Genomic DNA, 144,179 nt, shown 5'->3' with positions numbered 1-144,179 from the left:
AGTGGGGGGTGGGGTGGGAGGGATGGGGTAACTGGGTGATAGACACTGGGGAGGGTATGTGCTCTGGTAAGCGCTGTGAATTGTGCAAGACTGTTGAATCTCAGATCTGTACCTCTGAAACAAATAATGCAATATATGTTAAGAAAAAAAAAAAGATGATAGCAGGAGGGGAAGAATGAAGGGGGGGAAATCGGAGGGGGAGACGAACCATGAGAGATGATGGACTCTGAAAAACAAACTGAGGGTTCTAGAGGGGAGGGGGGTGGGAGGATGGGTTAGCCTGGTGATGGGTATTAAAGAGGGCACATTCTGCATGGACCACTGGGTGTTATGCTCAAACAATGAATCATGGAACACTACATCGAAAACTAATGATGTAATGTATGGTGATTAACATAACAATAAAAAAAATTTTAAAAGAAACAATATACAGAAACAGGGACTTTACTGGAAATACAATAGCACTCAATTCTTAGCTTTCAGTAGTTAACCTGAATATAAATGTGCTAAATGCTCCAATCAAAAGACACAGGGTATCAGACTGCATAAAAAAGCAAGAGCCATCCATATGCTGTCTACAAGAGACTCATTTTAGATCTAAAGACACCTCCAGATTGAAAGTGAGGGGGTGGAGAACCATTTATCATGCTAATGGACCTCAAAAGATAGCTGGGGTAGCAATCCTCATATGACACCAATTAGATTTTAAACCAAAGACTGTAGTAAGGGATGAAGAGAAACACTATATCATACTGAAAGGGTCTATCCAACAAGATTATCTAAAAATTGTAAACATTTATGCTCCTAACTTGGGAGTAGCCAATTATATAAACCAATTAATATCAAAATTAAAGAAACACATTGATAATAATACAATAAGAGTAGGGGACTTCAACACCCCACTCACTGCTGGACAGATCACCTAAGCAGAAGATCAATAAGGAAATAAGGGCTTTGAATGACACACTGGGCAGATGGACTTCACAGATAAGTACAGAGCATTCCATCCTAAACAAATACACATTCTTCTTGAGTGCACATGGAACTTTTCCAGAATAGATCACATACTGGGTCAAAATCAGGTCTCAACTGGTACCAAAAGATTGGGATCATTTCCTGAACATTTTCAGATCACAATGCTTTGAAACTTGAACTCAATTACAAGAGGAAATTGGGAAAGAACTCAAATACATGGAGGCTAAAGAGCATCTTACTAAAGAATGAATGGGTCAACCAGGAAATCAAAGAATTTTAAAAACTCATGGAAACCAATGAAACTGAAAACACAACTGTTCAAAACCTTTGGGATGATGCAAAGGTGGTCTTAAGAGGAAAGTATATAGCAGGGGAGGGGGGGGCGGAGCAAGATGGTGGAGGAGTAGGAGACCTGGATTTCGTCTCCTCTCAGGAATTCAGCTGGATAGGGATCAAACCATTCTGAACACCTACAAACTCAACAGGAGATCGAAGAAAAGAAGAGCAACAACTCTCTCATCAGAAAAGCGACCACTTTCTGGAAGGTAGGACGTGCGGAGAAGTGAATCCGAGGCGATATTCGGGAGGATAGACGGCGGGGGAGGGCCTCCGTCGGCCGCTTCTGGCAAGTGATAGAGCCGGGGGGGCACAAAATCAGAACTTTTAAAAGTCTGCTCCGCCGAGGGACATCACTCCGGTGGCTAAGCAGAGGGTGGAACCCTCCGGGACAGTGTGGTCTCAGGACCCTCGGGGTCACAGAAAGACCGGGGGTGCCTGAGTGTGGCAGAGCTCCCAGGTATCGGAGCGGGGAAGCCGGCTGCAGAGGCGGAGCCCAGGCGCGGGCTCTCAGCTCGGGGTGGCCATAAACCGTGATCCGCGGCACAGTCGGGCCCCTGCTCCTCCAGCAGGGACCCAACAAGCGGCAGATCCGGGGAGACTCACCTTCCTTCCCCCGGAGGAGCCGCGCGGGAGCGCACCGCAGGGATCTGCTGGGTTTGGAGACTCCACACGGGGTCGGGTGCCAGAGACAGAAACGCTCGGTCACAGGCCGGGTGAGCACGGAGTGCGGCCGGAGACCAGGGAGACGGGAGTGACTGACGGCTTTTCTCTGGGGGCTCACTGAGGAGCGGGGCCCCGAGTTCTCAGCTCCTCCGGGGCAGAGATTGGGAGGCCGCCATTTTCACTCTCCGCCTCCAAAGCTGTACGGAAAGCTCGCAGGGAACAAAAGCCCCGGAGAGCAAACCCGAGCAGATTACTTAGCCGGGAGGGGGCAAGGGCGGGGCAATTCCGCCTCCGGCAGAGACATTTGGGAACCACGGCAACAGGCCCCTCCCCAGAAGATCAGCGAGAACAGCCAGCCAAGACCAAGTTTACCGATCAATGAGAACGGCAGAACTCCAGCGCTAGGGGAATACTGCACATAGAATTCATGGCTTTTTTACCATGATTCTTTAGTCTTTCAAAGTTAATTTTTTTAACTGTTTTTTTAATTTTTCTTTTTCCCTTTTTCAACCAACATCTTATCAATCCCTTTCTTTAAAAAAAAACTTTTATTTTTCATTTTTAGAGTCATATTCTATCCCTTCATAGTAGTTACCCATATTTTTGGCATATATATATAAGTTGTTCTCTCTTTAAAATTTTGAGATAGTTTCTTCTAACAGATTAAAATATACCCTAAATCTCTAGTATATGGTTTTTTCTACTCCCCTGCCTGATCACATTCTCTCCCTTTTTTTTTCTTTTTTTAAATCCTCTTTTTTCTTTTTTCAAACAACTTCTTATCAATTCCTTTTATAAAATTTTTTATAATTTCCATCTGTACAGTCATATTCCATCCCTTCATCATATCAACCCTTATTTTTGTACATATATAAGTTTCTCTTTCTTTAAAATTTTGGGAGGCACTTTCTTCTAACAGACCAAAATATACCCCAAATCTAGTGTGTGGCACTGATCTAATACCAGCCTGATCATATTTGATCACATTCTGGTTTTTTTTCTTGTCGTTCTTTTGTTTTGTTTGTTTTTGTTTGTTTTTATCTTTATCTTTTTCTTTTTTTTCTTTTTCTTTTTTCTCTTTCCGTTTCTTTTTCCACTGCTTCAGGTCTTTTCTGATTTGTTTAGAGTATATTTTCTGGGGACGTGGTTACTCTGCTAGCATTTTGTTCTCTCATTAATCTATTCTCCTCTGCACAAAATAACAAGATGGAAAAAATCACCTCAACAAAAAGAACAAGAGGTAGTACCGACTGCCAGGGACCTACTCAATATGGACATTAGTACAATGTCGGATCTAGAGTTCAGAATCATCACTTTAAAGATACTAGCTGGGCTTGAAAAAAATATGGAAGTTATTAGAGAAACCCTTTCTGGAGAAGTAAAAGAGCTAAAATCTAACCAAGTAGAAATCAAAAAGGCTATAAATGAGGTGCCATAAAAAATGGGGGCGCTAACTGCTAGGATAAATGAGGCAGAAGAGAGAATCAGTAATATAGAAGACCAAATGATGGAAAATAAAGAAGCTGAGAAAAAGAGAGATAAACAACTACTGGATCACAAGGGCAGAATTCGAGAGATAAGCGATACCATAAGACGAAACAACATTAGAATAATTGGGATCCCAGAAGAAGAAAGAGAGAGAAGGTATAATGGAGCAAATTATAGCAGAGAACGTCCCTAATTTGGGGAAGGAAACAGATATCAAAATCCAGGAAGCACAGAGAACCTCTCTCAAAATCAATAAAAATACGTCAACACCCCGACATCTAATAGTAAAACTTACGAGTCTCATAGACAAAGAGAAAATCCTGAAAGCAGCTCAAGAGAAAAGATATGTAACCTACAATGGTAGAAACATTAGATTGGCAACAGACCTATCCTCAGAGACCTGGCAGGCCAGAAAGGACTGGCAGGATATATTGAGAGCACTAAAGGAGAAAAATATGCAGCCAAGAATACTATATCCAGCTAGGCTGTCACTGAAAATAGAAGGAGAGATAAAAACCTTCCAGGACAAACAAAAACTAAAGGAATTTGCAAACACGAAACCAGCCCTACAAGAAATTTTGAAAGGGGACCTCTAAGCAAAGGGAGACCCTAAAAGCAACATAGACCAGAAAGGAACACAGACAATATACAGTAACAGTCACCTTCCAGGCAATACAATGGCACTAAATTCCTATCTTTCAATAGTTACCCTGAATGTAAATGGGCTAAATGCCCAATCAAAAGACACAGGCTATCAGACTGGATTAAAAAAAAAGACCCATCGATATGCTGTCTGCAAGAGACTCATTTTAGAACCAAAGACACCCCCAGATTGAAAGTGAGGGGGTGGAAAACCATTTACCATGCTAATGGACGCCAAAAGAAAGCTGGGGTGGCAATCCTTCTATCAGACAAATTAGATTTTAAACCAAAGACTGTAATAAGAGATGAGGAAGGACATTATATCCTACTTAAAGGGTCTATCCAACAAGAAGATCTAACAATTGTAAATATCTATGCCCCTAACATGGGAGCAGCCAATTATATAAGGCAATTAATAACAAAAGCAAAGAAACACATCGACAACAATACAATAATAGTGGGGGACTTTAACACCCCCCTCACTGAAATGGACAGATCGTCTAAGCAAAAGATCAACAAGGAAATAAAGACTTTAAATGACACACTGGACCAAATGGACTTCACAGACATATTCAGAACATTCCATGCCAAAGCAACGGAATACACATTCTTCTCTACTGCCCATGGAACATTCTCCAGAATAGATCACATCCTAGGTCCTAAATCAGGTCTCAACCGGTACCAAAAGATTGGGATCATTCCCTGCCTATTTTCAGACCACAATGCTTTGAAACTAGAACTCAATCACAAGAGGAATGTTGGAAAGAACTCAAATACATGGAGGCTAAAGAGCATCCTACTGAAGAATGAATGGGTCAACCAGGAAATTAAAGAAGAATTAAAAAAATACATGGAAACCAATGAAAATGAAAACACAACTGTTCAAAATCTTTGGGATGCAGCAAAGGCAGTCCTAAGACGAAAGTATATAGCAATACAAGCCTTTCTCAAGAAACAAGAAAGGTCTCAAGTACACAACCTAACCCTCCACCTAAAGGAGCTTGAGAAAGAACAGCAAATAAAGCCTAAACCCAGCAGAAGAGAAATAATAAAGATCAGAGCAGAAATCAATGAAATAGAAACTAAAAGAACAGTAGAACAGATCAATGAAACTAGGAGCTGGTTCTTTGAAAGAATTAGTAAGACTGATAAACCCCTGGCCAGACTTATCAAAAAGAGAAAGGACCCAAATTAATAAAATGAATGAAACAGGACAGATCACAATCAACAATGAAGAAATACAAACAATTATAAGAACATATTATGTGCAAATATATGCTAACAAATAATGCAATCTGGAAGAAATGGATACATTCCTAGAAACTATAAACTACCAAAACTGAAACAGGAATAAATAGAAAACCCGAACAGAACCAGCAAGAAAACTGAAGCAGTAATCAAAAGTCTCCCAACACAAAAGAGTCCAGGGCCAGATGGCTTCCCAGGGCAATTCTACCAAACATTTAAGAAGAATTAACACCTATTCTTCTGAGGCTATTTCAAAAAATAGAAATGGAAGGAAAACTTCCAAACTCTTTCTCTGAGGCCAGCATTACCTTGATCCCCAAACCAGAAAAAGACCCACCAAAGAGGAGAATTACAGACCAATAACCCTGACAAACATGGATGCCAAAATACTCACCAAGATCCTAGACAATAGGATCCAACAGTACATTAAAAGGATTATTCACCACAACCAAGTGGGATTTACTCCTGGCCTGCAAGGTGGTTCAACATTCTCAAATCAATCAATGTGATATACTACATTAATAAAAGACAAGACAAGAACCATATGATCCTTTCAAATGATGCAGAAAAAGCATTTGACAAAGTACAGCATCCTTTCTTGATTAAAACTCTTCACAATGTAGGGGAAGAGGGAACATACCTCAGTATCATAAAAGCCATCTATGAAAAGCCCACAGTGAATATCATTCTCAATGGGGAAAAACTGAGAGCTTTCCCCTTAAGGTCAAGAACACGGCAGGGATGTCCACTGCCACCTCTATTATTCAACATAGTACTAGAAGTTCCAGCCTCAGCAATTAGACAACAAAAAGAAATAAAGGGCATCCGAATCAGCAAAGAAGTCAAACTCTCACTCTTTGCAGATGACATGATATTTTATGTGGAAAACCCAAAAGACTCCACCTCAAAATTGCTAGAACTCATACAGGAATTCAGCAACATGGCAGGATACAAAATCAATGCACAGAAATCAGTTGTATTTCTATACATTAACAATGAGACAGAAGAAAGAGAAATTAAGGATTTGATCCCATTTACAATTGCACCAAAAACAGTAAGATGCTTAGGAATAAACCTAACTGAAGAGGTAAAGGATCTGTATTTAGAAAACTATAGAACACTCATCAAAGAAATTGAGGAAGACACAAAGAAATGGAAAAACTTTCCATACTTTTAGATTGGAAAAACAAATATTGTTAAAATATCTATGCTACTTAGAGCAATCTCTACTTTCAATGCAATCCCTATTAAAATACCATCAACTTTTTTCAAAGAAATGGAACAAATAATCCTAAAATTTGTATGGAACCAGAAAAGACCCCTAATAGCCAGAGGAATGTTCAAAAAGAAAACCAAAGCTGGTGGCATCACAATTCTGGACTTCAATCTCTATTACAAAGCTGTCATCATCAAGACAGTATGGTACTGGCACAACAACAGACACATAGATCAATGGAACAGAATAGAGCCCAGAAGTGGACCCTCAACTATATGGTCAACTAATCTTTGACAAAGCAGGAAAGAAATCCCATGGAAAAAAGACAGTCTCTTCAACAAATGGTGTTGGGAAAATTGGACAGCTACATACAGAAGAATGAAACTTGACCATTTTCTTACACCAAACACAAAGATAGACTCAAAATGGATGAATGGCCTAAATGTGAGACAGGAGTCCTCACAGGCAGCAACCTCTTTGACCTCAGCCACAGCAACTTCTTCCTGGACACATCGCCAAAGGCAAGGGAAGCAAGGGCAAAAATGAACTATTGGAACTTCATCGAGATAAAAAGCTTGTGCACAGCAAAGAAAACAGTCAACAGAACCAAAAGACAACCAATAGAATGGGAGAAGATATTTGCAAATGACATTACAGATAAAGGGCTAGTATCCAAAATCTACAAAGAACTTATCAAACTCAACTCCCAAGGAAAAATAATCCAATCAAGAATGGGCAGAGACATGAACAGACATTTCTGCAAAGAAGACATCCAAATGGCCAACAGACGCATGAAAAAGTGCTCAACATCACTTGGCATCAGGGAAATCCAAATCAAAACCACAATGAGATACCACCTCACACCAGACAGAATGGCTAAAATTAACAAGTCAGGAAACAACAGATGTTGGCGGAGATGCGGAGAAAGGGGAACCTTCTTACAGTTGGTGGGAATACAAGCTGTGCAGCCACTCTGGAAAACAGTATGGAGGTTCCTCAAAAAGTTAAAAATAGAGCTACCCTACAACCCAGCATTTGTACTACTAGGTATTTACCCCAAAGATACAAACGTAGTGATCCAAAGGGGCACCTGCACCCTAATTTTTATAGCAGCAATGTCCACAATAGCCAAACTATGGAAAGAGCCAAGATGTCCATCAACAGATGAATGGGTAAAAAAGATGTGATAGATATAGATATAGATAGATATAGATAATGGAATACTACTCAGCCATCAAAAAAAAAAAAGAAATCTTGCCATTTGCAACAACGTGGATAGAACTAGAGGGTATTATGCTAAGTGAAATAAGTCAATCAGAGAATGACAATTATACAATCTCACTCATATGTATAATTTAAGAAACAAAAGAGAGGATCACAGGGGAAGGGAGGAAAAAATAAAACAAGACAAAATCAAAGAGGGAGACAAACCATAAGAAATTCTTAATCACAGGAAACAAACTGAGAGTTGCTGGAGGGGAGGTAGGGGAGGATAGGATAACTGGGAGATGGACATTAAGGACGGCATGTGATGTAATGAGCACTGGGTGTTATATAAGACTGATGAATCACTGAACTCTACCTGTACAACTAGTAGTATATTATATGTTAATTAATTGAATTTAAATTTTAAAAAAAATTTTAAATAACTGTCTTATGACCTTGAGCAAGTCATTTCATTTTGGCCCTCAATCTCTTCACCTCCTCTTCCACCAAAACAGTTAAGGAGATAGTCTTGTGAATCTTATAAATAACAATCACTGAACACTACATCAAAAACTAATGATACGTTGGCTAATAGAACATAATAAAAATAAATAAATAAAGATAATAATAACAAGGATAGCTACCATGTATTGCTCCATGCCAGAGATGCTGGTAAGCACTTTATTTAGGACTAAATGGTACAATGCATTCATGTCTTGTTATTGTCTCTAATCTATCCCTCAGGAAACTAACTTGCCAACAGACAAATCAGGGATTTTAACTCAGATGCATCTGTCACTTTCTGAGTCCAAAGTCCGTGCATGGTCTTAACCTGACCCAAAGACTCTTACAGTCAGATCATACTATTAGTGAGTATTCCTTCTAATGTTCTGAGTAGGATGGCCATGTAACTTATCCTTCAAAGTGGGACACTTCAAGTGTAAAAGGGGCACTGTTAATAATTATGCCAGGCATAAACCAGGTCTGTACTAGCAAACCAGAATATGTGGTCACCATAGTTCCGACTCTGTAGCAAACAAATTCCTACAGCCTTTCTCTGAAAGCCTTTTCTTTTTTGGGGAAAAAAACCACAGTGGTGGTTTGTTGTTGTTGTTGTTGTTTTTAAGATTTTATTTATTTATTTGACAGAGAGACACACAGTGAGAGAGGGAACACAAGCAGGGGGAGTGAGAGAGGGAGAAGCAGGCTTCCCGCAGAGCAGGGAGCCCAAGGCGGGGCTCGATCCCAGGACCCTGGGATCATGACCTGAGCTGAAGGCAGACGCTTATTGACTCAGCCACCCAGGCACCCCACAGTGGTTTTCTAGTAGTAATCAAATAGGTTATTTAGACGTCTAATCTAAGGTTCTGTTGCTCTCAGCACCAGAAGTTCTCCCAACCCACCTGGCAGAAATAGAGGGCTAGAATGGTGCCTTCTGATGGTGTCTTTATACATAGCTGTTGCCCACAGTGGGGCACAGCAGCTGCTCCAAAGTCCTTCCGTGGCTTATCTCTTACTGCCCCATTCATGTTCTACCTACAGTTTCTGCTTCCTCCCTTCCTGAGGCACTTAGAAAAATCCTATCTGCAAAGAAGGCTCTCACTCCCAAAGCCTTTGATATAAGAATGGGATGATGTCGCCCTCTGGTGTTACTAAGGAGGCAGCAAGTGGCTGTCCAGATTGGTCAGGATAAAGGTGCCTAGCCCTTACCAAGCAAGTGCATTAACACATTTTCCTATTTAATTTCATACAACAGCTTTGAAGTTCATTCTTATAGTCTCCATTTTTATAGATAAGCAAAAATGCTCAAAGAGATTGAGTACTTTATTCAAGGTCATACAGCTAGGAAATAGATTGAAATTTGATCCCAATGTCTAGCATTAAAACCCATGGTCTTTCCTTGTATCATTCTGTAGGCCACATAAAAACTGAGTCTTTAAATATTCAAAAGATATTAACAGAACACTATTTTATAAAAGAAATTAAAATTGAGGATAGTTTAACTTATTCCATAAAGAGATCTCTGAGGACTTTAATATGACGTATATGTAATGGTACATACTTGGGGGCTGGGAGGGGGAGCAGTCCCTTTGTGCCTTTGCTTATGTGATTTTTTTCACTTGTAATGCATTCCTACTTCTTTGTTAACATTTTCAAAAAAAAAAAAAAACTATCTTTCTCATTGATCCTTGTTTCTCTCTTACTTCTGAACCTCCTACCACTTTCTCTGTACCAGATTTCTTAGTCACCTTGTATTACAGTCATTGGTGAATCTAATTCTGCCATCCACCATCCTTGTATTACATAATAAACTACCTGAGAGCTGAGACCACGTCTTACTTTTTTTCACTTCAAACCTCTATAGTATCTATCACAGCACTCCACAAAGAATAAATCCTCAAAGCATCTGTAGAATTCAGACTACAATAGATGTCAGCCACTGTCCTTGATGAGATTTTAATTCCAAGACATTAATATCTTCTTCCAACTTGATAACATCCCACTGGGTCCTCTTACAGAGTGAACTAGCCAAATTAAATGTCAAATAGCCTGACAGGATCAAAGCTCTCCTAACATCCACATACTAGCAAAAACATAGGTTAATGAATGTTAGGGCTGGGCTGGAGGTATGGTCTCTTTCCACATCTCAAGAGTGGAGGCTGTGGGGGCAGTGTTCTGCCATCCTTGTCTCTGTCTTCCCTCATTCTCCCATCCCCCTCTTCCATATTTAGTAGTTACTCTGTTCTACCCTAGCACCATCTACCCTCTCATTCAATTGCTCCCTTAAATAGAACCTTTCTACTTTTTCCTTTCCCTAAATGGTTTTCACTGATTCTGGCTCTTGTGAGTCCTCTGTTTTCAGGGAAATGTGGCTAACCTCCTGACCTCTAATTCTGCTACAGACCAGCTGTCTTCCCACAGGCCATGTATTAACCCTGTTTAAGCAAGTCTTTAAATTCCTGGGATGCTCAGTCAGCAGCATCATGAGCAGCAGCACCATCTGCTAGGAGTTTAACCCCTGGCTCCCTGGGTTTTAACAGTGGAGGTGGATTAGAAACCCAAGCTTCCATATGTGACTAGGTATGAGCCATATAATATTTTAATGGTTCTCTGCAATTCCACTCAGTGTCAGCAAAGTAAGGTTTGATATTGAAAATCACTTTTATGTTAGTTTCAGTGATACGTAATAGCAAAATACTAGAAGCAACTTATATAGTCATTCAATAAAAAATCCAGCCCTATAACACAACTAAAACATTTTAAGTGGCTTTAGAATATTCTGTGGTTTTGAAGTATATTTATTAACCTGGAGAAATGCTTAAGTTATAATGTTAAGGTGGAAAAGTAGAATATAAAAATGAATTAAATAGAACCACTCTGAGGTATTTTTATCCAATTATTTTTTCCTGCACATACATTCTGAAAAACATTTAAAAAGAACTGCTATTGATTTAAAAACCACTTTTACATATTCATAGTAATAACAAATCAGTGCAAATACAATAGCTCTGCTGTAGGTACAGCATGTTAACTAGTATAAACCCACAGCTGACAGGTGGGATAAACCATTTTCATTGCTTCCACCAGGTCCTGGAACATTCTTCTATTACCAATTCTTCAACAATGCCACCATAAAAAACAAACAAACAAAAAACTACTTTATTTCTCTCCTTTCTTCTCTCTTTCTTCTCAAAGTTATCCTAGGCCCTCTTCTTGGCACCTCTCTGCGTCACAGTTCAGGGGAGTAGAAAAGCAGAACACAGTAAATACTTCTCCTATTCCATCTTTCTACCAAGAATCTCCTCCTTGAATCCCTGAGAAGACACGGGGCACTGTCACTAGAGAAAAACTGGTTGCCCATGAGTACACAATTCTATTAAAAGATGACAGTCTCCCCACTGTACTTTCAGACAGGCAAGATTAGAATTTCGTATACTAATTGCCTAATTCTGGCAAATAGGCAAGTAAACACAATACTTGCTTTTAAAAACTGTAATATAAGGCACTCCCAGGCCTTTGACATATATGCAGAAAGGATCTTTTTTCTCCCCCCTGCATTTGTTCTCAGGATAGGGCAAGAAACACTGAGAGCCCACATGACATAACACTTGTCCCTCCAGACAGCTGAGTATTCCATGGATAGACAGTGGCATCTACTTGGCAGAGTTCTTTAATATGTATTTAGAAAGCAGATGTTTAAAACACAATTCCACCCTGTCAGACAAAGAACCATTTCCAGTTATTCCATTTGTATTCAAATGTAATCATGTCAGAGGAATACCCATAGATAACATTAGAGGGGGAAAAAAAGGTCAGTATAGGCCAGTAACAAACTCCATTCATGGTAGCTTGAAATTTGAGGAAGAAGTATAGAGGAGAGGTACACGGAGTTATAGATTCAATTGATTCCTTGACAAGTTTTCCATTTTTACGAATGCCCACACTTGATAAAGTTTTCATTGTCTTTTACTGACTATAGCAAATATACACATACACCACCACCCAAACTGTAGACATCAAGCTTCCAGATATCCACAAAATGGAAGACGTTGGATTTGAGACAATTATGAGCCTAAATCATAATAAATAGAGTTGACAAATGGAGTTTAGTATTGAACTTTTAGAAGTCCCTTATCAGGGGCACCTGGGTGGCTCAGTTGGTTAAGCGACTGCCTTCAGCTCAGGTCATGATCTTGGAGTCCCTGGATCAAGTCCCGCATCAGGCTCCCTGCTTGGCGAGGAGCCTGCTTCTCCCTCTAACCCTCCCCCTTCTCATGTACTCTCTCTCTCTCATTCTCACTCTCTCAAATAAATAAATAAATCTTTAAAAAACGTCCCTTATCAATAAAAGTATAAGACAGCAAAATAAATAGTCTATTGATGACGTTCTGCACAACTTAAATTAGTAATAATGGGTCTGTACTTAATAAAATGGATATTACTTGGAGAAAGATATTAGTTATCAAGTCCTACTGGTCATACATCTGCAATATATCTGACTGACCTCTTTCTTTCCATGGCTCCCCAAACCTTAGACTAATCTTGACTGGAATCTTTTATTCACCCTGCCCAAAAAACCAAGAGAAGGAGCAGGACTAATGATGGGAAGATTTATTTAATTTGGAATGTAGTGAAATTAGATGTGCCCAAGAATTTCCAAAGAGGCAGTCAGAAACAGAGGACTAAAAATAAAGAAAGAGAATAGAGGTGGAGACAGACATTAGGGAATCATCTAAGTGAAAATGATGGCTGGAATAATGAATAAGAAAGGAAGTCGGGCTGATGCTTGGAATAATTCAAGGGTAATAGAAAGAAAAGGAACAAGATAGATAGGGAAGAAATGATTTTTCCTGAGTCTTTTTTAACTCTTCTGAAGGTTCACAAAGGCCAAGAGAATGGAAAATTCTCAGAATTATCATGATTGAATGTGACACAAAGGCACAAGAAATGAGGACCAAAGTCATTGATTTGATGTTTAAGAGTTGACAGACTTTTGGCTTCTGGGTTCACTACTCCACTAACATGCTTCTCTCCAGGTCCACAGGGTTTAAAGGGTGAGTGAGCCATGAGAGAAATAAAGAACAAGAGTAGAGTTTTCCCTTTCCTTCACTGTCAAATTTATTTCCCATCTTCTCTTTCAAGATGAGAGGCTCATGAAATCAAATGAACTTTCTCCAGAATAAAAGAGGCTTAATTATGTCCAGTTAACAGCTGAACTATTTTTCAATATGCCAAATAAATAAATTGGCCATTACATTTCCTTCAGCTCTGCTTATATTTTAATTTTTTGTATATTTTAAAGACACTTTTTTTTTTAAAGATTTTATTTATTTATTTGAGACAGAGAGAATGAAAGAGAGAGAGCACATGAGAGGGGGGAGGGTCAGAGGCAGAAGCAGGCTCCCTGCCGAGCAGGGAGCCCGATGCGGGACTCGATCCTGGGACTCCAGGATCATGACCTGAGCCGAAGGCAGTTGCTTAACCAACTGAGCCACCCAGGCGCCCCTAAAGACACTTTTTATTAATGAATATGAACATAACTATTTGAACAATAATGAAAACTGAAGATCCTATAACTCTTAATGCCAGAGTTGGGAAGCCAGTTAGTGGTCATCTAGCCTGGCAGTCTACAGAAACTGTATTTTCTCCTATGATGTTCCTGTAAGTAGCAGCAAGGAAGTCTCTATATAGTCATATTTAAACATTTCTAATCTCTCCAAATTATTGTTCCTTGTGTCTTTAAGGGGAGAAAATTAAGAACAAAGAGAGGCTATTAAAGAGGGTCTCAATAATTTATTCCTCTCCTATATGATAATTATTTTCAAATATTTGAAGGGCCATCATATTTCTAAGTCTTCTTCAATGAATTCACTTAATAAACATTTATTGGGTGCACTGTGAAAAGATGACAAAAACTGTTCCACACTCCAAAAATAGTAAGTTGCAAAAAGAACCTAGTTTTTTATATCTTCTCACCTCCTTAACTTACTCTATTCCTCATCTAATGGCTCTATTCTTTTTTTTTTTTTTCAAAAGTATGCCTATGTGTTGGCCTGCATCAAGAAAGTAGAAGAAACATTCATTTTTGCCTTCTTCATACTGAATCCTGTATTCAATGTCACATGGTTTATAAGAGGTTTGTAAAGTCAGATGTTTATGGTGATTACCAAAAACATCCCCCAGGTTCTATCGGAAGTCATTACCATGTCAAATGGAGAACCTGGTCATGTGGATAGTACCCACGACTCTCTCAGAAACAACTGCTTGACCAGTTGTATTGAGAAGAAACCCAAACTGGAGGGTTAAAAGAAGTGTTATACAGGGCGCCTGGGTGGCTCAGATGGTTAAGCGTCTGCCTTCGGCTCAGGTCATGATCCCGGGGTCCTGGGATCGAGTCCCACATCGGGCTCCCTGCTCCTTGGGAGCCTGCTTCTCCCTCTGCCTCTCTCTCTCTCTCTCTCTGTCTCTCATGAATAAATAAATAAAATCTTTAAAAAAAAAAAAAAGAAGTGTTATACAAACTAATGAATCATTGAACACTACATCAAAAACTAATGATGTACTATATGTTGGCTAATTGAATTTAAATTTAAAAAATTTAAAAAGAAGATGTTAGTTGAAAAAAATAAATAAAAGTAGCAGCACATTCTCATGCTGTCAGACTCTCTAACAAATCTTTCCTCCTTTCACTAGGGGAAAAAAATGGAAGATATTCCATGGATTATTAGGTCAATGCCTGAATCTAACTTCCTGATTGCAGGGTAAAGAATTCACATATTCAAAACATAGTCTTTTTTTTTTTTTGGAAGTCTGAAATAGAATGTAAACTTTCCAAATTTATCTGATTTTTGGAAGATACAGTTCAGAAACTATTAAAGGCATAAGAAAGGGGCACCTGGGTGGTTCAGTTGGTTAAGCGACTGCTTTCAGCTCAGGTCATGATCCTGAAGTCCCGGGACTGAGTCCCACATCGGGCACCCTGCTCAGCGGGGAGTCTGCTTCTCCCTCTGTCCCTCCCCCCTCTCATGCTCTGTCTCATTCTTTCTCTCTCAAATAAATAAATAAAATCCTTAAAAATAAATAAATAAAGGCATAAGAAAATGTTTTGCAAGAATATTGTTGGCTTAGAATAAGACTTTTTTTTTTATTATGTTAGTCACCATACAATACATCATTAGTTTTTGATGTGGTGATCCACGATTCATTGTTTTGGTATAACACCCAGTGCTCCATGCAGTACATGCCCTCCTTAATACCCATCACCGGGCTAACCCATCCCCCCACCCCCCTCCCCTCTAAAACCCCCAGTTTGTTTCTCAGAGTCATCTCTCATAGTTCATCTCTTCCTCCAATTTCCCCTCCTTCATTTTTCCCTTCCTTCTCCTAATGTCCTCCATGCTATTCCTTATGTTCCACAAATAAGTGAAACCATATGATAATTGACTTTCTCTGCCTGACTTATTTCACTTAGCATAATCTCCTCCAGTCCCATCCATGTTGATGTAAAAGTTGGGTATTCATCCTCTCTGTTGGCTGAGTAATATTCCATTGTATATATGGACCACATCTTCTTTATCCATTCATCTGTTGAAGGGCATCTCGGCTCTTTCCACAGTTTGGCTATTGGGACATTGCTGCTATGAACATTGGGGTGCATATGGCCCTTCTTTCACTACATCTGTGTCTTTGGGGTAAATACCCAGGAGTGCAATTGCTGGGTCATAGGGTAGCTCTATTTTTAAATTTTTGAGGACCCTCCACACTGTTTTCTGGCTGTACCAACTTGCATTCCCACCAACAGTGTAAGAGGGTTCCCCTTTCTCCACAACCTCTCCAACATTTGTTGTTTCTTGCCCTGTCAAGTTTTGCCATTCTAACTGGTGTAAGGTGGTATCTCAATGTGGTTTTGATTTGAATTTCCCTGATGGCTAATGATGATGAACATTTTTTCATGTGTCTCTTAGTCATTTGTATGTCTTCTTCAGAGAAGTGACTGTTCATGTCTTCTGCCCATTTTTTGACGTATTTGTTTTTTGTTTTTGTTTTTGTTTTTTTAAAGATTTTATTTATTTGAGAGAGAGAATGAGATAGAGAGAGCATGAGAGGGGGGAGGGGCAGAGGGAGAAGCAGACTCCCCGCTGAGCAGGGAGCCCGATGCGGGACTCGATCCCAGGACTCCGGGATCATGATCTGAGCCAAAGGCAGTCGCTTAACCAACTGAGCCACCCAGGCGCCTGATTATTTGTTTTTTGGGTATTGAATTTGAGAAGATCTTTTTTTTTTTTTTTTAAGATTTTATTTATTTATTTGACAGAGAGAGACACAGCGAGAGAGGGAACACAAGCAGGGGGAGTGGGAGAGGGAGAAGCAGGCTCCCCGCAGAGCAGGGAGCCCGATGCGGGACTCGATCCCAGGACCCTGGGATCATGACCTGAGCTGAAGGCAGTCTCTTAACCGACTGAGCCACCCAGGCGCCCGAGAGGTTCTTTATAGATCTTGGATACCAGCCCTTTATCTGTAGTGTCATCCGCAAATATCTTCTCCTATTCTGTGGGTTGCCTCTTTGTTTTGTTGACTGTTTCCTTTGCTGTGCAGAAGCTTTTTATCTTGATGAAGTCCCAAAAGCTCATTTTTGCTTTTGTTTCACTAGCTTTTGGAGATGTATCTTGGAAGAAGTTGCTGTGGGCGATGTCAAAGAGGTTACTGCCTATGTTCTCCTCTAGGATTTTGATGGATTCCTTTCTCACATTGAGGTCTTTCATCCATTCTGAGTTTATCATTGTGTATGGTGTTAGAGAATGGTCGAGTTTCATTCTTCTGTATATAGCTATCTAATTTTCCCAGCACCATTTATTGAAGAGACTGTCTTTTTTCCATTGGATATTCTTTCCTGCTTTGTCAAAACTTAATTGAACATAGAGTTGAGGGTCCATTTTTGGGCTCTCTATTCTGTTCCATTGACCTATCTCTGTTTTTGTGCCAGAACCATGCTGTCTTGGTGATCACTGCTTTGTAATATAGCTTGAAATCGGGCAACGTGATGCCCCCAGCTTTTTCTTTTTCAACATTTCCTTGGTGATTCGGGGCCTTTTCTGATTCTATACAAATTTTAGGATTGTTTGTTCCAGCACTTCAAAAAATGTCATTGGATATTTGATTGGGATTTGCCTCAGTATCTTGTCTGGCTTCTCAGTTCTTCCATGACCTGTGTAACCAATCCCTTGCACTGAATTTCTTCTGTTTGTAATACCCAAAGTGGTTTCTGCTTTTCTGAATGGCTCCTTACTGATATAGCTCTTGGTACCAGGAATGGTCACAGGAAACTGATACTCAACATGGAAGTGGGATTGAGTTGTCATCTATTTGACCAGAATACAGTGAAGACCTCCTTACACTAGTAATTTGTGGCATGCAGTGGCATCATAATTACTTAAACTATAAACTGGTTTCTTGAGACATAGTACAGGGTAGATGAGGCTTTGTTCAAGTAATTGATGCACTTGACCAGCTTAATAATTTTGATTAACAAGAATTGTGATTAACAAGGAAGAGTGTACACAAAAATAAGCCTAAGACCTTGAACTTTTAAAACAAAATCTTAAGCTATGTAGCCCCTATAGCCATAAGACAGCCATAAATCTTAAGCTATGTAACCCCTATAGCCATGGCTGAGAAGCAGGCCCAAGTCTTAATAATACAGGCTGCAAAGTTGCAACATTAAATTTCTTATCAAGTATTTTATGTTAAGTTAAGGGCCCTGGATGGAAAGGAGTGTTTCGCTGAGACTTTGGATAGTGACATTTGGGCAGACAGAGTGGAGGCTGCGAACTCTCAACTCCCAACTCCCTGGACCTTCCTAACTAGCAAAAGCAATTCTCCTCTCCTCAACTGGTCAATTTAACACCTCACCTGAGGCAACCAATCTTCACTTGCATAAAAACATTTACATGACTTCACTTGTGGCAGCTGTCTGAGAAAAGAATACTGATTCTCTGCAGAAGCCATTCTAACCACTCATCATTGTCTCTAGTCTCACAACAAGAGTTCTATCCCAACACAGCCCAGATGGAAAAGTGCAGGACCCACTCCAATAAGAGACGCAAACACAAAAAAGGACCTGCAGAATTTTGTCTGTATTGAAAGAAATCTGGGGAACATGTATGAGAATATGTCTTAGTCTATTTGGGCTGCTATAACAAAATACTGCAGACTGGTAGCTTATAAACAACAAATTTATTTCTCACAGTTTTGGAGACTGGAAGTCCAAGATCAAGGCATCAACATGGTCACCTTCTGGTGAGAGCCCTCTTTCTAATTTATAGCTGGCACCTTCTTACTGTGTCCCCACATTGAGGAAAGGGCATAGGATCTCTCTAGAGCTTATTTTATAAGGCACTAGTACCATTCACAAGGGATCCACCTTCATGGCTTAAATACCTCCCAAAGGCATCATTTCCTAATATCATCATCTTTGGGGGTTAGAATTTAAACATACAAATTTTGGAGTGACACAGTCATTCAGACCATAGCAAAGTATATTCTAAAAGCACTCAGAAGAATGAAATAAAGGTTGGATCACACTGAATTTATTGACAAGGCTATACTTGCCTGGGATTCAGGATTCAACGTGTTGGCTCAAGCACCAGGGCTGGGGGTGGAATTAGCCACCTTTTAGGTTAGTAAAATTAGGCCAAAAAGGTATAAAGTAGAGATGGCAGAACTTGCTTGGCACACTGAAGAACAGTGCTATCAGACAGAAATATAATGTGAGCCACATACGTGCTAATTTTCTAGTACTCATATTTTAATCAAATATATATTTTTAAAATTATTATTTCAAGTGCTCAATAACCACATGAGGCTAGTGTCTACCACACTGGGTAGCAAAGCATAGGTAAAGGAGTCTGGAAAATCCTAGAGATGGGCATCTGGAGTGCATTCATAATGTACAAACTGCTTAGCCACTCCCAAACATACCCACACTGTGAAGGGTCCAGAAGACATTTCTCTCAGCACAGTGTTAAGAAATTCATTGGTGAAAGCATATTCATATAAAGGATAGTTGCATCCTGTTATATAGTAGCAACAGAACGTGGTTGTTCATGGATTGGAAGACTTAATGTTGTTAGAATATCCATACCCAAAGTGATCTACAGATTCAATGTAATCTTTATCAAAATCTCAATGGCATATTTTTTAAAGTAGAAAAGCCCATGTTAAAATTTACATGGAATCCCAAGGGATCCTAAATAGCCAAAACAATCATAAAAAAAATAAAGCTGGTAGACTCACTCTTCCTGATTTCATAACTTACTACAAAGCTGCAGTAATCAAAACACTGTGGGACTAGCATGAAGATAGACATAGAGACCAATGGAACACAAAAGAGAGACAGCCCAGAACTAAAGTCTCATGTACATAGTCAAATGATTCTTTGCAAGGGTACTGAGATCATTCAATGGGAAAAGGACAGTCTTTTCAACAAACAGTGCTGGCAAAAATGGATATACAATGCAGAAGAATGAAGTTAGACCTTAACTTAATACCAAACACAAAAATTAACTCAAATGGACCAAAGGCCTAAATATAAGACCAAAACCTAGAAAACTTCTAAAAGAAAATATAGGGCAAAAGCTTCAAGACATTGGATTTGACAATGATTTCTTAGATATGACACCAAAGGCACAGGCAACAAAAACAAAAATAGACAAATTGGGCTTTACCAAAATGAAAAACTTCTGTGAATCAGAGGACACTATCAACAGAATAAAAACACAAACTCCAGAATGGGAGAAAAATATTTGCAAATCACGTATCTGATAAGGAATTCATACCCAGGATATATAAAGAACTCCTAAAACTCAACAATAAAAAAAAACCCAAGCAACTCAATCTAAAATGCACAAAAGACTCAAAAATTTCTGCAAAGAAGATATACAAATGGCCAATAAACTCATGAGAAGATGCTCAACATCACTAATAACTAGGTAAACACAAATCAAAACTACAATGAGACATTGCCACCTCACACCCATTAGGATGGCTCCTGTCAAACAAAATGAAACAAAACAGAAATAACAAGTGTTGGTGAGGATGTGAAAATACTGGAACCCTTGGGGCGCCTGGGTGGCTCAGTTGGTTAAGCGACTGCCTTCGGCTCAGGTCATGATCCTGGAGTCCCGGGACTGAGTCCCGCATCGGGCTCCCTGCTCAGCGGGGAGTCTGCCTCTCCCTCTGACTCTCCCCGTCTCATGCTCTATCACTATCTCTCTCAATAAATAAATAAAAATCTTAAAAAAAAAAAGAAAAAAGAAAATACTGGAACCCTTGTGTTTGCTGGTAAGAATGTAAAATGGCACTGCCACTGTGGAAAACAGTATGGTGGTTCCTCAAAAAATAAAAACAGAATTATTATAAGTTTCAGCAATTCCACTTCTGGGTACAGGCTCCAAAGAATTGAAAGCAGGAGCTCAGAAATATTTGTATATACATGTTCAGAGCAGCATTATTCACAATAGCTAAAATGTAGGAGCAACTCGAGTGTCCATCAACAGAAAAAAGGATAAGCAAAAAGTAGCGTATATACAATGGAATATTATTCAGTCTTAAAAAGAAATTCTGACACATGCTACAACAGGGATGAAACTTGATGACATTATTCTACATGAAATAAAGCCAGTCACAAAAAGACAAATACTGTATTCTACTCATATGAAGTATTTAAAGTAGTCAACTAAATAGGAACAGAAAATAGAATGGAAGTGGCCAGAGGCTTGGGGAGGGGGTTGGGGGGAAGGGGGGTGAATAATGAATTGTTATGCAATGGGTATAGAGTTTCAGCCTGCAAGATGAAAGAGTTCTAGAGATCTGTTGCATAACAATGTGAATATACTTAACACTACCGAATACTTAAAAAATGGTTAAGACAGCAAATATTAATGGTTTTTACCACACACACAAAAAAAAGATAATGTAAATAAAGCGCAAGAAAAAAAGATTGGTTAAAGTGTGAGAACAGATGCTGAGTGGTAAAAACAAGTGTGTGCTAATGATTTGCTTGCTTGCTTGCATGTGCATTCCTCAATCTTTCCTCTATTCTGAATATACCAGGGGAATATTTTTCCGGCTTCTTTGCCTATCACTTCTGGTTAGGTTCAGCCAGTGAGAGACATGGTAGAAAACTCTAAGGAAGAAGAGAGAGAAAGCCAGCATCTTTCTCTTTTACTGCTACAGGTAGCATTTCCAGCAGACTCTTGAGTCTTCTCTGTGATCCCAGCCCCTAAAAGATAGCTCCTCCCTTTGTGACACCTCCCACAGGCAGTGCCTGCCATGGTTCTAGCTCCTGATAAGTGAACCCACTCTCTTAGAGCTGGTAACCCCATCTTCTCCTGATTTCCAGTAGCTTAAATGCTATAGTGGCTATTGGAAGTTGCTAATCTCTGGTTTGCCTTACAATCCACTGTTTGACTTCATTTTTTCCTCCTCCTTTTAACTCATGCCCTATATTCTACTCACCTTAATTGAAATAGCTTATCTTCTGTTTTTTCAACTGAATCCTAACTAATACAACCTTTTATTATAGACACTTCCAAACCAAATCCATAGGAAGAGACCATAAATCCCCATAAATTGTACCATTTGACCCACACACCTTTTTTCCTTAAGATTTATTTACCTTAAAGAGAAAAGAAGAGAGGGTGCACACAAGCTGGGGAGGAATAGAGGAAAAGAATCTTAAGTAGACTTCCCGCTGAACACAGAGCCAGAGCCCATACACAGGGCTCAATCCCATGACCCTGAGATCATGACCCGAGCAAAAACCAAGAGTCGGGCACTCAACTGACTGAGCCACCCAGGCACCCCAGATCTACAGACCTTTTAAAACAAGGTCTACAATTTGTTTCTGTTTTGCACAGCTTTAAGTGTTTGATATACATTTATGAAATATACACACATATATACACACATACATACTAGGAACTTATCATATATGTCAAGTACTATAGTCTTCTTTAGTAAGATTCTTAGAATCCGGGAGAACTAGTATAATTACCCACCCTGTGGATATTCCAGGAAAGAGATTTTGAGATGGAGATTGGCATTCAGGAAATTTTTTAGAGAGTGCCAAGATCAAACCTGTGAAGGAAGCAATGCAGTCACAACAAAGACCTCAGCAATTGCCATGAGGGCTCTGGAGCTGGCCATGTCCATTCAGAATTGTCACAGGTCTATGTGAGGGGCTAAACTTATTAACCCCACATTCACCAGCCGTTGGCCACAGATAGGTATCTCCTCCCAGAATGGGGCATGGTGTTGGGCAAGGCAGCTGTCCTTCCTCAGTCTAGGGTACTTATCAGGAACATTCTCAGTGGACAGCCCACTCCCAGATGAAAGAGTAAGTTTTTCAGTCCTGAAGAGGGTAATCATAGTAGTATACCACATCACTACCTTGAGCCAGTCACTTGTTTTGTATAATACATTTTGAAAGTATCTCCATCCTCTGCCCCACCCCCAAAACTTACAAGGGAAAGATTAGTAAGATGAGCTACTTTTGTGTTGCAGCTGTTCTGGGGCTACAGTTGATACTCATCATCTCCCTCCTCCACTATCCACCCACCCTAAGCTTCCTGTCATTCTCAACTAGCATCTCTACTGCTCTAGTGGGGTAACCTTGGGAAGCGTACTCAAATAGAGATTAATGTACAATGAGTGGGAAACTCTGAAGATGGGACAGCGTTTCAGAGGTGCTGAGGTGGACTTAGACTGAACCTTAATAACCACTATCTCCCAGGCATTGGATGCCCCCAGGAAGGGGTCATTTGGGGCTCACAATGCTGGTGTACAAAGATTCATCATATTGGCATGAGAAAGTAGGGTTGCTGTTACACAATGGGAGGCAAGGATAAGCATATCTGGAACCCAAGGGATTCATGGGGCAGCTCTTGGTTCATGTCCAGGGATGGCTGGGCAAACTCAACCAACCATGCCCAACAAGGACAAAACATCTTGTTGGGATGAAGGTCTTGGTTGCCAAACCTTAGGAAAGCAATCTAGATCCACTGGTGTGCTGGTGCAAAGCTGAGTAAAATCTGGAATGCATGACAGAGAAGGTGACATATATTAATCATAGCCTCAAAATCAGCTGCAGCAATGCTGTACCTTGTTCTCCTACTCCTCTGTATTTTGTTGAAATTACAGCACATCATTATGTCAGACTCCTCGGATGTCTCACATCCTCTCAGCTCACTTCCTTACTGCCATCATAGCTTGGCAACCAGTTGCACACAAGTGTAACTTAACAGCACTTTGCCTTTTGCTTTCTGTACCACCCACTGCATTTCCCCACTATTATTAAATGGGATTCCTGCAGGAATCTACTTAGTGAATCTAATAGATGCACAGACAGAAAAAAGAATTAACACCCTTTTCTCATGGGAGCCCATAAATTCCTCTCCCATCCCTCATGAAGACAATTTTGAGGTGCATTCTACTCAGCTCCTCAAAGGGTCAGTGGCAAGTTTATGTCCCAGCTGCCCACAGAGGTGATAGGCTTAATATTGCACCCTTGACTTGGCTTTCCCTCTTTCTCTATTGTTATTGTTACATGCCTACTCTTTTCTTGGGATCATTTCTCCAAATAAATTACCTGCATGCAAGCTCATCTTGGTGTCTGCTTTTTTCTATCATTTCACGAGATTCAGTTTCTTACACCCATTTTACCAGCTAGGGTATTTTATCAAGGCCACATGATGGAATAAAAGGACACTTGGTTAGTGTTTATTTTAGGAGTATCTTCTTAATAAGCCTTCCATTACCTTCCCTAAGCACTTATTAAACTGGACAGCTGTTTTGTTTTATGCTCTTCAAGAATAATCTGGTCTCAACCACACCGTATCTTAAAATCATTTTTCAGCTGAATATCCCTAAACAGAGTTTCAAAATTGCTATTTCAGTGTGCCTTTCCCTCCCCCTTCCAAGATTCTAAAAATTTAAGATACCTTTACTATGACTAAAACCCTTCAATATTTTGTGTGTCATAGATAGAAGAGTGTTTGGAAAGTGAATTCTTGGGAGGATGGGGAACCTGTCCAACTTTACATCCCCAAAGCATCTTGTTCAGAGTAGATACTTGAAATGTTTGTTGAATGAGTTTACTCTAGGTCTTGGGAGGTCCACTTGCTAAGACCGGTTTATGCTGTAACTCAGCAGATCTGATGGTTGTCAGTCAGGATGGGCTAGATCATGTGCAATAACAAAACTTTATGAAGACATTGAGATTTGGCTGTTGTTTCTCACTCACACTTCATTTTCTGTGTAGGTCAGCAGGGAAACTGTTCATCAAAGTCAAAGATCTAGGATGGGAAGCTGAATCTCAATATATGCTCCCATTATCACCAAGGCAAGAAAAGGGAATATGGCAAACTGCACACTGGCCTTAAAGCCTTGCCCCAAAGTCCGTCCGCTCAGATTTCTTCAGCCAAAGCAAGCCGTAACTATGGCTAACTTCCAAATCTATTCTAAACAAAGTACTATTTAAGCAGTAATATAGTTTTCAGCAGAGGGGGGAGGGGAATCCAGCATGAATTTCTAACTTTTTGCCTAAATTACCTTGGCTTCTTACTTCACTTTCCAAGAGATGTACTGACCTAAAAGCAGACACACACTGCACAGATAAAGAGTAAAAAACCAAGACAAAGGTATGCAGTTGCAAAATGGCCATTTATTGCCTACAGGGGAAGGAAAGGGAGGGAGAGAAGAGGAAGTACACAGGTGCAAGGAAACAAGCATATATTTAGCCCTATACATCATGTGTGAGCAGTACCCAATCTCCAAAATGGAAAAAAGTATTTTGTCATCTGACATAGTAGTTAAGGTTCTTAAGCACCTCCCTTCTGAGCTGCCACAAGATTTAAAAGGCAGGACTGCTTTGTTTAGTCAATGTTCACATTAATGAAAAAATACTACCACCCAACTGTGTCCTTTTGCACGCACATCTTGTACAGTGTCTATTGTGAAAAACATCTCAGCTGAGCAGTTTGGTCAAGTTTCAGACCTCATCAACTGTTTAACTGTAATAAATAGAAAAATAAAGCAGCTGGTGATTTTGTCAGAGAGAATGTGTTCAGTTAAGAGCAGAACCACCTTCTCCAAGGATGACAGAGAGTTAAATGATTAAAACACCACAGAACCAGTCTATTAAACATTAAACACTAGTAAGCTACAATTACATGGCACTTCATTACGTCTTCTAATTAAAAAGAAAATGAATGAAAAAACAAGAAGAAAGAAAGAAAAGAAAATCTTAGATTTTAAACTGATCACTGGAACACAGTAACAAATTGATTTAGTGCTTGGCTTTTTCTTAGGACAAACACAAAGTAAATATACAACCCAAAACAGGAGAATTTGTTCTGGAATAGTATCAACAGAAACTCCCAAGTATTCAGGGGGAAAATTACCAAAGTATCTTGCTCAGTTTTAAACTGAAGTGCTTTGCTTTCCAACCATTAGTTACAAAAACACTTTATAGGCCACAGAATAACTCAAATTTATGCAAAACAATGAATTATTAATTTAATGCCAAATAATGAAAATAAATGAACCCTTCCCTATTCAAATGGTAAATTGAGTTGAAGAGTAAATCATGTCATGGACATTCAGTTGGCACTTGTTTTATGGTTGAAAGAAATCACAATAGAACCATAGTGAATATGACCAACACCCTGGCCTTTTCGAAAGAGAAGGTACAGACACACTCTTTCTCTTAATAAAGAAACAAAAAACTCCCTCCATACCACCCCATCCAGAGGTAAAAAAAAAAAAAAGCCAAAGTTTGAAATGTTCATCCGCCTCAAAATATTCCAAGTACTCCAATGAACGCTATTTCTCAACTTCTCCTAGATGAAAGAAAAGCTTGCATTTGGACAACTGTACGAATGCCCATAGTGCACTTCTCAGTGCTGCTGGTGTTTAAGAAATTTGCCACTCACAACACTGAACAATTCCAGATCCAGTGTGCAGTAATACAGCCATCCAAACTCCTCCCCCCCCCAAAAAAAAAGTTGGCAGAGCACCGCTCAGGAATTTCACAGGTAAGGGAATATATTTTTAGTAAGTTAAGCACAGAGAAAGAACAGTACAGCTTCTGAATACATACAGACCCAGACTACTGCATCACTTATTGTATCAAGACTGAAACAAGCAGCAAGAAACTAGCCTGTTAAGAAGCAAAGCCATTGTTTGACACATCAATGCTGAGCCAATTGTGTAGTTAAGACAAACAAATGTGGTACATATAACCATTGATAGCGTCAAAGAAAATACACTTATATGTCACATAACTAGAAATTAACACAAAACTGAAACAAGCAAGAAAGGACCACTTCTGAGAGGGTTATCATGACTCTTATGCTTTTAGATTTAAAAGTGACAGATATATAGTAGGAAAATTATCTAAATCTGTGGAGATTGTTGTAACAAAAAGTACTACTAATAGGTGCCAAACTATGCCTTCTCAAAGTCTTTGAAAGCTGCATGTACCAAGCTACTATGCCAAAAAGAGTCATATCACTTGGCATTTACATACCCTTTTTAAAATGTGATTTATTATGGTTTCTGATAACACAATTTCTAATTTCGGGACAATGCTACTGAGTTTATACTAAGTGCCATAAAAAATGAACATTTAATAGGCAGAAATGTCCTTATTTCATATGCTTTGAAAGTAAAATCTATTTTACTTAAAAACATTCCATTACTTCAATGTCATAATGTATGTTGAATAAAGCCCCAACATGCTTGTTTTCCTTTGGTTCCAAGAATAACCCAAACAAACTTATGCCAAAAGAAATTACTAAGTAGGTTAACAAAGCTTGTTTTTCCTAGTATCTCCCTACTTCTTGCCGTAGGACTTGAGTAATTCAACAGAGAAACTTACATAAAGAAGGTATTTGGTTAAAATAAGAAAACATGCATGCTCTCCCTTACCACCTTCCTGAAAAGAACTATTTTTTGTTTTCTTTTTGTGGATCTTGTTCAGAACACCCTAAAGTATATGTATAAGAGCTTTCTTTTTTCTTCTCACCCTTAAGCTTTAGGATGACACTTATACAACACAGATTTTCAAATCATTCTGTAAAATGAAAGATGCTCTTGGCATCCTGTTCTTAAACAGATTACAACTTTGGTAAATAAGCCAGGTTAAAGATGTACTAATTTATTTAAGTTTCAATTTAATTTGGTGATCATGATGCCTTAAAAAAATTAAAACCACTCAAAGCAACCATAAGTATAGAAATTCTCATCTGTCTACAAATTGAAAACTTTAGCTGAAGTTCCTGGCTTAGAAAAATATTCTACTTTTCCCAGCTAATTTGTCTACCTGTAATTCTCAGAGTTCTACAAACATGATGTAATTCAGAAGGAAAAGGTTAAACAAATCTACACATAAGAAAGTTGATTTTTTTTTTTTTAAAGGGGAGGGCAGGTCGGAGAGTACCTTATAAACGTGAGAATTCACATTTCTGTCAAAATATAAGTATATATGAGTGCTACTTTGAAAACGTGCCATGAAGTCATTGCTTGCTATATAACCATTATTCTATGGCCTGCCAAATGTATCAGAAACTGATTATGTTTTCTGTGACCAAAGCTACTGCTCAGTCAGTGCATTTTACAAAGCTATTAAAATCTCTCAGAATATAAGACTTAAAAACAAATAAGTACTGTAAGTACTGGGACACAATCAATTTGCTAGAAAACCTAGCTCTGTATTAGGAATGAAAACCATATGCCTCTCGTTCCATCAAAGAACATTATTTAACCTATTTTGTCTTGTGCTTTCTCTACTTCTTGCTATTTGATTTGGAAGTATAGATGGCATTTGTGATTTTTAGAAACTCTTGGAAATGCAAATACAAACTTAATTTTTCACCCACTTAACAACAGATACTTAGGAGATACAATTTTAAAATGGAACACAGTTATGTTTGCCCATGTCCCAGTTTTAATGTGCCACATCCTCAATTCTAATACAACCCACCATAGAATCAAGTGATACGAGCCTTAGGTATCTTTCAGCTTTCTCCCTTCTCTGTGATTCAATACATAACTGTAACACACCAAATAATATAGGGACAAATAAGAAATGAAGCTTTATATTTCTGCAAACTACAACACTAAAACACAGTGGCTTCTTTAATACATTCACACAGGATGCTTATTAGTAAAATTAAATATCTGCCTATGAATATCAGAAAAGTAATTTGAAAAGAAAGAGCTTGGAACAAGGCAAATGGGGGGGGGAAGGGAAGCTGGTCTCAAAACCCATTGTGCCATTACCTGACTTTTACATGTGATATTCAAACGAACGTTCACATGCCTTACATCAAAGAAATGAAACAAAAATATTCAGCTACGTTGTACAAAATTTTTTTTTACATAAAACATCATAAATCTTGAACAGATTTACTATCATCTGAATTCTAAAAAGTTGCCTATAGAATGGTGCTGGGATTCTGTTCTCTGCTTGCTTTTAGGCAGTGCTGTTGCTTAAAAGTTGACACCAGGCACAATATTTTAAAACAAAGTCAACAAGCAAGGAGCAGTAAGTGGATTTGAGCCTTTCCCAGATGTCAGTCCTGAGGATGCTGCAATATTCCCCATCAAAATGTGTAAAGCTATGAGGCGGATACTGATGCCTGAGAGAGTGGGTGACTTGACATGCACTTGTATGACTGTTGTAATAGCAAACAGTGCAGTTTTCCCTTCCTCAAACAACACTGTTTTAATAAATTTAAAGAACACTCCAGTTCTTAGACAAGTACCAGAAATCATATTTAACAGTTAAAAAAAAAAAAAAAAAACACATTATCACAACCTAAAAATGCCCAAATTTTCTCTTAACTTCAGATAAAATATGCAGCAGCCCCACGGCATAAAGCTTATTAAACTTATTCTGAGAACTAGAAAGTATATAAGCATAAATATTTACTTTCATTGACAATATACCATATGTCATTCACCTCTTCCTTTTGGCTTCTCACTGCCAAAGTTCCAAATGGCATGCGTTTTAACAAGACAATACTGAGGAGAGCAGCATTTCTGATCATCTGAATTGGCAGCTCAAAACAGATACCACTCCTTTTACAAAGGGAACAAAGGGTGAAAGGTGTGTGAAATTTGGGCAGTGGGCTAAAGGGAAACCGTGCACATGAAATTTGGGTTACCATGCCCCAAGTGTGTGTGCCACCCAAAACATAACACAATTACCTACTTCAACAGAGCTACTACCAACATTTACTAAAACCACATTAAAAATACACAGGATAATGAATGGTTTGAAAGAGTGCATTTGGAAGCAGAGAGAACCCAATTACACACCTTCCTGCAACAGAGTGCCTCGATCATACACAAAATAAACTTAAGCTGTTTACAATGTTTCCCAATTTTTTTTTATTTTTTTCCCTCTACATTTAACTATTAAAAAAGTTTTTTATTAATAAATGGGCTCCTCTGTGGTTCATATACAATCATAAGTGAACTTTAAATTCCATTTTATACAAACATCTCAAAAAATATTGGGAGTGAAGTATGGTAGGAAATATTGCTCACATTGCTAATTAACATGCGTATATGAAAGGAGGAAAATGTTTTGTTAGTGCATATACCTCCAGAGCAGAAAACCCACCCAAAACAAAAGATTTCAAATAAAACATACAGTAGCTGATTACAAAAAAAGGTAATGTCCACAAAATTAAGTTTTTCATGCTATTCTACTTTCCAGTACTATGGTTCAGGTAATCAATTTGCATGGCTAGATGTTGAATGTTTGAGGTATATAAGAAGGGATACCTGCACACTGAGGAAAATCTGTCACCTTAAAGGTTGTTTATTTGTTTTTCTGGTACTTTACCATTTTTAAAAGAATATTTTATTTACATCAAACTTCACTCAACTACAATGACATTCCAATTATAATAGATGACAAACAACGCCTCTATCACTAGGCACTTTTAAAAGGGAGTTTAACTGGCTTTACAGAACCCTTCTGATGCAATCCCATTATGACATTACATCATCCCACCACCCTTGTCCCACTAAAATTATCCTTCTGGGGAAATATTATCTTATATAGCCTGATTAATTTACTATGGAAGAAATTAGTATAAAATGACCAAAGGAAATGCATCATTTAAGACTAATAAAACAGCCTAAGATGTTAGGTTTGAAAGAGGAGGCAAATTGTATATATTTAAAACTAATTAAATAATTTAAATTTGACCTGTACTTTATATATTAGTGAGACACAAATATAGGCTATTTTCTTTTAAAATTTCATTCACATAATGGAAAATTTCTTGTTTATTAAAAATATCACATTTTGAGACTAGAAACAGTAAAGTGCATGAAAAGTTTAAAATATAAATTTCAGAAAACTCTTATAGCAGCAAAAAAGCAGAATAAAGAAAAACTTAAAAACACAGACACAACCTTTTCCTGTTAACTGTGCCATAATTAACATCAAGTAGCCAACCAATTTTTCCCCCAGAAAACGGTATTACGTTAACTGCCTCGAGTCACACATTTTCAACTGGCCCCTCCTGGGCAAAAAAAGGATTCCAACATTTCTAAAGAGCATCAACAGTTGGGAATAAACCAGTAGCTTCTTAATTCAACCCTGACAGACAATGGAAACAAAGATTAAAAGCATATAATGGCCATTTGGCAACTAGAGTCAGGAAAAATGATCCTAGGTTTTCAGCTACTCCCTGTTCTGTTCTCTCCCCCCGCAAATCCTTTCCATCGTTACCTCAAAAAGCCAAAACCAATAGCCACTTGTCCTATTTCAGGAAACAAATGAGATATTTGTATCGCTTTTCCCTTTTAAAACTTTGATCAGGGCCTTTTCATTCAGTAGTTGTTTGTTTGTTTTTAAAACATTTGACTGTAACAGCAAAAATTATTTAACAGATCATATAATACCTGTTTCTCTAGCACAACCAGGCAGAAAAAGGTGAATAAGAATAATGAAAAATACTGGACACTAATTTTGTGGGCATCCTAAATATAACAAATTCTATTTTCAAGATCTGTGGCAGTAGAAATTACCCACTGTTTCCCAATAAATAAACTGGAGAGAAAGGCTTAAAATTAATACTTCTAATGAGGTTATAACTAATAGAGGAACTAAATACAGAGTGATTACTAAAAAAAAAAAAAAAATAACTAGCACTTGCCCAACAAACTGTCATGTGCTGTTGAATGTTTGATTTCAAAAGCATATTGTGCAACCATCTTTAATTTCTCTATTTTTCATATTATGGTTAAAGGCTATATCATAGTTTATGTACAGATCTAGCAAATTTAAGTGCTTTGTTAATGTGCAAAAGACTTGGGGAGCCAAAAATCAGTTTGTTATAATGGAAAACAAAAATCCAAGAAATTTTTCCTGTAAGGCATGCCACCATTCAGTTTAAAATGTCGTCTTTATAGTTTTTAAAAATTGTCTTTTACAAAAATGGTTGGCTCATTTGAAACCATTCAAAATAAAATATTTGTTTTGGAAAAACACTCTTGTTGGGCCTTGAATTGGTGATTTATTATTTATGAATGTTGACTCCTAATATAATATGAAGAAGGTCCAATTTAAAAACATGTTAAATTAAAAATTTGGAAAGAGTAATACTTTGGTTCCAGCCCTAGTGCCAAATGATACCAATATGCACAAAAATGTACAAAATCTTAGAGCAAACACATAATGAAAGGAACCTGAAGAAGCAGCTTAAGGATGGCCATACTTCACTCCTACATACTTTGATTTACAACTGTACAGGTCCATAGCAACAGATCCCCCCGTCTTTGCGGGGCAGTACTCCACTACCTCCGATTAGGCAAGTGAACACCATTGACAAGAGGCAGAAGTGGAGGGTGGAGTTCAAGTTGTGTTAACAGTGAGAAGTGGTCTGAAGGGATGTGAGGGTGTGGACACCCAGTGATGTTGTTCTCAACCAGCCATTGAGGATCTAAAGGCCCCAGGACACCAAGCACGTTCATATGAGTCTTGGAATAGAAAATGTAGTCAATCACGCCCTGGAAAGAGATTGGGGGTTGGGGAAAAAGAAAAATATATGCTTAGAAAGAAAGAAAAACTCAAGATATATAAAGAACAACCAATTATTTGTAAAAGCTAAATACCTGAGTAACCTGTAATTTTGGTACCTGTTGTCTTGACAACAGGTCAAACAGGACTCAAGTCTTCAGTGGGTATTACATGAAATAAGGATGGCTCAGTAGGGAAATACAGGACCCTACTGGAGTCATAAAGCCCTGCATTTGTGCCTAAGTGGTAAGCAAACTGAGAAGCTAAACACACCAAATTATGTCTAGGCATCTTTTAAAAATGGCTTGCCTAGGTTAGTGAAATCTAATACATCAGTATAAACATTTTGGGAACTACACTATATCAGTTACAACAAGCTGTTTTTATATAAATGCATAACGAAAAGGTATGACTCAAATTAACTTTTTAATGTTAACTGGCATTATTTTCAATTATTTGCACATCAAGATAACCAAACACATCTGAATGAAGCCATGGTAAAGCATATTTTCAGATTTGCCAATTCTAGTTCAGCTTTCACACATACGCTACATACATACAAAATACTACATACAGTTAATTTTTCTAATGTGTTCTTTTTCACAATGTGTTCTCATTTTCACAAATTCTGGTATATTGTAAATTCTGGATTGCTTAGCAAAAGACACACACACACACACACACACACCCAACTGGTGATTTCAGCTCAGATCTTAACCTCAGGGTCTTGATCTCGGGGTCATGAGTTCAAGTCCTGCCTTAGGTGCAGCACTGGGCATGGTGCCTACTTAAAAAGGGGAGGAGGGGAGAAAGTCACATTTCTTCCTATCCATGTCAAGAGAGCCTGAGCCCAAGTGTGGAGAAACATTTCCAGATCTGGAAGCATCTATTTAGAAATGCTACACATAATGAGTTCCAGTAATCTTTTAAATGTTATCACAATGAAATGGGCTACTTAAAAAAAAATTTTTAATGAAAAAAATTTATATTATGAAATTTGGAAATAATTACCTCAAGTTTGTTGGTTTTGACATGACCAAGACCAAAATAACGAGATTTTTTTTTAATTTTATTTTATTATGTTAATCAGGAAGAAGGCTTCATTCAACATTTAGAAACCTTAACCTTGCCACAAATTAGGGTACCTACTTGAATCCAAGAAAGGACTTTCTGCCATTAATATTCCAAGTCCAAATAGTTAAAAAATGGTATTAGTACAAGGTATTATCCTTTCATTTTGGCTAATGCCCAGTTTTACAGTGACATTTTAGGAAAAGGGTTAACAAGGGTCAGGGTGGATTTATCTGCCTTTATGAGACCACCCTTTGCTTCAACTATAAAGTAAACAAAACACAAGTGAAATACTCTGTTACTTAGGTTGAATAAACCTCCTGTATCACTTTATTAGAGTGCCATTATGTACACGAGCTGCTAGACTTACAGAATCCTTTGCAAACACAGGCCCCAAGAAGACATTAAACATTCTAGAAAGATGTATTTAATTGGAGGCATCACTTGTTAACTATTTTCTTAGTGTGAAACATCCAGAGTAAAAGCTCTTATCAAAACCCTTACCAAGGACGTATCTATGAACTCACCCAAATATCTGTACATATGTATTTACATTTATATACTGTCATATCCACAAAGTAGGTTATTAGACTAATGATTCCTAACCTTGTTTTGATTCAAACTTTTTAAACAGCTGTAACGTGGGAAAACAGTCTTTATATTAGGAAATTCTGTAATAAGTCTATAGAACTGTATTTGAAAAAAAAAGTAAAAATAATGAAAATAGTTTATGAGCTGGCATTATGCTAAGTTTTGTCTTATAAAAGAATGTTAAGAAAATTATATACTATAAATTTCATAATGTCAAAGAGAAAGATTTACTTCTTGACAAAACAGGAAAAGAGTCCTTCCTCTCTTCACTAACTGGCTCAGGCACACCCTTAGACTTGGGCGGGGGGGGGGGGGGGGGGCAGCTGCAGCAAAAATTCTGAATTAAGCTGTTAATTCAAGGTATCCTGGTGTTATGGTCTGAAGGTTTCTGTCCCCCGAAAGTTCACATGCTGAAATCCTAACTCCTAACATGATGGAAGTAGGAGGTGGGGCTTTGGGGAGGTAATGAGGTCATCAAGATAGCATTCTCAAGAATGGGATTAGTGCTCTATAAAGAGACCCCCGAGAGCTCTCTCAGACTCTTTGCCATGTGACTGTCTGCAACCTGGAAGAGGGCCCTCATCTGAACCCAACCATGCTGGTACCCTGACATTACACTTCCAGCCTATAGAACTGTGAGCAATGAATTTCTGTTATTTATAAGCCACACAGTCTACAGCCCATATTCTGTTAGCTAGCCTGAAGACACCTGGTCTACAAGTAATTCTCCTTACTGCTTACCCACCCTTTGGTATCTTCCAAATCAGTTCTAGATTAAGGGAATCTGGATTCTAAATATCACTCTTCTACATTTCTAAATTATTCAAGGACCAAGAAAGTAAACAAATGCTAAGCCAAGTGAATAAAATTTAACAACACTCTGCTGATGCAATGGCAGAACATTGTATTTAGATCTGTATGTAATGCTAATTACATGATTTTTTTTTTTAAGATTTTATTTATTTATTTGAGAGAGAGAGAATGAGAGAGAACACATGAGGGGGGGAGGGTCAGAGGGAGAAGCAGACTCCCTGCCGAGCAGGGAGCCCGATGCGGGACTGGATCCAGGGACTCCAGGATCATGACCTGAGCCGAAGGCAGTCGCTTAACCAACTGAGCCACCCAGGCGCCCTACATGACATTTTTATATTTGATATTACCTATCCTTTTTTTACTGACTTCAGTAATGGGATGGCATAAAATGCTTTACATAAAACTGAAAACAGTCACTGTTATTTGGACTAAAAGCTTCATTCTCTGTTGTTATGTATGCCCACAGTTATTCTCTGGTCATCCTGTCTTTCCATCCCCTCCCCCCCCCCCCCCCCCCCCCCCCCCCATCTATCGGGCCAGCCAGTATATTTATCTTCCCATACACGCCTGTCTCTCATGGATTTACAGCTCTGTCCTTCTGTCTCATCCTATCCTACATACTCAAACAAAACACTCTCTGAGTCATGCCCTTCTGGTTCTTTACCTGTACTTCTTTGGACAATGTAAATGGTTCAGTAAGATTTTTGATTCAATATCAACAAAGGATTTTAAAAACAGTTCAGATGGTTAAAAAAGATGGCTCAGATTAATATCCCCAATTTCGTTTCTCCAATTTCCTTTGATGGACAAGGAAAAATAACATTTATCAAAGCCTAGATGAGGTAGAAATGATTTGGTCTTTTTAACCACACCCATAACAAAACAACAGTAACTTATTTTAGGGAACTTTAATTTTCTGGGTTGTGCTGGCAGAGATGTATTACATACCACTACAGTCACAAGGATAGAAATTAACCTACAGTAAACTGTGCATCATGAAGTCTAAAGGTTTTCCTCTAAGGCTGCAAGAGAGCAGTGCTGTGCAACAGTCGGCTGGTACCTGCTTTCTTAAGTGCCTCATCTCCACTCTGAATTCAATGGTACTATGTTGGGAGCTTGAAATCTACCACAGTGGGAATACTTACACAGAAATCAGCAAACACTGCAAGTTAGTGTTTCTTTTTTTCAGGAAGCTGGTTATTAAATATCTACCAGCACATTACTGAGTTTGAGTGATTTGAATAAAACTAGGGATAGTATATCTACTCTAACAGCAAAAATAGGGGTAGGGATAGCAGAGATAGGGATAGCAGACAGTCACTAGGGATAGTATTATCTACTCTAACAGCAAAAATACTAAAATTAGATTCAATTTACGCAATTTTTTCCTCCACTTCATGATCACGAAAGTCGACTAATAACATCACACAAATTTCCCTTCTTCCTCCTATTTGTTCCTTAGAAAGGGGCTAACAAGCACTGAAAATATAAAAGGGTTACTGGAGATGTGAAGAGCCCCTTTCGAAAACTTCCTTTGGTATTTTTATTATATTCCCTCTAGGCTTCTTACATCATACCACTTTCTAACATCTGCATTTTTTCAAGATAGTGTAGACCTTAGTATAGATGCCTGAAATGCCAGAAAGTCAGGGTTACAATGGAGGAGCTAACTGATCAGATAATTGGCAAAGGGAAAGTAATCCTACCTACAGAAAACCACTACATTCAATCTTTCTAAAGAATAATTTGTCTTGCACAGTGGGTCCTCTAAATTTTTTTATTTTGAAAAAAATATCTTTTTTCTTTTATTAAGATGGAATGTTCCACTACCTGGGAATATATTAATTTGACTACATGGATATATATTTTTATATATATAAAATAGACCCTAAGTACAACCATCTCCCAAAGAAACTTAGAAAATTTAAAGATAAATAAGACATCAATAGTACAAAAAAAATTCTGAGACAATATTATGTAAATTCATTCAAGGTGAACTTACCCATATACCCGTATCAGGTTACTTATTATTTAGATCCTTACTGAAAGTTAGGGATGATATGGACAAATGCAGATTAACTATATTAATAAATATAAAGTGTTTTCAACAGTGCCTGGCACATAGTAAGCATTTTGGAAGTTTTTGCTATTTATCAGTATTACTTGAAATGTGAAAATATTAGGGTTTTAAAAAATTCTCAAATCAGTAATAACAAAAAGCAAAGCTAACAAATCTGACATTTAGAAGCATACTTAGTCAAGACATTTTGAGAATCTAAAAATGCTTGAAGATTATATAAGTAAGCATTATAAATAATATCTTTCTTGTCATATGTTTATATTTGAAATAATTTCTGTATCAGCCCAGAGGCTGTCACTCACTTTGAAATCAAAGGTGTAATTGGTGTAAGGCATCAAGTTATTTTCATAGGCGCTCTTCAGTTGGAAGCCATGTGTGATTCTCCCTTCTGAGCTTCCATTCTTCCCATTGCAGCTGAAGTTCATAAGACACTCATTGTACCTTAGTTCCTTGAAGTCTTTATGGTTGTCAGCTACTCCTCCATTGCTCAAATATTCCACGACACCTAGTAGAATAAAGAAGGAAGAAACAGTACCATTTAGCATTTAAACCTTATATTAAGACTTTATGACCAAAATTTCATTGTCAGGTGGATATACCAGGTTTGGAATGGTTTAATTAGGTTGAGCCATATGCAATTGTCTTTTTGTGGTTGTCACTGTTTAAAAAAAAAAAAAAATCAAACACCAACAATTTCATATGGTTAAATCAAACTGAAGGATATTTGCCTATTTAGGAACAAAGTACCAGGATCATCCAGAAATATCTTCAGTTTTCTTAATGATACTTCAAAGCTAAAGATGATTCCCTGAGCCCAAGGTGGCATTCACCAAGAAGGTCTTAACCCTGAAAACTTTTAGAATATTATCCTAAACCACTATGTTTCGTTAATATTTCACTATTCTATGCAGTCAATTAACAACTTTGGGAATATGTAAAATATAGCATACATAATAAAAAGTCATTTACAACAGAAATAGATTTTGCATCTTCAACACTTTGATGTCTAGGTTAGGTAGAAAATATTCTTTATTTTGAACTACAGTGAGGTTCTTTCAGTCTCATACTATAAGGGACATTACATGCTACTTGGTCAAAAATATTAGATATGTATAAAAAGCTAAAAAGAGTAGAAGCATTCAAAAAATACATTGCTTCCATTTAACAAGCAAACATGAAAAATGTATCACAACCCTTCTGATGATGATCAGTGAACACCGCTCGCCATCTCTACCTGTGATCAGGAATGACAGCAACATATCATGAGTTAAGTGATGAGCACAGTTATCAGTACTGTGAAAGGCGAAAAGCAACTACCACTTATCTAGCACTTACTACATGCTAGGCACTGTCTCAAGTGCTTTATACACTTAACCTCACAAACAACTTTATGTGGTGGATGAAATTATTATCCCCTTATTTAAAATTAGGAACTTGGAGATTGTGCTTGTAAGTGGTAGAACCAGGATCCAACCCTGATAGTCTGGCTCCATAACCACCTCACCAGGCTGTGCTGTGCTGTCAAATGACAGCTCACCAGCTTAAAAAAAATCAAATGAAATGGGAGAAACTTGTACTTGAGAGCATTTCAACTCAAAAAAAGGACTAAGAAAGGAAGACATGGGTAAGGTGCCAACTGGGCTGGGGGCTGAAGACCAAGTATTTGTAAAAGGATGATTTCAGCATTTATTTATTAAGGAGAATAAGTAAAGATATTTTCTAGATTTGTGACTTACAAGTTTCCAACTGCAAGTATTTGGGTTATTTCACATTTATTGTTGAGAGATTATTTTAAACAATTTAAAATAGCTTATTGAAAATATAAAAAAATTAGAATATGCTTCAGTAATAGCAAAACAGTAATACTTAAATGTTTTTACATTTGAACTTTAACATCTAAAATGCAGAATTAATTTTTACAGAGATCTAAAATATTCTAAGTCAGGACATAAAATAGTTTAGTGTAGTTCAAGAAGTAATGTCAAATCCAAGAAGAATACAGATCAGCCTTCTGCACCAAATTAACAGTATTCATTTATCATTTAATGAATTCACAGAAAAGTTGCCAACCTTATTAAACTACCCGTGCTATTTCCTGGCTGCCTCTTCTCCATTGCACTCTGTGCCTCAGGAGGCTGATTTTTACTTGCATCAATGGCAACCTCCCTCCCACTCTCCCTTCTAGTTGGATTTGGTCAATGGGCAGCATCGGCAGGAGAGGAGAGTGAGACTCCCATTTTGTTGATGCCAAATAGCATCACTTAACTCCAAGCCTTCACTCCTACTACATAACCCTCTCCTTATAACTACTTTTTCCAAGTTCTGCTAACAGTTCCCACCATTTTCAAACCTTTAGGTATAGGTGTGGTAAAGGGTCCCTAATTCCCTTCGTAGTAGAGTACTGCATCACCCATTATTTTGTGTCCCTTAACCCTGTACACATTTTTGGAAATAGCTTCTTTACTAAACTCTCAATTACCCCATGTCCTATTATCCCTGGATTCATACTAATGCACTCCCTTAATTTAGCAGAGAAATTCTCCACTCAAAAGTTGGGAGCTAGCTAGCCCCTCAACTAGAAGTTATAGCAAAACTGGGCGCCTGGGTGGCTCAGATGGTTAAGCGTCTGCCTTCGGCTCAGGTCATGATCCAGGGTCCTGGGATCGAGTCCCGCATCGGACTCCCTGCTCCTTGGGAGCCTGCTTCTCCCTCTGCCTCTCTCTCTCTCTCTCTCTCATGAATAAATAAATAAAATCTTTAAAAAAAAAAAAAAAAGAAGAAGAAGTTATAGCAAAACTGAAAGCAATGAGGCAATGTTATAAATACCTGAATCTGGCAATGAGTTAAGATCTGCACATAGCACCAGCGGGATGGAATTAGGATCTGCAGTTGGGCTGCCAGGCCTACTAGAAGCTTTCTCCAGAATGTTTTTAACCTCTGAGACAAACATCATGGTCTGGATGAGTTTCACATCAGAATACTCTGGGTCCCAATGCATGTGGGCATTTGCCACTATAAGTAGCTGTTTGTCTGCAGCATGAATAGGCTTCATACCTAAATTTAAACATTATAAAAAAGAGGATAAGATTATGCTTTACGGATCAAAAAAGCAATTATCTTAAGGTTTTCTCCCAAAAACCGATAGCCCCTTCTTTTTTTTCCATTAATTTGTATCTTCCCTTTTATCTCATAATATAGTTTTTAGACACTAAAGTGCTAAGATTCTGATAATCCCAACATGGGAATTACTCCTCTAGATCAGGGTAGACTAACTTTTAGCCACAGGCTAAATCTGACCCACCACCTGTTTCTGTACAGCCTGTATGAGCTAAGCCTCGTTTTACATTTTTAAAGGAGTCTACAAAAATTTCTTCGTAAAGACTGTGACAGAGACTGAATGTGGCCCACAGAGACTAAAATATTAACTATCTGGCCCTTTACAGAAAAAGTCTGTCAACTTCTGCTCTATATGCCCAAGTTAAGAATTATATCATGGGGGCACCTGGGTGGCTCAGCTGGTTAAGCGACTGCCTTCGGCTCAGGTCATGATCCTGGAGTCCCTGGATCCTGGAGTCCCTGGATCGAGTCCTGCATCGGGCTCCCTGCTCGGCGAGGAGCCTGCTTCTCCCTCTGACCCTCCCCCCTCTCATGTACTCTCTCTCATTCTCACTCTCTCAAATAAATAAATAAATCTTTAAAAAAAAAAAATTATATCATGATATAATTAACAGTTGATTATAGTACCTTGATTTGCTGAGTTCTTAGTGTCAACAAGCACTTTAAATATCTCTGTCATGTAAAGATCACAATTACTTAGTGAGGCAGGTTTTCAGTTATTTGAATGACCTAAACTTTAATTTAAATTCTTCCCACTGCCCAGTACTCATTCACCTTGCATTTCCTGAGCACATCAGTGATGGATCAATAAAAGGCAGTAACACTGTATTAACTTACACAAATTAAGTAAGGAAGGAAGTTTCCTACCAAAACAAATTCATACCAAACACCCAAATAAAGTTATTTTAAAAAGGAGACACAGGTAATAGCGTGCTCTCAAAATCTGGACACGTGGGTTTTAGACCTGGCTTTTTTACTGTTTATTTTGGTGTTGGGACAGTCACTTAACTTTTTTGGTACTCAAGTTCATTTGGCAAGTGAGATATTCAACTAGAAAATGTAAGGTTCTTTCCTCTCCCCAAAATTCTGTTTTATAAATTTTGTCAAAATAAGTATTAACATAGTATTAACTTTCAAAATGGAAAATAAGGTAGTTAAAAATTGTGAAAATTAAATTTGGTTAACAGGTACAGACAAAGACATCCATAAAATATTTAAAACATAAAGCTCAATGTGCATGGTATGAGGCCTTTTAAATAAAACTATACACATACAGTCTCTGTTAGTAATGAGTAAAGAAATTAGCAAGAGCTACTTCTAGAGAGTATGAATAAGGAAACTTTTCTTGATTTCTACTAAAATTTCTATAGAACTACCCTATGATCCAGCAATTGCACTATGAGGTATTTACTCAAAGGATACAAAAATACTGTTTCTAAGGGATACATGCACCCCAATGTTTATAGCAGCATTATCTACAATAGTCAAATTATAGGAAGAGCCCAAATGTCCACCTATTGATGAATGGATGAAGAAGATGTGGTTTGTGTGTACACACACACACACACACACACACACGGGAATATAATTCAGCCATCAAAAAGAATGAAATCTTGCCATTTGCAATGACGTGGATGAAGTTTAAGAGTATAATGCCACGTGAAATAAGAGAAAAACAAATACTATATGATTTCACTCATATGTGGAATTTAAGAAAAAAAAATGGATGAACATGGGGGGGTGGGAGAAAGAGAGGCAAACCAGAAAACAGGCTCTGAACTATAGAGAACACACTGAGGGTTGCTGGGGGGGGGGGGGGGGGGGGGGGGGGGATGGGCTAAATTGGTGATGGGGATTACAAAGGGCACTTGTGATGAGCACTTGAAAGTTGTATGTAAGTTATGAATCACTAAATTCTATACCTGAAACTAATATTACACTGTATGTTAACTGGAATTTAAATAAAATCTTAAAACTACAAAAAAAACCTCTATAGAAATGTCTTAAATTTTTCTATTGAAAATATAAACTCTGCAGACAAGACCTAATTTTTTAAGTTTACTATTTTGATAAAGTTTCCTTCCACCTTACTAAGATATAATTATCTTCAATATTGAATATAAAAACAAGTAACTGAAGTGTCTGCTATATGTGACAGGAGTAGTCATTTTTAAAAAATTCTACTGAGGGACGCCTGGATGGCTCAGTTGGTTAAGCATCTGCCTTCGGCTCAGGTCATGATCCTAGGGGTCCTGGGATCGAGTCCTGCATCGGGATCCTTGCTCAGCGGGGAGCCTGTTTCCCTCTCCCTCTGCCTGCCGCTCCTCCCGCTTGTGCTCTCTTTCTGACAAATAAAATCTTAAAAAAATAAATAAATAATTCTATTGAGGCATAACTGACATAACATTTTATTGCTTTCAGATGTACAACATAATGATTCAGTATTTATATACACTGCAAAATGGTCACCACAGTAAGTCTAGTTACCATCTGTCACCATATAAAGTTAACTCTTGGGATTTACTCTCTCAGCAACTTTCATGTACACTTTACAATATGAATGACTACTGCCCTCATGCTGTACATTATATCCCATGACTTATTTATAAGTGGAAGTTTGTACCTCTTGACCCACTTCATTCTTTTTGCTCACTCCCCAATCCCTCTCCCCTCTGGCAATTCTATAATCTCTGTATCTATGATTTTGGTTTTGTTGTCTCTGCTCATTTGTTTGTTAGATTCCACATATAAGTAAGGTTATACAATATTTCTCTTTCTCTGACTTATTCCATCTAGCATAACGCCCTCAAGGTCCATCCATGTTACTGCAAATAGCAGATACTTTTTTATAGCTGAACAGTATTTCATTGTGTATATATACTACCTTTTCTTTATCCATTCATCTGTTGATGAACACTTAGGCTGCTTCCATGTGGTGGCTACTGTAAATAATGATGCAATAAACATGGGGGTGTATATCTCTTTTCAAGTTAGTATTTTCATTTTCTTTGGATAAATACCCAGAAGTGGAATGGCTAGATCATATGGTATTTCTGTTTTTAATTTTTTGTGGAACCTCCATACTGTTTTCCATAGTGGTTGCACCAGTTTGCATTCCCACCAACAGTGTGCAAGGGTTCTCTTTTCTCCACAGCCTCACCAAGACTTGTTATTTCTTATCCTTTTGATAACAGCCATATTAACAAGTATGAGGTGGTATCTCATTGTGGTTCTGATTTCATTTTCATTTCCCAATGATTAGTGATGTTGAGCATCTTTTCATGTGCCTTTTGGCCATCTCTGTCTTCTCTGGAAAAATGTCTATTCAGACACTCTGCCCATATTTTAATCTGATTGTTCATTTTTCTTGCTATTGAGCTTTATGAGTTGTTCATATATTTTGGATATTAACCCCTTATTGGATGTATGATTTATAAATATAGAAAGTCATTTTTAAAGCAATTGGGCAAGATAAAATCTTATAGACAAAATTCTCTATGCTCCACTCTTTTCCTAGAAATTTTACAGTGTCACTTCTGGCTGTAAGGGCCATCAGCACCTTCTATAATATTAAATTCCTCTTGTAGGAATAAAAGATGTATTTCAAAATGTGAAAGTATCTGCTGTATAATTTCTAATTCCTTTTCTGAAAATTAAAAGAAGAAAAAAACTCCAAAAGAAATTCAATTTTCATGTTACCAGAAAAAGAGGTACCTAACTTTTGAAAAGAGTAAGACTGGAAAAGACATAAAAGTAGGTAAAAATGGAAAGATCAAAAAAGAAGAAGAAATTTAAAATATCATATCAAAGATTATCTGATGATGGATAAAATTAATAACAGAAAGAAAAGGAGAGGATTCACAGATAGGCATGGTCTGAATAATTCAAATCAATACTCAAGGCAAACATCTTTTCTTCTACAGTAAGAACAGAAAAAAAGTTTAAAAATAAAGCCCTAATGTAGTCTTAACATCTTCTCCTTGCTCTTGCCTAAAATATACTAGTTAAGTAAACAATGAAATGCTCAAAGGCGGGCAGGAGAAAGGGGGAAAAAAGGTCTGGATATGCAAAGTACATAATGAGTCTGACTTTGAAGGAAGCTATAAATAATCTAAAATGCAAAAGCTAAGTACCAGGTAGATAAAAGATCCCGCTCTTACCTGACAATGACTGAGATATAACAAAAAAATTAGAGAAACTTGCCAAGTACTTAACCTTAAAGACAAAAGATTTCACACTCAGGAAGCTAAAAATATGGCTAGAAAGAGAACCAACTCATCATAACTTCCAAATTCGGCCTAACTAAAGCATTTCCTACTTCAAATAACCTTTTTGAAGTAATGGCATATCAAAGGCTTTCCTTTTTCACAGATTACCTGGTAAGTAATATCCCTAGATATATATGATGGTTTACATAATTAGTGCTATTTTCCTGCCCATCTCCCCTAACTTTCCTCAAAGACAAAAAAAAAATTGTGCAATAAATAAGGCAAGAGTCTGTATGCTTGAGATGAGAAAGCATGAGATGGTGTTTATTTTTAGTAAGAATATTTTAAACTGCACTCACCTGTTCCAAATAGTTCTTTGTGGACCTCTAATACCACAGCGACACCAATATTATCTTTTGTCATCACTCTGTTCAACATAGCTTCGGATCCATCTGAATTAGCCATTGCCACTTGGTTGAATTCCACTGTATGCTTTTGCACCAATGTAAATCTAAAAGGTACAATGCATTATTAGTATGGTATTAGGTACTTGGACTATCATGCTAAAAGACATTAAATGAGGGAGCACAAGACAGAGACATTATTCACTGTCTCCCCAGTCATTTTCCATCTACAAGGGGACATGCGATCAGTTCTGGCCAGTGAGACATGAGAAGTGTGATTAAGGGGCGCCTGGGTGGCTCAGTCGTTAAGCTTCTGCCTTCGGCTCAGGTCATGATCCCAAGGTCCTGGGATTGAGCCCCACATCGGGCTCCCTGCCCTGCAGGGAGCCTGCTTCTCCCTCTCTCACTCCCTCCGCTTGTGTTCCCTCTCTCGCTGTGTCTCTGTCAAATAAATAAATAAAATCTTAAAAAAAAAAAAAAAGTGTGATTAAAAACTTTCTTAGAGGGTGCCTGGGTGGCTCAGATGGTTAAGCATCTGCCTTCGGCTCAGGCCATGATCCCAGGGTCCTGGAATTGAGTCCTGCATCGGGCTCCCTGCTCAGTGGGGAGCCTGCTTCTCCCTCTGCCTCTCTCTCTCTCTCTTTCTGTCTCTTATGAATAAATAAATAAAATCTTTAAAAACTTTCTTAGAAGTGCGGCCTAGCAAACACTGCATATATATCCCTTTGCCCTTTTATGGCTTTACCCCAGTGGTAAGAAGCAGGAGGGCAAAAACCAACCCCCTATGGACTGGGAAGCAGCTGAACCAGTTCTGGACTGCCATATCTGGACTTGTGTGAGAACACTGTCCTTCTCCCATTTCTTTAAGTTACTGTTAGAACTTTTTGGTATTTAAAGGTGAACACAACCTTAACTCAGTCAGCAGACTGACAAAGAACAGAATAAAATCTACCTACCCTGTTTGCAGTTTTATTCTTACCGCTCAAGAGATGTGTCACGCCCTTAACTAAGGAGAAGGCAATTTTTCCACCTGGCCTTTACTAAAAAGCAGTGTTACATGTATGTAAGGCTTCAGGGGAACAACTTCTGTAAGGTGAAAAATGGCTCTCCATGTGACTACAGTTTCTGCATGGATAGTATTTTCTTTACTTCCAAATTAAGTATTGTAGATTTATAGGACTTAATAGAATTGAGCCTAGCACTGACAAAGTCATACTGTTTTGGGTCAAGCCATTTAACCTCTTTCAGCCTAGTTTTATTGATTTGTAAAATATTTATAAATGGCCAAAACTAACTAAATATACTACTTTTCACTAAGTATTACGTGGAGAGAAGACACCTCTGTTCTTTTAACAGGCTTCCATCCCATCTTCCTCCTAGCTTTGAAACAGAAGCATGCACTCATATCTTTATAAATATGGACTAAAATCTTACTATGCTGCAGGACACTGCTAGATGAAACCGTACTCCTCTCCCTGCCCCAATTCTGAAGTTCTCTTGCACTGAGAAGTATAAAAGGTCAGGGTGATAAAAAGGAGCATAGTTCTCACCCTCTACTTTAAGGCGGTGACATTTAAACTGAAACATAAAGGATGAGGAGTTACCAAGGTGAAGAATGGGATTAAGAGCATTCCAGATAAAGGAGGAAGATCCTGAGGCAGCAAAGACCTCTGCACATTTATGGGACAGAAAAGAATGGAAGGGTATGAAATGATGTTAGAGACGAAAGGGAACAATGGAAGGTTCTAAGTAAGAACACACTACTTTATATGTTTTAAGATCACTCCAGCTGCTTGGTGGAGAATGGATAACAGGAGCTAAAGTGGGAACTGTGAGACCAAACAAAGTTTTTGAGGTTGTATGAATGACAGATGATGGTGGCTTGGGCTAAGGCAAGAGAAATAAAGAGAAGAAGGAAGATTCAAAATATGTTCTATAGGTAGACTTGACCATCCTCCATACCAGACTTTTCCAAACATCTAAGCAGTAGACATCTTTTTCAAACAATTTCTGGTAAGATTCCCGTACATAGAACAAATTTAAGTAGTATTAAGTCACTGGAAACAATGACTCTGTTTTGATCAATATAAAAATTTTAAATCAGAGGGTATAGATGATTATAATCTTATATCCATCTCTGTATCCAGTTTATTTCTGTATTTTTGGTTTTGGTTATAGAGTATTAATAAAAATTCTGATTCACAGAGACACAGAGATTCAATTGATAAATAACTGACCTTGAACTCAGAAAACCTAAGCAAGCAGGCAAAAACTTGATTCAGAGGTCTGCACAAAAACAAGTCAACTAAGCAGCACCTCCAAAACATGTTATTAATTTCTGAAGTGTTAAAATTTGGTATTTGAAACATTTGAGTGAACATGTTATTTTAAAATTACAGTTTATTTGTATTTACTTTTTTATTAAAATACCTTCTAAATATTTACAGAACTCTTAAGGCTTATTTACAGGAACGTTGTAGGAAAGTATAAAAATCCTGCTTAATAAATAATATTTTTAGTATTGGTATATTTTACTTCTACCAAAGTCAGGCCATTGTGAGAGAGGGGCATCTAATAATTAGAAATGTCTTCCTTAACGACAATTTGTTTCCCTGTACCTTTCTTCCATAAATAAAACCTAGTATCTCTTCTACTTGACACTGTTATTTTAATTTTTTTTATTTTATTATGTTATGTTAGCCACCATACAGTACATCATTAGTTTCTGATGCAGTGTTCCATGATTCATTGTTTTTGTATAACACCCAGTGCTCCATGCAGTACGTGCCCTCCTTAATACCCTTTAAATATCTCCCCATCACATCTTTCCTAAGAAAAGAAATGGCCAATTCTTTATATGATATATGGTGTGAGACGTTTGTTCATTTGAACAACTCAAGTTTACCCAAAGGTACAGTACCTAGAACTGGGCATAAAAGAACTAGTGCCTTCTTCATTTTAGACTGTATTTTTATTAATAAAGACTGAAATTGTACTTTGGGGAAAGCCGTATTAATTATAAGCCAAATAAGAACCAAGATGTAACTAAAATTTCCCGGACTTCTTCACTCTTAAACCAGTCCTGCATTTCATAGATGCTTAAAAACAAACAAGTAGGGGCACCTGGGTGGCTCAGTTGTTAAGCGTCTGCCTTCGGCTCAGGTCATGATCCCAGGGTCCTGGGATCGAGCCCCGCATCGGGCTCCCTGCTCGGCGGGGAGCCTGCTTCTCCCTCTCCCACTCCCCCTCCCCCTGCTTGTGTTCCCTCTCTTGCTGTCTCTGTCAAATAAATAAATAAAATCTTAAAAAAAAAAAAAAAAGAAAAAATGACCGTACAATAAACATACTGTACAGATTTGGGAATAAGGAAAAATATAAAGAAAATTTAAAGTTACCTGCAACGAAATATCCCCACTAAGTCAATGTATTTCCCCCAGACTTTTCCCCATGCATTTGCATACAAATATTTCTATACAATTATAATACTCTATAATTTTATATTTTGGTTTATTAATAAACATTCTATAAGGAATGAGCACTTATAAAATTATTATTCAAAATCAATATTTATGATTGTACTATAGTCCACTCTAGAGAGTCACCATAATTTATTTAATATTTTGTGGTAGACATTTAAATTAGTTCTGATTTGAGCTATTATAGCTAATGCCATTATAAACACTTCTACATATATTTTTCTGTACTATCAAATGATTTTATCCCTCCCTCTTTCACTTCCTTTAATAATCTAAGTGCAGCACACTTTATTTCTGTTGAGTATCATTTCATGAGTTTCTTTTTCTTTTTTTAAAGATTTTATTTATTTGACACAGAGAGAGACAGGAAGAGCAGGAACACAAGCAGGGGGAGTGGGAGAGGGAGAAGCAGGCTTCCCGCTGAGCAGGGAGCCCGATGCGGGGCTCGATCCCCAGACCCTGGGACCATGACCTGAGCTGAAGGCAGATGCTTAACGTCTGAGCCACCCAGGCGCCCCCACTTCATGAGTTTCTGTTCATTAGTTCGCCCACTCACATATTACAGGCACTTTTTAAATTTTTAATTACAGTTAGTTAATATACAATTTTGTATTAGTTTCAGGTGTATGATATAGTGATTCAACAATTCTACACGTTACTCTGCTCATCAAGGTTAAGTGTACTCGTAATCCCCTTCACCTATTTCACCCATCCCCCACTCACCTCCCCTCTGGTAACCATCGGCTTCTTCTCTACAGTTAAGAGTCTGTTTCTTGGTTTGTCTCTCTTTATCCCCCTCCTTTGCTTATTACTTTTGTTTCTTAAATTTCACATGAGTGAAATCATATGGTATTTGTCTTTCTCGGACTTAATTTCACTTAGCATTATACTCTCTAGCTCTATCCATGTCGTTGCAAATGACAAGATTTCATTCTTTTTCGTGGCTAAATAATATTCCATCACACACACACACACACACACACACACACACCCCACCCCTTTATCCGTTCCTTCGATCAATGGACACTTGGGCTGCTTCCCTATCTTGGCTACTGTAAATAATGCTTCTATAAACATAAGGTGCATGCATCCCTTTGAATTAGTGTTTTTGTATTCTTTAGGTAAATATCCAGTAGTGCAACTGCTGGATCGTAGGATAGTTCTATTTTTAACTTTCTGAGGAAACTCCATACCATTTTCCAGAGTGGCTGGACCAGTTTGCATTCCCACCAACAGTGCACAAAGGTTCCTTTTTCTCCACATCCTCACCAACACCTGTTGTTTCTTGTGTTGTTGATTTTAGCCATTCTGACAGGTGTGAATGATATCTCATTGTAGTTTTAACTCTATTTCCCTGATAAGTGATGATGAGCATCTTTTCATGTGCCTACTGGGCATCTGTATGTCTTCGTTGAGAAATGTCTGTTCATGTCTTCCACCCATTTTTTTAATTGGATTGTTTGTTTTTTTGGTTGTGGAGTTGTGTAAGTTCTTTATATATTTTGGATACTAACCCTTTATTGGATATGTAATTTGCAAATACCTTTCCTCATTCTGTAGTTTGCCTTTTAGTTCTGTTGATTATTTACTTCGCTGTGCAAAAGCATTTTATTTTGATATAGTCCCAATAGTTTATTTTTGTTTTTGTTTATCTTGACTCAGGAGACCTATCTAGAAAAGAGTTGCTACTGCTGATGTCAGAGAAGTTCCTGATAAAGGACACTTTGAAATTTCATTCTTTTTTCCCAGAAGATTAAATATCTCTGCCACCTTTTGATTTTCATAAATCTTAAGTGTCCATATTGGTCTTCTCTGAAATCATCAAAATTCTCAATAGGACAGAACCAATAATAAAAATAACACATGCTGCCCATTACTGAGGATCTACTTTGTATCAAGACTTGTGATAGGTACTGAATTCATACATATCAGTCCTCAAATTTGCAAAAAAATTTGCGAAGGGGTGAATATGGAAACACACTACCCAGATTCCTCATCAATCCTTCAGGAATTGCTCCAGCTGCAGAGAGCTACATCACCCAAGGTCAAGTACTTCTAGGAGTGGCCTACATCCAGTTATAGATCAAAAGCAAAACATCAAAGTTTATGGATTTTGGTCCCTCCTGGGTTAACTCTCACAGGCCATTTCAGTTCCAAAGCTACAGGTAGGGTCAGCTGAGGTTGTCAGGCTGACAGAGCAGAACAACTTTGTTCTCTATGCCCAATTCTATTTCTTCCCTGTTCCCTGTCACAAAGGAACACCAAACTACCTTATCTTTTCGAAAAATGAGTGATTTGTTCATCTTCAATATCCTAGAACTTCTCCTACACTGCAACATTCATAACAGATTACCCATGCCAGTTCTGCAATCATACTTTCACAAGATCTTTTAGTACCATGTGATATAATTATCTTGATTTGGAAACCTAACTAGTTCAGGCAGTTTAGCGACTCTCTTGTTTTACCAGTCTCCTCTTCACCTCGTCTTTATTAGTCTTTCCACTTTGAACAAAATTCTCAATAGAGATCATGAAAGCAAAATAGAAGTTGTACAGCTGTTTTATACCTTGATCCTCAATTAGTGATTACACAATCCACAATGGGTATATCCCTTCTTTAAGTGCATGGTATTTAAAATACCCTTCTTAGCATTTTCACCAAGCCTCTGCTTCTTAGTCTTCTTGGCAAAGATCACAGGTTCGGTCAACTTCTTTTTAAAACACATGCCTGGTTACTGACTTTTCTTCATTTCTAAATGAATCCTGACAATTATTCAATTTATTAATTCTTCCACCTACCCCTTCAACTTTCTTCCTAATTGGTATAATTAATTATTGTATTGCCTCACTTTTGAATTTTACAACTTCAAGTATCAGCTTTTTAATATCTGTGGTTTCAAAAAGTTCAGAAAAATAAATGCAGTTTTCCTAAACAGAGTACAGACATCCTTATAACTAAAACTCCCTTCCTTGGCCCTTACAAATACTAAAGAGGATAGGGTCACACTCTCAAATTTTATCATTTCAGCTTCACCAAGTTTGTTTTTTGTTTTTGGGTTTTTTTTTTCTTCCAGATTTATTTATTAGAGAGAGCACACATGGGGGGGTGGGGCGTGGGCAGGGGCAGAGGGAGAAAGTGTCCTAAGCAGACTTCAAGCTGAACGTGGAGCCTGATGCAGGGCTTCATCTCACAACCCTGATATCACGACCTGAGCTGAAACCAAGAGCTGTATGCTTATCCAAATGCACCACCCAGGTGCCCCTTCACCAAGAGCTGAAGAACCAAAGAGATAGTTGAGAACTAAGGAACCAAAGAAAGTTCCTCCTTTACAGTGAGAATTAAGCAAGAGCAAGATAGGCTTCTTGCAGGTAAGAATTTTTCAGGTACTCTGCCTTAAGAAAATCTCCAGCACTAGTACAGATAGCTGTAGTCTCCTACACTTTTGTCTCGTTTTTGTGTTTATTTTATACAGTATTTATAATACATTTATAGTATAGTAAGAAATAATTACCCATATTCTATTCATACTACCTAACCAATACTATTTCTTAATTTCCCCTCCTACACATAACCAAATACACTCCACTCTGCTTCGACTTTCTGTCTCACAGATTTACCTATAGGTGACATTCTGACATACAGAGATGTCTTCCTCATTCTTTCTATTAGATGCTAGTTTTGAATAAAACATACTGGTTTACGTTACTTTCCATTCACCAATCCAAACCATCAATCCTTGGTTAATATGTAAAATCTTATAATGTGTCTCTATTTCAATTCATTTTATTATTCCTATTCTATAAGAATACACAGATGCTGTAAGTATTAATCCTCATGCTATTTTTTTAATTTTAGTCTAAGAATTCTTCTTTTTATCTTTGTGAAAGTCTTATTTTATAGAAAGTCAAATGGGTATAGAGAGATATTATATGCTATAATCAAAAAACAAAGACCCCACCCTTCTTACATGATTTGAGGAAGATTATTAGGTTGAATGTTTCAAATACAGCCTTCAAACAGAACAATGAGATAATTCAATTTCTTACTAGCTTGGATCTAGAAGTAATTTTATGGGCTGTGATGTGATTAAATCAATGGTAGAGAGGACAGTGAATGCCAACTATGAGCAAGTGAAACAATATATAAGACTTGAGTAATAGTCCCTCCCTGAATTCATTTACAAGCCAAAAGAACAAAAGGTACATAGTCAAGAAAAGAATATAAGTACACAAAAGTAAACTATGACCCTTTCTGGATCATATTCCAGCACTCTTAAACCTAAACCAAACAGAAGTTTTTACTGTATATTTAGGGTAAGAGGCTATAAAATGTGTTCTTGGGTCCCTTTAAATAATCATGGGAGTGATTGCTAAAATGGAAAAGAACTTGCTAAAAAAGGTAAGCTTAGACACTGGGATAAATCGGGAAGAAAAGTAGATATGCACTGTCCTGCCTATCTCTGTACAACTCTTTGAACCACTGAAACCACTTTTACATTCTTAATCATTTTAGCCCCAGAAGACACCTCTCAAATTAGGTGAAAGTTATTACTCTCTATATTGTGCCAGTGGTGGCACAAAGCAGTAATTTTATGTTCCAGATTAAATTTATGGGAGAGTGAACAACAGAAACCAGAAATCACAATCTGTTTTTTAAAAATCACACAAATTCTGGGCGCCTGGGTGGCTCAGTTGGTTGAGCGACTGCCTTCGGCTCAGGTCATGACCCTGGAGTCCCTGGATCGAGTCCCGCATCGGGCTCCCTGCTCGGCAGGGAGCCTGCTTCTCCCTCTGACCCTCCTCCCTCTCATGTGCTCTCTCTCTCGCATTCTCTCTCTCTCAAATAAATAAATAAATCTTTAAAAAAAAAAAAAATCACACAAATTCTAAACGCAACCACCACCGATGACACAGGAAATCAGTATCTGAGAAACCAGTGAGAAGGAATTATCACATTAGGTCCTTTTGGAATGCTATTATAACCTCTGGATGCCCTCTTCTCAAGCACAAAACTACCATCATAACATAGGAAGGAAAAGCAAAGACTTGGCCTTACCTGGTAAATCTGAGACTGGAAGCAGGTTAGAAAGCAGAGACAATACAGCAAGGACTGAGAACCATGACAAGCTAGTTCTAAGTTCTATTGGAAGAGACTGCTTCTCCACAGTGTAATGGTCACCTGTTCTAACACTGTCTCATCTTTCCCTTTTTCACTGTCATGATCAGATCAGAACTATTAACTTCAGGAGCAGCAAGTAAGTCTAGTATCTAGGCCTTGTTTCATCTCCATTTTTCTCCATTTTCAATTTCTTCAAATTGTGTACCTGGATCCAAGCCTACTTCTACTAACTGCTAAGTCTATAGGACAAAATATGGCAAAAGGAAATTTAAATTTCTGAGCCTAAAAAACTTATCTATAGTAAGTCTTTCCATACACACACAACAAAAAAAAATGCATACATGTATCTTATAAAATCTTTGCACTGAAGATAGTCATAGTTACTGAGATAAAGGACAAAGCAAAAGCGGACTTCTAGCATTTTATGAATAGAAATTTCTATTTTCTGGTATCTCCATGCATCTAACTACCCAAAAAGTGTCATAATGATGACCAAAAGGTCCTGCCAAATCTTGAAGTAACTTCTGAAGCCCTGAAGATTAAACTACAATGAATATGATGCAAGGGACTATTTTACTGTATTCCAGTTCTCTGAAAATTGGTAATCTATGTCCTAGTCTTTACTAAGCAATATGCTACCCTTTCATCACAATGGATAAGAAATTTTTATCACAGCATTTTGCTAAAAACAGTAATTATTATAGTTTCTATTTATGGTTACCTACTCTGTATCACCGCTTTCCATGAAGGGAAAAATTCATCAATGAAGATTAGGAATTATGAGATACTCTGGTTTTAGAAGAATGAGACTTTGAGAATGGAGACTTCAAGTACTCTTCCTCCAGCTATCTTCTGACTTTGTCAGTTTTGTTAACTACATAAAGAAATTATCTTAGATGGTAACATACAAATAAATACAAATGAGGAAATAAGCCCAGAAAGGGTAAGTGACTCATTCAAGATTATATAGCTATGTAAGCAGGAGAACCACCTGGCTTCACAATTCTTTTCTTTGCACAGTATTATCTCTCCGATCTGAAGAAAGAATAGAGTAAAGGCATGGTAGTATACTTTGTGTTAAATTTCAAATAGTTTGGCACTGGATAGTTAGCTCGTACAACATCAAAAAGTATTTGATACTGCTCACAAAAGAATATATATACTCAAAGGATTCATCTGTTACTGGATTCATGCTACTATTCAGGCAAAAAGAGTTGACATATGGAAGAAAACCAAATGACGCACCTAATTATTTCCTATGTGTCACTTAATTCAAGCATCAATTTTTAAAAGTGTTTGAAAGTTTCCTAGATATTAGTTATAATTGTTAGTTCAAAATCTTAACTACCTCTAGTAAATTATCAAGGCATTTTAGATTTTCCTCTCAAACTGTGATGGGGATGATAAAAATTATATTATCTTCCTTTGGGAAAAACAATGGAAAATGGAAAAAGAACTTGATGTTTTATCTCAATATTACCAGTACTCTTTTTTCAATTATGGTGTTTCAAGGAAATGTGTATATGAATATAGGTAACAAACATCAAATTCAAGGCAATTTTTCCAAATGAGGTAACCTTTTAAGAGGTACAAGTAATACCAAAAGCTCAGTAAGAAACCTAAAAATTCAGTTTAGCACCATGGTTAAAAGCACTGACTATGAAGCCACACTACTCTCTGTACATTTGTCTCCTCATGTATAAAAATGAGAATATAGCTCTACCCCTAGCTCTGAGGTTGCTTTAAAAATTCAACAAGAGAATCCATAAGAGGCCTACCAGTATATGAAAGTAATATCTATTGTTAGTCTGAAATTAGTTAAAAAAAAAAAAAAATCGCCAACCAACTAGAAGAATTTAGTATATTCTAACCTCAAATACTGCAGGCCTATCCATTAAGTATTAGCCAAAATGAGAATATCTCAGGGAATAAAAATTCAGAGAAAAGACAGGAAAGTAGGTACAAATAAATGAGAAAAAGTAGGCCAACTATCTTTCAAATTCACTTAATTCATTTACTTAACATAACATGCTAGTAATATGCCTGTATCAATAAAAACATGTAACTGGCTTTGTGATAACTGGTAATAAAAAGGGGGCAATCCTGGAAAATAGTATACGCTTATCCTATAAGTAGATGATTCCTAATCTAATGTATCAAACCCAAATTATTAACCATGGGACTCAACCTCGATCAGATTTTACACATTTCAGTCTTCTATTGGAGATTCCTTTGTATTTGCCTTTCGGGGTCAAAAATATGCTTCCCTCTTTTCCTCAAGATAATAACTAAATATGCCTGTAATCATCTAGCTACTCAGCCAGCATTCAAAAGGAGACAGATTTCTGAGTGTGCTGTGGCACTCCACCTTCGAGTAGGAAATGCAGTTTCCTAAATCCAATGCACACAAGATAACAAAGGCTTCTACAAGATCATTTATGTATTTTAATAAGCAGATCCGTGACGTTCTCACCTTTGACTTACTTTAATCAACTATATCAACAGCCCCCAAAAAACACAAATCATGTTTTCTCTGTGTTTGGTAATGACGGCTTTCTACTGTCCTATTTCAGTCAATCCTTTAACTCTATTGTCCCTCTTCCACCCTCCCTCATCTCTATTTTATTTTGATTTTCTTATACAATTACCTTTTCCTACTAGACCAGAGCTCTGAGTGGGATTAGGAACTATGTCTTATCTATCTTTATGTCTATCTTGACTAGCATAGCACCTGTCACAAAGCAACTGCTCAGTAAACATTTAGTGAATAAATGATTATATATATGAAATGTTAATTGAAAAGGATGAAAAAGGTTAACAAAATGAATGATTCTGAAAAAGCCAACTACCAAAACAAAAATCAAAGAAAGAAACTCAGATCACTCATGTCAAATCTTAAAAGGCACTACGCTTTTTTTTTTTTTTTTTACACCAGAATTAGTATTTTACTTCATGAAAATATATTTGGAAATATGATAACACCATATTCAAGTATATACTTCTCAAAATTTTTAGTGTAATTTGGCAATAAAGCATAAAGTATAATAAACATTCTTAAGAATACAGCCTAAGAAATATAACATTATCAACAGTTTTAATTTTTACATTGCTTGCTTTCCAGGTAGCTTTTGTTAATTTGTGTATTAAAGAAGTATACACTACTATGCTTTGTTTCCTTAACTCACTTTTCTGTTTTGAAGAATATTGCACAACCGTCCACATGCTTTCTTTCCTGCTCAGACATGATTTTGGCACGTGACTTTGGAGAAAAAAATCCATCATATCCACGCTCCTTCAATGCTGGCAGAAAGAGAGTGAAGTATTGCTCTGTTTCCACTTCCTGAGGTGAAAGAAAAGTTATCACCGACATGACAGAGGAAAACTTTAAGATATAAAAATGTTTAGCAGTATAAGATGTGACTAAGTTAAAATAATTCACATAACAAATATTATCTATCCTACCTTACCACTAGCAGCAGTCATTTGATAATGGCAGCTTTTAAACCTGAAAGAACATGAACTGTTGCATGATTTTCTCTTGCTTACCAGCTAGTTGGTCCCAAGTCTCTTTAGTTCCAATTTAGAGTTCATCCTACTATACATCAATTCCTTAAAACTGGTAAAATTGGACATATTATAGATTAAGCAGTAAGGAGTAGTAAATTTTATTTAGAGGGGTAATTTTTAAAATTATTTATCTTTCTCAACTGCAATGGAAATGAATGATACCCAAGACTGAGAAGTTTAAGATCAACAAAAAGTTCTACTTTAAGGAATTTTTAGGTACCTGAACACCAATCATCCAATGGTCTCTGTTAATCCAGTATTTTTAAGTTAGACTATTTTATTCTTTGACCCATAAAATATTTTTAATCAATCTTTCCAAATGAAATAATCAAATGTCAAGATAATGATTTATCTATGATGATGCTTAGAACATGATTTTATAACAGTAAAAACAACAGCCTAAATGTTCAACAGTAGAGAAAATGCTAAATCAATAAATATATATTCAGATAATGAATTGGCTTTGAAGAATTTTAGTAAAATGGAAAGTGCATTAAGTACAACAGTGTGATCTCAACTTTATTTTGAAAATAGATCTGTAAATAAATAGGAAAAGTGAATTTTAAAAAGTGTACAACAAATATTTCAGAAGTTTTAACACAAAAACTATTTTTGGATTATGAGATTAGGTGTTTTCCTCCATCATTCCTTGTATTTTTTCAAAATACTCAATTTCTCTAGAATGAACATTTTATACTATGGTATCACCTTTACAATAAAAAAAACTTTTTATTTTCTTATTTTTAAAGATTTTATTTATTTGACAGAGACACAGTGAGAGAGGGAACACAAGCGGGGGGGGGTGGGGGAGGGAGAAACAGGCTTCCCGCCAAGCAGGGAGCCCGATGTGGGACTCGATCCCAGGACCCTGGGACCATGACCTGAGCCAAAGGCAGACGCTTAACGATTGAGCCACCCAGGCGCCCCAAAAAATACTTTTTAAATTATGTTTTTATCCTTCAAACTATACTTAGAAGAATGTGAGGCTATCATTACTACAAATACTAAATAAAAAAGAGGACAACTAAGTAACTACCTTTGTTTGCCTCCTTCTCCACCAATTCTATGTCAGTTCTGTGTTTAGAAGAAAATTTAATTTTAAAGATTTTTATTATTTCCCAGGAAGTCATATGAACCATAGACAACATAAATTATCAAGCTACTCTAGTACAAAAAATTATTTAAAAAGTAATACCCTCCTTCTCAGGCTATGCTAAAAAGCAGCTATAAAATTCTAATACTTAAAATTTTAAAATACCTTCATAAACATGTAATATGCTTTGAAAGTTGCTAAGAAAAAGTTATTAAATACTACCTAGAAACCTTGGCTAGTTGACTGTTGAAGTGCTGAAACACGTATTTCAACAAAAAGGTGTTTGTTCAGTTAAATTTATTATAATAAAGTGTTATAAGACAGAAAAGTCTAAATTTCAGAGATGGTTTTTAAAATAATGCAAAAATGCATGACTTACAGCACAATATTTTTAAATGTTTAGAATGTTTACCATTAAGGAACAGTGGACAAATAATATTTTTTAAAGATTCCATCATAAGTTAAATTCACATTCTTAAAAGACACAACCTTCTGCAGTTTTCTCTTTCAACAATGCAAGTGATATGTTCATAAGATGAACTGTTAACATGAATAATGGATGAGATTATTTTCACTTAATAGTAAATGAGTATAGGTGAATGGCTGTACTTAGCAAAACAGTTCCACTGTGGAAATGTCTTACTTGCTTATTAAAATTGCCCTTTTTAAGAGGAGAGAAAACAATTCCTTTTGAGTTCTGTTTTGAACACAGACTCTCTCTCCTGGAAGTAAGATCTATTAAGTTCACCTTTAAGTTTCAGACGATTTTTTTTTAATTTTTTTTAAGATTTTATTTTTAAGTAATCTCTACACCCAATGTGGAACTCAGAACTCACAACCCCGAAATCAAGAGCTACTTGCTCCACCGAGTGAGCCAGCCAGGTGCCCTCAGACAATTAATTTCTAGTGTTACCTGAAGACTAATGATATCTGCATCACAGTTAACAATTTCTTCCATAATTCCCTTTTTCCTGTATTCCCAGTTTAATGCCCAGGATGGGCAATAGCCGTATAGCTGCCGGGTGGCGTATTTATCACATAACACATTGTAACACATAACCGTGAATGATGCTAAGAAGTGGGAGAAAAAAAAAAAAAAAAGACAAAAGGGAGAAAATTAGGCAAGCTTTTCAAAAAGAAGTATCATGTGTATACCTGCACAAGCACAGATGGCACACAAACCTATCCCAAATATCATCATTGTGAAATGCCTTTTCGGCAAAATTCTGTTAAACTATATCTACTAAGACCTCATTGGAGTCCATCACATCAAAGTTCTTTCACTAGAATTAGAGTTCATATTTTAGATTTTTAGGAAATTTATTTTAATAAAAATTCAAATTATAAGTCAGAATGCTAATTTTTTGCACATAATTTTTTGAGCAAAGCTCTATATAAGTGGAACAAAAGTGAATTTCACTTTTGTTCATTAAAAGACTCTAACTTCATCAATTTTTATTAACAAAATACCCACTATTTAATACTTTTGGGAGCCTCTTACTGTTCTTATTGCTTTAAGCCAGAAGGATATGGACTAACAAAGTTTAGTTACAAGAGAATCCTTTTTGCCAAATCATATAATCATTTCTGAAACTGAATTCTCACTTTAAAATGCCCTTGAACAATAAAAGAACTGTGAACTGGAGAACAGAGTTTATAGCCTTGCTACCCAAAAATGCGCTCGAAGACCAAGAGCATCAGTTATCACCTAGGAACTCAAAAATGCAGACTCTCTGGTACCACAAAGACCTACTAAGTCAGAACCTGCAGGCTGACAAAATCCCCAGGTGATTCACATGGACATTAGTTTGAAAAGCCCTGATTTTTATCAGTAATTCTCTATCCATGCTGCCCATTAGAATCACTCTGTACAGTGTTTTTTAAACATGCTCATATCCAGGGACCTGCTCAAGACGAAATAAGTTAGTGTACTTAGGGTCTAGATATTAGTATTTTTAAAAAGCATCCCAGATGATTATAATGGGCAGGGATGGTTGTGAATCACATACTTAAATAAAAGGTGAGGAATCCAAATAATGAAGTAATAATACTTGATTGAAGTTGGTTAAGATTTAGATAATGGGGAAAGTATTAAGAGAAACTCAGTTCAATGGTCCCCTGAGGATCAAACTGCAGGCCATTTTGTACACTCTTCACTTTTTCACTATCTGGTACTGATTCTTACAGACAGTTTTGTAGCTATAAATCATAAGTTATTATACACATCTCCCTACTCACCAGAAGTAAAAGCCATTTTATTTAGCACTCAGATTCTACTTAGGAAAGTACAACACACCCCAAGGAAAATCCATACTCTTTTTTCAATAAGGAAAACCCAAGAACACATTACTTTGAGAATTCAACAACTGATGAAATCATGTTTCTGTTGTTCTTTTTCTTAATGAAAATGTACATATGCAGTATTAGGAAAGCTTTTCTTCAAGATTATGTTCACTAGTGCTCGAGAGAGGATTACTTTGAAGAACCATAAAATGGCATTTTTAAAATCAGAAAGGGAACAACTAATTATGCATTAGGGAAGGCTAAACAAAATAAATCCACCTAAGTTAAGGCTTTGAAGAAAACCTTAAATATTCCTTGTACTCAGACCATCAATGTGCATCCTGTTAATAGAAGTGTTGCTCATAATGGAGCACTGACACAGTGCCTCCTAGAAAGGCTGATCCTGTGACTCTAAGAGTGTGCTAGTTTTAAAATTACTGCCTCTGGAAGACACAGAAATGTACTGTATATGCTGTTATTTCTCAGTGTTATTAAAATGCAAAAGAACCATGAAGATGTTACACTTCCTACATTTCCCAATTTCAAAGCAAATAATTTTTTCTGAATCCTCTTAAAAAAGTACACAAACAGAAGGACTTTAAAAGTACGTTAAGTTCTGTGATTCACCCTTTAAAAATTACTAAGTTGTCAGTATTCAGTGACTGATCCAACCTTGGTATTAAAACAATAAAATTTTCATTTGTTAATTTTAAAATGAAATTAGATATAATGAAAACTTACTTTTGTGTGATTAAAAAGAAGGCATTTGGAGAAATACTAATTCACAACTTAAGTAGAATTCCCAATCCTAAAATGTCTAATAAGTAGTAAGAAGCACTATAAATGATGTCAAATCATTATTAGTCTCCACAAAGAGATAAAGGTTTATATTTTCTACATTACCGCAGTTCTAGAAATGCTAAACTATATCCTTAAATTGCTCACTCACACTCTACCATTTCTACACCATTGGCCTGGTATCATACTTTGTTTCCAATATTGCAAATACAGACTCAGTCTAAATTATTCTTTCACAAGTGTTACCACTCTACCCACTGAAGAAAGATAAAGTGCCCAAGTAGTTTAAAATTTCCAGAAGAAAATTCATTATTTTTCATTTTTTCTTTTTAAGTCACCCAATACCCTGTGTGAAGAGGCCATTTGGAAGGCTTTATTTTCTTATTTGGAAGGCTTTATTACAAGGAATAATTGTAAAACTAAGAGCTACATCATTGTGAAAGATAGAGGAGAATCCTACACACGGCCTTAAAGTGGGTTTTATACTTTCAAATCTACCTGTCAGTATTTTTTGAAGCTCATCTACCTTGTGGACATAAAATGAAGACTAGTTATAATTGTATCACAAAGCCCAAATGGCATTTCAAGTATTTCTGAAAAAAATCAAAGAAAAATAAGAAAAACTATTTACCTGATGGCAGAATTTGGTCTCGTTCTTTTAATGTAATCCATGGCCTCGGAGGAAGCTGCTCTGGATGAACTGGGGGGAGGAAAAATCTTTTTTAAACATAAGTTAATTTCATGTGCTTCTAAAATCAGTATCATTTACTTTATAATGTAAAACCAACTTCTGTTTTCTCTTCTGCTATAATGGCCCACAACTGACTTAAAAATCTAACACTGAAATATAAAGAAGATTTAGAAGCCAAAGGAAGTTTAAGCAGACCTATGCAGAAAACACATAACGAACATATGAAAAGAACATTAGGAAACTCATTATTGGCATTTCCATTTACACACTATTTATGAGAAGTACCTATTTAAAACCTTAAATAAGATCAGGGCGCCTGGGTAGCTCAGTTAGTTAAGCACCCAACTCCTGATTTCAGCTCAGGTCATGATCTCAGCGTCTTGGAATGAGCCCAGCCATGGGCTCTACTCTCAGCAGGGAGTCTGCTTGGGATTTTCTCCCTTTCCCTCTGCCCCTCCCCCTGCTCACACTCTAAAATAAATAAAAATCTTAAAAAAAAAAACAAAAAACAAAAACCACAACCTTAAGTAAACTCTTATGTCTTAATTACCAATGTAAACAATGTAAATTTCCCTGCTGGGAAATCAAAGCTATGTGAAGTTCCAAAATACTAATAAACTGAAATATTCAAATATCTTTAAAATAGAAAAAAATACATGTGAATGCATAATAGAAATTAATGAATTTTATAATGGGGCTTTCATTTCCTAATTTTAAACTTTATTTTATAACATCCATGTAAAACAAGAGATTAGAACTACATTATACAGAAAAAAGGAAGGCCCTGGTTAAACATTAATTCCTCAGATATGGTTATCAATACCATTGAACTAAAAGCTACCCAACTATCAGATGAGAGAAAATTCACTAAGTTAAGATGTAACTTTGCTTTTACTTTTTCCTTTTAAGAACACTGACAATTACAGGACAATTAGATTCTAAGTTTGGAGATTTTCCCAGGGAATGCAGTGGCTGAGAAATGTATTCCTTTAAAACAAAACACTCTTATCTTCATCCAGCCACAGAAATTTTGCCCAGAGTATTTAAGATCTTTAAAAGTTTCACTTTACTAACCATTTTGGTGTTCCAAAAGCCTATCTAAAGGATGCATGTTTTAACATCCATACTTTTCACAACGTGGAATGAACATTATTTTGCATAGTCCATATCTTGCCAGGAAAGGAATGAAGGTTATCATAAGATGACAAACCATCCAGCTGAATCAACATATTGAATCCTGGAAAAAATCATGCCTGCCAGGAGTGCCATGCCACAATCATGACAACTATCTAAAAAATGGGAAGCCCAATATATAAATACAATGAAGTGTAAACGAACTTTCTAGCTGTTGGGTTCCTTATCAATAGCAAATGGTTAAAAATTCAGAAATCAAAAAATCCTCAAAATAAGGTGATGCTGACATTCTGGTGCTTCCCAAAACTTTACTAACATATTTTAATTAATACATCACAATATATCAGTGTAAGTAAAATGCATAGTATTCAGCAACAATATCCAAAGAGCCAAAAACCTATGAAAAAACACTATCTCACCAGTAACCAGGAAAAATAAAAAGATGAGAGAGCATGTTTTTATCCAGGTTGTCCCCAAAATTTTAATATATCCAGAACTGATGATGGTGATAAGATATGAATACTTGCATATATAGCTGGTAAGAATATAAACTGGGAGCTATCTGGGAGGACAAGCTGGATCATCTTTTAAAATTTAAACATCCATGTCCCTGTGACTCAGCAATTCTATTTCCTGGGATCAGCCCTATCTCCTTAAAGAAGCATTCAAATAGATATTACACTATTGTTTATAACAGCAAAAACAAGGGTAAATGGCTAATATCCATTTTACAGAAGTCTATGCTATAGTTTAAGAAAAAAAGGATAGATACATGTGTGCTAAAGTGGAAAGCTATACAAGAAATACTGAGTGAAAACAACTAGAAAATATACAATGATGAGGCGCCTGGGTGGCTCAGTCAGTTAAGCAGATGACTCTTGATTTCAGCTCAGCTCATGATCTCAGGGTCCTCGGATTAAGCCCTGCATTGGGCTCCCAGCTCAGCAAGGAGTCTGCTTGAGGATTTGCACGCGCTCTCTCTCTCTCTCTGCCCCTCTCCCTGCTTATGCATGCACTCTCTCTCAAATATATACATAATGATAAAATAGAGTATGTTTATTAGAAAACATTTTAAAAACACACATGAAAAGCAGTATCATAACATTTCTACTGGTATAATTTTTATAGTAAATGTCTATCAAAATATCTACAAGAACACAAACCCAACTTACAAGTGTGTTTACTTACCATAGAGGGGACATAGAATTAAAGGTATTGGTCAAAGAAAATTTTAGTCTTAACAGAAATTTTTATAAGGAGAATAATATATTCATGTGTGACATATACTTAAAATTAATGTTTTTTAAGATGAAACTGCAATGTCAGTGATATGACAAACCATCAAATAAAGACTGTTTAACATATATATATGGTCCTAGACACAGTACTAGAATTTGAATCAATATGGAAGTCTGTTCTCATGAACAGAAGAGACAGCAGTTAACATAGTAATGTGTCTTTCAGGATCATACCTAAAATGTGATAGAACAGTAATCCTCCCATTTTTATCTCCCATACATGCTACATCAGGTGCCAGACAGTACTGCCAGCAGCCTTGGAGCCATGAGGAACAGATTGGGGGCAGGGAGTAGGGCAGCAAGAAAATCCTGATTTCTCTGGCCAGTGAAGCCAAAAAGGAGACGTACGGCAAGCATTAGGTGGGAAACACACTTAGTGGCAGTGGTAATCCAACATGCTAATGGCAATCTCTCTAATAGAGCCCGAAGAGAGACAACCCATCCCAACACTCCAGTAACCAGCAGCATTGGGCCTGGTTTGCCCACAGTAAGGGTGTCAGCTGAGCCTGGAAGAGCGGACAGAACCCACATGCTAAACCTAAACTGGGCAACTGCCTGCTAAAATTGAGATTTAATTTTAAAAGGATCAACAGTCTCCAAATACAACATTTAAAATATCCAGGATACAACTGAAAATCATTGGTCATACCAAAGACCAGGAATTATCACAAATTAAATGAGAAAAGACTATCAACAGAGACCAACACAGAGAGGATTCAGATGTTGAAATTGACAGATTTTAGAGCAGCCATCATACACAGCTGCTTCAAGAAGTAATTACAAATTCTCCTGAAACAAATGAAAAAATAAAAAGCCCCAAGAAGCATAAGTTCTACTTTTTGAAAAGATCCAAAATGAAATTACTCAACTGAAAAATACAATAATCAAATAACAAAACTCACCAGAAGGGCACAAAAATAAAGATAACCAAAAAAAAAAAAAAAAAAAGAGTGAATCTGAGTATTTCATTTGAACAGTTAAAAGGAAAATAAACTGGGGGGGAAAAATGAACAGAGCTTGAGAGACCTGTGGAACTGTTAACAAAAGCTCTATGACTCATATCATCAGAGTCCAGAAGGAAGAGAAGAAAGAGCATGGGCTTAAAAAGTATTCTAAGAGATAATGGCTAAAATGTCTCAAATTTGGTAAATGACATAAACGTACAAATTCAAGAAGGTGAGCAAACTTCAAGTAGAATAAACCCAAAGAAGTCCACACCAAGACACATCATAAACTGCTGAAAACTAAAGACAAAAAAAAATCTGAAAAACATCAAAGAGAAAAGACACATTACCTATCAGGGAACAATGGGTTTCTTTTCTGAAACCATGGCAGCCAGAGGAAGTAGCCCATTTTCAAGTGCTGGAAGAAAAGAACTGTCAAGCCACAAATTCTGTATCCTGCAAAAGTTCCCTTCGAAATCAAGGGGAAATTGGGGCACCTGGGTGGCTCAGTCGGTTAAGTGTCTGCCTTTGGCTCAGGTCATGATCTCTGAATCCAGGGATCCAGTCCCTGCTCAGCAGGGAGTCTGCTTCTCCCTCTCCCTCTGCCCCTCCCCCTGCTTGTGCTCGCTTTCTCTCTTTCTCTCTCTCTCTAATAAAGTCTTTTAAAAAATTAAAAAAAAAAGAAATCGGAGGAAATAAAAATGTTATAAAAGGAAAACCATGAAACTTTGTTGTTAGCAGACCTGCCCTTAAAAAATGGCTAAAGGAAGCTGTCTAAACAGAAAGGAAATAATAACAGAAGAACTGGAACATCAAAAAGTAAAGAACAAGCAGTAAAATTAGGGGTAAACGCAATGGATTATCCTCTCCACATGAGCTTCTTAAATCATATCTGAGAGTTAAAGCACAAATTATAACATCTGTGTGGTACTCTGTGTAGGTAGAGGAAATATTAGAGACAATTACATTTTAATAAAAGTGGGGAGTATGAAGGCACATAAATGGAAGTTAGGCAGCAATAATGCACTTGAAGTGATAAAACCATTATCAGTAGATTATGCTAAATATGTATATTGTGATATCTAGACCAACCAGAAAAGAATTTCAAATCAGAACTCTAGGTTTCCCTTCTTTTCACTACATCTGTATCTTTGGGGTAAATGCCCAGTAGTGTAATTGCTGGGTCATAGGGTAGCTCTATTTTAACTTTTTGAGGCACCTCCACACGGTTTTCCAAAGTGGCTGTACCAACTTGCATTCCCACCAACAGTGTAAGAGGGTTCCCCTTTCTCCACAACCTCTCCAACATGCTGTTTCTTGCCTTGTCAATTTTTGCCATTTGAACTGGTGTAAGGTGGTATCTCAATGTGGTTTTGATTTGAATATCCCTGAGATGCCCTTCAACAGACGAATGGATGAAGAAGATGTGACCCTTATATACAATGGAATATTACTCAGCCATCAGAAAGGATGAAAACCCAACTTTTACATCAACATGGATGGAACTGGAAGAGATTATGCTAAGTGAAATAAGTAGAGAAAGTCAATTATCATATGGTTTCACTCATTTGTGGAACATAAGGAATAGCATGGAGGACATTAGGAGAAGGAAGGGAAAAATGAAGCAGGGGGACATCAGAGGGGGAGCTCTATGTCAGACAAATGAATAAAATCTTAAAAACAACAACAACACAAAAAAACACCAATCTCAAATATACTCTTCCAAATAACAGAAAATAAATTTTATGATGCCAGTATAATCTTTATATTAAAACCTGACAAGGATACTGAAGAAAGGAAAATTATTGGCCAATCTCACTCAAACTCACATGCAAAAAATCCTAAGTAAAATATTAGCAAGCTGAATAAAGGGATATATAAAAATACTATACTACAACCTACTTGAATTTAAGAATACAAAGGTGGTATAACATGAAAAATAAATATTTACCAAATTAGCAGAATAAAGGACAGAAAATATATGCTCATCTTAATAGAGAAAGAGCATTTGATAAAACATTTGTTCATACTAAAAAATTAAAAACATATTTAAAGAAATAAAAGGAATAGGAGAATAGAATAGGAATAGAAGAACAAGCTAGGAACAGAAGAAAACTTATTAATCTGATAAACTTCCTTAACGTTAACTATGTAAAAATTATGGTGAATGTCACATTTATTTGTAATTATTAAAAGCTAATAAATTTTGAAATTAGACAAATTATCACTACTTTTAGTTAGCATCTACTAGTGATTTTAGCAAGGGCAATAGGGCAAGAAAAAGAAATAAAAGATACAAGAATTAGAGAGTAATAAAAGTGTCATTATTCACAGATGATACAACTGTAGAAACTGAAATAAAAATACATTAGGATTAAAAAGAGTTTAGCAAAGTGGCTGAATATGTATTTACCAAAGGCATTTACAAGTGTTCAGCAAGGTACCTGAATACCAATAAATATACAAAACCCAACTATATTCCATAAATAAGCAATAATAATCTTATTAAGATTCATTTCCAAAAAGACTGTTTATGAGGGCATCAAAAAAGTCAATACCTAGAATAAATGTAATAAAAACCGTGAAGACCACTACACAGAAACCTAAATAAAACTCAATACTGGGAGAAATTAGAGAAAGCAAAATAAATCAACGAATAACCAACATTGTTAGGTTAGAAAATCCAGTGTTGTAAACATGTCAATTCTTTCCAAAGCAACCTATAGATTCAATATATTCTCAAACTTAATCCCTACCTTTTGGGGAGGGGAGAAATTAGAAAAGCCAATTCCAACAATTTTAATGAAAATACAAGGTAAAGGAAGCATAGGGCAAAACTAGCTTAGACTTTAGAATCAAATCAAGAGGAGAGACTTAGTCTACTGAATCTTAAGACATTTTATAAAAATACCATAATTAAAGACACTGTTATATTGCCATAAAGACTACTGGAAATGAGGGCGCCTGGGTGGCTCAGTCGTTAAGCATCTGCCTTCAGCTCAGGTCATGATCCCAGGGTCCTGGGATCGAGTCCCGCATGGGGCTCCCTGCTCGGCGGGGAGCCTGCTTCTCCCTCTCCCACTCCCCCTGCTTGTGTTCCCTCTCTCGCTGTCTCTGTCAAATAAATAAATAAAATCTTTAAAAAAAAAAAAAAAAAGACTACTAGAAATGAATAGAGAATACAAAACATCAGAAATAAACCCATACATACAATGACAATTTATGACAAAGATGACACTAAAAAACAGTAATGAAAGGACAGTCTTTTCAATAAATGGCTCAAGGTCAGTTTAATCTATTATCATGAAAAAGTTATGAAAATTGACTCCTGTGTTACACAAATTGCAATTCTAGGAAGATACTAGCTTTAAATGTTACAAGTAAAAAATGGAATTTTTAGATACAGGAAAATATATCCTTGAGCTTGAGGTAGGGAAAAGTTCTTAAACAGGACACAAAAGCAATACCATACTAGAAAAGACCAATAAATTCAATTATTTAAGATGTTTTCTGTTCATCAAAAGACAAATTAAGAAAGAGGAAAGGCAAACAATAGCATGGGAGAAGATACCTGCAATATATACACCAACAAATGTCTTCTATCTAAAGTACAGAAGAACTTCTTATAAATTACACACACATACACCCCACACACATGCCGTATGAATGATCAAGTGGCTACATCTATTTAGACAATGAAGATATGTATTTTTAAAGCAGGAAGGAAATAGCGTACACATACTATATATATATATACACACACACACACACACATACATAGCTAAACTCTTAGCCATATATTCTTAATTTATTACTAAAAGGACCTCTTAAGTTTATTATCTCTCTCCCATCAATCAAATTTTAGTCTTTATAGCCAAAAAATTTTAGAGGATATTAATTTGGTTTTACATTATTGTAAATATTACTATTTTAAAAAAATTTTGTATGCAGGTGTCTTCTGTAATGGAGAGAATTAAAAAGAGTACATATCCTGTAAATAAAGATTAAATTCCACCCTTTTCTTAAAAAAAAAAAAAAGTACAGACAACATACTGTGATGATGGCCTCATGCTAGAATCTACATTTCTCTCGCTCTGTTTCAGGATTCTGTATTTTAGAAAGACATTATTCCAAGAAAAAGATCTGAATTTAAGCATCTACATACTTTGAGTGTAGATACATAAATACATATTTTGAGTGCTTAAGCAAAAAAAAAAAGGTTTTAAGTCAAATACTTAAAAGATTCCTTATATAGAAAAATTTCCATTTGGAATATAACTATTTTAGTCAGATAGCTCTAGTGTTCTTGATCAAAATCCTGCTTGCAAAATTTCCACAACTGTGTAGTGAATCAAACTAGTAATTTCATGCACAAAAAATGTGTACAGTGTATGGGATCCACGTAATCTCCATCAAATTCAAACAATTAATAACTATGTATTTGTGATTAAGAGCAAGAGAATCTTGGGTTCACAGCTCTGGCATTAATCAGCTATGTTAACTTGGGAAAATTAATTCATTCTCCCAATCTCAGAACTTGCATCTGTAGAATACCAGTAAAAATTGGGACCTCTTAGGTTCTTAGAAAAATTAAATGAGATAATGTAATTAAAGCTCCTAATATATTGCTTGGTAAATAGAAAGCTCTCAGTATATGAAAAGAATGTCCCATAATAGGAAGAATTCTAAAACTATGAGAAGTTATTAAAAAAAAAAAAAAAATGGTCAGATGCTCTTAAGCAACATGTGACATATTAGCTAGTAGTAATACATGTAGAGTTCACTGACTAATCACTAAGAGTTACCTGCAAGATTGTCAAGCATGAAGTTCAGTAGCTTTCGGGTTCCATCTGGGTCCTGGTATAAATTGAGAATATCCTGTGATAAAGGATTGCCTAAAGCAGAATAAAAAAATAAAATCTGTAAGACTTACAATTGTAAGACCAGACAAATGTACACAATAAAATACTAATTTTGTAAAGTGAATTTTAAAGTATTTAGTCAGTTACATAAATTTAAAGAAATTATGTGAATCTAAAGAAATACTGTTAAGATCGTCATAAGATTTCAAAAATGTTTTCTCGATTTCACTGTTTATACTATATATCCACAATTTATTTGCCAAAATCACATATATAAATGTACTTATTAATCTTAGTCAATTCTGAAGTAATATCACAATTCAACACCCTGAATTAACCTTTGTAAGTTCTACATTTATCTTTGAAGACGGAACAGTCCTATATATGAGAAAGAATGAATGCTATCATAAAAAAAAAAAAAAAAAGGGAGGGCCTTCCTAGTTAGAATATTTATATTACATATGGAGAAAGGAAGACATTTCAAGTGAAAAGAAAACCTTGTACAAACATGAGTTAGTGAAATGTGAGAAGAAAATAAGAATTTTTTCATTATGGTGATCAGGAATATCTGAGTACTAACAGTACAGATGTATCAAATATCAAAAAAAAAAAAAGCTATTGTTAACAGTCTATATATTCCCTTAAGAAATAAAGGAGGAATTTGTTGAGACAGGCATGAAACAACAGTCTTGCAAACAGATTTCAAAAGACAAAAACCATGGAACTTCCAGAAACAAAGGTTTTAACTACTGAAGCAAACAAAATCTTCAACACACAAACTCAGCAGAATGGCTAAAATTTAAAAATATTGACCAGAAAGTGATTTAAAAAAAAAATGTAGAGTATTTGGAACTCTCATATTGCTGGTATATTTCAACTGTGGTGAAAATCTGGTTGGCAGTTTCCAATTCACTTGAAAGAGAAAAAGGAAATTTCCTGGTGTGACAAAAATGCTCTATATCTTAAGGTAGGCAGTGGTAACACATGTGTATACTTTTATCAAAATTAGTCACAGTACATACTAAAACATTTGGTATTTTAATATATAACTATAATTCAAAGTATTAGGGGGAAAAAACTATGATCAATGAGTTAGGCAGTACATCAGACACAACTAAAAATAAAATTAGTGAACAGAAAAAATACATTCAAAGAAACTACCAAAAATGCATCACCAAGAGTCAAAAAGATATAAAGTAGGAGACAGTAACAGATATGTGAGTTAGATAAGAAATCTTAACATATATTAAATTGGAGCTCTAGAAATAGAGAACAGGAGTTGGGTCTCTGGCTCAACATATAAAGAACTCCACAATTGAAGTCATAAGGCAAACTGCTGCCCTGAACACAAACAAGCAGATATAGAAAATCACAGCCGAGTGGCAGCAAAAGTCCGGATACAGAAGCCCAGAAATGGAACTAGTATCAGTTGGCACACTTTGCGTCATAACTGACAAACTGGTGGAGGCTTGGAGAAAATTAGCTTGAGAGTTAAAAAAAAAAAAAAAAAAATCAAAGGGACCCAATCTTAGGAGCCTCTAACACTTCCCTGAGTTTTATCTCCAAGAGCCCCATCAGGTTTTTTATATAAAGACTGGAAAAAAATTCCCCTTGTGCTTCTGGTGGGAAAGGGAGAGTGGGGGAGTGGGGGCGTGGGGGAGGGGGTAATGCTCTCCTTAACAAGTCCTGCATGCAAGGAAAACTTTTTACCAGAATATAATCAGGTGAGGCTTTACCATTTAACTTCAAGTAAATACCCCACACTCCAGCCCCCTCTAGCCTGATTTGGGGCAGAGAGAGTAGAAAGGAGCATATCTAACTCAAAGGCCCATTAAAAGACTGAGACCTAATCATAAAACTACAGGACTCTTCCTCTCTTTCCACATCTTACAACCACTTTAGTATTGCTCCTGTGTAATAAGATGATTATGGTAAATGGAACTATAAGCCTCAGAGTCTCTGAGAAAACCCAAAGGCAAAAGAGGAGATAAAAACAAGAAAACTGAAGGAAATTTTAGACTCTGATATACAACAGCAGCAAACAGTAAACACAGCCTAAGTCCTAGCCAGAAAGAGAGTTTGGAAAGAAGTGAGAAAATGCATTATTTAAAAAGAAAAAGGGTGCAAACTTTCAAAAGATAAACTTTTTAAAAATGAATAAACTAATGAAGTGGGGGAAATTGGAGGGGGAGATGAACCATGAGAGACAATGGACTCTGAAAAACAAACTGAGGGTTCTAGAGGGGAGGGGGGTTGGAGAATGGGTTAGCCTGGTGATGGGTATTAAAGAGGGCATGTTCTGCATGGAGCACAAACAATGAATCATGGAACACTACATCAAAAACTAATGATGTAATGTATGGTGATTAACATAACAATAAAAAATTTAAAAAAAAAATTCAAACTGGGGGAAAAAAAAAAAAAAAGAATAAACTGACCCAAGCAGCACAATGTATACAAAGAAGTATATGAAAGGACTTCATTTTACTTTGTACTGCAAACTAGAGAATGCCAATTGCAAGTAGAAAACTATAAAACCTATTAAGGAAAATAACCAATTACTTAAAACAAAACCAAAACAAAAAACATGGTAATGGCAATCAAGTTCATTAGCAACAATGGAAGCTGGAATACAGTGGGAATATTTTCAAAGGGTACAAAATGGTATTGAAAACTTCAACACTCCTCCACTAGTTATCAACAAAAAAGTAAACAAAGGAAGTAAAGATGGAGATCAGAAAAACACACCAACCAACTTGACCTGATATTTATGTAATACTGTACTCAAAAAGAGGAAAATATACAATCTTTTCAAGTTACAGGAACATTTCACCAAGACAGACCATATTCTGGGCCAGAAAAACTGTAACATGTTTAAAAGAAATGAAATCAGAGCATACTGACCATAAAAAAAAACTAGAAAACAACAACAGAGAACTAGAAAATCTCCAAGTACTTTGAAATTAAACATCATACTTGTAAATAATCTATGGGTTAAAGACAAAGTCACAAAAAATTTTAATTTAAATGAAAATACATTATCAAAATTGTAAGATGAACCTAAGTCAGTGTCTAGAGGGAAGTTTATAGCATTAAATCCTTATACTGGAAAAAAAAATCTAAATTCAATGACTTAACTTCCATATTAACAATCTTAAAAAAGAAGAGCAAATGAACCCCAAAGAAACCAGAAAGAAATAATAAAGAGCAGAAATCGATAAAATTTACAACCAAAAACATGAGACTACTACTGAACCTAAACATGGTACTTTGAAAAGAGAGACAAAAAAAATTGATAAACCTACACTTGATCAAGGAAAAAAAAAAAAAAAAAAAAAGACACAACTCAATAAATACCAAGAATTAAATAAGGAATAGATCTTGGGACATCAGGACAGGGAATACTAAGAAAGCTTTGTTCTTAAGTTCAATAACAGAAAAAATGACCAAATTCCTTGAAAGACAGAAAATATCACACCTCACTCAAAAAGAAATGGATAGAAAACTCAGCCAAAAATGGCAGAGTAAGGACCTCCAAAAATGTGCTCCTTCACAAGAGCAAAATGGCAGAATATGGGTAAGGACAGTAATTTGTGGAGTTTTTGCCTTCTTCTAGTCCCTCACTGCCAAGGCAGCCTGGCAACCTGGCAACCAAAATTGAGCCAGAGCCTTTCAAAACCTCATTCCCCAAAGTAGCCATTTATCTGACTTGTGTGGTGGCAGTTCCTTGACTCTTGCCAAGTGCTAAAAGCCTTCCACCTGAAGGGGGGAGAGGGTGTAAGGGCATGTTTGAGGAAACCATTACTGGTAAATGATTTAACTTATGGCTGTCTGAGCTCATAGAAACAGGTAAGGCAAACAAAAGACTAACCTAAATGCTTAAAAGAAAAGCTTGGGAGTAAGATGTCACTAAAGGCTTTGAAAAGTTCTGATATATTCCAGGTTATCTAGAAAACTGTAAACGTGGCTGGCTTTGCATATGCTTAGGAAAGACCTGAAAACAGCCTAAGCTCTCACCTCTTCCTCATCTTGAGGCTGTGCACAAGTCAGAAGCTGAACACTAAACTGAACAGATTTCAATGGCTCAGTCAGTAGAACATGTAGCTCTTGATCTCGGGGTCATAGGTTCAAGCCCCGTGTTGGGTGTAGAGATTACTTAAAAATAAAGTCTTAAAAAAACAAAAAACAAAAAACAAAAACCTACAGAGGCCAAAACGTAGAAGAATGACATATTCAAAGTGCTAAAAGAAAAAAACTGTCAACTAAGAATTCTGTATCTAGCAAAAATATCCTTCTTAGATGAAGGAGAAATTAAGACATTCCCAGATAAACAAAAACTGAATGAGTTTGTGACTAGATCGGCACTACAGAAAATATGAAAGGGATTCCTACAGGATGAAATGAAAGGACACTGGATGGTAACTTGAATCCATATGACAAAAATAAAGAGTACCAATAAAAGTAACTACATAGGTATCTATGAAGACAGCATAAATATAATTAGTGGTTTTATCATTTTCAATCTAAGAGACAACTGCATACAGCAAAAATGATAAATCTATGTTGATGGCCACACAATGTACAAAGATAATACTTACGACAATAACAGCATAAATGAGAAGTGAATGGAGCTATAGGTGCAAAGTTTTTTTATATTATTTAAATTAAGTTGATATTAATCCAAATTAAGAATACTATAAATAAGATGTTAATTTCAACCCCCAGAGTAATCACTAAAAAAACAGCTCAATATAATATAGCAAAAGAAAAAAGGGAATGAAATTGGTACACTGGAAAATACTCATTTAACACACAAAAAAAAGGCATTAATTGAGAAACAGAGGAACAAGAAGGCACTAAGACATAGAAAATAGCAAAATGGCGACAAAAATCCTACCTTATCAGCAAATACATTAAGTATAAGTGGATTAAACTGATTAAAATGCAGAGATTAGCAGAATGAATAAAACATAATTCATCATATGCTGTCCACAAAAGATACACTATAGATTCAAAGACACAAATAGATTGAAAGTAAAAGAATAGAAAAATGTATGCCATGCAAACAGAAAAAAGCTAGAGTGTCTATACTAAGAAATGGATAATCTCAATGTCCTTTATCGATGAAAGAAATTGAATTAGTTAAAAACTTTTCAACAAAGATAATTCCAGATCCATATGGTTTTACTGGAAAATTCTACCAACCATTTAAGAAAGCAGTAATACAAATGTTATGCAAACTATTTCAGAAAAAAGAAGTGTTAGTTACACTTTCGAACTCATTTTATGAGGTCACCAGTATTCTGAAAGCAAAGACATTGTAAGAAAAACACTACACAATATGGCTTATGATCATTAATGTATAAATCCTCAATAAAATAGTATACATTTAGATATATACTAGTGTATATATTTAGATAATATATCTCAATATATTAGAGTGAGAATACATAATCACCAAGTCATTTTTAAAATGGGAATAGAGGCTGGTTCAACATCTGAAAATCATTAATGTAATTCAACATATAAACAGACTAAAGAAGAAAAGTTACATGATCATCTCTACAGTCACACACAAAGTATTTGACCAAATTCGACTTGCATCAATGACAAAACCTTCAAGCAAATATGAAATAGAAAGAAATTTATTTAACCTGAAAAAGCATCTACCAACAAACTTGTCACTTATATATTAATGGTGAGAGACTGTTTTTCCCTAAAATTGAGAACAAGGCAAGGATGTGCACTCTCATCACATGTATTTAATACTCTCCTAATACTATCACCAATGTGATAAGGAAACAAATTAAAAGAATATGTAACAGAAAGGAAGAACTGAAACAGTTTCTATTCACAGATTAAAAGTTTGTAAAAGTTTACAAATGTTGAGAGAGACCAGGTCAATATATTTAAAAATCAACTGCATTTTAATTCTATAATATCAATGAATAACAAGAAATTTAAAAAGCACTACCATTTACAACAGCATCAAAAATATCAAGTATAAATACCGCAAAATATTTGTAAGATCCACATGCTGAAAACTATAAAGCATTAAAGAAAGTAAAGAAGGCCTGCATAAATGAAGAGATATACTGTATTAATAGATTGGAAAACACAATCTTAAGTCTCAAGATTAAGAAACTGAATCTCCTCAGACTGATCTAGGTGTTCATCACAAGCCCGAAAAAAATTTTAGCAGGATATTTTGCAAAAATAGTAAGCTGATTCAAAAATTTGTATGGAAATGTATAGCATCTAAAGGTATAAAAGCAAACGTGAAAAATAATCATGAAGTTGAAGATCTCATGCTACATAACCAGTGATATCAAAAGGTAGGATAGTATAATTTAAAAAATCCATAATTACAATATATGTGAGGCAACTGATCTGAACCCACATTAAAAACAAAATAAAGTCAGAATGGATTAAAAACAAAGTCCAGGGGTGCCTGGAGGGCTCAGTCGGTTAAACACTGGACCCTTGATTTCGGCTCAGTTCATGATCTCAGAGTCCTGGGATCGAGTCCCACACTGGGCTCCCCCTGCCTCAGCAGGGAGTCTGCTTGTCTCCCTCTCCCTCTGCCCCTCCCCCTGCTTGCACACGTGCTCTCTCTCTCTCAAATAAATCTTTAAAAAAAAAAAAAAAGGCAAAGTCCAGCTATATACTATTTGTAAGAGATACACCTAAGCATAAGTACACAGAAAGGTTGAAAGTAAACAGATGAGAAAAGATATATTAGACAAACATTAACCAAAAGAAAACTTGCACAGCTGTAATATTAGACAACATAGACCATAGATAAAAATATTTAACAAGGGAGGAAGAGGCTCACACTACCTAATATCAGATTCTATTCACTAGATGGTTTAGAAATATATACAATACAGCAAATATACAGCAATATATAGGTGTAGGTGGTATACCTAATAAAATAATCTCGAAGGATATAAAGCAAAAACTGAGTGAACTACATGGGGAAATGAGCAAATCCACAATTTTAGTGGAAATTTTAGCATTAATCACCTTAATTACTAAAAGAGCAAAGAGTCAAAAATTTGCAAAGATATAAAAAATTTGAGCAACAAATTTGACCTAATGGACAAATATATAGACCTGTGCCCAACAATTAGAAAAACAATATTCTTTCTGATGCAGTAAAACATTTACAAAAATTGATCACATACTAGGTCATAAAGAAGAATCAACAAATGTCAAAGAATGGGTTCATACAGGTTACCCTAACTGCGTATAATGCAGTTAACTTTAATGCTAACAAAAAAAAGATATATTTAAAATCATGTATGAATGGAAATGTTAAATAATCAATGGATCAAAGAAGATATGATAACCTATATTAAAAGTACTTAGGCCAAAACAAAAATGAAAATACTTCATATCAAAATTGTGGGATGCAACAACAACAAAAAGAGCCAAATAGGCGTATTTATAGCCTTACTTAAATGCTTACATAAAATAAGAAAATCTAAGTATAAACTAAACCATATATCCAACTTAAAAAGAGAAAAAAGGAAAATATATATCTAGACAAAACAGAATAAAGAAACACAGAAATGAACCAGTTTTTGAAAAATAAAAGGCAACACTGATTCAATGAAAATAACATAACTGACAAAATCCCTGGGGAGGCTACACCAGAAAAAAATAGCACAAATAAGCAATGTTAGAAATGAAGAGTGGGTGATACAGCTATAAACAGAACAGAGTCTAAAAATATATCAAGACAATATTATGAACTTTCATGCAAATAAATTTGAAAAATTAAAAAGCTAACAAATTCCAATAGTACACATACAGTCCAACAGAACTAACAATCGTCAATGGTTCTTGTAACTACAAATATACTGGGATGGTATTTAAGTATCTTCCACAAAGAAACAACTGGCAATGAGAGTTTTATAGAATTATTCTACCAAAATTTCAAGGAACACATTAGTTCAATCTTATACAAACTCCTTAAGAGAACTGATTAAGAATCTTACTTAGGTCTGTCTTGTTCATGAGCATATGTTTAAAATTCCTAAAATTTTTTTTGTTGGGAGAGGCAGTTCACCAGGGACCTGTGCTTCCCTCTTCATTCCTGGTGAGTGTGACAGATTCTGAGGCCTATGAGTCTGATACTGAGCAGTTTCTATAGCTAGTTATATAGGCAACTAAACAGGTTAAGGCAACCACAGCAATATTTCCATGTAACTCTTTGCCCCCCTGGGGAATCAGAACTAGTTTTTTGCTGCTCACTACAGTATTCGGTGCTTGCTTGAAAAGTGCTGGAGTGTTGGACATGAACTACTCAGTTCCAATGCAAACTCACTGTGTATAAAGCATATGTCTGGGCCCATCTTGTTGTCTGAAGTGATAACATTCTTTGTCTCTGACCCAGGAGTCTCATTGTCTTCTGCCGCTATCCATGAAACAAAAATTGGCTAACTTATTAACTTATTAGTAGAGTAAAATCTCAGGGCCTTGGGGTGCCTGGGTGGCTCAGTCGTTGGGCATCTGCCTTCGGCTCAGGTCATGATCCCAGGGTCCTGGGATCAAGCCCCGCATCAAGTTCCCTGGTCAGCGGGAGGCCTGCTTCTCCCTCTCCCACTCCCCCTGCCTTTGTTCCCTCTCTCTGTCTCTGTCAAATAAATAAAATCTTAAAAAAAAAAAAAAATCTCAGGGCCTTCACAGTCCTTGACAAATATTATCAAAATGCACCACGATGGATTTATCTCAGTAATGCAAGTGAGTTTAAACTGGAAAAAATGGGGGCACCTGGCTGGCTCAGTCAGAAGAAAATCTGACTCTTGCTCTCAGGGTCATGAGTTCAAGCCCCACATTGGGTGTAGAGATTACTTAAATAAATTTTAAAAAATGAACAAATAAGTAGAAAAAATGTATAGATATAATTTATTAATCAACCTATGAAATGAGAAAATTATCCCACAATAGATGATGCATTTGATAAAATTCAGCCCTCACATAAGGATTAGCAAAACAGAAGAAAACTTCTAGAAACTAAAAAAAAATGTGTTTTACGAAAAATACAAAGCAAATATGGAAAAATATTAGAAGCATTTCTTTTAAAATTGGGAATAGAAGCATGCTCACCCAGTATTAATGCTTCTACTCAATGCTGTACTAAACATTCTGGTCAGACATTAAAATAAGAAACATGCACATGAAATGATCATCTGCATATGAAACCTGAAAAAATTTGCAGACAAATTTTCTGAAAGGTAAGAATTTAACCAAGAAAGCCTACTACAGATGAATTTTTTTCTTAATTGTATTTCTATACCCCAACAACAAATAGGCAGAAAAAGCAAATTTAAAAATAATTGTAATAGGAAAAAAAAAGTATAAGGTACCTACGAAACAAATCCAACAAAAGAAGTGCCTGAGCAAAGATGTGAAGCTATAAAATTTTATTTGAAGACGTTAAATAAGATCTAAATAAATGAAGATGCCAAAATTCAGATAGGAAGACTCAATATATTAAGATGTCAATTCTTCCTAAATTGATCTACACATTTAATGCAATTCTGAAGTCCCAAGAGCATTTTTTATCAAACATAACAAGCTGTTTCTTATGCATGAGGAATCCGAGACAGCCAAACTGCCAAGACACTATGAAAGAAAAATGTACGGGGAATTCCCAAAGCAGATATCAAGTTTTAATATAAAGCCATAATAATGATTATGATAATGTGGTAATTAGTGCAAGGTTCAACAAATTGATTTCTGGATATATAAAATGGAGATACAAAAACAGACCGTGACATAGGTGATAGAGAGGTGACTCTGCTGATGATCAGTGGGAGAAGGGAAAACTATTCACTAAATGATAGTGAGACAGTTGATTATTCATAGAAGAAGTGACTACATCACTCCATAAATGAGACCCTTCATACCATATTAAAAAACCGGTTCCAAAATGGTATTGGAATGCAGCAGATAAACGTTAATATTCTCACACCATATACAAAAATGAACTCAAAATGGTTTAATAACCTCAACCTGAAGCCATAAAACTCCTAAAAGAAAACATAGGCAGTCAAGTCTTGGACATGGGTCTTAATATCTCTGTGAAGCTCTTTCCTCAGGCAACGTAAACAAAATAAGTAAAATAAATAACTGGGACTACATCAAACTGAAAAGCTTTTGCACAGTGAAGGAAACCATCAACAGAACAAAGAAACAACTTAATGAATGGGAGAAGATATGTGCAACTGCTGTTATCCATAAAGGGTTAATATCCAAAATATACAAAGAACTCATATACATCAACACCAAAGAAAATCTGATTAAAAATGGGCAGAGGACCTGAATAGACATTTTTCCAAAAAAGACACACAGAGGGCCGACACACGAAAAGATGCTCAACATCACTAATCATCAAAGAAATGCAAATCAAAACCACAATGTGATATCACCTCACACCAGTCAGGATGGCTAATTTCAAAAGACAATAACCGGTGTTAGTGAGGATGTGGAGAAAAGGGAACCCTGTTGGTGGGAATGCAAATTGGTACATCTACTATGGAAAACAGTATGGAGATTCCTCAAAAAGTTAAAAACAGAAATCCAATACAATCCAGTAATTCCAGTTCTGTGTTATTTACCAGAAGAAAATGAAAACACTAATTCAAAAAGATATGCAGTCCTATGCTTACTGCAACATTACTCACAATAGCCAAGATATGGAAGCAACCCAAGTGTCCATCCATAGATGAATGGATAAAGAAGATATAGTGTGTGTGTTTGTGTATGTGTGTGTATGTATATATACGGGTATACATACACACATATACATACACACAATGTAATATTAGTAAGCCATAAAAAATGAGATCGTGCCATTTCTGACAACGTGAATGGGCCTAGGAAGTATTATGCTAAGTAAAATAAGTTAGAGAAAGACAAATACCATATGATTTCACTCATATGCAGAATCTAAAAAACAAAAACAAATGAATAAACAAAAAACAGAATCAGACCTATAAATACAGAGAACAAAGTGATGGTTGCCAGATAATTGCCAATGGACAAAATTGGTGAAGGCTCCCAGTTATGGAATGAATTAAGTTAGGAGAATAAAAAGTACATCATAGGAAATACAGTCAGTGGTATTTAAATAGTTACATGGTGACAGATGGTAGCTACACTTGTGGTGAGCAAAATATAACTTAGAGTTGTTGAATCACTATGTTGTACACCTGAAACTAATGTAACACTGTGTGTCAAGTATACTAAAAAAAAAAAAAAAAGGACCTTAAAAAAGATACATGCATCCCTGTTTATTGCAGCTTTACAACAGCTAAGATACCGAAACAACCCAAGTAACCAATGATAGATGAATGGATAAAGATGCAGTGTATATATATGCAATAATAGCCATAAAAAAGAATGAAATCTTGCCATTTACAAAAACATGGATAGGCCTAGAGGGAATTATGCTAAGTGAAGTAAATCAGAGAGAGAAAAACAAACACCATATGATTTCACTTAGATGGGCACGTGGCTGGCTTAGTCCATAGAGTATGTGACTCTTGATCTCAAGAGTCTTGAGTACAAGACCCATGATGGGCTTAGAGCTTACTTAAACAAACACACAGGGGTGCCTGGGTGACTCGGTCAGTTAAGCAGCTGACTATCGGTCTCAGCTCAGGTCATAATCTCAGGGTCATTAGATCCAGCCCCACGAAGGGCTCCGTGCTCAGCAAGGAGTCTGCTTCTGTCCCTCTGCCCCTCCCCACACTCACAATTGTGCTCTCTCTCAAATAAAACTTTTTTTTTTTTTTAGATTTTATTTATTCACTTGACAGAGAAGAGAGACAGTGAGAGAGGAAACACAAGCAGGGGGAGTGGGAGAGGAAGAAGCAGGCTTCCCACAGAGCAGGGAGCCCGACGCGGGACTCGGTCCCAGGCTCCTGGGATCATAACCTGAGCTGAAGGCAGATGCTTAACAAGTAAGCCACCCAGGCACCCCTCAAATACATGAATCTTTAAACACACACATACATCCCAAACAAAAACCAAAACAGTCTCTTACAGAGAAACTGTGGTTGCCAGCAGGGGGGGTTGGTGGGGGGTGGGTGAGAGGAAATGGGTGAATTGGTGAAGGAGATTAAGAAATACAAATTTGCAATCATAAAATGAATAAACCATGGGGATAAGTACAGCATAGGGAATATAGTCAATAATATTGCAATAATGTTGTATGTATACTCAACTTAATCTGGTGAGTATTTTGTAATGTGTGTGTCTCACACACGCACACACACAACTGTCAAACCACTATGTCGTACACCTGAAACTAATATGTCAACCATACCTCAAAAATTTTTTTAAAATTTCAAATGAATGAGAGAATTTACCATGAAGAGTAAAACTTTACAGAACTTTTAGGAAATAATACAGAAAAACATTTTTCTAACCTGGGGTAAGGTAGGATTTCTTTCACAAGTTATGACTTCATAAAGATTTTTAAATTCAACTACAATAAAAATAACAAATCTACTCATTAAAAGATACCTAAGAAAACAAAAAGAAAACCCAGAGTAGAAGACGACATTTACAATACAAAACACACAAAACTTAAGAATTCCTATAAATAAATACTTAAAGTGAAAATGAGCAAAAGACATCAATAGCAACTTCAAACAAGAAACATGGCCAATAAATATATGAAAAGGTGCTCAATCTTACGAGCAATTAGGAAAACACAAATTAAGAGAACTAGAAGCTATTTCACACTCAGTAACAGACAAAACTTTAAAAAGCTGACAATACTATGTGTTGGGAAGAAGACAGAAAAATGGAAACTATATTACTTTGGGGAGTGTATTTTAGTACAACTACTTTGTAAAACATTACGGCATTACCTAATAAAGCTAAGGAAGTACAAGCAGATCTCTACAACCCAACTATTCCACTCCTAGAACTCTATCAGGAGATATGTACAAGAATGTTCATGGCTGCATTGCTTATAGGAGGCATAAAAAGGGCAAATAATCTAAATAACTACTGTAGAATGAATAATTATACCATATTCATATACCAGAGTACAACAAAGCAATTAAATTACTATTACATGCATGCATGAACATGGCTGAATCATAAAAACATAAAGCTGAAAAAAAGCAAGTCACAAAATATATTCAGTAGGATTTCATTTCTCTCTATAAAGGTTAAAACACTGGTAATAGTTACATATCTGGCACATAGTAGGTGCTCATCAATACCTGTCGTTTGATTGAAAGAAAAGTAAAATAACAACACAAAAGTCAGGATGGTAGTAATCTCTGGGAGAAGGGATGAAAACGTAACTAAAAGGCACACATGAAAATCGTAAGGTACAGGGGATCTACACCAACGAGGTGTGATTGTGCCTATTTCCCAATAATCTCACCAACAGTTACTTTATCAGCTTTTTGGAATTTTTCCAATCTAACAAGTAAAAGTTGAGTATAGTTCCAATTTGCATTGTTATTATTATGCATAAGTTGATGAACTTCCTGTTTTAAAATCTTGTGTATATCCTCTTATATGAACTATTAATATACTCTCTACTAGATTTTTTTTTATTATTATATTACTCACCATACAATGCACCACTGGTTTTGATGTGGTGATCCACGATCCATTGTTTTCATGTAAAACCCAGTGCTCCATGCAGTACGTGCCCTCTATAATACCCATCACTGGGCTAACCAATACCCCTCCCCTCTAAAACCCTGTTTGTTTCTCAGAGTCCATAGTCTCTCATGGTTCATCTCTCCCTCCAATCCCCCCCATTTTTCCCTTCCTTCTCCTAATGTCCTCCATGCTATTCCTTATGTTCCACAAATAAGCGAAACCATATGATTATTGACTTTCTCTGCTTGACTTATTTCACTTAGCATAATCTCCTCCAGTCCCGTCCATGTTGATGTAAAAGTTGGGTATTCATCCCTTCTGATGGCTGAGTAATATTCCATTGTATATATGGACCACATCTTCTTTATCCATTCATCTGTTGAAGGGCATCTCGGCTCTTTCCACAATCTGGCTATTGAGGACATTGCTGCTATGAACATTGGGGTGCATATGGCCCTTCTTTTCACTACCTCTGTGTCTTTGGGGTAAATACCCAGGAGTGCAATTGCTGGGTCATACAGCAGCTCTATTTTTAAATTTTGCTCCACACTGTTTTCCAAAGTGGATGTACCAACTTGCATTCCCACCAACAGTGTAAGAGGGTTCCGCTTTCTCCACAACCTCTCCAACATTTTTTGTTTCTTTCCCTGTCCATTTTTGCCATTCTAACTGGTGTAAGGTGGTATCTCAATGTGGTTTTGATTTGGACTTCCCTGATGGGAATGATGATGAACATTTTTTCATGTGTCTGTTAGCCATCTGTATGTCTTCTTCAGAGAAGTGTCTTTTTATATCTTTTGCCCATGTTTTGACTTGATTGTTTTTTGGGTGTTGAGTTTGAGAAGTTCTTTATAGATCTTGGATACCAGCCCTTTATCTGTAGTGTCATTTGCAAATATCTTCTCCCATTCTGTGGGTTGCCTCTTTGTTTTGTTGACTGTTTCCTTTGCTGTGCAGAAGCTTTTTATCTTGATGAAGTCCCAAAAGTTCATTTTTGCTTTTGTTTCACTAGCTTTTGGAGATGTATCTTGAAAGAAGTTGCTGTGGGCCATGTCAAAGAGGTTACTGCCTATGTTCTCCTCTAGGATGTTGATGGATTCCTGCCTCACATTGAGGTCTTTCATCCACTTTGAGTTCATCTTTGTGAATGGTGTTAGAGAATGGTCGAGTTTCATTCTTCTGCATGTGGCTGTCTAATTTTCCCAGCACCATTTATTGAAGAGACTGTCTTTTCTCCATTGCATGTTTTTTCCTGCTTTGTCAAAGATTATTTGACCATAGAGTTGAGGGTCCATATCTGGGTTCTCTATTCTGTTCCATTGGTCTATATGTCTGTTTTTATGCCAGTATCATGCTGTCTTGGTGATCACAGCTTTGTAATATAGCTTGAAATCGGGCAATGTGATGCCCCCAGCTTTTTCTTTTTCAACATTTCCTTGGCGATTCAGGGTCTTTTCTGATTCCATACAAATTTTAGGATTGTTTGTTCCAGCACTTTGAAAAATGTCATTGGAATTTTGATCAGGATGGCATTGAAGGTATAGATTGCTCTGGGTGGCATAGACATTTTAACAATGTTTATTCTTCTGATCCATGAGCATGGAATGTTTTTCCATCTTTTTGTGTCTTCTTCAATTTCTTTCATGAGTGTTCTGTGGTTCCTAGAGTATAGATCCTTTACCTCTTTGGTTAGGTTTATTCCGAGGTATCTTATGGTTTTTGGTGCTATTGTAAACGGAATCATTTCTCTAATTTCTCTTTCTACAGTTGCGTTGTTAGTGTATAAGAAAGCAACTGATTTCTGTGCATTGATTTTGTATCCTGCCACATTACTCAATTGCTGTATGAGTTCTAGTAATTTGGGGGTGGAGTCTCTTGGGTTTTCCACATAAAGTATCATGTCATCTGCAAAAAGAGAGTTAATTTTTTAACAACTTCTGTGCCAGTTTGAATACCTTTTATTTCTTTTCGTTGTCTGATTGCTGTTGCTAGGACTTCTAGTACTATGTTGAACAATAGTGGTGAGAGTGGGCATCCTTGATGTGTTCCTGATCTTAAGGGAAAGGCTCTCAGCTTTTCCCCATTGAGGATGATACTTGCTGTGGGTTTTTCATAGATGGATTTTATGAACTTGAGGAATATTCCCTCTAACCCTATACTCTGAAGAGTTTTAATCAGGAAAGGATGTTGTATTTTGTCAAATGCTTTTTCTGCATCAATTGAAAGGACCCTATGGTTCTTCTCCCTCCTCTTATTAATGTGTTCTATCACATTGATTGATTTGCGAATGTTGAACCACCCTTGCATCCCGGGGATAAATCCCACTTGGTCATGGTGGATGATCCTTTTAATATATTGTTGGATCCTATTAGCTAGGATTTTGTTGAGGGTTTTGGAATCCATATTCATCAGGGATATCGGTCTGAAATTCTCCTTTTTGATGGGGTCTTTGCCTGGTTTGGGGATTAAGGTAATGCTGGCCTCATAGAACGAGTTTGGAAGTTTTCCTTCTGTTTCTATTTTTTGAAACAGCTTCAGTAGAATAGGTTATTATTTCTTCTTTGAATGTTTGATACAATTCCCTCCCCAGGGAATCCATCAGGCCCTGGACTCTTGTTTTTGGGAGGTTTTTGATCACTGCTTCAATCTTGTTACTGGTTATTGGCCTACTCAAGTGTCAATTTCTTCCTGTTTCAGTCTTGGCAGCTTATAGGTTTCCAGGAAGGCCTCCATTTCATCCAGATTGCTCAGTTTATTGGCATATAGTTGTTGATAATAATTTCTAATAATTGTTTCTATTTCCTTGGTGTTAGTTGTGATCTCTCCCCTTTCATTCATAATTTTATTAATTTGGGTCCTTTCTCTTTTTTTGGGTAAGTCTGGCCAGTGGTTTATCGATCTTATTAATTCTTTCAAAGAAACAACTTCTAGTTTCATTGACCTGATCTACTGTGTTTCTGGTTTCTAATTCATTGATCTCTGCTCTAATTTTAATTATTTCTCTTCTAATGTGTGGCTTAGGCATCGTTTGCTGCTATTTCTTTAGTTCTTTAAGGTGTAGAGTTAGTTGGTGAATTCAGGATTTTTCTTTTTTGAGTGAGGCTTGGATGGCTATGTATTTCCCCCTTAGGACCACCTTTGCAGGATCCCATAGGTTTTGGACCAATGTGTTTTCGTTCTCATTGATTTCCATGAATTGTTTAAGTTCTTCTTTGATTTCCTGGTTGACCCAAAGATTCTTGAGTAGAGTGGTCTTTAGCTTCCAAGTGTTTGAATTTCTGCCAAATTTTTTCTTGTGATTGAGTTCCAGTTTTAGAGCATTGTGGTCTGAGAATATGTGGGGAATAATCTCAATCTTTTGGTATCGGTTGAGACCTATTTGTGACCCAGTATGTGATCTATTCTGGAGAAAGTTCCATGCGCACTCGAGAAGAATGAGTACTCTGTTGTTTTAAGGTGGAATGTTCTGTAAATATCTATGAGGTCCATCTGGTCCAATGTATCATTCAAAGCTGTTTCCTTGTTGATTTTCTGCTTAGATGATCTGTCCACTGCTGAGAGTGGAGTATTTAGGTCTCCTACAATTAACGTATTGTTATCAGTATGACTCTTTATTTTGGTTAACAGTTGTATTATGTAGATGGCTGCTCCCATGTTGGGGGCATAGATATTTATAATTGTTAGGTCTTCTTGTTGGATAGACCCTTTAAGAATGATATAGTATCCTTCTGTGTCTCTAATTACAGACTTTAGTTTAAAATCTAATTTGTCTGATAAAAGAATTGCTACCCCAGCTTTCTTTTGAGGTCCACTGGCATGGAAGATGGATCTCCATCCCTTCACTTTCAGTCTGGATATATCTTTATGTTCAAAATGAGTCTCCTGTAGACAGCATATGGATGGGTCCTGTCTTTTTATCCAATCTGCAACCATGTGCCATTTTTTGGGAGCGTTTAGGCCATTCACGTTGAGAATGATTATGGAAAGATATGAATTGTCATCATGTTGCCTGTGAAGACGTTGTTTTTATAGATTGTCCCTGTAAATTTCTGTTGTATATCACTCTTGGGGTCTTTCTCCTTTTATAGAACCCCCCTTAATATTTCTTGCAGGGCCGGCTTAGTGGTCATATATTCTTTCAGTTTCTGCCAGTCGTGGAAGTTCTGCATCTCTCCATCCATTCTAAATGAAAGCCTTGCCGGATAAAGTATTCTTGGCTGCATGTTCTTCTCATTTAGTACCCTGAATATGTCTTGCCAGGCCTTTCTGGCTTGCCAGGTCTCTGTGGACAGGTCTGACGTTATTCTGATGTTCCTCCTTCTGTACGTAAGGAATCTCTTCCCCCTAACTGCCCTTAAGATGGTTTCCTTGGTTCTAAGATTTGCAAGTTTTACTGTTACATGCCGTGATGTTGGCCTGTTTTCCTTGATCTTGGGAGGGGTCCTCTCAGCCTCTAGGATGCAAATGTTCGTTTCATTTCCCAGATTAGGGAAGGTCTCATCTACGATTTGCTCAAATACATCTTCTAGTCCTCTCTCTCTCTCCACTCTCTCCGGGATTCCAATTATTCTGACATTGGAACGCTTCATGGTGTCACTTATTTCTCTGATTCTATTTTCATGGATTCTGAGTTGTTTTTCCCTGGCCTCCTCTTTTCCCTTTTTATCTATTATATTGCCTTCCAGGTCGCTTATTCTCTCTTCTGCCTCAGTTACCCTAGCTATTAGATTATCTAGATTGGATTGGATCTCACTGATAGCATTTTTAAGTTCTGCCAATTCACCTTTCATTTCTGCCCTTAGAGACTCTATGTTGCCATTAATTGATTTCTCCATTCTAGCCACTGTCTTCACAATTGCTAGCCTGAATTCCATCTCCGACATCTTGGTTATATCTGCATCCATTTGTAAATCTGCAGCATAGGTCATAACCTCTGAGTCTTTTCTATTTGGGGGGCTCCTCCTCCTAGTCATTCTGTTGATGGGTGTTTGAGGGAATGTACAGAGTCCAAATTGTTGACCAGAACCCAAGCAAGATGCACCTGTTTTCTTGGGACCTTAGGGTTGCTGGCCTCTTGTTTTCCCAGCCTGTCTTCTGCAGGAGGGGCCTGCCGTGCTGTTACTCAGGCAACCCTGTTTGGGCGGAGTTGCCCTGCCCACCTGTGGCGGGGGATGGTCTTGGCGGGAATCAGTCTTTGGGGCTTTTGTTCACTGGCGGCTTTCCACTCTCTTCCGCGAGTCTGAGCAGAAGAGACCATTTCCAACCCTCTGCCTCAGAGCAGAGAGATCGCAGTCTGTTCTTCAGTGAGCTCTCCAGGTCACACTGTCTCTGTTTCTGTCCGTGCTGCTATCAACTTCAGCATCCTGGGTTGTGCGCCCCTCTGCAGCGCACCCAGTCCTGCCTCCACGTCAGAGCACGTCTCTGCCCTTTGTGCTTCTAAAACCACCAGCTGCTCCCAGTTCGCTCGCATGACCCCACCGCTCCAGGTTTCTGCCCCGAGGGCTGCAGTTTGCAGGCGCGACCCCGCCCCTCTGGGTTTCCGCTCCAGGGGCTGCCCTAAACTCCTTTCCCCACTGCTACCCGTCTGCACATCTGTGCCCGTCCGCAGCACGCGAGGTTGTCGCTCACCGGCAGTGTAGGATCCCCACGGCCAGGCACCCTCCCGCTGTCGTTTATCCTCCAATATTTGCCTGCGGAATCATGGCTCCCCACTTCGTACCTCAAAACCAACCGCCTGCGATAATCTGTTTGTAGAGAACCAGATCTTCTTACATCTCAGGCTGGTTTCATGGGTCCCCTACTCTTCTGCCATCTTCCCCCCTCCCTCTACTAGATTTTATTACCAATTTCTAGAAGCTCATTATATAACACAGAAATGAGTACTTTGCCTCCTGTATGAATGACATATTTTCAAAATGCATTTCTTAAAAAGGTACTCTTTTTAATTTCATGAATACAAAAACGTGTTATTCTTTTATATTATATTTCATGAATAAATTTCACAAGTAAAAGAAGCTTCTACTGCCATGGTCCATTTTATTTTAAGGGAGATAAGTAACTCTTGGAAGCAAGCTAGAAATCTTCACATCTGCTGAAGTTCTAAATAGTTTACAACCTGGGACTTCAATGTTTAATGTGTGAGGACAATTCTTTGGCCCGTATGTCAGATAAAGTATTGCCTTACACCTTAAGACATGAGTGAGTTCTAAATTATTTAAAATAACTATAGAATAACTGCTTTTACTTACTTCTTCTATAAAATTAATACACTCTGGATTTTTCTTTTAAGTGACTTAAGGAAACACTTCCAAATTACTTGACTGGCCATGTCTGTAGTTTTTAAATTGGTCTTCTTATCCTAACTCCTCAAATACCGTACATAGCCTTCACACACAGTCCTCAAATGTCAAAACAGAATTTCTAGAAATTAGCTTGTTGGGCCAGGATGATCAAACTTATTATCAGTATTTCCCTATCTGTGCTTCAGAGGAAGACAAGGAAATAGGAAAAAGGTGCTCCTTTTTTCAGTTTCAAGACAAAATGGCATCTCAGAGGTTGTGCATTCTGTTTCTTTTAAATACATCACAGTGCCATTTTAAATGCTCCACTCCACTCCCTCCCCCTTTCTAGACACAAAGTACCACTATGTGACTACTAAAATAGATTAGAAAATTATTTCAATTTTTACCTTCCTAAGACTATAAAGCTACGATTCATTAGGGACATTTTACTTGCTCAGTTGCTTCATTAAACCAATCCTGTTTTTACCATCTCAAATTTTTGAAAAATGGCAGAAAAGACTCTGAGTTTCCTTCATTTCTGAAAGGTCCTTGGCTTTTCTATAGACTTTTCTATACCGGATCACCTGAATGGAAAGTATCCTTGCAGAAAAACTGATTCTCAGAAAAGAAAAGGACTGTAGTTTAATGAAAACTATTTACAGGCATGAACAAAGCTAAGTTAGAGTTCACAAGGCAGAGCTGGTGCCTAATCTGAAAGACTAGAGGTCTAAGAAGAGATTTTAACAAATGTGAATTGGGAGACAAAAAGACACTAGGATCAAAGACCAGCAAAAACAGTAGTTTGGAAGATTAAGATTTTAACTAGTAAAACAGAATGAGGGCCTGAGGAAATAATAGATATTCAGAATGATTCATTCAGTTGATGCTTATATAAATTTTATGGGAATGTATCTTTATGTGAGATAACACAAAATAGAGTTATGTAACAGTAGGATATATAATATTTGCTTTTTCGGGAACATTACATGGTACAAAGGGTAAATCACGGAGTTCAACAGTAAATTATCCATTTGTCACTGATGTGCTCTCCATCAATATTAGCAGGAGGAAAATAGCTGTTCTAACTGGTGTTAAAAGAAACAATGTTATTCTTAGAGACAAAAAATTATTACAATCAGTATGAAATCGTATGTGAATTTCATACTTCATGAATCTAAGATTATAAATAATGACAACCATTCCATAATATTATTTAATAGAAAGGAACAAACCTGTTCCCACTCCAACTCTAGCTGGATGGTTATTTCAACTATTTTTATAAAAATAAGATTTAGCATATATAGATTAAGGTGAAATATCCCAACAGGTGCCCCGAGTTCAACCTCAAGAAAATATTTTAGGTAAGTATCCCCTGGTGTTATCAATAAAGTCCTACAGAGAAACTAAAAACACAGGACAGATAATTCATATAATTATGTAATTTACAAAAGGTTAACTGTACAAAGAAGTCTAATACCATTTCTGTCATTTCAACTAATGTCAGGATTCTTTCCATTCATATTCAAGCTTCATTCTTAATACTCCATTATATGACATAAGCAAATGCAAACAGAACATTTTCACAGAGACTCAAATTGTCTTTGAAGAAGGAAAATAACAAAAGGGTTTATTTTCCAAGGCTGTGATTAATGTTCATTCCTTATGAGCACAGAATAAAATGTTTAACCAATACAGTACATCTGTATTTAGTACTCTGAATTCAAAATAAACCCTTCTTCCTATGCTATGCTATAAGAGAAAACTACAACAAGTTTCAATATTTATATGAATTGAGAATGACTTTCATTCCAAACTGACTGAGATGAGATTATCAAGGAACATATATTTTGGATTATATAGTTTATTTAGAATAATCAGACTTATTAGGTATAGTTCATTTTTACTGTTATCATTTTTTTCTCTCTTATAAAACATGTCAATGCTGTTTTATCTACTCTACCAAAATTTGACATGGGTCATTCTGGCTAGGGTTTACTTTATTAAGTCATTCTTTTAAAAGGGTGGGGGAACTACAGTGTTAAATTTAAAATACCTCCTCTAAGAAATGTCAGAATTTTATAGAAAATTAAACATATATATAAAAAAATTTCCCCAAACAAGTTTGTTAAAATGATGGCAGCATGCTAAAATTCTGAAACTCAATTTGATAATGAAGAACCACTTTATTTCAAAAGAAAGCATATTTATATTCTTAAAATTATGCTAAACCTGATCTATATTGTGACCAAAATTGTCTTTAAAAGCCTCACAAACACTTCAATACTGAGTGTTAATGCTGTCATGTCAAAAATCACTCACCTTTCAAACCTAGAGTTTGTAGCTGGAAGAGCCGACCAAGTTCATAAGGCAAAACCCGTAACAGATTGTTATTTAAAAGCAATTCCCTGTTTAAAAAAAAAACAAACTGTTTAGTTTAATATATCAAACTTTATTAATATCTGCAACTGTTTTCTTAACCCTTCCCTAATATACCATGAGTGATATTTACATTCAAGGCACATTTCTATACTTTCAATCCAAAAATGTTGTGCAAGATTAAAGTACCACAAAATGTGTAATTGCCACAACTGTTAACAGTGTTTCTATAGTTTACTCATTCTCTAACACTGATTATTAAAGTTGTAAGAATTGTATATCATTCTCATATATAAATCCATCCCCTTTTCTCTCTCACCCAAATGTCTAAGAGATACAAATCAGAGGGACAGGTATTCTTAGTATCCAAAGACAACCAATATCCTTGAATCCAGTCTAATTCACAGAAAAAATAGCCAATCACCTTTACCAATTTTAAAATTGATTACAACTGTTATCACATTAAGATACTATGATGAACAATCACTGACACAGAACATAAAAACTGAAAATAAAGCATAAGATAATACAGATAATAGGATAATATAGATAAGATCCATGTTTATGATTTTGAAATTTTGGCCAGACTCCAGAAGAAATAAACAACCCCTCATTAGATAGCTAAAAAGTACTTAAAAAAAAAAAAAAGAAAGAAAGAAAGAAAACAAAAACATACAATAAGGAGATAGTGAGGAGCAAGATTCTAAAACAATATATAAATGTTTAATTTTAAATATATGACAGCAATTTTTAAAAATTACTCCTCAACATACAAACATAGAAAAGCAATCCCTGTTGATACTGAGAACATTTATACAAGGTCTTAAGGGACATACAAAATTTTTTCCTATGAAGAAATTCTTAAAGAATCCTGAAGGACTAGAAATAAATCCATTTATTATCAAGTTTTAAAGGTTTCCTTAAAGATTTGTGATATATAAGTATACTTTTCCTTATAGAACAAAGATATGTTCCTAAAAGTTTACTACAAGAACAGATTATTTTCCCAATTACTTACAATTATCACACACTTGAGCCTAAAGTGAGACTTAGTATTTTAACCCCACCCCACCTCAAGTCTGTCAAAAGAAATATAAGCGCATTCTAGCTAGAAACCTTCAAGTTAAAGGAAATGTTCAATGGAAGCCAACTCAAGCATTGTTTAGACAGTTTATGTCATTTGTTCTTTAAACACATGGAAATCCTCCTGTAAGAGGCGTAATATCCCATAATTTTCTTATTTGGTAAATTTAGAATTTTATATAGTGAGTCATATCTATAATATTTTCTTACCTGAGAGACACCATGTTTCCTAGTTCTGCTGGTAAACTTCTGAGTTTATTGGATGACAGATCCAGGTAAACCAGATTATGAAGCTTGGCAATATCAGGTGGAATGCGACTAAGGTAATTGTCATTTAGGTGCAGTGCTGTCAAGTGTGTCAATGACCAAAGTGACGTACTTAAGCTCCGCACTCTACCTAAAAGGCAAAACACTGAAGCATTAAATTTAAGGCCAAAGACAAGGATTCAACTTAAAGAAATAAAAAGTGGTAGAAGAGACTGCAATATATACAGATACTCCATCTTTGACATTTCATTTTGTATTAATACCATTTGATTGCTTCTAAACACACTTGGCCCTTCTTTAATTTCATGCCACTTCTGCCTGACAACCAATATTTCTCATGAACTTTCCATGTATTAAATGAGATGTGGCATAATGAGGAGACCGCTGGAGTCAGGGTGATAAGGTCTCAAGAAAAACATGGGGCTGACTTAAGCTTTTGTGATAGAACAGTCTTGAATTTTAAGGCACAGTCCTAACAAAAATATTTCTTACATACTCCACAAAAATTAATAGTGCAAGATTTATCCATATTTGGGGCCTGGATTATTCTACAAACGTTAAATAGATAAGAGTAATGGATTTAGAACCAACCTTAGATTGATCACTAGAAAACCATTTTACCCCTAAAGGAGATAGCTTTCCCCTTTCTGATGGTACAATTAACAACTCCGGTTTAAGATTTTCCATTAAATGCAATATACTCAAGTAAAATGGTCACACATTAAGCTTTAGCAATCAGTCAGCATCTGACAGCTCAATGGTGGAACATGTATTAGAAAACGTCAGAAAACCTATTTCAGAGTCCTGATTTTTACCACTTACTAGGTATATAAACCTGGACAAATCACCCAGCTACAACTGCTCTAAAATGTGATATTATCTTAATAATTTATGTGAAGATCATTTTATAAACTTTACAAAAGTAAAATAGAATTTAATTTTACATCACTATCAAAACAACAGATTTTGATTAAAAGAGCACCGGAAGGTAGAGAGGGCACAAAATCTCAAACAGTAAATGTTATTTTTCACACAGCTATCAAGCAGTAAACTCAAGCTTACATCTGTCCAGGGTTCCTTCTGTCACAGGTTCCTTCATACTGTCTATAAGCAGGCTTAAAGTGCCATCATTTTAACAACTAGGATTTTGTATTTATAGGAAAGAAAGTTTTCAAGTTAAGAGAGGTTCTGGTAAAGGAAAACTATTTCAGTTGTACCCAGGATTTAATCAAGTGGTTCTCAAGCAGGGGCAGTTTTACTCCCCAAGGGACTTTGGCAATCTGGAGACATTCTTGGTTGTCAAAACTAGAAGAGTGCTAATGGCATCTAATAGGTAGAGGCCAGGAATACTGCTGAACACTATGCTGTACAACTGAAACTAATGTTATCACTGTGTGTCAACTATACTTCAATTAAAATAATTATAACTTATGTAAATTATAGTCCTTAAGATCTCCAGTGCTATGTATTATGGCAATCTTTTATCCCATGTGTGTTTTAATGGAATTCTTTACAAGATGGTAATATCTCATGTTAATATTCATATGTATTTAAACTTAATATATGCCTAATATATTAATATATGTTAATACTAACTTATATTTAAACATATATATGGGAAACTATCATATTATGGACCCAAATTGCTCGATAACTATCTTCATAGCCAAAATTCTTGTCTACCAATGAAGTATCATTGTCTACCATGAAATTAATGTCCATTAAATCTTTAAAAAGGAGAGACAGAGAGAGTAGCACTATTGGCATCTAGTGGGTAAAGACCAGGAATGCTGCTAAATAACCGACAGTGCACACAACCGCCCCCAACCACAAAGAACTATCTGGCCCTACGTGTCAGCAATGCCAAGTTGAGAAACCCTGGGTTAGCCCATTAGGATTTACTCATATGTTCATTCTGCTGATTGCCATCACCTATCTACCCGGTTACCTTTTAGCTAAATGTACAGGTAATTCTTGCTATTGACACTATGATGTGAGTTTAATGCTTCCAAATGAAAGCCTACTGGAGGAAAAAAACCCATTCTACATATTATCTGTACTGTACCAATTCATAAAAGAAAGAGAGTAATTATATTCTATTTTTAATACTTTTAACTTTATAGTAATTTTAGATTTACAAAAAAGTTAACAAGATAATAGAGTTCCTATATACACCTGATCCAGTTTCCCCTAACGTTAGCTTCTTATATTACCATGGTACATTTGTCCAAACTAGGAAACTAATATTGGTACATTACCTTTTATTGGTACATTACTAATTTACAGATTTCATTTGGATTTCACCAGTTTTTACACCTTTTTGTTGTAAGAGTCAATTCAAGATACCATTTTGCATTTAGTCATCATATCTCCTTAGTCCCCTCAGCTATGACAGTGTCTTAATCTCTCCTTATTACTCATGACTTTGACAATTTTGAGAATTACTAGTTAGGTATTTTGTAGTCCTTCAGTTTGGGTTTGTCTGATTTTTTCTCACTAGTAGACTGGGGCTGTAAGTTTTTAGAAATCATATTCTATTTTAACAAATCCTAAACATGAACGGTCATGTAACACAATTATTAGTTACTTGTTAGAATAAACCAACAGCTTCTAGGTTTCCTACTCTGCCAACACTAGGATGACAGAAGAATAGCAAAGATTTCAATTTGCAAAAATACTCTGAATAGCCAAAACAAAATATATTATATCAAAGAACCTGATTTACTCAGAAACTGAACTCCCAATGTCCTCAATTACAGATGCCAACCCTGGCCCAAGGTATTAATCTCAAAAGAATGAACAGAAACAAAGATATTTAGTCACAGGTAAATTAAACACTAGTACCCTCTGCATCTTGTATTTTCTCAATTAGTTCATCTATTTTAAAATGTACAGCAAAGAGGTAAATACGACAATTTGTATTCATTATTGTTATTATATCCTGGTTTAAATGCTTCAGATTCCACTCACCCGAGATTTCTAATTCTGCCCAGTGAGATTTTTTCCCATTGGCTACCTCCTCTGCTGACATGATGGTATAAATTCTGCGAGGATCTGGAGGATCATATTTTTCCTTTGGCATCCCTATTAGTCTGTTTAAACAAACAAAAAAGATGACCATCAATTACTACAGTCTTAGAGAAAAAAAGAAAAATGGGATGGTAAGTTTTCTTTTTCTCTCCCCTTGCCAGGCTACTAAGTCATTTTTTACTACAAATTCTCACTAGAAGGAAAACACAGTATGTTAGGCTCTTGCAGGAACTCAGGAACAGATGCCTAAGGAAAAATGCAAACAATGACATTGGATTTCACATTGAACTTTGTGGTTGCTTCCCGAACATCCATTCTATCCCAAACATCCATTCCCTTCTCCTTCCTTTAGCTGCCTTGCTTTCCTAAACAGACTGACCCTACACCAGTTTTCTGAATGGACTGACTAGTCTAAGAATATCAAAGTAATCCATCCTCCTTACCCCAGTGATATTCAAATATCTTATATCTAAGACAATCAGCACATGACATTCCCCTTGTCACAGAGATTAGTTCAGAAGGATCTAATAATCATGAGGCTTAAGATTCATTCTATGCTTATGGAAGGAGCAGGCTTCTCTCTCCTGCTAGTCATAAAAGAAGAATATAGTCCTCACACTGCATTGACAACCATCCAACAATAATAAGGGAAGACAGCCATAGAAGTCAGAGTCTAGAAAATAGAGAAACAAAGAGCCCTCACCAAATCATACCTGTAGGACTCCCAAACACTGGGCTTTTTGGATACACAAGGCAATATACTTCCCTTATTGTTTAGGTTGTGTTTTCTGTTACTTGCAGTCAAAAACATCCTACATAATGATATTTTCTTAGTATGAGCCAGTCTTGGTTTAATCTGTTGTTCTTAAGTAATACCATTTCTTTTCACTCTTGCAAGTGTCCAACTTGGGGGGGGGAGCGGGGAAATGCACCTGGGTGGCTCAGTTGGTTAAGCATCGAACTCTTGATCTCAGCTCAGGTCTCAATCTCAGGGTCCTAGGTTCAGCCCCATGTTGGGCTCCACACTGGGCATGGAGCCTACTTAAAAATAGTTTAAAAAAAAAAAAAAGTGTCCAAATTTGAATGATGGAGCTACATGGCCACCTTAATTGAAATATTATATAGTCTTCTTTATGTAACTGCAAAAATAATCACCAAATGATCATGAGTGAGGACAACTAGATATAAAAATCCTCAAGTGTGCAATGTATGAAGCGTATGACAAATGGCCCTAAAGTAACCATTCGAGGGGTACAACACAAGAATTACTGCTTGGTAGCTGGCAGAAAAAAAAATCTAGTTCAGATCTAGCAAGAAAAGCAAATGACAAAGCCCTGAGCTTTAATTAAAATCCTGCATGCTATCTGTAAATTGCCTTTTTTTTTTTAATAGTTGGTTCTTTGCTCACATTTAACACACACACACCAAAACCAAGTGCCTAATATGGGAGTATTTCCAAGTAGAGTTTAGAACCTATAATTCAATGGAATTTACTTTCAGGTGGTAAATAAAGAAAAATTAGTGGTATTCTAATTGTTTCAAAAACACAGCTAGTTCATAAGAACACAATCAAAATTTCCCATACCATATCTACTCCTCATATTTCTGAAGGTAAAACAGTCACTTTCCCCTTTACTAAAAGGGGAAAAGAGAAAGTTTTCCAGATCTATTCAACCGGTTTAACAGTAATTTACTTCCAAGTTTCCAGGTTAAGTCCTCTGCTTTAATCTTACCATACAATTTGGTTAATACTAACCCATATTTTATTTCCCATACATATCCCAGATCGTCATACAGCACAAAGAATAGGAGCATTTTCCACAGGAAAAAAAATTTTTACCACATTCAATCTATGTAAATTTTTTTTTTTTTTTTTAAGATTTTACTTGTCAGAGAGAGAGAGGGAACAAGCAGGGCGAGCGGCAGGCAGAGGGAGAAGCAAGCTCCCCACTGAGCAGGGAGCCCCATGTGGGACTCTTATCACAGGACCCTGGGATCATGACCTGAGCCAAAGGCAGACGTTTAACCAACTGAGCCACCCAGGCGTCCCACTTCTAAAAGTAAAATTTTTAGAGGACAAGGTTTTTGGAATTTCTACTGTGCACAAGGCATGTGTATCTCTGAGTACTTCTGCATACTAATATAAGATTCCACAAAAACACAAGATTAAGCAAAGCCAAATTAAACAGATCCAAACCCAATGACATGCTACAAATCCATTCACTACATTGCAGATAGGTAAAAAATAAAGACTGCAAAATACGCAAAAATAAAAAACTGTTTCATTAATTTTACATCATTTTCATTAAACCACAGAACACAGGTTTAGTGGGGTGCCTGGGTGGCTCAGTTGTTAAGCGTCTGCCTTCAGCTCAGGTCATGATCCCAGGGCCCTGGGATCGAGTCTCGCATCGGGCTCCCTGCTCGGCGGGAAGCCTGCTTCTGTTCCCTCTCTTGCTGTGTCTCTCTCTGTCAAATAAATAATATCTTAAAAAAAAAAAAAAAAAGAACATTAGGATTAGAGGTCAACTTAATGTGGCTTTTAATCATGGCTCCCACTGGATGGTATGTTCCTTAAGGGGACTATGTGTTATTTCTGTGTGGAGGCATGTCCTTTTTATATTGCTGTATAGTTCCTACCACATAGTAGGCACTTAAGATAAATTTGTGGAATGAGTATATGCTTTATAATCCTAAAATCTGCCACCTTCCTTTCCTCCCACCTTTTCCATCTCACAATTTTCAGTCAACGCTTTTCTGAAAATTAATCCCAGGAAATGGTAATTAATCCACATGTTCAATTCCACTAAATATTTTAATAATCTAGACAGGTCAATTATTACTATCTCTTCTTGGTCCTCTAATTCTTATTTTGAAAACAGCAACTATATGGAATTTTTTTTTCATAAATTTCCACCTTCCTAAATCCACTAAAATTTACAAAATCTGTTCCTGCAAACCAAATCCATGAAATGTTTACCACTGTTTATATGTAAAACCAAAGTAATATTAATAGTGTCATATTAGGGGTCAGAGATCTCTTTGAAATTTGATTAGGAAGCCAATGAAAATACAAGTCACTTAATGCAAAACGAATATAGATTTGGATTGTCTGCTTAAAGCTTTAACATCTGACATTTGGGTTAACTAACAAGCAATTTAGTAGAGTCTACAGTTCTGGGATAATGTCTCTGGGTTAGGAAAGTATTTGCTATCACCTTATATTAAATGTACTGATAAGTTTTAACCTGGTTATCTTTGGTCAATTCCCCAGTATTAAAACTTGCCATTCTTGCCCTGGGAACTGTACTCTTCTCCACCTGTCCTTGACCAGTCTATAGATTACCTGTTACGGTTGGCCCTTGAATGACTTGGTGGTTAGGAATGCCAATCCCCCATATATTTAAAAACTCACGTATAACCTTAGACTGCCCTAAAACTTAACCAGTAAAAGCCTACTGTTTGTTGACTGGGAGCCTTACTGATAACATAGTAGATTAACACACTTTTTGCATGTTATATGTATTATATACTGTATTCTTAAAGTAAGCTAGAAAAGAAAATGGTATTTAGAAAGTCATAAGGAAGAGAAAATACATTTACGGTACTATAAAAAAGTCGGCTTATAAATAGACCTAAGCAGTTCAAACCCAACATTGTTCAAGGGTCAGCTTCATTACCCTCATCCTTTGTGATAAGGATGTTTTATTTTCCTTTTAGTTGTACTCTTTCAGCATAGTGACAAGAGGGAGCAATACAACTACCTGATATGTGGGGAAAAAGTAGTTAACAAGAAATGCCAAATTCTTTATAGCGTTGTTTGAGAGTAAAATATATATTCTATAACTTTATTTTTCAAGTAGTGCTATTAAAATGGTGTAAGCTATATGAGGGCAAAGATATTGTTTATCTGTAAAAGTTCTGTAGTAGTTCTAGTGCTTGGTATAATATGTGGTATAATACGTGATGGTAGTAGACCTGAAATAAATATTTGTTGAGTAAATGTTAAACTGGTCAGAAACATGAAATTCCAAAGATCTGAGGTTATTTTTTTTCCATAATGTTGTGTGACTTTACCGTCATAAAACATGGGTTTTGTTTTGCTTTGTTTAGAGTAGTGTTTAGTGTTTTGTTCAGAGTGGGAAATACTCATGAAAACTTTGGGGTTCTTTTTGAATGTTTGCATTCTTATCATCTATGGACTTTAGTTTAATATATCATTGCAGATAAATGCCATCCAGAGAGGCCCTTGGTATAGAAGTAGAGTGGGGAATGCTAATGATATCATTATTTATCTCAGGGTGTCCTCTAAGCTCTTGAGTGTCAGTGTTTATTTTTAACAGTATGATCCTACTATATGTAGTGTGATTTGCTAGGTACTGTTTTTTAGTGTCGGGTGGTGAGCCCATTCAGGGAAAGTATAAATTTTATGTGACAGTTATAATGATTAAGAGTTGTGTATAGTTAAAATAGATACTGATGAGGAAACAGAAACTTCAGAAATGCTGCAGCTCAAGGGGTTATTTTGCTTCACTATAAAAAAGGTGAACTTAGATTTATATTCTCAGAAAGGAAAATAGTTTTAATGCTTAAGACCAGATGGGAAGGATGGATGTTAGGTGGTTATTCATTAAATAACAAATAAAGTGTTTCATAACCTTTGGGAATAAATGCCAGTCATAAGACATATTTATTTGAGAATATATAAAATATAATAAATCATTGACATCTTGCTCTAAAATGTAAGCAGAAATATCTAATGTGGGCTTAATTTTGTCTTCCTCCAGGGGCGCCTGGGTGACTCAGTCGGTTAAGCATCTGCTTTGGGCTCAGGTCATGATCCCAGGGTCCTGGGATTGAGTTCTGTGTTGGGTTCCCTGCTCAATGGGGAGTCTGCTTCTACCTCTACCCTTCCCCCCTGCTCAGGATCTCTCTCTCTCAAATAAATAAATAAAATCCTTAAAAAATTCTTTTTGTCTTCCTCCAACTCTGGGAAATTTGCTAGCAGTATTTCTGCCCACTTAATATTTGTATGGAAATAAGTATGTGTCTAATGATTTGTATTTTAGGGTTGAGCAGTTAGAAGTCTCTGATTCATTATGAAGCAGTCTGCGGTAGTTGTAGCATTCTTTTTTTCTTAGACTGAATTCTAAGTGAAATAATAGTAATTGTGGTGAACTATAGATGTGGATAAAATGACCTTAAATTTAGACAGCATGGTGAGAGGGAAGCTCTGGTTTAACACTGTAAGAACATTTTCTATGTACTGTATAGGTTGTTCTTTTATTATAAGTTGTTCTAGATAACCACTATTAACAGAAGTCCGGATTAGTTTTTTTGTTTTTGTTTTTGTTTTTTGGAGGGGGAGTAGTTGTGTTATTTTATTAGCCTCAGATATAAAATCTGAGATTTGGGATTCTTTAGCAATAGTATATTTGGGTATATTTCACATATATTTTATAATATGCTATTCACTGAAACAACATGATATGTAAGTATTTTGCATTATATTTATGGTTTTGGAAAGTCCAATTTAAATTTTTATAGGGCAAAGTAGGTCTAGTGCTGTGTGTAATATTGCTTGTAACTGGGCACCTGGGTGGCTCAGTCGGTTGGGTGGCCTACTTGATTTCTGCTTAGGTCATAATCCCAGGATCCTGGGATCAAGCCCCACATTGGGCTCTGCGCTCACAGGGGAGTCTGCGTGAGGATTCTCTCTCTCCTTCTGCCCCTCACCCTGCTTGCTCTTGCAAGCTCTCTCTCTTTCTAAAGTAAATAAATTTTAAAAAAATATTGCTTGTAACTGAAAAAAATTGGAATACATTTCCCATACAGTTTGTATTTTATGAGTTTACGTGAAGTTTTTTCTGTGGAACAGAAGACTGAGAAACTAATGAAAAATTTCACATGTGGTAGTGATTAAATAGCCTTAAGTGGTGGAGATTAAAACTAGTTTACTTTTAGGATAGTTCATGTAGGAACTAAGAAGTACGACATAATCAGGTTCTTGGTCCAGGACTGATGGTAACTCTCAGAAATTTTGCACTAGAATCTGGGAGGGTCATGTAGATGATATGCTAATTTTCAATGAATGAAAAGTGGATGGCAGGTTTAAAGAAGCTTATGTAGTTAGCATTTGGGGAGCTAGGCGAGTATTTTTTTATAGTGTTGAAATGGGGTTGAAGATTGGGAAGTTAAACAGGTTGTGATGCCAAAGGGGCTTTTATTGTACTCTGTTACATGATCAGGATTCCTAGTATAAATTAGGTTGATGTAACAGGAGGATCCTTTGGGAACTGATGTAAGATGTTGTAAAAATTAGAACTTATGGAAAAACCAGTTCAAAAACGTACCTGTTTCATCAATTTGAAAAAGAAGATAAAGAGTTAGCTGTTAGGCTTTCCAAAAGAAAACATTTCTATTTTTTGGATAAAAAGTATTAATCACTCATTAGTTAAGCCTTAGAACGACCTATGAGACTGCTAGAAACCACATTACCAGTGTCACGTTCAGAGAGTTAAATTACATTTGAATTATTTTATATTTCACAGTATTTTGAAGTAGGTTTTTGTGGTATGTCTCAATGTGAAAAGTTGATGCTGAGGAACTGAGAGGGGAAAATAAAGCTGAATAGGAGGCTTCAGTATTACCAATTTCCCAAATTTGAATTCTCTAAGTCTTTAGTAGCATATGTGAAAACCTGATCCCAGGGTCCTGGGATCAAGCCCCACATCGGGCTCCCTGCTCAGCGGGAAGCCTGCTTCTCCTTCTCCCTCTGCCTGCCTTTCTGCCTACTTGTGCTTTCTCTGTCAAATAAATAAAATCTTAAAAAAAGAAAAAAAAAAACAGCAGTAACAAGGATTCTTTTGGTCTTTAAAAATAAAACAAAATCTTAAAAAAACAGCAGTAACAAGGATTCTTTTGGTCTTTAAAAATACTTGAACTCGGGATGCCTGGCTGGCTCAAACAGAAGAGCATGCAACTCCTGATCTTGGGGTCATGAGTTTGAGCCCCATGTTGAGTACAGAGATTACTAAAAAAATAAATTTTAAATAAATTTTTAAAAAATAAAAATATTTGAACTCAACAGCTCTTCTTTCTAGTTGCTTTATTCTTAGGAATCTACTTCAAATCCCAAGCCAAACTAGTTACCTACCCAAACAAAATGTATAGGTATATATGACAATAAAGCCTGTGGATGAAAATGAGATGTCATAATAGTTGCTATACTTCTATCTAAAGGTAATCCAAAGGTAATCTTATGGTAACCCACAATGATAACTAAAGGAAGCTTCTAACTCTATAAAGGAGTAAGGGCACAGTCTACTTGTCAGCTAAAGAAAGTACTACGAGAAGAGGAAAAAAAAAAAAAAACGAAAAGAACCAGAATATAACTCCTTTTCTGGAAAATTTGGAAATTTTCTCTCATATGTGGGATACCAGAAAACAACAGCAGCTACACAAAACAAATAAATGCTAAAAGGAAAAATAGAGACCTGGGATTATAAATCTATCAATCACTTCAAAATTCCAAAATAATTAGACAAGTTTCCTTTTATTTCATCAGCTACCAATTTGGATAACCAAAGCTTACAACTCTATCGTTCCAAATTAGGTCTTAGTTTCTACCTAACAGTCACTATGCTTTAATGCCTCTTGTATTTACTTACTTCCTCCCACTTATCTAAACATATTGAATATAATCTAATTATCCCGCAGAAAACGGTGGGGGAGGGGGGATAATTGGACTAGATTAGAATTTTCACATCAATTTTTTCAGGACTATGATTTCTTTCCCCTACCCCTTCTTATCTTTCCACTTTTTTGGTGTAGCTTTTGTTTTCTATTTCCTCTGATACATACATTTTCACGTCTTTCAATTCCTATCCACCCTTCATGGCTCAAGTCATCCGTCACCTCTTCTTCAGAATATTTCCCCCTTTAAAAATCAACAAGCTAGGGGCGCCTGGGTGGCTCAGATGGTTAAGCATCTGCCTTCAGCTCAGGTCATGATCCCAGGGTCCTGGGATCGAGCCCCACATCGGGCTCCTGGCTCAGCAGGGAGCCTGCTTCTCCCTCTCCCTCTGCCTCTCCCCTGCTCATGCTCTCTCTCTGTATCTCTGTGTCTCAAATGAATAAATAAAATCTTAAAAAAAAAAAAAAATCAACAAGCTAATTCTAAAATTTATACAGAGGAATCTAAAATAGACAAAACATTTTTGAAAAAGAAATATAAACTTGGGTGTACCCACTATCTAATGTTAAGACTTACTATAAAGATCTAGTAATCCAGACAGTATTGTATGGATGAAGGGATAGACACATGTAGTTCAAAGGAATAGAACTGAGAACTAGAAATAGAACCACACCTTACAACCAATAGATTTTGCAAAGGTAATTCCATAGAGATTAGTTGTTCTAGCAGCATTTGTTGAAAAACCTGACAACCACATGCAAAAATAAACAAACATCAATCCATAACTTGTACTATAAACAAGCTTACAAGGATCATTAAATTTAAATGTAAAACCAAAAACCATAAAACTTATAGAAGAAAACACAAGAGAAAAATCTTTATGACCTTGGATTAGGCAAATAATTCTTAGATAAAAACATAGAAAGTATGATCTGTAGAAGAAAAATATTGATAAACTGAATTTCATGAAAATTTAAAACTTCTTCTCTTTGAAAGATAAATGAAAAGACATTCCCAGGACTGAGAATAAATATTTACAGAACACAAATCTGGAAAAGCACTCCAGAATATATAAAGAACTCTCAAAACAAAATCATAAGAAAAACAACATAATAAAAAAATTGGCCAAAGATTTCAAGAGGCACTTCACCAAAGAAGAGACACTGATAAAAAATAAGCATATGGGAAAAATGCTCAACTGTAGGCATTTGGGAAATGCAACTTAAAAGGACAATGAGGTATCACTACATGCCTATTGGAATGAGTAAATTAAAAACTTACATTATCTAGGGCCAACAAGGATGCCTCACACATACCCATTCTTGTGCGTATGTTTATATATATATGTAAACACATATTCATTTATATTTTTATAAATAATATTCATGCATACATACACACACACCTACCCTCACATTTCGATGGTGGAAAGCAAAACAGTACCACCACTTTGGAAAGGAGTTTGGTTGTTTCTCACCAAGTTAACATACTCTTATACAACCAGCAATTCCATCCCTAGGTATATATCCAAGCAAAATAAAAACTTACATTCACAAAAACCTGTACATAAACGTTTGCATCAACTTTATTTATAAGCCACCACACTTGGAAACAACTCAAATATCCTTCAACTGACAATGATAAACAATCAAATGATAATGAAATTATCAAATTATCAAATGATAATGAGAACTAATGATAAAAACAATATGGATGAATGTCAAATGCATTATGCTTAATTAAAAATACCATTACCAAAAGGCTATGTACAATGTACCTCACCATAGTAAAGGCCATACAACAAGCCCACAGCAAATATACTCAATGGTGAAAACTGAAAGCTTTTTCTTCATGATCAGGAATAAGACAAGGAGGCTCACTCTTGCCACCTTTATTGAACATAGTACTGGAAGTCATAACCAAAGCAATTAGGCAAGAAAAATAAAAGGCATCTAAACTGTAAACAAAGTAAAACTGTTTGCAGACAACGTGACATTATATATAGAAAACCCTGAAGACTCCACCAAAAAACTGTCAAACTAATAAATTCAGTGAAGTTGCAATATACAGAATACACAAAACTCTATCTCTATACATTCATAAACTATCACAGAGAAATTATGAATACATCCCATTTACAATTGCATTAAAGAACAAAATACCTATGAATAAATTTAACCAAGGAGATGAAAGATTAGTACAATGAACACTCTAAGACATTGATGAAAGAAACTGAAGATGACACAAAGAAATGGAAAGACAGTCCATGCTCATGGACTGGAAGAATATTGTTAAAATGCCCATAATACCCAAAGTAATCTACAGATTCAATGTAATCCCTATCAAAATTCCAATGGCACTTTTCCAGAGAAATAAAACAAGTAATTCTAAAATTTGTATGGAACCACAGAAGACACTGATAGCTAAAGCAATTCTGAGAAAGAACAACAAAGCTGGAGACCTCATACTCCTTGACTGTAAACTATATTACAAAGCTATAATAATCAACACAGCATGGTACTGGAATAAAAAGACATGTAAATCAATGGAATGGAATAGAGAGTCCAGAAATAAAGACACATATACGATCAATTAATTTAAAACAAAGGAGCTAAGAATATACAATAGGAAAAGGTCAGTCTCTTCAACAAACTGTGTTGGGAAAACTGAACAGCCACATGCAAAAAAATGAAACTGGATCTATATCTTACAGTGTATCCAAGAACAACTCAAAATGGATTAAGGACTTGAACATAAGACTCAAAACCATAAAATTCCTGGAACCTCCTTGACACAGGTCTTAGCAACGACTTTTGGATTTGATACCACAATCAAAGGCAACAAAAAACAAACGTGGGAGTACATCAAACTAGAAACCTTCAGCTCAGTAAAGGAAATCCATCAACAAAATGAAAAGACAGCCTACCCAATGGGAGCCTACCCAATATTTGCAAATCATATATCTGATAAGGGGTTAATATCCAATATATATAAAGAACCCATACAACTCAAATGAAAAAACAATCCAATTAAAAAGCGGGTAGACAATCTGAATAGACATTTTTCCAAGGAACACCAACAGATACATGACAAGGGGCTTAACATCACTAATCATCAAGGAAATGAACATCAAAGCCACAATGAGATAACACCTCACACCTATTAGAATGGCTATCATCACAAAGACAAAAGGTAACAAGTGTTGGCAAGGATGCAGAGGAAAGGGAACCCCTGCATACTGTTGGTAGAAATGTAAACTGATGAAGCCACTAGAAAAAACAGTATGGAGTTCTTCAAAAAAATTAAAAATAGGGGGAGCCTGGGTGGTGCAGTTGGTTAAGCATCCGACTCCTGGTTTCAGCTCAGGTCATGATCTCAGGGTCCTGAGACTTTCTCCCTCTCCTTCTGCCCCACCCCCCACCCCCTGCTCTCTCTCTCCCTAAAATAAGTAAATAAATCTTTAAAAAAAATTAAAATAGAACTACCACATGATCCAGCAATTCCACTTCTGGGTATATATCCAAAGGAGCAAGATCACTATCTCAAAAAGATGTATGCACCCCCATGTTCACTGTAACATTATTTACAATAACCAAGACATGCAAGCTGTTATCTATTGACAGATACGTGCATGAAGAAAACGTGGTATAATACACATACATACACACACACACACACAGTGGATTTTTATTCAGCCATAAAAAGGGAAAAAATCCTCTCATTTGCAACAATATGGATGTACTTTAAAGGTACTATGCTAAGTGAAATAAATCAGACAAATATTATATGATCTTATACATGGAATCAAAAAAAAAACACTGAATTATAGACACAGAATAGACTGATGGGCAAAATGAGTAAAGGAGGTCAAAAGGTGCACCTTCCAGTTAAAAAGTATGTCTTGGAGCACCTGGGTGGCTCAGTCATTAGGCATCTGCCTTCAGCTCAGGTCATGATCCCAGGGTCCTGGGATCGGGCCCCACACTGGGCTCCCTGCTCAGCGGGGAGTCTGCTTCTCCCTCTCCCACTCCCCCTGCTTGTGTTCCTGCTCTCTCTCTCTAATAAATAAAATCTTAAAAAAAAAAAAAAAAAGTAATGTCCTGGGGATATAATGTACAACATGGTAACTATAGTTAATACTGTACTATATATGTGAAAATTACTAAGAGAATAAATAGATCTTCAGGGGCACCTGGGAGTCTCAGTCAGTAGAGCATAAGACTCTTGATCCTGGGGTCATGAGTTCTAGCCCACATCAGGCATGGAGCATATTTAAAAATAAAAAGAGAATAGATCTTTAAAGTTATCATCAAAGAAAAATCTGTGTGGTAATAGATGTTAACTAGACTTACTGTGGTAAGCATTTCACAATATATATAAAATCATTATGCCATACAACTAAAACTAATAGAATGTTATATGTCAATTGTATCTCAATTCCTTAAGGACTATACACTGTATCAATCCATTTATATGTCATTCCAGAATAATCAAAACTATTGGGAGAGAAAACTGGTAAGTGGCTGGCAGAGGCTAGGGCTGGAAGGAGGGATAGACTGAAAAAGGAATGAGGGAATTTTTCTGTGATGTGAACTAGATATACTGGTTAATTATAATTACTCGTAATATTACCATCAGAAATACACTCACGATATAAAATAAAATTTAAGCCTTCTTGTCTCTTGGTAAGGCAGAACTTGGGGGAAAAAACTGCTTTACCATCCAAAAACGATTAAGAGAGTAAAAAAAGGAAAATAACAGATTGTAGGATTTCCCTATCTCTAACTTCTCCTCAAGTCATTTATAAATATGTTAGACCAAAAAGAGCATCAACTGACCAGCAAGTAAAATCACATAACTTAAATTCACAGCATTTTGCAGACTCTTGGTAACTTAATGTCAAAGAGTCATAATAAGTCAACTTTGTTATTGACTAATAAATGCCAACAGGGTTATGTGACCTGGGTCATCTGAAAAGTAAAATCCCTCCCTCCCTCTCTCCTTCCCCTGCACCCAACACACAGAAGAGAGGGGGATTACAAGCAGTTCAGGACCGCTGAAAATTATCACACCAAGTAATGAGAAATTGTGTTGTATAGGAGAGCAGAGGAAAAATCATGGGAAGTTCAAAAGTCTGTTTTGCTTTCCTGACTCCATCCTATAGATTGTTTTCCTAATATAAAAAACTGCCAGCCATAAGAGTCTAATAATAAAAATGATACTATTAATCCTGGTTGCCTCCCGCTTTCATTCCCTTTTACTTTCTTCCGCTCAATAGCATTTCTTCTAGTCACACTTCCAAGTGGGCCCATATCTTCTCCTAAGTCAGCTGTCACATTCTTAAAGAAATTATAAATGCCTTAAAAGCCCTGTACTTATATGAAATATAAGTATATATAAGATATATAAAAAATTCTTGTCACTTCCCATCATAAAAGCAAACATAAGCACAGCATTGACTGTCACCATATTTTTTTTTTTAAGATATTTATTTATTTGAGAGAGAGAATGAGAGAGAGAGAGAGCATGAGAGGGGAGGGTCAGAGGGAGAAGCAGACTCCCTGCTGAGCAGGGAGCCCAATGCGGGACTCGATCCCGGGACTCCAGGATCATGACCTGAGCCGAAGGCAGTCGCCCAACCAACTGAGCCACCCAGGTGCCCCTGACTGTCACCATATTTAACTCAAGCTTTTTAGCCTGCACAATTATTAGTGAACAGATACAGTTAGATCTGGATAAGATCCAATTAGATCCAATTCTAAAATGTGTACTCATACTCTTCTTTGAAATTGAGAGAATCCACTTAAAACAGTCTCTAAATTCAGGATTCTTTAGGGTCAGCAACTAGCCTATTGTCTAGATCTAAAATAAATCTACCTTTGAAAACATATGTGAAAAACTACATGAAATAAATATAAGGTAGGAAATCTAGACTTAGACTATTCCATCTCAAAGAATGCTTTTATACCTCAGAAGAAACAACAAACTCCCAAATTTATGCTTTATGAGAGTTAATTGAAAATTCCTACTCAGCGATACTTGGCTATAATTTTAGAAATGTTTATTAGGCCATCTGAAATTCCTATTCAAAAATTTCAGAATTAACATGTATTTAATGAAAAACACAGTAATTTAATGTATATATGAATGGCTGCATTAAAAACATCATAAAATGTCTAAATTAATACTTTTTAATAAAAGACACTATAATTTAATTTTTAAACATGGATACATCAAATACAGCAAGAAAAAGAGCTATAGCAATTCAGCTCCATAAAACTAAGGCAGACAAATGAATTGCCTTAAGGGAAAAAAATTTCCTAAAATTCAGTTTCCTCATGATTCTCTTTTAAGATGGGAAATTAGAGTACAAGAAATATACCAAATAATAAACCCCCATGTTCTTAGGAGACAGTTCTGAAATGAGTAAGTGAAAAATCACTCTCCAGTGATGATTAGGAAGTGATGCCCGTCATTCTAAAACAGTGACAAAAATATGTGTACGAGTAACTAAAAGGCTATATATTCTATACAATGTTAGTACAATTAACTTCAAATTATTATTCTCCTTGCTTTAAAGAACTAGCCTCCAATAAAACCAGTAATTTGCTAATAACTATTTTGTATTGGTAATAACTATTGTAAGTTTCCTTTAACAACTACCTGAAAATTCTATTATTTTTTAAACATATGGGACTTAAGTAATGAGTTTTTCAAAGTTACATAAAATATAACATACTACAAAAATTGGTTTACCTGGAATTCTATCAGTTGGTTCTAATACTCACCATTTGGGCTAATTTACAGTTCTGAAATAAATAATCCCAAAGAAAAACATTAAGTTGCAATCAGTATAGTGTGGATATTTACATTTTTGTAGCCTAACCAGAAAACTGGTAATCTATATTTAGTAAAAAGCATCTCTCTAAAAACCAGAAGTCTACTCTTCAATTGTGGATGAGCACTAATTACTAAAAATCGTTGAACATTTAATAAGTATGTGGGAAAGCATTCAAGATGTATTGCTAACTCAAAACAAAAACTGATTACATATACCATAATCCCATCTTTGTAACAAAACAACATATATATACAAAATGTGTACCAACATGTATGAAAAAAAAGGTAGGAAAGAATGATAGGAGGGGCGCCTGGGTGGCTCAGTCGTTAAGCGTCTGCCTTTGGCCCAGGTCATGATCCCAGGGTCCTGGGATCGAGCCCCGCATCGGGCTCCCTGCTCCGTGGGAGGCCTGCTTCTCCTTCTCCCACTTCCCCTGCTTGTGTTCCCTCTCTCGCTGTGTCTTTCTCTGTCAAATAAATAAATAAAATCTTTAAAAAAAAAAAAAAAAAGATAGGATTGTGGGTAATTTTTCTTATTTAGCTATATTCACTTTTCTACAATGACAATATATTGTTCTTATGAAGAAAGGACTTTTTATTAATAAACTTCATTTTTTAGGGAAGTTTTAGGGTCACAGCAAAATTGAGCAGAAACTAGAGAGTTCCCATAAACTCTCCTTGTCCCCAACAGTACAACCTCCCCCAACTATAAACATTCAGCACCAGAGCGGTACATTTGCTACAATCAATGAACTTTTACTCACACATCATCACCCAAAGTTCACAGTTTACAAAAGAGTTCACTCTTGCTTTTTTACATCCTATGGATTTCATCATATCTATAATGACATCTACCATTGTAGCACCATACAGAATAATTTCACTGCCCTAAAAATCCTCTGTGCTCTATACCCCTGGCAACCACTAATCTTTTGACTGCATCCATTGTTTTGCCCTTTCCAGAAATGTTATATAGTTGGAATCATACATTATATAGCCTTATCAGACTAGCTTCTTTCACTCAGTAATAACCTAGATCTGGGTTCCTCTAGACCTTCCCATGGCTTGATAGCTCATTTCTTTTTCTTTTTTTAAGATTTTATTTATGGGGCACCTGGGTGGCTCAGTTGGTTAAGCGTCTGCCTTCGGCTCAGGTCATGATCCTGGAGTCCCGGGATCGAGTCCCACATCAGGCTCCCTGCTCAGCAGGGAATCTGCTTCTCCCTCTCACCCTCCCCCTCTCATGCTCTCTGTCTCCCATTCTCTCAGATAAATAAATAAAACCTTTAAAAAAAAGATTTTATTTATTTATTTGACAGAGAAAGACACAGCGAGAGAGGGAACACAAGCAGGGGGAGTGGGGGAGAGAGAAGCAGGTTTTCTGCTGAGCAGGGAGCCCGATGTGGGGCTCGATCCCAGGACCCTGGGATCATGACCTGAGCCGAAGGCAGATGCCCAACGACTGAGCTACCCAGTCGCCCTGATAGCTCATTTATTTTTAGCACTGAGTAAATTCCATTATCTGGATGTGCCAGAGTTTATTTATCCACTCACCTACTGAAGGACATCTTGGTTATTTCCAAGTTTTGGCAACTATGAATAAAGCTAATATACATCTGTGTGCAAGTTTTTGTGTGGATGTAAGTTTTACGTTCATTTGCATGAATACCAACGAACATGACTGCTGGCTGGATCATATGGTAAGACTATGTTTAGTTCTAGAAGAAACTGCCAGATAGTCTTCTAAAGTGGCTGTACCATTTTGCATTCCAACCAGCAATGAAAGAGTTCCTGTTGCTCCACATCTCCAGCATTTGGTGCTGCAAATGGCTTGTGGCCATTCCAATAGGTATGTGGTATTTTGTTATTATTTTTAGTTAAAAACTAAAAAGGCACTGACATATATTTGAAGATACACGTGAGACTTTCACATTTTAAAAAATAATCTTTGTCATAATTCTAATAACCTAGCATGTTATCAATACTGAGAAAGTTATATATTACCTACAGATAGCTGCAAAAATATCAAGATAAATAACAATCTTGTATTCTACAAAATACAGATAAATAAAAGGAATCCTGCCAAATAAGAAAGGTAATTTAAAAAGAACTCAGATTCACAAAATTAATGAGTTATGTAAAGCGATCACTGTCCATTTAAACATCCACATTTTCTCTGATCAAAGGCAGTATTTTTAAGCATTTCTGTGAAATGTTTAGTTGTTAAAGCCTAAAGCCATAGAAGTAATACTATGGCATACAGTTTCTCTAAGGTTTACTCATCTCTTACACCCATAGTATTTTCCTAAAGCTTTTTCCATATTCTGATTAAGGAAATTAACCTGATTTTCCTTGAGCATTATTTAAGCTATGTAGTATATTTTCTTTTATAAATCATTCATATACACATTAACACAATATTTTTTAAAAACTGAAAAATATTCTGATAAAGCAAACTGCATCTAAAGGAAATGCCAGATGTCTGGGTTTTTTTTAAGATTTTATTTATTTATTTGACAGAGAGAGAGCGAGAGCAGGAACACAAGCAGGGGGAATGGGAGAGGAAGAAGCAGGCTTCTTGCCGAGCAGGGAGCCCGATGTGGGACTCGATCCCAGGACCCTGGGATCATGACCTGAGCCGAAGGCAGACGCTTAACCACTGAGCCACCCAGGTGCCCCAGATGTTTTTAATTTAGAGATTCAAAACCATATTCTTCCCAGAATATAGACACACACATCTGAAACATAAACATTATATTTAAAAGGATGTTTTAATAACTACCGGTAACACCTATGTACTTATTCGTTAATTATTCAATATTTAATTCAAATAAAATACCCTGGGTTACCATTCCTTTTTTTTTTTTTCCTGAGGAGCCTAAAAGTCACTTACAAATGCCCCTGAGGACAACAGTCCACCTCCAAGCAGTAATTTTCTTTCTTGGGGTAGAAAATATTTGTTTCCCCAACCACCTCTGAGCACACCATTAGAAGTAAATTAGAAATGATTCCCTGTCTCTCCTTTTTGAAACCAAAGTGTAGTAACATACAAAAAAAGCTTAGGCCTGGGTGTTATGTTATCCATTGAAAATTACTCTAGATGCCCAATTCCATAAATCCACACATCAATACACATCAATAGAAGGCAAGAAAGGATTTTTTTTTTTTTTAAGATTTTATTTATTTTTTAGAGAGCGAGCGAGAGAGAAACAGCATGAGAGGGGAGAGGGTCAGAGGGAGAAGCAGGCTCCCCACTGAGCCGGAAGCCCGATGTAGGACTCGATCCCAGGACTCTGGGATCATGACCTGAGCCAAAGGCAGACGCTTAACCATCTGAGCCACCCAGGCGCCTGAAAGGATTTTTTTTAAGCTACCAGTTTGAGGAATCATCAACTGACCCATCCCAGTAGCACAACTAAATCAAGTAGCTATACTAAAATGAAAATAAGAAAGATCTATTGCGTAAAACTAATGGCTAAAAAATAAGTACTGATAAATATATAACTGTCATGACTCCAAGAAATGCTAAAATAAGAAATCAGTCTCATATTACAGCACACACTGAAATCCTCTCTAAAAGTACGGTTCTCAACCAGCTGTGATTTTGCTCATTAAGGGATATTTGGTAATGTCTGGAGACATTTTTGGTTGTCACACCTGGGGAAATGGGGCTAATGGCATGTAGTAAGTAGAGGTCATGGGTGCTAAACATGAGCAATTTATTTGCAATAATGGTTGTCTAATACTGAAAGAATGTTTCCTTAATTTTTTGTGCTATTCACAACAGACTCAGAGCATAATAAAGTTTAAGCTGGGCACTTGTGATGAGCACTGGGTATTGTAAGTGATGAATCACTAGAATCTACACCTGAAACTAATATTACACTGGATGTCACCTACCAGAATTTTAATTAAAAAAAAAGTGTAGTGTAAATATTTACATTTTATAATTTGCAGAGATTTACCTCATTCCCAAGAACATAACTGACTGCATAATGATACATGAAAAAAAAAAGCTGGATTATTAATATTTCCTCATCACTTTCTTAAGACTAGACAATCAACAAATTAATTTCTATTTGTAGCATATGCCTATTTCTGTGGCGCAAATACCCCCATGTACTTTTGTGGTACAAAATTACCCATATTTTGAAAGGCAGGTTTCAAGCTGTCAACAGGATGCCCAGTAACTATCATTATACTGTATTTCAGAAAAAAAGTAACCTCAAAATTATAACAGTAAGATATAGTAAAATAAGAAAATTATGAGTTTTCAGGATTTGTTTCTAATATGGTTTAATTCCATGTTAAGTAACTAAATTTTAATAGGTTGGATTCAGTAATTGACTTGCAAAATTCCTGGAAAAATTAGCAACTGGCTCTTTCAAACCAGCCCAAGCCAACTCTAGCATACCACTAAGTATGTAACATCCTGATTTCCTTCTCCTATAGATGCTCAGTTCCTTGGAATCAATTCTGCTTCACCAAAAAATTCAAATCAAACATCAACTTGCTCCTTGTTGTACCTAGCAAACTTAAGTTACTTCTACTCCATCTCCAAGGAGGTTCATTCATCAAGTAATAAGACATAGGAGTTGTTCTTTATGAGAATGCATACAACGTATTATAGGAGAACAGAATTAAAATTTTACAAATAGGGGCGCCTGGGTGGCTCAGATGGTTAAGCGTCTGCCTTCGGCTCAGGTCATGATCCCAGGGTCCTGGGATCGAGCCCAGCATTGGGCTCCCTGCTCGGCGGGAAGCCTGCTTCTCCCTCTCCCACTCCCCCTGCTTGTGTTCCCTCTCTCACTGTGTCTCTCTCTATCAAATAAATAAATAAAATCTTAAAAAAAAGAAAAATTTTACAAATAGAAGGAAACAGATGATCTGATTTTCAACCCTGGACAGCCTTTAAGGAAGAAACAATATGATTCTATATAAGCTCTTCCATAAAGCTGAAGTGAACATTATGTAATATCAAAACCAGATAGCACATGAAATTTTTTTTTAACTTTAGCAAATCAAATCTATAAATGTATAAAAAGGGTAATACATCATGCCAAGTGGTGATTGTCTCAGGAATACAGGGGCTAACATAAAAAAAAAAAAATTCAATATAATCCACTTATATTCAGATTAAAAAGCATTTGGAAAAATCCAACCACCATTCCTATTTAAGAAGAAAGAACTCTCATTTAAATAATAAAAGGGAATGTACTCAGCCTGATAAATGGCATCTATTAAAAAAACTATAGATCTGATGAGACTTACTTAATAGTTAATCTCTAAATGCTTTCCTGCAAAAATCAGGAACAAGGCAAGGATATCTGCTCTCACTTCTTTTCAACTTTGTACTGAATATTCTAGCCCACACAATTAGACAAGAAAAAAATAAAATAGGCATTGAGCCCAGGAGGAGGAATTAACTCATCTTTGATCTCAGACAACATAATTGTGTATATATACGTAGAAAAGCCTACAGAGACTAGAAAAAAGATGCAAGAACTAACTAATAAGTTATTTAGCAAGGTAGCAGGATACAAGATAAATATATCCCCCCAAAATCTATTTTATTTTTATATACAAGTAATAAGCAATCAGAAACTGATTTGTTTAAGTAGGCTTCACAGACAGCATGGAGCCCAACACAGGGAATGAACTCAAGACCCTGAGATCAAGACCTGAGCCGAGATCAAGAGTCTGATGCTTAACCAACTGAGCCACCCAGGTGCCCCAGAAATAAATTTTTAAATACTATTACAGTAGCATCAAAAAGTATACAATACTTGGGGGTTAATATAAAAAGAAATGTGGAAAAATCGCATAATGCATAAAACTTGTTAAATCACTAGGCTATACACCTGAAACATAACATTGTGTCAACTATATTCAAATTAAAAAAAAAGATGTGCAAAACCTTAACACTGAAAACCGTAACACATACTGACAAAAATTAAAAAGCTAAATAAATGGAGACATGCATCATCTTCAAAAAACAGAGGATTCAACACTGTTAAGATGTTAATTCTTCCCATATTGATCTACAGATTCAATGTAATAATTTCAATCAAATTCCAGCATGTAATTTTTGTAGAAATTGACAAGCTCATTCTAAAATGTAAATGGAGGGGCGCCTGGTTGGCTCAGTCAATGGAGCACATGACTCTTGACCTCAGGGTCATGAATTCAAGCCCAACATTAGGCTTAGAGATAAAAATCTTAAAAATAAATAAATAAATAATAAAATGTATATGGAAATACAAAGGACCTAGCTTTGAAAAGGAAAAACAAAATTAAAAGCTTACACTACCTGATTTCAAGAGCTATTATAAATAGCTCTTGGTAATCATGGCATTGAGATATTAGCAAAAAGATAAACAGATCGAGAGAATAGAGAGTCTAGAAGTAAATTCACATATATAAGGTCAATTAATTTTCAACAAAGGTGCCAAGGCAATTCAATAGGGAAAGGATAATCTTTAATAAATAGTACTGGATCAATTACAGTGCCATATTAAAACAAATAAGCCTCAACCTTTACCCCACACCACATACAAGAATTAACTCAAAAAAAGTAACATGTATTAATTTATATGCCTTATTAATTCACTAGTAATCACAACTATTCTAGGTTGTAGGAGTTTTCATTATCTCTTATTTTAGAGAAGCAGGAGGAACTGTAAATATAAATGCTAAAATTATAAAATATATAAATTATAAAACACAAGAAAATAGTGATCTTAAGTCTGGCAAAGATTTCTTAAATAACAGAAAAGCATGATCCATATAACAAAAAATTGGTAAGTTAACTTTCATCAAAATCAAGAACTTTCCTTCTTTGAAAGGCATCAAAAAAAAAAAAAAAAACAACAACCAATCCACAGACTAGGAAAAAAATATTTGCAAATCATACAATACAAAGAATGTGTATCCGGGGCGCCTGGGTGGGTCAGTCAGTTAAGTGTCTGCCTTTGGCTTAGGTCATGATCCCAGGATCTCGGGATCAAGCCCCAGATGGGCTCCCTGCTCAACGGGGAGTCTGCTTCTCCCTCTCCCCCTGTCACTCCCCCTGCTTGTGCTCTCTCCGGAAAATAAGTAAATAAAATCTTTTTTAAAAATAAAAAACAATGGATATCCAGCATAAACAAAGAACTCTTAAAAATAAAACTTTTTCAATGGACAAAACATTTTAACATATAGTTCACGAAAGAATATATATGGATGGCAAATAAGGCACATCATAGGATGCTTAATGTGATTAGTCATTAGAGAAATGAAAATTAAACCACAATGAGATACCACCACATACCTACTAGAATGGATAATATTAAAAAGACTGACCAGGTAAGAATGTGGAGCAACTGGAATTCTCGTACACTGAAGATAATGAAAACTAGTACAACTGTGGAAAACAGTTTCACAGTTTCTTAAATAGTTAAATATATATCTATATGACCCAGACATCCACTACTAAATATTTACCCAACAAAAATGAAAACATATGTCCAAAGACTCAATTGATCTCTAATGTTCTTAGTTTTATCTGTAATAGCCCAAAACTGGAAGCAACCCAAATGTCTATCAACAATGCTGGTAGATAAATAAACGTAGTAAATACAACAATGAAACATTACTCAGCAAGAAGGAATTACTTATTGATACACATGAGAACATGGAAAATTTTCAAAATAATTTTGCTGAGTGAAAGAAAACAATTTTTTTAATCACTACATTGTACACCTGAAACTACTATAACACAATATGTTACCTACACTGGAATTAAAATTTAGAAAAGAAAACAATTTTAATAATTTCAGAAAACTGATTCTTTGGGCAAATTGATTTTCAAAAATTTGATCTAGAAGCAGGGGAGTTAAGTAATAGGAGGTCCAAACAAGTATTCATTTTAAAATAGTCCACAATTTCTATATTAAGAAGTTGGTAATTCAATTCTCATTTTTCTTCATATGAATAGCCCCCTCAGAAACTGCAAGGATAGATGGGTAGATGATAACATGGCTAGAGACCCAGGAATACCCACAGCCTACTACTATCATACCCTTAACACCCTGAATCCAAGTAACTACACAATGGACTACACAATGACTCAGAAACAGTTCATTTTTCTGACATAGAAACAACAAATTTAACACCTACTACTGTGCAGCTGACTATTCAACAGAGATAATCCAAGAGAAACCATGTCCCCATTTCTCTAATGAATTCTCACACTAGCAGTTCCTTTCTTTCATTTCCTACTTCCTCACTAAAACAAATCCAAATAAATAAGAAAAAATGGTTTGGGGTTTTTTTTTATACTCTTATCCTCCAAATTCACTGTCAGCCTAACTCAAAGAGTATACTCACATCCCTCTTAGAAAACACAGCTATAAGATATCCAGGTAAGCAAGAAAAAGACCACACAGATGGAGAACAAAGTTTCCACCCTGTTATATACTCAAGATGCTATTATGTAGTCAAGACAGATCTATCCATCTGGCAAGTGTTCCATGATAAACATGGAAAGTCATCTGTCTATTCTCCAGCATTCTCCTTAGCATACTGATCATCAAAGGTCACTGTATCTGACTGCGGCAAATGCTCATTTGAATTTTTTTACCTACAGTAAACCTACTAAAGTTAAGTGGGAGAAGGAAAAAACAAAAGCAAGAGAACTATATTCACAAGGATGTCTACAATATCAGAAAAATTTACTTCAAGCATTCTAAAACTGCTAATCATTAAGAAGTACTGCCCAAAGAAAAGTATTCTCCTAAATCAATTGGCAGTGCAAACTGAAAGATGAGTAAACACGAATCCACAGCATGTGTCTTCAAACCTACCAGAAATGAAAATATCTATGCTGCTATAAACAAAGAGTAAATATGTTAAGAGTGAGTATGTTCAGACTCAAGACAAATTGCAAGGGTAGCTGTAAAAAGATCACTTTTTTTGTTAAAAAGCAAGCATATCAACAATTGAGAGTTCTTATCAACTTTGACATATCCACTAGAAAAACTGGACTCAGCCAACATGTTTAAATGTGGAAAAAGAAAAAATCCTGAAGTAACATTCTAATACTTCATACAAAATAAAATACTTCACCTTTTTCCTTCTCCTACCTTCCAATTTCAGGCTTTCCCTCTCTACTGAAATATCATCTGTGTATTAACTAAGACTATTAGTTAATAGTCTTAGTGCATTGGGCGCCTGGGTGGCTCAGTTGGTTAAGCGACTGCCTTCGGCTCAGGTCATGATCCTGGAGTCCCGGGATCGAGTCCCGCATCGGGCTCCCTGCTTGGCAGGGAGTCTGCTTCTCCCTCTGACCCTCCCCCCTCTCATGTACTCGCTCTCTCTCATTCTCTCTCTCTCAAATAAATAAATAAAATCTTTAAAAAAAAAAATAGTCTTAGTGCATCAAGAAAATATGAACACTAATTCAAGAAACTGGTTTGTTTTAAAAAACTGAATCTGATAGTATCAAAAGCTAAGAATCTAATGAATCTCTCCTCATAATGAATAGCTTTTCTAATTATTTTAGCTTTTCTATTTCTTTAGAAAATAATTTAATTAAATCTTGACTGATATGAAAGTCTCCAAGTAACCAAAATAACTATTCCCATACTTTTGACCTAAACAAAATAATACAATGCTTCAGCATTAAATATACTCAGGAAGACATACACTTAAAAGGTGTTAAAACTAGTTTGACATTTCTGAGAACCAGGGTTTACAATTTGGAAAAGCCATTATCTAACTGTACAAGATTCCATTAAAAACAGCAGAGTAGGGGTGCCTGGATGGCTCAGTAGTTTAAACGTCTGACTCCTGATCTCAGCCCAGATCTTGATCTCAGGGTCCTGAGTTCAAGCCCCACGTTGGGCTCCATGTGGGGCGTGGAGCCTACTGAAATAAAAAGAAAAGAGAAAAAAATAGAGTAAAACAGAAAAACCTTAGTAACCAAACTCTAAAACTTGATAAGGCACAAAGAAAAGCTCCATCCAGGAAGGGTTCCAAGGTGCCAGCATCTTAATTATGAAAGAATTTAAAAGGCAGGGCCAACGCTGACTCACATTGATCCAAAACAGATAGCATCAAACAACAGAGCTAATCCTTAACTTTTTGGCATGAATAAATGCCTAGGAGAGTACCACTCTACTCATACAAATGACTGCCAAGAAAGTGGTGCTTTGTACTAAGCGGAAAAGGTTGGAAGGGAAGGGGTGTCAGCTTTAAAATAGTTCCTAAAATAGTTGCTTTATTACAAGGATAAAGAATAAGAACTTACAAAGGCTTTCAGTCAAGCTTGGTTCCAGGAAAAGGACACTTTGGCCCTATGTGAAAGCAAAAACCAGCCATTGTAAAACACAGATACCCAGATTTTGTCAGTAAGAAGGAAGAGCATTTATTGTTCATCATTTCCCACAAAGGTAGCAGAATCTTTAACTTGGATTCCTACTTTTTTCCTGGCAGGTAGGTAACTCTGCAAAAGCAACAAAAAACAAACTAAATATAAAACTCTTCTGAATTTCAATCCTGCAGTCAAAATGCCAACTTGACAAACTCATCAAAGGTTACAGAGAAACAAATTTCCTGTTTTGTTACTTAAACTCATTACCTTCCTCCTAAGCTAACCAATACAGAATTTCCTTCTTGTTTTGAGGCTGACAAAATGAGGACAGTATACTTGCAACATACTAGGAACAACAGGCAGTTACCCAGAGTCAAGGAATAGAATTTGGTATCATGTTCTAAAACCCAATTACATATAACCCATGTCTATTTTTTCTTCACTTGAGAAAAATCTAAATGAACATTTTTATTAGCAATTTTTAAAACCGTACTTTGAGGTTATTTTATAAAAAGAAGAAAAGAAAGTGTAATGCTTTATAAACATTTGTCAAAATTATTGCATTACAAACATGTCAAAAACCCATTATTTTTAATTATTAGAACTGTGTTCACTGCCCTAAAAACCTTATAGTCTAGGAAAGATAAGAAAAATGTAAACAGTGATTACTGTATTATAAACATTTATGTATCCCCCATCTCTTTCTAAAATACACAAAGGATATATTACACTGTTTACAAATAAGTGTAACTTAATGAAGAATGTGTACAAATTCCATAAAGGGCTACTAAGAAGAATAAAATCCAAATGGAGAGGTAGTTCCTGACCGACCTAATGGATTAACTGTGAAATGTGCTATAAATACTGTAATTCTAACAGTAAAAATGACTGAAACTTGTCTATAACTTATATATACATATACCATATATGTATTAGTATTGCTATCCCTGTCCTCTTACTAGCATCCTAACAATGAAAGAAAAAGGAAGAGAAAAAGGAAGCGTTACAACTATTCTTCAAAGATATAAAAAATGATGGATAATGTCCCATACGCACTATCATCCCTCACGTATGCTATATGGCTTTACTTAGTCTTCATCCTATTAAAATATAGCTCTCTCTCATCACTCCAATGAAAACTGTTCTTACTAAACATAAATGACAAAAAAAAAACCTAAATGACTTCAAGTTTACTAAATCAATTTTCAGTCCCCTTTTTAGTCAGCTCATCCTGTATGATTTCTGATTTTAAAAACTGAGGACCACCCTCTACTTCTTAAAACCTCCCCTCCTTATCTTCTGAATCAATTATAAAGAGGTTGAAGGAAGACAAGAGTTTGAGTGGGAGAGTAAGAAAACATGTACTGAATGTCCAGTTTGTCCAGATACTGTGCTCGATGATTTGCACACATTATCACATTTAATGTCACAAAAATTAAAACTACATGTTATTACCAATGAGGAAGCCGAAGAACAGAGAAGTTGTGAAACATCCAACATCTCACTGTTAATAAGTGACTAGACTGAAATTTGAATACACATGACTCCAACCACAAAATCCAAGATTATTCTACTACACTATGACAAATTTAATTCTAAACATTTATAGAGGAAAATGCAGAATAATAATCTTTTAATCTTGGGAGTGCACAAAACTTTTCTAAACAAGGTAAAGACCATAAGATTAAACGATACAAAAAAATTTAATGTCTATAAGGCAAAGAGCAAAGTCATATAATCAAAAGATCAAGAGGAAATGGGAGCAAAGTCCCTGTAATATTTATAATGGATAATGAGGTAATGTTTCTAAAATATAAACAGCTTTTATAAATCAATAAGAAAAAAAAATGTAAACACCCCAACAGAAAAATTAGGAGTAAAGGTCATAATCAGGCAAATCACAAAAGACTGGCCAAAAAATAGTGAAAAGAAATACAACCCCCTATTAATCAAATAATTGCAAATTTTAAAAACATATGGCTTGGGGCACCTGGGTGGCTCAGACGGTTAAGCGTCTGCCTTCGACTCAGGTCATGATCCCAGGGCCCTGGGATCGAGTCCCACATCAGGCTCCCTGCTCCACAGGGAGCCTGCTTCTCCCTCTGCCTCTCTCTCTCTCCCCCTCATGAATAAATAAAATCTTTAATAAAAAAACATATGACTTTATTATCAGAGTGGCAAAGATTAATAATGTGAATAAGAGTTTGGGGAAATAGGCACCCATTACACAGCTGATGTGAATAGAATTTTATACAATTCTAAAGGGTAACCCAACAACATGTATCAAAAATTTTAAATGTGCAATCATTTTTTTTAAAGATTTATTTATTTATTTGAGAGAGCGAGAATGAGAGAGAGAGAGAGAGAGTACATGAGAGGCGGGAGGGTCAGAGGGAGAAGCAGGCTCCTCGCCGAGCAGGGAGCCCGATGCAGAACTCGATCCCGGGACTCCGGGATCACGACCTGAGCCAAAGGCAGTCGCTTAACCAACTGAGCCACCCAGGTGCCCCTAAATGTGCAATCATTTTAACCCAGCAAGTCCACTTCTAGAAATTTATACTTCAAACAAGTGTGAAAGGGGGAACCTAGGTACTTAGTGAGTTGAGCATCTGACTCTTGATTTGGGCTCAGGTCATGATCTCAGGGTCATGAGATCAAGCCCACATCGGGCTCCCCACTCCATGTGGAGACTACTTAAGATTCTCTCTCCCTTTCCCTCTGAGGCCCCCGTCTCTTAAAAATAAATAACTAAGGGCACCTGGGTGGCTCAGATGGTTAAGCGTCTGCCTTCGGCTCAGGTCATGATCCCAGCATCCTGGGATCGAGTCCCGCATCGGGCTCCCTGCTTCTTGGGAGCCTGCTTCTCCCTCTGCCTCTCTCTCTCTCTGTCTCTCATGAATAAATAAATAAAATCTTTAAAAAAAAAAATTATAAAAATAAATAACTAAGTGTGAAGTGTACGTATGAATCTTTTCCCTGCATTACTGTTGATAACTGTCCAAGATAAGGAAATAAATTGCCAATCGATAAGGGACTGAATTATAGGACATCAATAAAATGAATTACAATTCAGCCATTAGAAAGAATAATGTGTGCAAATGTAAAATGCTGCCTCTGCTGTGAGAAAGTCTGTCTGTTTTCAAAGAATTAAAACAGAACTGCCATATGATCCAATTATTACGCTCTCAGGTATATACCCAAGAGAACTGAAAACATATGTCCACACAAAAATGTGTACATGAATGTTCACAGGATTATTTATAATAGCCAAAAAGTGGAAATTACCCAAATATCTATCAGTTGATGAACAGATGAACACAATATGATATACCCCTATGACGGTATATTACTCAGCCATAAGTAATAAAGTACTATTACATGCTACAACATGAAATAATCTTAAAAACACTGCACTAAGTGAAAGAAGCCAGACACAAAAAGTCACATATTGTATGATTCCATTTATATTTAATGCCTGGAACAGGCAAATCTATGAGAGGAAAAGCAGGCTGGTGGTTGCCAGCAGATGAAGAAATAGGCAAATTAGAATTGCTAATAAGGATAAGGTTTCTTGTAAGGGTGATGGAAATGTTCTAGAATTAATAGTGATGGTTCACAACACAGTGAAATACTAAAACCACTAAAGTGTATACGTTAAAACAGTGATTTTTGTATTATGGTGATCTCACTTTTTAAAAAATGCTATCAATTTTTAAAAGCATGAGGCATATCTACTGATGGAAAAAATGACCATAATATGCTGTTGAATCAGAAGACAAATGTAAAAAATAGTATATAGAATCCTTCTATTTATATATGTTTATGTGGTTATATACACACATATTGCCCAGAAACACACAATTGTTCACTACTACTAACAGTCTTGATCTCTATGAGACAGGATGACCAGGAAATTATGCTCTTCAGTATTTTTTTATATAAGGAACATGTATTTCCAAAAGCAAACATGAAAAAATATTGCCATGTGAAAAAAAAAAAAAAGGACAGTACTATGACAAAAATACACAAAATAGACGGAAACCAGGAGATAATACAAGCAAAGATTACTAACCTGGGGTCCATAAACCTCAGGAAATCTATAAATTTGCATAGGAAAAAAATTACATCACCACCTTCACTAATGTCTAATGAAAATTTAGTACCTCTTTCAATTAGAACTAAAACACCTACCATGATACTAGCAGTAACTGTGATTTTGGTCATTAACACAAGTTACATTTTCATATCACATTATAGTTGTTACAGATATCTCAAAATATCATCTGTATGTACCACAACTTCAAAATTATGATAATTATTATACTCACTACTAGATCTTGTAATTTAAGTGTATTAATAAGAGGCACATTATTAATATATCACAAATTTGTTTCTATACATTTTAGTATTTTAATGTAACAAGTTCCTTTTTAACCTTATTTTTTTTCATTCACTTAAAATCATTATTCTAAAAAGGCTCCAGCCTTCTCCAGTCTGCCAAAGGGTCGACAGCACCAAACATCCACCTATATCCAAATATACCAGTCATCCATTAGAGGCAGGAAGGGACACCAATCATGAGGATATTCTAATTATTCAGGCATAAAGCAATTAGGGCCTAAATCCAGGGAAAAAACAAAATCATTCCAATTTTAATCAATTTGTCTAACACAGAATCCATAATTTTCCTCCCCAAATTATCTCCCCCTCCTTCTGATTTCTCAGTCATCTCTGACTTCTTCCTTCATATTTAATCACCAATGTCACTTTATTAAAAGCTCTAGCTATCCCAACTGACACAGATTTCTTGACTTACCACTTCATATTTTAACTCTTTAAAAAAGAGCCTCCCTCCTTCTATTCTGATCTCAACTGATTCTGCATACCTCAACCAGATAATCTTCTTAAATAATTATTCCAGGGGCGCCTGGGCGGCTCAGATGGTTAGGCGTCTGCCTCCGGCTCGGGTCATGGTCCCAGGGTCCTGGGATTGAGCCCCACATTGGGCTCCTGGCTCAGCAGGGAGTGTGCTTCTCCCTCTCCCTCTGCCTCTCCCCCTGCTCATGCTCTCTCTCTCTAGCTCTGTGTCTCAAATGAATAAAATCTTTAAAAATAGTAATAATTATTATTCCAAACTGTCACCAACCTGCTCAAAAGCACTCAATGCTACCAATGTGTTTAACAGTCATATTGGTAATTGTGAGATTCTAGAACCCTATTTGCAGTTACTATTAATCAAAAGTAATATATTGCTATGTCCTATAAAGTATCATTTAAAACATTATAACAAAATTCAGGCATTAATAAGAGAACCTCAATTTATAGATGTAAAAAACCTCTTGGCTGCTCTAGAGTTGAATATAGGATAAAACTAAAATTCTTGGGCGTCTGGGTGGCTCAGTTGTTTACACGACTGCCTTCGGCTCAGTCATGATCCTGGAGTCCCGGGATTGAGTCCCGCATCGGGCTCCCTGCTCAGCGGGGAGTCTGCTTCTCCCTCTGACTCTCCCCCCTCTCATGCTATCATTCTCTCTCTCAATAAATAAATAAAAATCTTAAAAAAAAAAAAAAAAACACTAAAATTCTTTACCTAGGCATTCAAACCCCTCCCTAATAATCATGTTCCAATTTGCCTTACCAGCCTCCTTGTTGTCACTGAACCCCTGGAAGTTAACCAGAAATTAACTAAATTTCCCTCTCAAACTTGAACCTGGACTTGCCTTTCTGTTACTACATATTTGTTGATGTCGTTTCTACCATTTGCAATGCCATTTGATTATTCATTCATTTAGTAAACAGTAACTAAGCCCCTAATATATACTAAACACTCAGTACACTGATACACAGTAGGGGTTTAACCCCCTGCAAACAACTTGGGCTACAAAGTGAGGTATCTCTGCCCTTAAAAACTCACAGTTTAATGGAAAAGTAGAAATAGAAACCAGGTAAATACAAGACAATATGGTAAATGTTATGAAAAAAGAATGCACAAGATGCTAGGGAAGCACAGAGAAAGAACATAAAACAAAGACTGGAAGTATCATCAGGCAAGATTTCTCAGAGTAGGAACAAGCTAAGGTGAATTATTTAAAAAGTCAATGAGGTCATCAAGTGTAAAGTACTGTAGGCACATACAAACCATAAACCAAGCTATAAGTCACTCAGTATGACAAGTCTAGGGAATATGTTCAGGAGAGAGGAGTAATAAAATGATAAAACTGGAGAAGTACACAAGGACAAGATCATGATGGGTCTTACACATAATCCTATGAAATCTCCACTCCCTTCTAAAGAAAATAAGCAGCAGCAGGATATCCTGGAAAGTACACAGGTTTAGGAATTCCAATGACCTAAATCTGAATTTGAGCTGTCATTTCCTTGTTATGTGAGTTTCATCAAATTTGCCTCTCTGAGCTTCAGTATCCTCAACTATAAAATAGGGATTAATAATATCAATTTTGCCAGGATTCTAACAAGAATTCATGTAAATCTCCTAAGAGAGGTCAGCAAATTACAGCTTGGCTTGCCAGCAATTAATGGTTTTACATTTTTAAAGGATAAAAAAAAATAAAAACTACAACAAAAAAAGAATACAGGACAGAGATCTTAATGTGACCCACAAAGCCAAAATATTTACTATGTAAGGACCTTTACATAAAACACCAACTCCTGCCCTCAGCACACAGTATGCAACCAAAAAATAGTAACTATTACTATTATTGAAGGATTTTAAAAAGAGAACTTAAGCAGTGTCAAATGAATTTTGCAAGGATTTCTCTGGTGACAATGTATACAAAGGAACAGAAGTTAAAGAAGCAATAATGGATGCTGCAGTGTTCCACTACCTTTTCCTTTCCTTCCTTCTCCTAACCATAAAGGAGAGATCAACTTCTACCTCCTCTTTATCCTTGTAGATTACAAACTGGTATGTACTCTATGTTATAGCACTTAATGGTCTTTGTCAGTTAGCATATTCTGCTTACACTTGCTATTTATCAGGGCTTAAATCCCTTATATGTATAAGTAGTGTAAGAGTAAGTATTCTGGAGTCAAACAGATCCTACTCTAAATACTGATTTCACCAACATTTAAGACTTGTTATTAACTTGTATGGATCCTAATAATAAGAAACAGTACTGGCTAACTTATATTGAGTTCCAGGTTTTGTTTTTTACTATGGATGTGCCACATACTACTGTTCTAAGCACTTTATAGATATACTTGATTTAATCTTCACAACAACCTTGCAAGATAAGAACTATTATCATCTCCCTATTACAGATGAGGAAACTGAAATATGGTGTAGGGAGTTTCCCCAAGAGCTAGAAGTGAAGGATCCAAGGGCTCACATTATTAACCACCTACAGAATGAGAATCATTCTCTACTTCACAGGATTTTCATGAAAACTAGTTTAGATTACTATTTAAAGGGAAGGGGATGGCTTTTCACAGTCCTTAGTTCTCAGCAGTCCAATAAATACCTGTTCCATTTCCTAGTAAAAAAGATTACATTCCAAACTTTTTATTGCCCAGAACCCTGAATACAATAGCTGGTAGCCAGCAAAAACTTAGTATTTATTAAGTGAGATATACTTTAAAGTGATTAAAATTCTTGTACTGTTTCAAGATCATATTCTGTATATTCATGATATATTATTTCATAAATTACAGAAGACTGCACTGACATGAACCTACAGCAGAACATACTCTTGCCTATTTCTTGGTTTTAAATTTAAAGATGATCAGACAGCAACGAATATATACATAAAGATCTCAAGAAAGTCTTTGTATAAAGAGACATTACAGTTAGTATAGCCTATATTTAGTTCTATTCTCTTAGTAGTATTTGTAACTGGTATTATATAACTCTGATCTATGTTACTCATTTAGGGAATCTAAGCAATGTGGGAAGAGAAAAAGATTCTAAACTCTAAGATTACAGAGAGGTTCTCTCTGCAAAAAATGAATATAAGATAAAGTGTTGTAACTTCTACTTTGTGTCACCAATTAGTGTCACTAATTTCTACTGTTAATAAACAATATGAAAGCCCCAAAATACCTGGCATCTATTCAGTATGAATGAGTCCCTCACAGAGCAAAGTGAACTACTTATTTCTTCAAAAAAATTAAAAATAGGGGCGCCTGGGTGGCTCAGTTGGTTAAGCGACTGCCTTCGGCTCAGGTCGTGATCCTGGAGTCCCGGGATCGAGTCCCGCATCGGGCTCCCTGCTCGGCAGGGAGCCTGCTTCTCCCTCCGACCCTCCCCCCTCTCATGTGCTCTCTCTCTATCTCATTCTCTCTCTCAAGTGAATAAATAAAATCTTTAAAAAAAAAAAAAAAAAAATTAAAAATAGGTTTTTATCTGTAATGAGATTTTAATGTGGTCTGAAAAAAAATGATAGGTATCTTGCTACAAAAGAGAATACAGAACAAAAAATCTATTACCACTTAATAATTTTGACTTGTAAACAGGAAGATTCTGGCTAATCCAAAGTTATTTAACTTCTGCGATGTATAACATGGGACAGAAATAAGTCTTTTTTAAATATTTATCTAATCAGAATGTAGCTGCATGGACACACAATTGAAGTTCCAAAAACTAAAGGGTAATAATCACCACATCAAATGAAACATAACCTTAGTTTGCAGAACAAAATTTCCTAAGAAAGCTATCAAGTTTTTTAGAAAACTTACAAAAACAAAACCATTCATGCTGAAATATTTTGGGAAAAAGTCAGTTAACAACCAGGTTCAAAGTAAATATGGAATTCTTCATTAAATATACCCTCGATAATCACAAAAATGTGTTCCCATCTTTTTAATCCTATGGTTAGCTCTTCATTTATGGTTTAGTATTCTGCTTAACTGTGTCCCCCTCCGAACTAGCTATCAATGTAATCAGAAAAAAAACCCTCACACTGTTTTTATTAAACGTTTTTTGAAGAGAAACAATATTCTCCACTACTCAAGAAGGCTGAATTACTCAGAAAATCTTCAGTAAAGGATTAAGGGCCCTCCAAATGTGTATATGGATCAATGAGAAGGCAATTAGAGAACATATAAGGAGTACGGAGGGAAGGAAATAAGGGAGAGGGAAAAGAGGGTGGTGAAAGCCAGCTCCTCTTTCTCAAACAAGTTAAGCATTATTACCTGCCTCTCAATACTGGACACAGTATCTTCACTTTTGTAATCCATATTTCATACTTCCCTCAAAATTCAACCCTAACACCCCAGAACCCCTTCATGAGAGAAACACTCAACAAACTAGAAATAGAACCTCCTCAACCTAACAAAGAGTATCTATGAAAACCCCACAGCTAACAACATACTTAATAGCGGAAGATGAATGCTTTCCCCCAAGATCAGGAAGAAGACATGATTATCTGTTGACACTTCTTTTCAACAATGTACTGGAGGTTTCAGCCAAGACAATTAGACAAGAAAATGAAATAAAATGCATCCAGATTGGAAAAGAAGTAAAAACTATCTTTACCAGTGACATGACCCTTGTTATAGAGAAAATGCTATGTAATGAACTAAAATAGTATTATTAGACCTGATAAATTCAGCAAGGTTGCAAGACACAAGATCAAGAGACAAAAATCAATTGTATTTTTATACACTTGCAATGAACCCCCCAAAAATTAAAAAAACAATTCCATTTATAATAGCATCTAAAAGAATAAAATATTTAGGAATAAATGCAGTAACTTAGACTCTGAAAACTGAAAAATATTGTTGGGAAAAAATCAAAGAAAATCTAAATAAATGGAAAAGACTTAGTATTGTTAAGATGGCAATGCTCCCCAAATTATCTACAGATTTAACACAATTCCTATCAAAATTCCAGCCGGCTTCATTGTAGAAATTGACAAGGTGATCCTGAAATTCATATGGAAACAGGAAATACCCCAAATAGCCAAAACAATCTTGAAAAAGAACAAATTTGGAGGACTTCCCCTTCTCAATAATAAAGCTATAGTGGTCAAGACAGTACTTGGTATAAGGAAAATCAAATAGATCAATGGAATTAAACTAAGTCCAGAAATAAACCTTCATGTTTATAGTTGACGGATTTTCCAGAGGCATGACAAAACAATTAAATGGGCAAAGAACAGTCTTTTCCACAAATGGTACTGGGACAACTAGGTATCTGCATGCAAAAAACATAATGTTAGACTAGACTCCCTACATCAGGTCATATGCAGAAATTAACTCAAAATGGATCATAAATCTAAGTGCTAAAACTAAAAAACTCTTAGCACAAAACAGAAGGATAAATCTCCATGACCTTAGATTAGTAAATAATTTTCTTAGATAGGACACCAAAAGCACAAGCAACAAAAAATTAAACTTTCATCAAAATTTAAAACTTTTTTTCTTTAAAAGACATCATCAGGGCAGTGAGAGGATAACTCACCAAGTTGGGGGGAAATATTTGTATCTATAATATACAAAAGACTCTTACAACTCAGTGATCAAAAGATAAATAACAACTTAAAAATGGGCAAAGGATCTGAATACATACCTCTCAGAAAATATATATACAAATGACCAATAAACAAATGAAGACTCAGCATCTTTAGGGAAATGCAAATCAAAACTGCAATGAGATAACTAACACTCACTAGGAGAGCTATGATCAGCTATGATCAAAAAGATAGTAACAAATGTTGGCAAGGATGTGGAGAAACTGGAGCCCTCATACACTGCTGGTAGGGATGTGCAATGGTGAGGGTGCTTTGGAAAACAGAAGTTCCTCAAAAGTTTAAATACAGAGGCACCATGGGGCACACCTGGCTGGCTTGGTCGGTAGAGCATGCAACTCTTGATCTCAAGGTTTTGAGTTCGAGCCCCACACTGGGTGCAGAGTCTACTTAAAAAATAAAAGCTTTAGGGGCGCCTGGGTGGCTCAGTCGTTAAGTGTCTGCCTTCGGCTCAGGTCATGATCCCAGGGTCCTGGGATCGAGTCCCACATCGGGTTTCCTGCTCGGCAGGAAGTCTGCTTCTCCCTCTCCCACTCCCCCTGCTTGTGTTCCTGCTCTCGCTATCTCTCTCTGTCAAATAAATAAATAAAATCTTAAAAAAAATAAAAAATAAAAGCTTTAAAAAATAAAGAAAGAGAAAATAAACACAGAGGCATACAATCCAGCAATTTTACTCCTAGGCATATACCCAAGAGAACTGAAACTATGTACACAAAAACTTGTATATGAATGTTCATAATTGAATTACTTATAATAGCCAAAAAGTAGAAATAACCCAAATGTCCATTAGCTGATAAACAAAATGTAGTATATATGCATACGATAGCATATTATGCAGCCATAAAAAGAATGAAGTACAACATGGATGAAACCTTGAAAATGGGGTAAGTGAAACAAGCCTGTAATAAAAGACCACATATTACATTAAGATTCCATTTGTATGAAATGTTCAGAAAAGGCAAATATAGTCAGAAAGCAGATCAGTGATTGCCTAGAAGTAAGGGTATGGGAGTATGGGGGGGGTACTCTTAAAGGATATAGGATTTATATCTCAGGTGATATAAATGTTCTAAAATTATGATGCTGGCTGCACAACTGTGAATATACCAAACACCAGAGTTACATATTTTAAATGGGCTACTTCTATGGTAAGTGAATTCTATCTCAAAAAAACTGTTACCAAAAAAACCCTCCCAATTTTTTAAGTAGTCCCTGACCCACCCACCATTCCATTTCACATTACTCCCTCAGAATGTCTGCAAAGAGCTTATACTGTAGTGACTTGGGCTTGTTCATTCATTGTTTTGAAATAATTAAATTATATGTTTTATCTCCTTTCCTCATAACCTACATGCTTTGCAAGGGTTTCTTCTACTTCTTTCATACTTTAGAACCAAGTATAATAATGGGTAAGAATGGGCCCTCAAGTAAGGGCTGGAATTTTCAAAATGCAAAATATTAAAAATATATACCATGGAGTAGTTAACAAGACTACTCAGAAGACTTCCTTTAGGGGTGCCTGGGTGGCTCAGTCCTTAAGCGTCTTGCCTTCAGCTCAGGTCATGGTCCCAGGGTCCTGGGATCGAGCCCCGCATCGCATGCATTGGGCTCCCTGTTCGGCGGGAGACCTGCTTCTCCCTCTCCCACTCCCTCTACTTGTGTTCCCTCTCTCACTGTCTCTCTGTCAAATAAATAAAAATCTTAAAAAAAAAAAAAAAAAAAAAAGACTTCCTTTGGAGGAATACAGAATATATAAAATTCCTCAGATCCTTAACCCAACTGTTCAGAATAAAAATAAGTGGAGAACATAGAGATAAGGTTTCACATTACAATAATCCTAGGTAATGAAAGAGTAAGTTATGATTTAATTAAAATTAAAGTTGCCCAGAGATAAAATTCATTTAATATATTAGAGGCTCACTGTTAGTGCAGTTAAAGAAAGTTGTAGTATTTTCATCATGAAACATGAGCACAAGTTAATAATTAAACCTTTGTTGTTTATTTGATGATTTTATTGTTGAGTGAAGTCTCACATATATTAATTAAAATGAGTTTAGAATTACAAAAACAGCAACAGCAAACAAGAAAACACAGTAAGGTCCACCTAAATATTTCCTTAAAGTATAAAATAATAATAATAATTTATCCTAAAGAGAGAGTGAAAATTCAAAACTGTGTTTCCCATGGAACTGTAACACAGAAACTGAAATTCAAAGTCAACTGATTTCAAATTACAAAGAGAAAAACTCAAACAGCCGAAGCCCAATAGACCACAATGACAGTTGATAACTAGATAGTAAAGGAGAGACCTACTAAAGGTTGTAAAATCCAATTGTTACGTTCTCTGTAAAATTTGTATCTTTAAATAGCTAGATTCCACTTGTCGTTCAAACTCCTCATAGGAGAGAGCTCTTCCTCCTCTTGTGGCTTTAACTCCTTCCTTCTCCCACCACCCCCCCCACCTCCTCACCCCAATTTTACTCTTTGAAGATGGAAAGCAATTTTTAAGTATTATAACTCACCTTTTTGACATAATTTCATAAATACACGCTACCATCTAAAACAACATCATGAAATGCCCCAAGCTGTCCACCATCTGGGGACTACATTCCCATCCCCCTTGCATTCAAATAAGGCTCTGTGACAAATTCTCACCAGTCCAATGTGGGCAGATGTTTGTCACTTTAAGTCTGGGAGTTCTTAAGAAATGGCCTGTAAGTAACACACAAGGCTCCAAAGCCCTAAAGAATGCTAGAGCCATAGATGTTAAGGAGTGTGGGTCCCTCAAATACCACATGGAGGAAAGCCACAAGCCTGCTAACCAGGAGCACCTGCACAGAACTGTTACATGTGAGCAAAATACAAACTTACATGTGTTAAGCCACTGAAATTCTGGTGTACTTATTACCCTAATTAGCATTATCCAAAGTAATACATGCACAAAGTCTTAAGTATTTCAATTCCCCCCAAAGACATTTGTAAGGGATACTTTGGAAAGATTGTTTAAAAGCCCTTTAAGTAACATTAAATTTTAAAATCTAAACAATTTTCCACCTTAATTTTGTTGTAACATAATTACTTTAAACAATGATAGCATGAGCAGTTCCACTGTTAATAAATTTTACTGTCCACATGTCTTAATATTTTATTTTAGTTCAGTATATTTTCATGATTACAAAGAAATGTTTTCCTCAATTTTCTCAAATTAAAAAATTATGAAGTGTTTTAAAACACTGTAATTCATAATGTCTAATTTGTAATATCTAATATCTACTTAAAGGCAAAATTCCTATTATATTGTTCTTAAAGTATTAAAAATTATCCATAATTTGTGTATTTCTTTATTTTATTATCATCTATAATTCTTAAGGTAAGAATTCTTCCTTTAAATATAACCATATGGGCGCCTGGATGGCTCAGTTGGTTAAGCGACTGCCTTCGGCTCAGGTCATGATCCTGGAGTCCCTGGATCGAGTCCCGCATCGGGCTCCCTGCTCGGCGGGCAGCCTGCTTCTCCCTCTGACCCTCCCCACGCTCATGTGCTCTCTCTCTCATTCACTCTATGTCAAATAAATAAATAAAATCTGTAAAAAAAATAAATAAATATAACCATATGGCAGATAACTGTTCACTGTAAATGTACACATACCCATAAGACACACACTTAAACAAAACCATGACATTTTGCATTCTAAAAAAGTTCTCCCTGTGCTTCACAAAAGTGTTAAAATTTTAGTGCTTTATAGGTTTTTTTTTTAAAGTTTAACATTGCTGATATAAATAAAAATAAGGCCTAACTGGGAAACCTGGCATTAGTAAACAGATAGTACAAACTTAACCCAATGAAACTCCTCCCACATTCTCTTCACCCTGCCTTCACGAAAAAAAAAAATCCTTCTTTAACCTCTCCATTGCCTTTAAATTCCATATCATTTTTTCCCACAATACAATTAAAATTAAATGAACAGCACATTTACTATTCCACACAGAATAAAAATGGAAAACTATTGAAAGCTGACTGAGGATTTTTCCTTAAACCATTCAGGAAAATATTCCAAGAGGTTTTTGTTTTCCAAATCAGTCAACATGAACTAAAAGAGTTACACAGCAATTTTGGGGGCACTATTCTTTGTGAATCTATAAAGGTAAACTAAACCATTTTAATGCTTGATTGTATTGGAACATATATGTGCTACATACAGTGTGAACAATTTTTTCCAGGGCTACATAGACAGAATTCATAAAGAGCAGTGAAACTGAGAGATGCCTATTCAAAAATATGGGGGTAAAAATGTATGACTAGATAGTCTCTATAAACTAATATACTAGGCCACTTTAATGACAGTCTCATTTCTAGGAAAGACATAAAATACAACTTAAAACTGTTTATATATACTTTATGTATTATCAAAGGACTTTGAAATGTTCTATTGTCTTGATTTTTAACCTACAGTTACATAATACTGCTCTCAATTATCAAATGGGTATTTGTACTTTTTTTTTTTTAAAGATTTTATTTATTTTTTGACAGAGAGGGAGACAGCGAGAGAGGGAACACAAGCAGGTGGAGTGGGAGAGGGAGAAGCAGGCTTCCCGCTGAGCAAGGAGCCCGATGTGGGGCTCGATCCCAGGACCCTGGGATCATGACCTGAGCCGAAGGCAGACGCTTAACGACTGAGCCACCCAGGTGCCCTGGGTATTTGTACTTCTATACATGTTTTTCAGTGATCACAATCAGGGCTGCAGGAGGAGGAATATTTAACTAAGCATCTACTATGTGCCAAACATGTTTTCTCATTCTACCCCCAGGTCAATCTTACTATAAATGTATTATCTGCTTGTTACAAATGAGAAAATTGAGGTTTATAGACATTAGGTAACTTGCTAAGGTCAAAAAGCTAAGAAAAATGGCCCAGCCAGAGTTCTGAGGTCTGTAAAACAAGTCCTTTTTTCCACTAAACTACTTATGTTGTTTTTCCAGCAGTGGTCATAGAGAACAGCTCTCCACTCCTATTCTTCCCTCCACTCTTGTTCCCAGTGAACAGCCTGGAACATTTCTTTGTGAGACCAGGTTTAGAAACAGAGCTATCTGGCCATTATACAGAGCATGGTCTGCAAAGATCCAATCTGTATCATGACTTTATCCATACGGTTTTAGCTAGATGAGCTTACTAAATGCAAACGGAAAGAGGGTGGAGTAAAGTAGATGAGCAAATAATTATCCAAATACCATTTATATTTGGGTCTACAACGCACTGTACACCTATTGGCAGCTTTATCTTTATAGTTCCGTTTTGCTTAGACTACTCTCAAAATAGCTTTCCAGGAGCACACACTGGGTAGACAATAAAGGCTACTTGATCTAGGTTTTGGAGATTCTGAGCGAAAACTTGTTTGTTTGTACGTGACTATCCTGATTGACAATTAAGATAAGTAGAGGCAATACGGTAGTAAAATGTAGTACTGTGCTTCCAACGTGTACAAACGGCTCCGCTAAACTCCCTGAACACAATCCATCTAAGCAGCTAAATAGGCCGAGTTAAGGACGATGACAGCTACAGTAACTTCCTCTTCCTCACCGACCTCCTCAGCTCGGCGCGTACACGCCTTTCCCCCTAGGAGGCAGGATAAAACAATTTCAAATGCACAAAATCGATCCAATCCCACCAACACCACAGGACAGGGAAGCCAGGCTCCATTTCTTCCCCCGCCTCTCAAGAAAAATGTTATCTTAAAAATTGCATACATATTATCCAAGAGAAAATACTTGCAACGAAAACTGAAAACGTGTACTCAGTCTCTCCACCCAGCCTTCAGGGAAAGAGGAAGGGAAGGGATCTCAACACCGCGTATTCCCGAGATTTTACTGCTTTGATTCACTTTCCCTCAGGTCCCACCGCCGGCTAGGGGAAGAGCTTGCAGTTCGAACGCCAAAATCTGCCTTCGCCTCTCCTCAGCAGACGCGGAGGCGGCCGAGGCGACGGCAATCCGCGCGTCCCGCCTCCGACCCTCACCTGCCCAGGCCCGAGGCAGCGCCCTGGGCCCCCGCGGGCCCGGCGTCCCGGGAGGCGTCCGAGGAGGGCGGCGGGAGGCTGGCGCGCTGGCTGGCGGGCGCCGAGGCGGTTAGGCCGCGCTGCAGGCCGGCGCGCTTCCTGCCGGGCCCCGAGAACAGCGGCGCGGCCCCGACCCGCGGCTCTCCCGGCCTGGCTGCTGTGCGCGTGCCGCGCACACACTACCCTCCCCGGCCGGGCCGAAGCCGAGCAGCTCTCACCTGCGAGGCACCGGAGCCTCGGCCACAAAAGGGGGGGGACGGACACGCCACTCGGGGGGTCCCAGACACACGAAATCCGCCCCCAGAGTCCCGGGCCCTGGGCGCGGACCCCCCAACACACACACACACACACACACCCCGGAACCTTCGCCGCCTCCGACAGCGACGCGGGTCAGCCCCACAGCCGACACACACCCACTCGCTCTGGGTCCTCAGGCCGCCTCCCCGCCCGCCAGAGTCCCAACTCGCACACCCACACGCACATTTGTCCCTCTCCCACCTCATTTCCCCGGGGACGCGCTCCTCTTGCCACCACTCTCGGTCTACTCGGAGGCACAAAAACACTCTACCTCATTCTCTTCCTCTGGCCCAGGAGAGGCAACAGCAGCCATTTCCCCGCGGCAGGGGAAACACACACACACAAACACGCGCGCGCGCGCACCAGGCCCCCACAGATGCTTCCCCTCCGAAGCCGCAGACGCAAACACAAACACCCACGGGCGGGCCTCGCTCCCGCCCGCCCCGAAGGGAAGCCGCCGCGACAGGCAGGGCCCGCACCCCGCTCGCGGGCGGACGGGCGCGCAAGGCGCCCGGGCCTGGGGTCGCGGAGGGCCTGCGCCCCCTCCTCACCTGCATTCAGCGCGCCGGGGTCCGGGCGGCGGCGACGGCGGCGGCGGCGGGGCGGCTGCTGCTGGTGCTGGTGCTGCGGCGGCGGGGGAGGCGGCGGCGGCGGTGGCGGCGGGGCTGAGGGCAGCAAAGACATGCAGGCAGCCCGCCGGGGGGAGAGGCACCGGCCGGAGGGGACGCGGGGCGGGCGGGCCGGGCCGGGCCGCCTGAGGAACAGCAGAGGCAGCGGCGAAGAGGACGGCTGACGGGAGCGAGGAGACGGACTGGGGGCGGGGAGGGGGACGAGGGCCGCGCCGCCGGGTTTCAGGGACGGTGACCCTGGGCGCTCAGGAGAGGCCCCGCGGCCGCCGACGCGAAAGCCCCCTGCCGGAGGAAGCTACGCCCCCGCAGCCTCCGAAGCCGCGGCTATTACTCCGAGAGCCGCGCAGAGCCTGGCCTTGGCCTTGGCCTCCTGGCACTGGGGCTGCCGCCGCTGCGGGGGTTGCTGCTGCGCCTGCCGCTGCTGCCGGGCCCAAGGCTGCTGCACAGAGACGCCAGCTTTCGGTGCCTTCGCTCTCGCTCACACACGTTCACACCCCCGAAGGCCGGGGGAGAGGCGTCCGCGCGATATCGGTATTGAGATTAATAACAAGGTGCAGAGAGTGCGAGAAGGAGGAGGGTTGATTGACGTGGAGGGGCTGGCGAGAGTCAGTCACTCCCCTGCGCGGGGGTGAGGGGGAGGAGGCGGAGCTCCAGCGCCGCGACTCGGCCCCGCCCCCTGGTCAGGGCGTTTGGTCTTGGCGCGCGTGCGCGCGTGGCTGCCAGGAGTCTTACCCATTTTCTCCTTTACCCTTACCGCTTTTTTGCTCTCTTTTCTTGGCTTCAGTGACGAGCAGAGCTGGGAAGACTGGTAGGGTATCAAAAATCCACGTCCACAAAGCCGTGGTGGGGAAGAGACTGGCGAACCATCCTCACCCTGTGTTCGTGCCTGGACTCGGCGCTGTTTACTGCATGCTCGCCAGAGGCTGCCTGACTGCGAAGCTGAGCGCTGGTCTGGGTAGCTAATGAGACGCCAGGTGAGGTGAAGTGACGAAGGAGAGGTTTCCTGACATCTTCGATGGGTTTTTTGTGGGTTTTTTTTTACATAAAACATCTGTAAGTTGTGTCGCGAAAGGTAAATAAAAGAACCTGTGACGCTCTGCGTTAATCCCCTTCCTATTTGCTAATTCTCCCCTCTCGCGATAGAATTACGTTTGTTTGGCAGTGCCCCCCCCCCCCCACGAATGAAAACATCAAAACGGAAACGAGAAAGATTAATGTTTACTTGGTGAATGTGGCCTTGACATTTTAAGTTTCTGGGGTTTAATTATGTTTTTGTGGATCAGCTTCTGCTTTTTACCACCGGTAGTCCAAAAATTATACCAGCTCTAGAGGCAGAATACTGCTATTGCTTGCAGTTTTGCACAATCTCTCGATGCATGCTCCGGGCTTGCGTACTTAAACAAGCAGCATAGGTATATTAGCAGCGTAGAGTATTTTTTCCCCCCACAGGGGTGTTGTTCAGCATACTAAGTATGTTGTGTTGGTTGCAATTAATTAGGCCTTTATTATTGAAAGCCAAAGGTCTTCATTACCTCGGGGGGTGGGGGGCGGCGGGCGGGGAAGGTGTGGTACATACAAATCATCATTTAGCCAGAACTGGTCGGATATGGAGTCCACCATTGCAAAAGAACAATTGCACCACTTTCATTTTTGTCACCAGAAAGTGAGTGAGTGAGTGAAGAAGCCCCTTAAGATATAGAAGACTGGGCTACTTTGTTTTCCAACTGTGTTAAGTTTCTTTTTTTTTTTTTCCGTGTTAAGTTTCTATTTCCCTCTCTAGCACCCCCATTCCAGCCTCTGTAATAGGTGTCAAATGGCCTAATCCTGGAGGAAGCCTCACTCATTCCCAACTATCTTCACTCTAGGCTGACATATATGAATAGTGATCTCTAACTTTGTAAGTAACAAAGAAACGAGGCACTTCAGGAGCCCAGACTAGTAAACCTGCCTGAATGGCCTTTTGCCACAGCATTTCTATTTGGCACACACTCTTCCCCCAAGGAGAAATACTACAACTGCTGAAGAAAAGAGGAAAATAAACACCCGAAAAATACAAATGTGATGATGGCATATCCTCAAAAGATTTAAGCTTCTTAAAATACCTATAGATAGATAAATTCCTAGCTATTCGTTTATATATATTAAACAAACATCTATGGAGGGGATATTATGTTCCAGACATTGTATTTAGCCTCAGAAACACAAAGATAAGCATATATAGTCCCTATTCTTACGTAGCTCACAATGGTTGTAGGGGAAACAGACTCTAAACAGGAAATTCTCACAGAACAACCAGAAATGAAATTATGAAAGGTAACACAAAATTAATAGTCACAACAATACCCAGGAGGATAAGGCTGATAGCACTGGCATTTTTACTGGAACCATATGCTATCTCTCTCTGCTATCACTCTCACAGGCTGACTAGCAAGTAGCGACTGGGGTGAGGAAAGAGGGGATAGCCTTTGCAGATGTTAAGGAAGCACTAATAAATGGTATGGTTTGCTAGTCTTGAAGCTCAGGTTCATATGGGGAATGTTCATTGTTGGTCTCTGAATTTTATATAGTAAATGATCACAATCCATTGAATAATTGTAATTGTGACATTCGGAGTTAACAATAGTAGGTGGCTTTGTTTGTTTTTTTTTAATTAAAAAAAAACAATCGAATGCAGGTTAAGTTTAAATAACCTCTACTCTCAGGAATGTTCTCTCTATACCATAGCAAATGTATTGACTCACCGAAAACAAAAGGAAAGCAAAACTTCTATATATTAATAAAAATAACTATATCATCCCAAAAACAGATTGTTTTTCTCATTTGCTATGAGATTGAGATCAGAGAAATAATTTTCCAAATAGTTGGCATTGTATAGATGCTGAGAAATTAAATCATCATTGATACTAAAAAGCTCCTAAGATTCCAATTAAAAATACATTGCAATAACAACAAAACATTAGCACTTAAGCCATTTTTAAAAAGCAGTTTTATAGTAGATCAAAGTTTGCAACAGAATGGTAACCTGTTTTGATGTCTCATTACATGGGAATTTTTCATGTTTGTCAGACATTGCAATTTTTTATTAACATTAAAAATAAGAACACAATAGAAAAGTCTCTCTTTTAAAAAAAGTGATTTATCCCACTGAAAGCTTCTGGCTTAAGTAAGGCCTTTTTGACCAAGTTGGTAATAGCAGCACTGTGTAGGTACAATTTGTTCTGAAACAACACTTACGTTTATTTGCATTGTTACAGAATTGTTCATTCCTTCCCAATTAAAAAAAAAGTACTTGATGTTCTAGTGACCACCTGTGTCTTTTCCAAATTAGCAATTAATATTTGATCTGAGTATATCTGATCTCCATGTTTTTTCTGTCAGTAGCATAGGTAACTGGACCTATAAGATCCCTGAGAACTATGTTCTTTTATCTGTTTTCTGAAATTCTGTTGAACAGTTTGCTCAAAAGGCAAAGGTTTAAAGTTTTTTATTTAAGAACATCATTACTATTTGATAAAGAACTAAATTTGACTTTACTGATTTTAGTACACTTATATTGGTAGCTACATAATTTTTCAAGAAAAGTATCACATTTATTTAGTAAGATGTAATTGGTAAAATAATTAAATGTAATTTTACCTGATACTCAGTACAACTTTTAAACAAGTATTAATCAAGATGATCTTGAATTTTTACTTCCCAGACCTCCGGACAGGGCATCCAAACTATATTCCAGTGACATATTCTACCCTTTCCTGAACCACATTCCTCTCTATCTTCCCATCTTAACTCATCTTATTCCTCTTCTGTCTCCCTGTATCCTCATTACTTTATTTCTAATATTTTTTGAGCTGCCATCTACCATGGGTATATTCATCCAAGAAAGGTGTCTTTACTCACTGCCTCTGCCCCTCTCCAGGTCCACCAACTCTCTCTGTCCATCAACCTCCCCTTTATTCCTTTCTCTAGAATGACTATGGATGACACCAAGGACCATCACGCCACCCTGGCCAAAGATGAACATTTTCCACCATTATATAGTGTGCCATATGATATGTTAGTCCTAGATAAAATGGCAAAGCAGGCAAAGTTCATCTTGGTGCCCTCCTGCCTTCTCTTTCTTTCTATACTTCCCATCTCAAGTTCCTTGATCCCTGAATATTCAGAATCTCCACCCCAGCCCCATCAACATCAGCACCACTCTTTCTAGTACTTCGCTTATTCCAGAAATTTTCTAATTAAGCACTACCACCATCAGTAAATATCTAGTACTTCAGTTTATCAAGGACTTGCAGGCACCTGGCATGCTATCCAATCAATACAATCAATTATTTTAATGCTATATTCCAAGGATCCTCATGGGGTTTTGAAAGGTATACTCCAGAAACCACCTAGGGTACAGAGGGGACCAGGTAGGTGGGACTTCAACTAGAAAGTTTCTGTTTTACATATTGACCATCTATTTGTCTCCCTGGTAACTTTCCTTTTCCTACAGACAATATTCTTTTCTTTTGGAGAAACTATTCCTGCCTGTTCTATAAACAGGTGACTTTAGTGGCAGCTGCAGCTCAGTCCCCCAACTTCTTGGCTGCAGAGTGGGCATGTGACTCAAGCCAAAGCAAGCAGAGCTCTTTCCCAGGAGGTGTTCAGGTGGAAATAAGGAAAGAAGGGCTGTCCCACTACAGTGGTAGTCTGAGGAAAGAAGGGAGTCTTGATAATGGCAAGTGGCCACATACTGCTTTTGTGGAATGAAGCCATTACACAGAGATGAAAGTAGAGCAAGTCCTAGTGGAACACCAGTATGAGGTGCCAGTCACCCATGGGGTCCAGCTGCACCTTTTCACATAGTACGCTTAACTAGTCAATTCCCTTCTACTTCTAGACTGACTTGAGTCAGACCTCAAAACCAAAACATCCTGACTAATACATTGTGTCTCTGCATGAAAGTTCTTTCAAAGAAGGCTAACTGCTGCTAAATAAGTTTGAAAGTCACTGAACTAAACTATAATAAGACATTATTATTGGTTGAATCATAGTCTACCAAACGTTGAAGGTCACCTTGTCCTAATTCCTCATATTCCACATGAGGAACCTAAGGCAAAGTGACTTGCTAAACATCACACAGGCAGTCAATGGCAAAGTCAATGTTAGGAACTGATCTCAGTTGTTCTCTTTGTTACACTATCCTGTCACCTGTTTAATTCCTCCCAATGATATTTTT

General features: G+C 36.8%; 1 protein-coding gene across 6 annotated transcripts; it reads right to left on the bottom strand.

Annotated features, from left to right (window-relative positions):
* Nucleotides 1–24,978: 24,978 nt before the first annotated feature.
* CNOT6L (CCR4-NOT transcription complex subunit 6 like) lies at nt 24,979–138,947 on the bottom strand. 6 transcript variants are annotated; one of them, XM_035004715.1, is made up of 12 exons: nt 138,884–138,947; nt 96,549–96,670; nt 93,522–93,708; nt 92,172–92,257; nt 69,871–69,960; nt 61,630–61,698; nt 58,831–58,988; nt 56,443–56,597; nt 44,618–44,769; nt 39,760–39,987; nt 37,236–37,438; nt 24,979–32,368 (listed from the first exon to the last, which is right to left on the bottom strand). In XM_035004715.1, the coding sequence occupies exons 2-12, from the start codon at nt 96,658–96,660 to the stop codon at nt 32,156–32,158; spliced, it is 1,653 nt and encodes a 550-aa protein (XP_034860606.1). In that variant the 5' UTR covers nt 96,661–96,670; nt 138,884–138,947; the 3' UTR covers nt 24,979–32,155. The 6 variants fall into 6 exon arrangements, with proteins under 6 accessions (XP_034860606.1, XP_034860605.1, XP_034860603.1 ...); XM_035004714.1 differs by lacking the exon at nt 138,884–138,947 and adding an exon at nt 138,604–138,620; XM_035004712.1 differs by lacking the exon at nt 138,884–138,947 and adding an exon at nt 138,534–138,552.
* Nucleotides 138,948–144,179: the final 5,232 nt, after the last annotated feature.

Source organism: Mirounga leonina, unplaced genomic scaffold (genome assembly GCF_011800145.1).
Source record: "Mirounga leonina isolate KUSES-001 unplaced genomic scaffold, KU_Mleo_1.0 Mir_129, whole genome shotgun sequence".
Lineage (NCBI taxonomy): Eukaryota > Metazoa > Chordata > Mammalia > Carnivora > Phocidae > Mirounga > Mirounga leonina.
Note: the sequence above shows the minus strand (reverse complement) of the source record. Positions and strands in the feature narration are given on the sequence as shown.

Coding starts and splice junctions, on each gene's coding strand:
- CNOT6L (XM_035004717.1), bottom strand. CDS start 96,699: ATGGTCATCTTTTTTGTTTGTTTAAACAGACTAATAGGGATGCCAAAG. Junction 93,709..96,548: donor GGCAGAATTAGAAATCTCGG/GTGAGTGGAATC, acceptor TTTGCCTTTTAG/GTAGAGTGCGGAGCTTAAGT. Junction 37,439..39,759: donor TAACTCATTGCCAGATTCAG/GTATTTATAACA, acceptor TTATTCTACTAG/GTGTCGTGGAATATTTGAGC.